General features: G+C 34.9%; 4 protein-coding genes and 1 non-coding gene across 8 annotated transcripts; 3 read left to right on the top strand and 2 right to left on the bottom strand.

The window, feature by feature from the left end:
- Positions 1-18,420: 18,420 nt before the first annotated feature.
- On the top strand, positions 18,421-20,321 carry LOC149418431 (uncharacterized). Its single transcript, XM_089638489.1, has 2 exons — positions 18,421-18,754; positions 20,039-20,321. Exons 1-2 carry the CDS (start codon positions 18,438-18,440, stop codon positions 20,100-20,102), a joined length of 381 nt encoding a protein of 126 aa, XP_089494615.1. The 5' UTR covers positions 18,421-18,437; the 3' UTR covers positions 20,103-20,321.
- An 8,291-nt stretch (positions 20,322-28,612) lies between these two features.
- On the bottom strand, positions 28,613-28,684 carry TRNAD-GUC (transfer RNA aspartic acid (anticodon GUC)). Its single transcript has one exon. It is a non-coding gene; the product is annotated as a tRNA-Asp (tRNA).
- A 6,743-nt stretch (positions 28,685-35,427) lies between these two features.
- Sgf29 (SAGA-associated factor 29) lies at positions 35,428-51,580 on the bottom strand. Of its 2 annotated transcripts, XM_089638486.1 has the most exons (8): positions 50,945-51,580; positions 50,690-50,838; positions 47,731-47,865; positions 46,020-46,142; positions 45,345-45,503; positions 43,577-43,678; positions 39,947-40,073; positions 35,428-38,678 (listed from the first exon to the last, which is right to left on the bottom strand). In XM_089638486.1, the coding sequence occupies exons 2-8, from the start codon at positions 50,726-50,728 to the stop codon at positions 38,491-38,493; spliced, it is 873 nt and encodes a 290-aa protein (XP_089494612.1). In that variant the 5' UTR covers positions 50,729-50,838; positions 50,945-51,580; the 3' UTR covers positions 35,428-38,490. The 2 variants fall into 2 exon arrangements, with proteins under 2 accessions (XP_089494612.1, XP_089494614.1); XM_089638488.1 differs by having other exon boundaries at positions 50,690-51,580.
- A 3,761-nt stretch (positions 51,581-55,341) lies between these two features.
- LOC149418428 (E3 SUMO-protein ligase PIAS3-like) lies at positions 55,342-94,691 on the top strand. Of its 2 annotated transcripts, none has more exons than XM_089638757.1 (9): positions 55,342-55,529; positions 66,502-66,637; positions 69,374-69,667; positions 70,636-70,737; positions 75,765-76,005; positions 76,279-76,513; positions 77,786-77,955; positions 83,579-83,746; positions 87,587-94,691. In XM_089638757.1, exons 1-9 carry the CDS (start codon positions 55,492-55,494, stop codon positions 87,790-87,792), a joined length of 1,590 nt encoding a protein of 529 aa, XP_089494883.1. In that variant the 5' UTR covers positions 55,342-55,491; the 3' UTR covers positions 87,793-94,691. The 2 variants fall into 2 exon arrangements, with proteins under 2 accessions (XP_089494883.1, XP_089494882.1); XM_089638756.1 differs by having other exon boundaries at positions 83,531-83,746.
- Positions 94,692-97,685: 2,994 nt separating this feature from the next.
- On the top strand, positions 97,686-139,822 carry LOC149418427 (uncharacterized). 2 transcript variants are annotated; one of them, XM_089638485.1, is made up of 10 exons: positions 97,686-97,788; positions 101,870-102,005; positions 112,234-112,393; positions 113,908-114,207; positions 119,283-119,390; positions 125,163-125,403; positions 127,631-127,865; positions 128,696-128,847; positions 129,422-129,634; positions 138,269-139,822. In XM_089638485.1, exons 2-10 carry the CDS (start codon positions 101,872-101,874, stop codon positions 139,093-139,095), a joined length of 2,370 nt encoding a protein of 789 aa, XP_089494611.1. In that variant the 5' UTR covers positions 97,686-97,788; positions 101,870-101,871; the 3' UTR covers positions 139,096-139,822. The 2 variants fall into 2 exon arrangements, with proteins under 2 accessions (XP_089494611.1, XP_089494610.1); XM_089638484.1 differs by having other exon boundaries at positions 113,857-114,207.
- The last annotated feature ends 4,357 nt before the right edge of the window (positions 139,823-144,179 follow it).

The raw sequence follows: 144,179 nt of genomic DNA, 5'->3' as shown, positions 1-144,179 counted from the left end.
TTACGTAACTAAGTTGGGCTATTGGACTAAGTGGAACATTATTTGTTTTCAATTATATTTTTATGGAAGGCACTTCTAGTTTTCTTCTTTATTCTATTGTTGCCACTGGAAGACGGTTTTTACCATAGAACAAAGAACAAAATTAGAAATGTCTTTTATGCAAATATAATTGGAAACAAATGTTCCATTTAGCCTATCAGCCCGGTTCCCTGTCTCACTTACACTAGCCTGACATAGTAGATCACTGACCCATTTGAATTTCGTAAACACAGTTTTATATTAGATATTTAAGCCTCGATTGGGCAAATATTTGGATCACGAAACACGCCCACTAGGCATTTCTCGTGTTATTCTTTATTCTATGGTTTCTACGTACTAATATTATTTTATGGTAATTTCAACCAAGGCAAGCCTACGTAAATACTAAATATTTTTTAAGCAGTGTAGTTGTGAGGTGAACAGGGTTAAACGTTAACCCGTGATAAGTAGGTACTTAGGTACCTACCAACTCGTCTGACAGGTTTTAAGGATTCTCGCTAAACCGGTGTGCACAACAAGTAGATACATATAACTTATTCTCTCTGTGATGATTTACCTATTTGTTCATTTAATACATACCTATGTTATGTACCTACTTGGGTGTCAGAAGCAAGAAGATGAAGCCATTAACGAAGAACATTAACCCCTTAAGCCTCTAGCGAATTATGTCAGAAGGTTGGAGTATGTCCGCGTCGCAATAAAATTTAAATAAATTAAATAATATCAAATTATTTTTGAAAGGCGATGAAAAACACTTTCAAAAATTATTTTTTTTAGAAATAAATATATAATTTTTGAAATATATATATTTTTTTAATGGCTTTAAAAATGGCTCACCATGCGTTATTTCTCATAAACAATGAAATAAAATTTCCATAATAAACATTATTCTCATCTCATTTTTTGATCCGTTTCATATAAAAATATTTCATTAAAAAAAAATCTTAACTAAAAAAAATTATAATTCTTTCCGAATTCTTGGTCGGAACGTTTGGTTTTACATTTCAATTTTTCTGTGGTTAATTTCTTGATTTGAGTATAAAACGTGGTGTTTTCTCTTTCTAACACCTTTTAGATCATACTTCAAACCATGACAGTAAGGGAGACAGCAATTTCTACCAGACCATTTCAGCTATTCCCAAATGCGAACAAATTAGCCTGAATGGTTAAGGCGATGCCCTACGTAGTAATGCACAATCATGTGTTTTTGGTTTAAAAATTTGGTTGCCTAGAAATTTATCAGATGCTTCTGCGAGTAGAATACATCTTGGCCTTTAAAATAAGTCTTTTTGTTAGCCCAGAAAAAAATTATGTATAAGGCCTATGAAAACTGCTTTAAAGTTCAAAATCTCCTACTTACGAATACATTTTCGGTTATGATTTTATTTTATATTGTTGCAAATTAAGTTATTTATAAAATGGTCGGAAAAAAATTAAATATTTATGCCTGAACATCCACAAAATAAAATAAAAGGCACTTTTTGGCCATGTTTTTTTCTTGCATAAATCAAAAAAGGCGGATGGTGTTAAACGGGAATTTAAACCTTATTATCATCTACGTAAGGGTTGTTATTGATAGCGGTAAGCTATCAATAACAACCGTAGCGATAAAATCAAAAAAGGCGGATGGTGTTAAACGGGAGTTTAAACCTTATTATCATCTACGTAAGGGTTGTTATTGATAGCGGCTCGATTTAAAATATTACACGACGTAGTGCATCGCCTTAAGGATGGTTTGTGAAAATTGCTTAGAGAACAAGATAGATATGCATTCCTTTTGTGTAGGAAAAAAATTAAGAAAACTTTCAATTTACTTTTATGCCGTTTATACAATAAAACATAAATAAATTTGAACTTTTAACTGTCAATGAAAAAATCCCGCCAATTTGTAATCATACATTTTTAGCATGTTATCTATAGAATCAAGTAATAGATATTTTAGGCATACTAAGAAGAATATTTATTTCCATTTTTAATCCCGAAAAAATCACAAATACATAAAAAATACTTTTATAATGAACTAGCTGACGTGTACCCGGCGTTGACAGATTTTCTCTACTTTCTATGAATATAATATACATGTATTATACATATAAACCTTTCAGAAAAAAATCTCTAAATGGTAGTGAAAAGTCTATCAAAATCCGTTGCGTAGTTTAGAAGAACTAAGTTGACAAACAGACAGACTTTGTTTTATAGTATTTAATTAAAGATGGATGCACTGATAATGCTTGTGGCTATAAATGTTATTCCTAGACTAGACTAGAAGGGTTAAGAGATTTTTTACGAAACATATTTGGTGTTCCAGTATCAAAAACAAGAGCATTGCGCTAGAACCTCTAAAAAACGTCATTTTATTCAATTCTCCTTATTTATCAATATTCCTTAAAAGTTTCGTTGAGTTCATCAAATTTAAATCAACTTCACAATGAAAATTCCTCTGCTTTGTCATAGTCATGATACGAATCACTGATGAACGTGGGATCTGCACTTTTTCAGATATAAAAGCATTCATTATCATACTATTTTTTTAATGATATTTTACCTAAATGATAAACGGAAATTCATAGTACAAGCGGGAAACTTAAGAATCAGCATCACATAGATAGTAGGGACAGATTTTTTTTTTAATTTTCCTATAATTCCAGCTTCTGACTTGAGAGCGAATGCTTAAATCAAAAAAAAAAAGTTATACCACAAAATCGACTCCAAAAAAGTGGAAAGACTTCAACGCATTTTATGATCAACTTAAAAAATCTCAGTCCATTTTAAAATAATTTATTTTAAAACTAGCTATTTTCTGTAGGCCTTTTTATGACTTACAATTCCGTCCTACATTATTTTTATGTACGAGGCGTATCCAGAAAGTAAGTGTACTGAATTTTTGTAGGTTACAAATCTTTTTATTGAAACAAAAAAATTACATGGTTACCGTAGTACATATGTAAGCTATTTTTCGACATAGTCGCCATTCCTCTCAATGCAGGTGGTGAAGCGGGGGATCAACTTTTTGATGCCTTCTTCGAAGTAGTTTCCCGCCAACACCTTCGTCCACTTTTCCACCTCCTCCTTTACCTCCTCGTCGGTTAAAAACCTTTTTCCACCCATGTACAGCTTCAGGGAGGTAAAGAGATAATAATCTGAAGGTGCTAGGTTAAGGGAATGCGCGGGGTGGTTCAGGATATCCCATTTAAACGAACCAAGCAGTTCCTTCGTGGCGTTGGCCGTGTGTGGTCTGGCATTGTCGTGCAGCAGGCTGACTCCCTTTGTCAGCATGCCTCTCCTCTTGTTATGAATCGCCTTCCGCAATTTTTTTAGGGTCTCACAGTATCTCGCAGAGTTGATGGTCTCCACTTGAGGCAGATATTCAATCAAAATTATGCCTTGACAGTCCCAAAACACGGATGCCACGATTTTCTTGGCTGAAATTGTGGTTTTGAACTTTTTGGTGGAGGGTGAAGAGGTGAGAACCGTTTTTAAACTCGCGATACCACTTGTACACACTCGTACAATTCATAGCTCTATCTCCATATGCAGTTTTAACCTCATTATAAACCTCAGACGGAGGTTTTTCCTTCCAAACGAGATAACGGATGAGCCGCGTATTTCGCAATTGGCGGGAGATTGGATTGACATTTTTCACAAAACGTGTTGTCGCGTTGACACTTCTCAACGTACTGACCTTGAACAGGTCTCGTTGCGGAGGGGAAGAGTCAGGCTACACGTAAGTGTAGCCAACATATCGAAAATATAATTCATTCGGTCGTGAGAGCCTCAGTACACTTACTTTCTGGATATGCCTCGTATCTCATAAGGTTTAGCCAGCGTTAGTAATGTAAGCGCCCGAAAATATATTTTTTTTACGACTTAATTACAAAACAACGACTTTTATATACATTCTATAAATATAATATGCGTGTATTTTATATAACCTTCCGGAAAAAAATCTCTAAATGATGGTGAAAATCCTATCTAAAATCGTTGCGTAGTTTAGAAGAACTAAGCGCGCAAACAGAGAGACGCGGAAAGCGACTTTATTTTATAATATTTAGAAATTGTTTTTTAATTTCACTTATTTATACGATGTTTTTATTTTATGTTATCGTTCATATTTGTTGTGTTTTTTAATTAATTTATTTTTTATTATTGTAACTTTTCTCTTTAAATGTAATATCTAGTTGTATTTATCTCATATAATATGGCAGACTGTAATTACACTACCCTCGCAGTCCTGATGGATTTAAATATTATATACATAAATTAAAAAGAATATAGGTATATACTTTTTCGAAAACTTTAAATATTTCAAAGTTTCATAACGCATTATGGAAATTACTTTGCGAACTGACATAGTTGCCTTGATCTACAAATTCTAGACAAAAAATACTATGCAAATTTCATGTCGCCATAGCTCCGCTTTATTGAACTGCTTATTTTTTTCACAGTTAAATCGATATTTCATAGATGAAAATAGTTGGCCCAACCTAAAAATTCCAATCAAAAAAACTGTGCAAAGTTCGTGACTTAGAGCACATCAGTTGTTAGTGGGACACAATAACAAGCTTTCCGCTTTTCACCGAGTTTTTCCTCCAGGTGAACAATAATAACATCTTCAGATTAATTGACCTAACAAATTGAGCCAATGTTGACCGTTCCTTATTTACTCGGGTCTTCCCAGAAGATGTTGTGTTAAGCTGCAGGTAGGCACAGCAGGTAGGTACAGTTTGTCAAAATAAAGTAAACAAAAATGAAGGGCGCTACGACCGTTAAATGGCAACACTGCGAAAAAACGACTAATTTTAAAAAGTTACTAATATCAAACGGTATTCATAAAAGTAATAATTCTCGTAAGGAGATGATTCCACACATATTTTTGTATTTTATTTAATTTTAAATCAAAATAAAATCTACGTGCAATCCACATTTTTAAATACATCCCTTTGAATTTCACTTTTTTTCCATAGTGAATGAATGCAAATCTTGGAAGCGAAATTTAAGGGACTTCCCGACATCAGATTAAGCTGAAACTATGCAAATAGATAGACGCGTTGTTGATGACAATGCATTTTATCAACTGCAATCGCGTATACGCAAATGGACATATTAGCATTTCTATGAAATCGGACGATAATATACTCAATAAATCTCGCTCCAATACGATCGGCATATGGAAAGGTAGGTAGTGCGATTGACTCCGATCCCTGAGAAGAAAGGTTCAATTCTCCAGTTAAAATTTTTTGTTTTGAATACACCATTAATTTTGTCCTAAATTCTATGACTATCTTAGTAATTTAATCGAGTGGCGAGTAATTTAGTAACTCAATGTGTGTGAACAACATAAATTAGTCGAGCAGTTTAGTAAGTGGTTTAGTCGAGTCAATCCATTGTTTTCTGTCTTTTCGGGTGAATACTACCCCACAATATTTGTGGATCATCCAATAAAGAGGTCCGAACCTATTTTTTAGTCGAGTTCTTTAGCTGCCGCATAAATGTCGTTTTTTGGATCGAATTAGCCTATTTACTTTGTTGGGTCGCCGCATGTCTATCTTCCAATACACATTTTAGCAATTTACTTTGCACGACTACATAGAAAAAATTCAAAAAAAAATTTGAACACATAAATTATAAACTAAACTTACACTTCTCAAATTATACCGAATCCATTAAATTTCATAATTTTAACTCCCTCCAAATACGACGTCTAATTTTTGATCAAATCTTATTATTTAAAATCCTAAATAATGGTCTGGACTCACCAGAACTTACTAATTTAATAAATCTTCATATCCCGTCTAGATCAACCCGAAAATCTGATTTATTTTATCTACCCTCTTGTAGAACAAACATTCGAAAAAATTCCCCAATTCCTGGTATATGTGCACAATATAATACAAAATTTTACAGCATTGACATTTTTGGTAATAACCTAAAGAAATATCGATATGAAGTAATGCGTACGATCGATTATTAATATGAGAGTATGGAATGTATTGGCAGCATCTCTTATCCTCTTCCTATTTTCCCCTTCCTCTCCCCTTCCTTTAACACCAAATTAATTTTAAGATACTAAAACTTCATTTCTAATGCACTTTAACATAAGAAACTTCTGTGGCTTGACTTCAGTTAACTTGTATATTTATATCTATCATTGTATATTATATAAAAGCTGTTTGTTTCTTACAAAATAAATAAATAATATGAACACCTTTTGGTTGTTGATACACAAATTACTTGCCACTCGACTGACACATTATTAACCTGGGGGTTTAGCACCGTGAAATCTATAAATTTACAATATCGGATCCCCGAGATTTCCCAAGCACGGTCGCGCTGTTGATCGCCAGACCGATCGCATTGAATAAGAAATTGATGTACGCTGGCAACATACATTATCTATAAATAACATTCCGAAACGTGAAACTACCTACAAACATTCATTAATTCACAACGTTGAATTGAAATACTAATCTAAATATTCATTGGCACTCGGCATTTACTTTTTGACACAAAAAGGTAGTTAATTAGTCAGTGAGGTTATTCATTAATATTCATAACTTGTTTTGTGAACAAATTTCGTCCGAACCAATGTAACATCATTGGCCTGAACGAATTTGACCGGCGCGTATATCTACGAGTTTTTTCAATTCTAAGAGCCTCGTTAGTTCAATTCCTTTCGTCAATAAGCCAGTAATTTCGCATAAGAACGACATTATTAAAAAAAATGTATATATAGTTAACCGAAGTTTATCTGATACTATGGAGGCCACGTCTAACGGCCGTCGTAACATTTTTTATCAATCGTTGACCGTGTTCGCAAATATCGCTAACAGACCGTAAATGTCGAATTTAGTAAATAATAATTTAGGGCTTTATCGAACTTTCGCATAGTACCTAATGAACAATAATTTTTCGCTAAAATTATTTTAGTTCGATTTATAGAATTTCTTGATTATTTTTCCACATTGTACGCTTGCACAGGCTCACAGATAAAGGCTGACTCTACCTGTACTAGTAATGAGTGCCTTCAACAACGCAACAATCCTATAATAATCAAGTTCAAGAACGGACATGAACCGAAGCGGTCGCGCTGTTGCGGATGATTCGCCTTCATCGGCGCGCGGAAATTTATTATTATATTTTTGTCATTGAAGAAGAAGATAATATTACAAAACTTAAAACGATATACAACACAAAAAATTAAAAAGATAACAGTCATAACTAGGAATTGAACTCCAGATCTTTTGTCTTAACCACACGACCATTGGGACCTCGTTATTAAACGTCATATTGGTCGATCTAATATTTCAAATTCAGAATTATCTTTTCCCATATTTTTGGCAACTACTTTTTTAAATGATCACAACGTTATAATAAATTGGTTTGTAACCTAGATAGTGTCTCGGATAAACATATCCGATTTTTATACCTATTGACTTTTCCCAAAAGTGTAAATTAAAATGTAATCTAAAAGTTATCTTTTTATTTGCTGTGTCTTGTTTTATTTCATTTTTTCGTTTGTATTTGATAATATTATCCTCTTTTTCAATGATATTATATTAAAGTTTAAGGAAAATCTGTAACTGTGTTTATTCCTCAAGAATACTAATTTTTTTTTTGTTTATTTTATATTATTGAAACAAACAGTACATAATTTACAGAGATGAAACAATATACAGGAATAAGATACTTCATGTTGTGTACCTATGATATGTTTCCTTGTAATGTCTGCTAAGTGGTATGTTTATTCCTTAATTACCAGGTGACTTTTGTAGTTTATAGGTGTGTGTGTGACGTGTGTAATGTGTGTGTGAGTGTTTGTGTGTGTCTAATAGATCATCATCATGGTATTTTTTGTAGAAACCGCATTTATTTGTTTATCAAATCGCACATCTAATTTTAGACAATAACATCTCGAAAATATACGTTGTTTTGAGACACAATGCAATCGTGACTCGTTTTGTTGTATTAGATACAATAATATTATTTTATAAAACAGTAACTGACGTTTACCCGGCGTTACTGGAGGTGTGAGTAGTTTATTTATGCTGGGGGTTATCCTTAGGCATAGACATCTACCAACCATCTCGGAATTTTCTGTAGGCTTTTTATATTTAAAATATATAATTCCTTAGTACATTATTTTGATGTATATATATATATATATATTTATTTTATTTAGGAAACAAATAGTCATTTATATATTTAGCATAAACAGCAATTATTTACAATATTGGGCCAATAATGTTCCACTAATTCTAGTCGTTGATTCAATATTTGCACCTATACAATATATTTATAAATGACAAAGAAATATAAAGAATAAACATTATAAGGAATTACAAAATGTTATAAAAACAATTAAAGACAGTTAGTAGTAATACAGTTTTTGCTTGATTATAATAAAAACAATAAAGTAAACTAAGATAATAGGATTATTTCTCAAAATAAAAAATTAAGTTAAAATATATCTCATAAGGTTTAGCCAGCATGAACAATGTAGTCCACGAAAATATATTTTTACGTCTTGATTATAAAACATCGACTTTTCTCTACTTTTTATTAATATAATATGCATGTATTATATATGTAAACCTTTCGGAAGAAATTCTCTAAATGATAGTGAAAACAATAACGAAATCCGCTGTGTAGTTTAGAAGAATTAAGCGCACAAACAGCTTTTTTTTACTATTTAGAGATTATTTGATAATAATGTGCGCTTTACGCTTCTAATGTTTAATACATTTATTTTCGTTTATTAATTTGCAGATACATAACGGTATTTGTTTTTTAATTACGTGACAGTGTACGTCGTAATAATGCCTTTCGAGTTGTCATCATTTTAAATACATATATTTAAATTTCACGTTTGTTTTCTTGAATGTATGACTAAATAAATTAAGTGGAATCTTGGAAGTGGACATTGAACCACTTCCCGACATCCGATCGAACTGAAACTCGGCAGATATACTCGTTGTCCATGTTTTTTTGGTGACACTCACGCACACACACGCGCATTTCTGTGAAATTGGATGACATTATAAAAAATTAATTTACGAAATAAATCTCGGCAACCATCAATAGAGATTTAGCTTAAGGTATAGCGAGGTTGGCTCCAGTCCTTGGGGAGGAAGAATCAATCCTCAAAAAATCAAAAAAATCTAGATATTTAAAAGTACATCTATTAATAGATAATGATGTATGATAGATAAATTAAACTGTTTTTTTACCGGTTGTTTTCTTTGAGGGGGAACGAACTAGGGTCAACCGATTTCTGCAGGTACTCAATTTGAAAAGAATAAAATTGTTATTATTATTCTTATTAATGTGTGTCTAAAATCTATGACAATATTCATTTTGTCAACCTGTTAGTGCGTATGATTTATGCTGTCATAGGAAGGACGAAAGGAGATTGAATGCCGTAGGAATGTGTGTCAAAACCATGTTTGACCGTTTTACAAATTAGGAGGACAGAAAGAATGCAAGGCTGACGCAATTAACAAAATCAAGAGAGGAATGCCTGCATGAAAAAAGGCGGAAAGTCAGTGACGCTCCAGGAAGATATGTTGACAGGTGCGTTGGTATGCCTACTTACATAGGTAACTGACTGAGTCTAACATAATAATAATAATATTTGGATGATTTGTATAGCGCCGTTTTTTGTGCAAAATACCCAGCAAGGGTATGTTGTGATGCTAAAGGAGTTTAGGAGGAGATTAGCTCCCCACAGGAGGCCCCAAGAAAAATTATGTCCTTCAAGGCCTACTCATTTTAGGGGATGCTGTGTGGAGGATGTTTTAACGAAATAAATTCGAGGAAGCTGTGAAAAGGAAAATGTATGAGGAATCTATGGATCTAGAGATAGGGCACTATCGTAGATAAAAGTTTTTTATTTTTTTATTTTTCATTTTACTCCACATAAGAGGCCTTGTGAGAAATAATTACCCTCAGGGCCTATGTCTTATTTGGGGATGCTGTGTAGTGGGATCTTTTTGAGGAGAGGAAGGAGTGAACATGGGTCTACTAGAGACCCAGAGGAAACACAAAGGCCGGCAAATCGTTTCACGACAACGACCCGTTCTCATGTGATAAATGTCAACCGTGAACAAATGTTGGGCGCACCTTTGGCATGTTTCCGGTAATACACCGGTGCCGAAAGGACCAATGACACTAGTTCCTCCAAGCATTTTCCATTGAAATATCGGTAACACAAGAAAAGAATTACCACCTGACACTTGTGCTGTAAATCTTGCAATCATCTATCTAACGTACCGCCCGTTTCTGCACAGAGTCAAAGGACTTTTTTCCAATTACACATGCTATCTGTGGGCACAACCAAGTTGATTAATTGGGTAGACACTTGAATTGAGCCGATGTCTGTGTGTGTCAACTACATTGTGTGCTCATACAAATTTATGTGGCGTTATATCCACAATGCCTACGCCTTTCCCTAGATGTGATTATTTCTTTCGTCCTTATTTCGTTTCTCATATTTAGTTTGAAGTTTTCCACGAACCGTCTTTGCAGAGGATGCTATTTTCATCCCCGATAGATGCGTTTAGTACATGCACTCCACTCGCTACGCCTATAAAAGGAGCAAATTGCCATTTGACGGACCAAAGGACCTGTTTGTCGCTTTAGAGTGGTGCGTCCCAGGTACTAAGGCCCTCTCACTCTCTGGGCAGAATATAAAAGCAGTTGTGATTTGGTTCAAGTGCCAATACCAGATCGAAACCTCTTCTGAACGTCGTAAAGTGATAATTTACTATTGTTTTATAAATTCTGTTTACGGTTTTCATAGCAACTTGGTAAACAAGGTCAGTATTATTTCGTTTAAATTTGGCTAAAACCAATTCTTTAATTTGTGCTTAAATAAATTTTAAGTTCAGGATTATTTCAAAAAACCCCATTGAAATAAATAATTTTCTACGATTTAGAAAAAAATATTTTTCATGTTTAAATTAATACATGGCTTACAAATATTATAGTTGAAAAATGATTTTTTTAAGTAAAAAGTGTTTTAAAAAATTTGTCTGTTCCCCAATAAATTGTTTGATAAAATTATTAATTTTCCAGTTTTTTGACATAGTGGTGACCTTCATATGTCAGTACAGTACAATGTTTGCAATCGAATTTCATAATTTGTTACGGAATAATTTTTTTACGTTCATTTTTTCCATCCGTTGGGAGCCATTGAGTCTATGGTATCCCCAATTGGGGTATGCTGTGAAGCTGATGGTAGTGAGGAGGGGAAGTAGATTAGGAAGTGGTAGATGGGGAAGTACCTAAGTATTCAAATCTGGTCATCAAATACGACTAAAGCCATTTCAATTACAAATAGTTGTGTAAGCACCAGTGCGATACTGGGAGTAACAGAAGATTGATCCCATTTTTAAATACATCTATTTAAATTTCGATTTTGTTTTGTTGATTGTGTGAATGAACGAAGTGAAAATTAACCCACTGCTCGACATCCAATCGATCTGAAACTCTGCATATAGACTTGTTGTCGATGGCAATGTATTCTATCAAATTTTGGTGAAACCTTGTATAAACACGCGTGCACACACGTATTTTCCTGAAATTGGATGACATTATTTATATATTTTATTTTTTTTAAAGCGGAGACGGTTTACACGTAGTTCCCTTGAGCACTTGAGCTATAGGCCCATTGTGCTATCTCCCTTTTTACCTCAATTCTTTGACAACAACCCAGTCCCTTTAATAAAGTTCACCAGGGTTGTTATTGGGTATGTGGCTATGTCTTCTGGTTCTACTGTGGGTCTCCCCAGGTATCTGAGCCTAGATCCCACCAGGGCAAAACATTGGCACCATAGGTGAATTGGAGTCTCTTCATCTTCTTCACATTTCCTGCATCTGTTGGTGTTTTCCACTCCCAATATCTGCATGTGTCTCCTGAGGTGGCAGTGTCCTGTTAGTAGTCCTACCTATATTTATAAATAAAAATTTACTATTAATATACGAAATAAACGGCAGTACTATCCGATTAGAATTTGGCTTATGTGTGATTAACCAAAAAAAAAATTAAATATCTTTTAAAAGTTCACAACAGTTAAGAGCCTGTCCCTGGGGAAGAAGGTTCAATCCTCAGCCAAACAAAAAAAAATTAATGCATCTGTTAATTAAAATAGATGTATTTAAATGTTTTATTGGTAGTCAAACCACTCGGCTTTATAAAATACAATAAAATCAATTGAACTAATATAAAATTGCCTCCCCTCCATTCAACATCTCATCTCTTCTAAGTCCGAATTCGACTCAAGTCTTCTATTTAATATTGAAATTTGCCAATTTAAACAAAATTAATATTAAAATTCACCTTCCCTCTCTCCATAATTTGAAATGATATAACAGAACTATAACACCCTTGAAGGGTGAAATCTATTAAAACATATGGAAAAAAAACTTAGTAACGCCCTTGCAAAGAGCAATTCATGTGCAAGCGTTTATCACGTTCAATCTCCTCGCATATTAAATCTCTCGTTAATGAAAAGGAAGTGGAATCACATTGTTTTTTCAACAAATATCTTCTCATAAATCTCTATCAGTGTTGATTTGTTTCAAATAAGCTATGAGATTTTTTTTATAAACTCTCTTCTTGTTATGTATCTTTATGAACATTCAACTAAATAAGCAACTAACGCAACTGGCTGGCAGCAGTAATTATACTGTTGTCATGACTTATGACACTACAACGCCTAGGCCTCAGTTGCCATACAAAATAAAAGCAGAAAAAGATTTTTTTTAAGCTTGCACAGTCGTCATAGCAATAAATTAGATGGCATATGTACTTTTATAGAATTCCTACCCTTTATTAACTCCTTAGGCCTTTGGCTTATTGACCCTTGTATTTCTTAACTCCTTTGGCCTGTGTCATATTTTTTATTCAGTATTTCCTCTTTGTCATAAAATCCAAATAAATTGAATATTTCTGAATGTATCTGATAATTAAACACTGCTTTTTAAAGGTGATAAAATACACCTCAAATAGTATCAATAAAAATACAAATATTATTTTGAATGAGAGCAAAAAATAAATAAAAAATTACATCTTACGTTTTTTGTAACTAAAATTACTGATTGCCAAAAAATTAAAATAACATACGCATTAGATTAGATAGATGTATTACAAATGTAATTGTCACCTCATTTTTATGTCGTTTCATATAAAAATAAGTAATAAAAAATCCACGAAGTTTCACAATTTTTTTTCCAAAAATCGTTTTCAGCCCCTTTGGTTTTAAAAAGGTAAACATTTGAACTCTTCGGTGGTTAACTTCTAGATTTGAGTATAAAGCGTGGTGATTTCTATTTCTAACACCGTATAGATCATAATTCTAACCATAGGGAAACAACTATTTATATGAGATCATATGAGCCATTCCGAAAAACGTAAAATGAACTCTACCGATAAAAGCTATTTGTTCGCAAAACCGAAAAAATTGCTGAAGGGGATAAATTAATCCCTTTTTGTTGAAAAATATATCCTACCCACCTAGACCTTCAAAATATATATTTACGATAACGGATTTTACTGATTCAACGTTGAACATCTCATTAAAAAAACGGTATAAAAAAATTAAATGTGTTATCTTTTAAATTATTTAAAATAAATTTTAAACAATATTTTATTTTAAATAATACTTATTCCTTGATTTCCAGATTACTGCAAACTTATGTAATCGATAATGGTGCGTGATCCTGAAATTACCAGGATATTGCTTTAATAGCAGTAATTGTATATTTTGACTGCGTAATATTAGGTCTAGTATACCTACCACAAATTAATTCAATAAGTTTCTAATTTATGTTCAGAAAATAACTAAACATAAAAATTATTACAGAAAAGTTTTTTAAAACATATTATTTTTTGTCTTATTAATAATGAGTTCCGCACATTTTTCTATTCCGTTACATGCTTTAAAAATAAATGGTAATTTAAATACCTTCGGCGAATTTTTCTTAGGTAATTTAAAATGTTATTATTCTTTGTAGACAAAAACTCCCAAGGTTTTCAGTGCCCCAGAAAGCAAAGAACCATTCATAAACGTTCTATGAAACAAAGCCAACTAAATGAGATGTAATGTTAAAAATGTGGTGCGTGACTCCTTTGTTAGTCCTTTGACAATTTCAAGTAGCGACTCCCGGTAACCCAGAGTTGTTTCAATGTCAACGTTACTTTGTTTACACATTCAATACGCGCGAATACCGTAAGATGCTGCGTAAATTCTTCTGTTTGGAATACGAATAGATACAGGCTGTTTAAATATTTGTTTCTTTATTGGAGGTATTTCGAGGATCTAGATGTTTTTGATGAAACGATTTTTTTCCAATATCCGTCCCACTAACCCCTAACCTAGTCAAAGTCTAACCCCCATTTTACACAACTGATAACAACCATTTAAACGGCATAAATTGTTTATCAGTATTGAAATATTTAAAACACGTTTATTAGAAATGCCCTTAGGATATAACCGAACCTAACCCAACATTTGTGAAACAAACAAAAACACGTTTTTGTCGTGAGTGTTTATACATGTTTTTGGGATCATCTATTTATAATACGTAGTTAATATTATCTATCTCACTAATCTCAATCTATGAGGTGATTTTGCTCAAAAACGGCTCTATACAAATCATTCAATTATTATTATGAGTAAGAAAAAAATAAATTAAAGAAATGATCAAATACGTAACGTAAGGTTATTATTTATTACACAACATGAATACAATATAAATGTATAGAAAATGAGTATGTATATAGTACATACGAACCTACCTTTGTTTATTCCTCATTTTTTGAAACATACAATAACGAAGCCTGGCTGAAAACATTGATAGATCATTTTAAGACATAACAATTTCTAACTAAAAAAAATTGTTGTTTTGAGTTAAGCTTGGTTTCGGTAATGCGAATTGTTAACACAAAACTCTTCGTACATACGGCCGCTTAAGAGAGATACAGTTGGGCATATGAACATTCTAATATTTATTTGCTTTTATCTCAAAAGTATGTTTTTTGTAGATCGGCCCCTGTGGTCCTAAACCCCGAATTTGATTCAACAATATGCTTCATCAATAAGCAATAAGAACATCCTGTGGCAATATGCAAATACTCAGTTTTACGACTTTGATTTTATTTCAATACGAGTTTAAAATGTTTAGCTCAAAATAAATGAAACCACAACGACCTTCAGGAACTTCTTCTTCTAAGTGGTGTGCGTAACCTTTTGTTCGTTTTTTTTTCATGTCAATGATTAATAATGAAATTTTTACCCTTTTTAAGATAGCTTCCTTTTGACTACCCTTTCAGAAATAACATAAACAAAGAACATATTTTCAATAAAACAAACAGTAATTATTATCTGTTTTTAATTAGATGTATTTTTTTGATTAGAAAAAATACAAAAAGAAAATTATCGAAGCCAACTGTATACCTTTTTCCCGCAGAAAAAAGTTGTTCCTTGATGCACTTTATATCAATTCTACACTACTTTACATTATACTCGTACATGTATAGCTTCAAACTTTATGATATCTCCCTTTGGATTATCCTTTCAGAAATAACATAAGCAATGAACATATTTTCAATAATGCAATCTGCAATTATTATCTGTTATTGTTCAGAAAAAAAAGATAAACAGAAAAATATAATAAGGATTTAAACTTTACAACCTTTTCCCTCATTAAAAAGTTGTTCCCTGAAGCACCTTTTAAATACATCTATTTGAATTTGCCTCTTTTCGTTAGGGAATGAATGAAAATCTCGGATGCGAAAGTTAACCCACTTCTCGACATCCGATAGAGCTGAAACTCAGCAGATAGCCTCATTATCGATGACAGTGCATTCTATCAACTTTTGATAGTAATCACGTACACCCACGCGGACATATATGCATTTCAATGCGTTCATTATGCGTTAATATACAAAATAAAATTCTGTTCTACCCGGTCGGCATTTGGCGAGGTTGGTGGAGTTTTTGACTCCAATTTCTGGTTAGGAGGGTTTAATCCTCAGGTAAACCAAAAAAATGTTTTTTTTTAGCGATTCCATACGTAGTAATGCAAAATCGTGTGTTTTTGGTTTGAAAATTTGGTCGTCTAGAAATTTTACAGATGCTTTAATTAAATACTTCGAGTAGAATACATCTTAGCCTTTGAAATAATCGAGTATTTTTTAGATAAGTCTTTTTATAAGCCCAGAAAAAAATAATGTATAAGGCCTATGAAAACTGCTTTAAAGTTCAAAATTTCCTACTTACGAACAAATTTTCGGTTATGATTTTATTTTATAATGTGGCAAATTAAGTTATTTATAAAATGATCGAAAAAAAATTAAATATTTATCCCTGAACATCTACAAAATAAAATAAAAGGCACTTTTTGGCCATGTTTTTTTCTTGCATAAATCAAAACAGGCGGATGGTGTTAAGCTTGAATTTAAACCTTATCGCCATCTACGTAAGGGTTGTTATTGATAGCGGCTCAATTTAAAATATTACACGACGTAATGCATCGCCTTAAAGTAAATGTATCATAGCTTAAAAAATCGTTCTTTACAGGTAGATTTTTATCAGTTTTTCCACTAACGGAATATATATTTTTTTTTTATTACGTATTTTTATTCAGAAAAAAACTATAAACAAAAAATTACCATAGTACTCCAATGCTTCTTGGAGTTGTCATTAGCACCCATCAATTCTTTATAACAGGTTACTAATGTTATGAACAATCAATTAGAATACCAAGTTTTATGCGCCGCGTCGTATTGAAATGTAGTAAACTGTTACAAAATTAGCATGTTCGTTGATTTTGTCACACCTCTTTATGATAAGGCCACGGGCTTTAAATAGTGTTTATTTTGGTTTGTTGATACTTCTAATGAATAAAATGGAGCCTTGATCGAATTATTAACACTTGATAAGTACTCTGTGGTGCTCTGGACCACTGAGCTACGTCGGCTTATTCCCAACCCGCCAAATAATTCAAAATGTACAAGTACTTCAATCGACAATTACTGGTCATAAAATTAACAAGACTTCATTGTCATTTCGATCACAGCGTGTTGCTTTTTTCACCTTATTTGTCATTAATGAGTTTTACGATGCACGGAGAATAATGAGTACGGATGATTTATCAAAATAATGTTAAAAATGTGAATGCATGCCCATTTACTATTAAAATATAAATCATTCAGAAAATATGTGAACATTTTTGAATATGTGTTATAATTTTTAAGAACACGTGTTCCAACTTCCTCATAACATATTCGTGCTTAGTTTGTTAAGAAATCTGTGAATTCATTCTTTAATTTTATGCAGCCCCATTTTTAACAGGAAAATTAACAATTTGACCAGATTTTTAATATATTAACAATATTTTATATCAGTAAGTTTTCTAGGTTATAAAATTTGTAAATTATAATAATCAAATCATAATTTTTCGCATCCATTATACAAGTATATCAGGATCCTTAACAAAGAGTCTTGAGATAATTTTATTCCAAAAGTTTTAGATTTCCCACAGGTTAATTTTTTATCATTATTATTTTTTTTAAATAGACATCAGCCATGTGGAGAGTTTCTTTATGGAAAGAAAGAAGTGGAAGTTCTGGCAAGGAAAACGGTCTGAGGGGTGGGCAGGAATCTAGGGGATAATGTATCCAGGAACCAGCCCTCACACTGCAGTGCAAGGCGCAATACCTATATTCATAAAAAAAATATTATCTTTATTTAGACATATTTGCTGTTTCATAGTTTTAATGTTTACTTTAAAACTTTTAAAAATTACTTTGTAATAATAACTAATTAATCACCACCGATTATAATATTTAGTGTCTTTTTTTGTTTTTTTTTATGTATTAAATATTTAGTTATAAAATTTTACATCTTATACCTAATATATTATTTTCTAAGACTAATATAATATTATTTACTACTTACATACTAAAATTTGGACTTCACAGCATTGAGACATAATCCACGAAAAACTGAAAGACTTTTAGCTTCCTTAACAATTACCAGAGTTCATTGAACATTTTAAAACCTTTATAATAAATATTGTTTTGTGTTATGATACTTATTTGTCTATTCTTATTTATTATTATACTTTATACCCTGATGAAGTCAATGGTTTGGAAACTTGTTCATAATTTATTTCATTAAATGGTAGTGTATTAAAAGTTTTATATTTTATTTTATTAAAATGATGCCAAGTTGTATTTGAAAACACACACGACAAAGCCTATACATTACCTTCGGTTATATTTTTTTTTGAGTACTGAGCTATCGCGACCACCGTCAATCATCGAACTGTTTTTCTTCAATAATAATTATGGTGTTCTTGTTCCGTGATTCCAGATGAAGCTAGCAATCTTAGCCATGTTCCTGGTGATCGCAGCAGTGGCCGCCGTACCTGTGGTTGAGGAGAAGGCCGACCCGCTGGCCGTGGAGACATCCGAGCAGATAGCGGTGGATAGGGCCGATCCACTGGCCGTGGAGACACCGGAGCAGACCGCGGTGGAGAGGGCCGACCCACTGGCCGTGGAGATCCCGGAGCAGCCCAGAGACCTCAAGCCCGCGGGGGACGACCTGCAGACCGACGCCACCATCTGGGGCCTCGGCTGGGGAGGCCGTCGCCGCTACTACGGGTACGGCCGCAGCTACCCGAGCTGGTACGGGGGCTGGGGGGGAACCCCGTAAGTACCTTTCCATAACACTTTAGCCTCAGACATTTTTCAGCTTAACCTTCTTCATACCGAGATGGATATCTTCCGCTAACAAGATGGCATGCAACGTTACTCGTTTAACGTTTAAAAGTTTCAAAAAATATGGACTTCTTTCAAACATATTCTGACCCTATTTGTTTTGTGTCAAACTCTTCTGTTTTCAATCCGAAACTGATTGTTTCCATCCTAAGCCACAGTTATTCTCTTAAACATTTTATATCTTTTATCGGTAAACTTTTAAAATAGCTGGCCAAGCGCAATGCGAATACGTCAAACATGAAAAAAAACATGGAAGAACTGTCAATTTGCATGAAATTTTGTAACTTTGACAAAAAATGAAACTTTAATGCAGTTTTTAAATTCCCTGGATAGTAATTAAGTTAAATCAAAGAGTTTTTTCAAAAAAATATTCATGTTAAGCGTAGCCAGCGATCCCAAAAGATTACCCTTTATCTTCTGTGTGTACTTATTTATTTCCTTCCCAGACTTCAGGTTTCCCTCTTAAATTTCTAATTTCCTTCTCAAACTTCTGTTTACGCAACTGCTTTGCCATTGTTATAATACGTACCTTCACATTCAAATTGAAAATTTTACTACCCTAATGTTTTGTGAAAAGAATCGGGAAAAAATCTCTAATAGACGCTTTTTTCAAATTTATTTTTAAATTTCCGCAAACAGCTCAATGAATTATAAAACCTACAAAAATGGGATGTAAAATGAAATTTGGGTGGTTTCATAGGCTTTAAACTACAATAAGCAGTTTGTAGGTTTCCATGTCAATATTCGGAGATATGATATTATTTAATGAGAGCTGCTGAAATCTGCATTAGTTAAGGAATTTATTTTGTATTATTTTTTATAATGATAAACTAATTTTTATAAAACAAGGTTTTTTATTCATAGCACAAAGGATAACAAATTATTATAAACAATAATATCCATACATATTGAAAATATCTACGGAGTAAAAAAAATATAATAAGCAGTAATTGTTGATTGAAGTACTAGTACATATTGCATTATTTGGCGTGTTGGAAATAAGCCGACGTAGCTTAGTGGTCCAGAGCACCTGACTCGACATCAGAAGGTGCGGGCTTAATTCCCGTCAGCGGCATTTATTTTTACTCGGGAGATATTTTCAATATGTAAGGATATTTCAGGCGACTAATTATTGCTTATAATAATTTGTTATTTATTTTGTAAATTCCCAATCTCTCGAGTATATTGATATTAAACAATGTGTTATTGTTTCAGATACTATCGCAGAACATACTATAGCTACCCATCCTACGGTTATAGATCTTACAACTATTGGTAAATTCACACTAAAAAATATTTGGTGTTCACCTAGCCACCTGTTACATTCAATCACGGTATATATTATCATCTTACACTAGAGAATAATTTCCAGTCGATTGAAGTAACCTTCAAAACAACAGACTCCTGATTATATTTAGTGTAATTATATGCCATTACATTATAATGAAATTATTTTTTTAAATATTTAATCTGTATGTCTTCCATATCTGTTCATGATGACTGCAATATTAATCTTAAGTACATACTTTTATACAAATAAATAAAGTATTAAAAAAGCTTCCTGTTTTAATTACTCCATTATCGCGTGTGTGTTTACAAAATGTATCATTATCAGTAGATACGATTCCAAATCTTGATTAATGAAAGCATTTACTGGGTGAGTTTCACAGAACTTTCTTAAATATTTTATTGTATTATTTTTTTTTCTTCTTACTTGTTCTTCTGTTATTATGATAAATAAAAATACCAATTAAGGTTGTGTCTCTGTAGCTCTGGTTCAAAGAACTTCAGAATTCGGATTTGCTTTGAATTTAAGTGTCATTATCTTCAAAATTTGAAGTGTTTGTTAGAAGTCATAAAGTACCTACCTGTAATATAATTTTTTTAAACAGAAAATTATTTTAATTACAATTCAAAAAAATGGAACTGATTTGTCGACTACTCAGACTATTTGTGATTTTTCACGGGTTAGCGCTGGTGTACAGTAATAATTTTTAAATGTAGGTAACCAATAAAAAGTTATAATCGTTGAATACCTAACACGTTCAACCAAAGGGCGCAAAGAAGTGTCCACTAAATTGTAATTTACATATATTTACGAACTTCAATGAGAAAATTAGAGATTATTTTTTTTCATTTTATTTTATTTATACAAATATAACATTATTCAAAAAACATATTAAAAACACACAATTTTTACATTTATGGATAAATTTAGACACAAATGTGATAACACTACAATAAACGCTAATAACCCACTAATAAAAAAACAAAACCCACTAATAAACCCACTAATTAAATTTTACACAACTAATAACCATTTTCCATACATTAATGGTTGTTTATCAGTTGTGTAAAATTTAAAATACGTTAATTAGTAAGGCTCAATAATTTAATAACATTCCTAATATAATAATAATTTCTAATTTCTGTGCATAATATTAGCGATTCTCAACCGAAAATTTGAAACAGAAATTTTTAAGAAGGTACGGTTGCAACTAGGACTTGAACCCAAGACCCTGGCCTTGCCGGGGCTCTGCTCTTATTAACTACATTCTACTAGATCTACGATAATATTATCTTCAACAATTAAATATTACACTTTGAGGTTTTAATCATTATGTTATTTTAAAAAAAAAATTAAAAATTGTTGAAATGAACCCGGAATTATTTGCTTTCCAGTGAAAAGACTGCACACATAAAAAAAATTGCACACTTATTTTCATAATAGTTCAACAGCTGTTACGTTTATTTTCTATTGAAAGTCTAAACTATGGTTTGTGTTTTTGGTACCTATCTTTGTGAATTTATCTCAAAATCTTTTAAAAAATGATTTTGTTTGATTATACTTTCAGTTTAAAGTATGAATTAATTGCAGGTAAATAGGACAGATCAAATAATATCAGTTGATTTTTCAGAATTTACTGGCTAACACCGGTTGTAATTTATCGCTTATAAACTGGTTAGGCGTTAATTAAGTGATAGCTAAATGGTGTTAGAGCATTATGTAAATAATCTGAACATAAACAAATTTTATGATTGGCATTGATTTTTTAAAGAAACTTATGATATGAACGCTAATTATTAAAATATGTTAACTAAATAATATAATAAGATAACATCGTGCGTCAAAATAACGCTGAATTTAAAATTAAAAAAAAACACGTAATATAATTTGTTCTATTTATTTGATATATTGGGGACACACAACCATGGGAGAATAACTCCAGTCAAAAATTGTCGCCTAACTATATCCACCAATGAAAAACTCTGAAATTCTATGGAATAAACTTTCAGAGTTTTTATTGGTGAATAGTATAATAAGTAGGCTCTGAATGAGAATTGTACTATCTATATATTGGCATATCTATGGTTAGGACTAATTTGTTTCATACAAAAAGCCCGAAGATATCGATCTTGTTTATTTATGCACACAACATTATTGTAAGTTTAAGACTTGTACATATTTTATGTGCAAAATTGGTTTGTACGTAAAATCCTTTCAAAATAAGGGTAAATAGGTTGCAATCACTTTAATTGTAGGCATTTGCATTAAGAGATTGGTTGATTTGTGGTTGAAGCCTAATAAATGGAATTAATTATGGAAAACTTACATTCAAATAATTAGACGCTATGTTTATTTAATATGTAGTCTCACCAGCTGGTGTATGATGTGTAATAAGGTGTCCAATCATCATAGTGGCTGCACATGTAAGAAAACACACTACATTAGCAAAAATAAACAATAGTTTTATAAGGATTATTACACACTATATGTTGGGGGATATGATAAAAAAATCATAATGAAATAATACTTTAAAAAAATTGTACCTTCTCAACAAAATCACTTTTTAACCTGTTTCTAGTATGAATAGTCGAAGATATATAAAGAAAGTTTCTTTTTACAAAAATCTGTCAAGAAATATTCTCAAATAAAATCGTTAATGCTTAACTTGTGATAAATGGACACCAACTTATAAGTACTAATTTTGAAGCAACCCAAATGCAAAACCCAAATGATATTTACCAAGCCATAAAAATTATAATAATCTCCCTTCTGAATTACGATGTATTAATTATTATTTTTTTATGCTTCCGATTTTGTTGTCCGGGTTAAATCTTCCCCATAGGAAAAACTAAACCCTTCCACTCACTTTTCCACAAATGATCAGCTAGTCAATCCTATTATTATTATTATTATTAATTACGATCAGGCAGAACAAAAAAAAATAAAACTTTTAAAAAAACTTATAAACATTTTTATAAAATTACGTATAAGACATATTACGTACCAAATACCAAACACAATAAAAATCGTGGCTCCCTTGTTATGCCTTTGAGCTCTTCTTTACTGATGAGGTATAGATGATCAAGTCCTTAAATAATTTTTTGTAAAATATATGTGTAAAACTTAATGTAACTATTTTTTTTTATGTTACATTAAAAAATTTAAAAAAAAAATTTTTTGACCAAAGAACGAATGTGATGCTTCAACCTAGCAGAATCTTAATGCCTACGTTGGATCTGTTTAAAATATTCGAGAATCCTAAAGAATACCTTATGTATCGAATATATGATGTATGTAGGTAGATTAAAAAACTAATGATGAACTAAAATATTTAGGAAAACACCCCGAACGGGACCACCCCCATTTAGTAGAAATTTTAAACCCCCAAATGAGGCAGGTAACAACTACTCAACCATCAACATGGATTGAAACTGAGGGAGCTCATAATATAACTATTAACAGGACGCTGCCACCTCAAGAAGAACATGCATACAGCTGTTTAGAATGAAAATCTGCAGAAAATGTGAAGAGAATGAAGAAACAACATTTCATCTACGGTACCTCTCAGATAACTGGGGAGTCATACTGTGGAACCAGGAGACATTAACAAATCTACCAAAATAAATATGCTAGTAGCACTGGGCTAAAAACTGTCAAAGGAATTGGATTAATCATATGCAATTTTATAATGGCTTACGACTTGAGTACTAAAGAGAGCTGCTAAGACCGACTCCGAATCAGTAATAATAAAGTTAAAAATGTGTTGGTGAACTAAACAACTGAGGACTGAGCTACTAACTGTCAAAGGAATTGGATTAATAACGGGGGAATATTATACAATGACTTATTACAGACCGACTCCGAATCAAAAATAATAATGTTAAAACTAGTGAACACTTACGATCCATGTACGTGTCTATGTCCATGATGCACATGTTCTTCAGAAGAAGATGATGAAGACGAAGAATCAGAACTTGCGAAGTCCCAGCTGACCTTTCCTTTGCTTAGCCCGTAGTCAGGGGTTTTGGAGGATCCGGAGGAGCCGAGGGAAGCGAGGGATCCGAGTGATGCGAGGGATCCGAGGGATCCGAGATCGAGGTTGATGGTGGCTGCGGTTTCCAGGTCATCATCTGACTTCAGGTCTTCTGCCTGACCTGGCAGAGAGTCCTTGACTTCGTTGGCGGGAAAGGCGGCCACCGTTGCGACGCACAGGAACGCAGCTAGGATTATGCACTTCATCTGGATACAAACAAGTTACACATTACGCTATACGCATCATGGTTTGACTTATTTCAGCATATAGCTCGCCATATACTACCAATGGGAATTTATGGCGAACTATATACAGAAATAGGCTAAGCCAAAAATAAAGCGCGCTTATAGTGGGGTCTGTGACAGGCATTAACTTTTTTTTTTAAATAATGAAACGGTGAGAATGTATTGAAACTCAGATGAAGTCGTATGGTACCTACCTAATTTCGCTTCCTTAGGTTAGTTCGGGTAGGATAAAAAACATTCTCATGATATTCCAATATATTGGAATAAAGTCCCAAATGCTCCCAACCGTCTGGAACCAGTGAGACTAGGTATCCTTAATTGGAGTAGTGGGAAAGAGAAGGAGATGGGGAAGATGATGGTGGGGAAGATGATGGTGGGGAAGTACCTGTCTATTCACCAAACTCGGAATCAACGTTTCAATTCTAAATGGTGGTATAAGCACCAGGACGATACGAGTTGAAAGTGGTCCATTTTTAATGAGATCACATCAAAATTGTAGAGCACTGAAGAGTATTAATATAGTACTAGCGTAGAACTGTGAAAAATCACGGGATATAATTTTAGTAAATCTAGCTAGGTAGTAAATAACGCTTTTTGAAAATTGAAAAAGCACAGACCCTTGAGAAAAATCACGAAATTTTACTTTACTTGTCAGTATTAACCCTAAAAAATTTTAACAAAAGAAATACACATTTCAAATAAAGAATGAAAATAATTTACTCGTGAAAAAAATATATATTACAGGTAGGTCAAAACAAATCCTACTTCATTGAACCAGGGTTACAAACACTCGCAGACAAATCCACAACCGAAATTAGTATGTTTGAATGTAGTGTTATGCTAAAGGGTTAAACAAGACCCCTGATTCTGGAGAATGACTCCCATCTTAGTTACTGTGTATTTACTGTTTAAACGTAGTGTTATACTATGCTAAAAGGTTAAACAAGACCCCTGATTCTGGAGAATGACTCCCATGTTAGTTACTGTGTATTTACATACCACGGCAGTATAGAAGTGGAAAAATAAAAGTTAATTTGTTCAACTTACCTTTATAAATATTGACAGGCACAATAATTGGAATAAAATTGAAATAATTCTACTTGGAAGCGTTCGATGATGGGTCTGATCGATGATTGATAACTTATTCCACTTCAAAATGCTTTTTATATTCAACTGTGACATAATACAATTCATATGTTAGGAAGGGGTTATTCATACGTTTAACTAATTTCATTGCATAGTTTAATTAAAACTAGTTCAAATCTTCATATTTATGTAATGTACCGACCTCTTAACAAATTGTGGATTAAAAAAAAGATAATCCAATGATGTAACAAATTGGCTTAAGGATTAACATTGATTGGTAGCACATGTTGTGATGATTTCGCCATATTTAAAAGCACGTGCATTAATTTCGATAAAATGAAACAAATAAAAGCGAAAGTAAAAAGAAAAAAATATATATTTGGCCTTTGCGTCATAAATTATAAACCCTAGTAGAGTTTTCAAATTAGAAGTTATTTCTTAGCATGGGTTGTTTTGTAGAATTTTAATAAATCATCAAATTTCAACGTTTATCTTTGGGTTCTGTGAAAGTCTTATTCAAGTTCTGTTATTTTATCATTATAGGCTAGTTGCTGAAATAATAACAGAACTTGAAAAAATCTTTTACCGAACTTGAAAATTAATTATTGAATTTCTCCGAAACTACCCGTCCTAAATCTATTTTGATGCATGTAGCCAGGGTCAAAGGTGTAGCTATAGCATTCACAACGTATTATTTACATCACATTTATAAAAAAAATATTGCAAATAATATTGTTATATTATCCAGGAATGTAATCTACGACTATTATTTTGTTTTTTTCCTTCGCAATACTGAGGTCGACGGCCGTCTGGGGTTTCAACTGGGGTTCAAATCCCGGCGTGCGCGAGTAAATCTTATTCGACAGATTTGAGTTATTACACAATTTAATAATTAAAAATAATGTAAGATATATTTGCGACGTTCCAGAATTTTTTTTTTTTTTTATAGTGAATACCTCACAAGAGTCCCAACTGCTCCCGTCTGGAGCCAGTGAGACTATGGCATCCCCAATTGGGGAATGTTGTGAGGCTGAAGGTAAGTGGGGAAGGGAAAGAGGAAGGTGGGGAAGTGGAGAATGGGAGATACTCTCAGTATCGCCCTGGTTTATACCACCCTACAAATTTGAAACGTTGCTTGAAATTGCTTTAGCCGTGTCTGGCGACGAGATCTGAATAGCCAGGCACTTCCCCACCTTCCTCTTCCCCATATCCTTCTCTTCCCCACTACCATTAATCCTCAAAACACACCTCAATGGTCGATGCAACAGTCTCATCGGCTCCAGGCTGTTGGGAGCAATTGAGACTCTGGTGCGGTATTCACAAAAAAAATTAAATGTCACCTCAAATAACTTAATTGAATAAGCAAAGCTCGTTTGGCTTTGAATGGTCAGACTCGTTTTCTTTTTTTTTATTCCTACGGGAATGTTTTTGCCTAGCCAACTGCAGTAAAAAACTGGGCAATCATATTTTTCCTGACTCCAGGCATCTTCGAATAATTGGTCTTGAAACCAACCATATTATTTTGTTGCTGATTAATATTATAATCCTGCTGAATAAAAAATCATTTTGTTTTATGACTAACTTCACAAAATAAGTTATTTTGAAGGTTGAAAATGTGTTATCTTACGAGAAAAAACAATCTCTGAAGTTTTTATCAATTTATGTAGGTGTTTCATGCATGCATAAAAAAACCATGGTCTCTTAAAAATTAGTTTATTAAAAATAAAAATTATTTTAGTTGCTAACCACAACTTACTAGTGAGTAAGTGTTGTGTTCCCACAAACAGTTCTCCAACTCGTCTTGGAAGGAGATTTTAAATAATAGGTTCTTGTGTTTAAATCAGGGATGTATTAATACTTCGCGTATTACAATGATGACTCGATAGTCGACCTAACTAGAAGCTGGCTAAATGGGATCTGAGAACAGTAAGTTTGTCTGGGAGCATTCTCACTGGCCCTGGCGACTACTGGCCACTGGCTGCCATCTTACGGACTTCCAAGCAAGCTCTTTGCACTGCCCTCTATGAGTGCATCTGTGAAGCTCTTAACTAACTCACTTTTCAACAGTAAGTATATTATATATATTTATATATGTATATATAGTATCATGTCAAAATAACTAAATATAATCAAGGGCGGAACAAAGCGGCGGTAAATAAAACCGGAACGGGCCACCTACAAAAAGTGCGGGAAAACTGCAACACCGATTCCCGCCCAAACTGAGAGGCGCTTTATTCACTGAATTCGGCGAGGATTTATCTGCGTTCACCTATTAGATGGCGACTTTCGACCTACGCTTTTACTGTAATAACATAAGAATAAAAAATTATTTAAGCAATATATAAAACTAAGTGGGTACTGGGTATATTGAATCATTATCATTATTAGTAGGTACATTATATCTATATATTAAATTGTAAGTTTTCATGCTACGTAAACCACCAAGGACGGGTTGTTTCGCGGAATTTTAACAATTCATGAAATTTCAAAGTTGGTTCTGTGAAGGTTCTATTTAAGTTCTATTATCATATCTTTATTGACCAATTGCTTCTCAAAACTGAAATAATAACAGAACTTGAAAATCAATTTTGAAATTCCATGAATTGTTCAAACTCTGTGAAACAACGCGTCCTAAGACATTGTAATAAAAAAATTCAGACCCATGAAAAACCACGGGATGGTCCGAATTTTTGACAAATCAGTTCCAATTTTGAAAATGACTACAATTATAATTTCAAGTTGAAAATTTACTATCGCTTGTCTGCATTTTTCACATTATCAGTATCTTAAAAATGATGCTTAAATTAAAAGCAATAATCTCATCTCAGCTGAAATGAGTAATATTGTAAAAAAAAACAAATAGATTGTATAAAACTTTGTAGCATTGTATACTTGTATTATCAATTATAAATAAATAAATAAAACAAAATTTTTAAAAAGAGACGATCTCGTATTATTGTTTTTAATTATTAATTCATGAATCGGCAAAACATCTTATGTTGTACGATTACATTAGGGTAGCTATAATTTTTTTTATTTGTTATTTATTATTTCGATTTTTATTTTTTTTAATGTCCTTCTGTTATCAATAAAAACTAAAATATTATATTTTAAAAAAAAACTGAAATAAAAAAAATCTCTCCAGCGGGGAATCGAACCCCGGTCTCCCGCGTGACAGGCGGGGATACTTACCACTATACTACTGAAGATGTGCTATTAAGTGCCGTTTATTTAAATGTGTTGAAAATTTATTACGTGCTGCAGGTTGAAGGTATGCATAAAAACAAACTCGCACTTTGTTGTTCACCTGTCTCTCGCAACTCGCAATGATAGTCGCCGGCGCGTTTCAGTTGCCAGTTGCACCTCATATCCCGGTTCGATATGTTTGAGTGGGAAAACATAGAATTTGACCATGATGTTGATAAATTACCTTTACGATTTTAGGCTTCCCAATTAAGATACATATAACATTAAACCTGCATTAAACATTATAATTTTCAGTTTGTAACTTTATTGCTGTATAATATTGTGATGTTAGCACGCACAGAAACACCGTATAAATCATAATTAATGCTATTTAAAAATAATAAAAAAAAACAAATTGAGCGAAAAGCTTGGAGCGAATTGGGGAAGACACTTAATTATATTTGTATATTTAAAAAAAATATTATTGCAAAACATAATAGTACGTATCAGTATTTGATGTAGAATAATCTCCTTTCGGAGAAGTAGAAAGTAGGTACCCATCATTCTGAACAAAGTTTAATCATGTCAAAAAAATTAATTTTTTTGATCCTTATGCTTTTTTTAATAAGTTATATACATTTTCCATTGAGCTATCTTGGTGTTGCCATTTAAAACATTTTAAAACAAATCGCAGCGCCATGTGATTTATTATCAAATTAATTCAGACTGTAAAAAAATTTATTTAATTGACCTAGTGGAAATGTATCCACATTAGACAAGATACCAGATTATCTATCACGGTAGATCGATAAAGGTTTTATCGGCAATGTCGGTAATTTGTAATCGTTTCTGACTGCAGATCCCCAATGAACAAAAAACAGTTCACAACGACCAACAAGTATTCTTAATGTATTCGACGTGAACTGTTGTTTGTACGTAAGCGATCTTTAGCCGTGCTCGGGTACGATGACAAGTTATCGACACTATCGATAAATCCTTTACAGCTCGACTGTGCTAGATACGTTGCGTCGCCGTTGTAAACTGGTATCTGATAAGTTGCGTAGTGTGCGGACTGAGATTAAAATACACAGGATGGCGACTTGAGATGCTGTAACTTTTTTTTCAGTAGCCCCGTGAGCGGATAACCTTTTTGGTTGTTTTTCAAATTGCAAATTTTCTGATTTATTTCGGTATTTACTGTTAAAGTTTTTCTTGCTGACCAAATATTTAGATGGTGAATTATTTAATTACTTCTCCTCTTTATTTTATTTGTACAGTAAAGATTTTTTTAATTTGAGCCATCCAGTACACCACTACACAAGCAAGAATCTCTTGAATATGATTTACGTGTCAGTACATAATATGTTATTGAAGAAGAAGAAAATACTAACAGAACAAGACACAGAAAAATAGTAATAGGAATCCAACTCAGGATCTATTGTCGTACTGAGACAGCGTCTTAACAAAATTGACCATTGGGACCTATTTATTAAACGTATATAATATAATATTTTATTTTTAAAAAAATCAAATATGTTGTATTTTTGGATTATTTTAATTGGTTTATTAAGCTTATAGGAACAAGTAATTAATATTTTATCATTATTAGAAAGACATTAAAAGTTATTGCCACCAACCGCCGCTGTACGCTACGTATGGTTTACCCCAGTATCTGAAACAAAACATAAAAATGCATCTGTTAGAAAAGAAACATTAATTTGCGCAAGCACATATAACCTATTTTTTGTGAATATTTTGTACCAAAGGCAAGAGTTTGATATCGGTTTATAAATACAACTGTTAAAGTTTTCTTTTTGTTATGATATATTTTAATATCTAGAGTGTGGTGACTTTCGTCGGCTTTTTACTTACCTATCTGTAAAAAATCGATAGGCTGGGAAAATACGGATAGCTCAGGGTGTCGACAAGCAATGATTAGCTCGAGCTGCCTATTCCGATGTGAATCAATTGCTCGAATCAAGTTGTGACTGCTTGAGCAGGCAGATTCTTGAAGCAGCAAGCAGCCTGTATATTCCCACTTTCTGCCAGAACAGACTAGACGTCCACTTATACAATTTGTTAAAACTTACGATATAGTGTCTCTGTGTTCGCCATTTCCACCGTACAAGCGTCCTCCGTGTCCACTGTGTCCGTGTCCGTGTCCGGCATGTCCGACATAATGAACATGTTCATGTCCTCCATGTCCGCCGTGAGAATGTCCAGTGAAATGAATGTGTTCATCCTTTTCTTCTTCAGACGAAGACGATGAAGATGAAGATGAAGGCGATGATGATTCGAAGTTCCAGCTGAGCGCTCCTTTTGCCAGCCCGAGATCGGAGGCCCCGAAGTTGAAGGACGCTGCGGTCTCAAGATCATCGACTGGATGGTCCTTCGCCGGCTTTTGAAGGGCCTCCACAGGTATGGTGGTATCTAAATCTTTGACCTCTCCCACTGGAAAGGCAGCCACAGATACGACGAGTAGAAAAGTTGCGAGGATTGCGAACTTCATCTAGAAAAAACGTTTTTTTTTATTAATAAGATTAACTTGCAATACCCACTTATGTTAGATACTATTTGTGTTATAAGTGGTTAATCGATTGAGATGAAGATTAAATATTGCGATCATCATTGATTGATGCTGAATTATTTTGACGTTGTAGATTTAAGGCTCCGTAGTAAGTGTTCAAAAAGAAGAAGATGATTTAAGGGAGATATGTAAATAAGAATGTTAGAGGGCTAATATTAAAATAAAACGATTATAACTAACAGGCGTAAGCGAAAATATTTAATAAAGCTTGACTTATTTAAAATTAACCAAAAATCTCTCGAAATATGTTTTAAGTAGCATTTAAAGAAACACTGTGATTTGTATATTCGTATAACGTGTTAAATAACAGAACCAACGTTTTTTTATAATTTTCGGAGCATACTTCGGGTTTTTTTATCGAGGGAAGAAAACTATTTTTTCAACTCTGCAAATGTAAAGAGATTATCTTAAAAAATAACGTATATTTTCAAAAGCTTTAAAATTTGTGTTTAAAGAAAGTTTGTTATGGTGTCTTAAGTGTCTCTTTATGTGTAAGAAAGAACGAAAAATTTGGGATTGAATACTTGAAAAGGGTATTTAATTATTTCCTCCTTGAGGTAAGTTTTACGGCCAACGTTACAATTAGGAATATCTTTTCAAAGAAAGGAAGGAGTGAACATGTTTCTTGAAGATACCCATATTATTGAAGGCATAAAAGCAACTATGTAAGTATTCCAATCCATAGCCAATCAATACAATTCTATAAAAATGACGCGTTGAAATAACTGGATTTTTTTTAAGTAATAAAAAGTTTAAACAAATAAATGTCGGTTATCAGCGGATTCTGGAAAAATGGGTGGCATTTGATAAAAAATAAATATACCTAACTGTATAATTTGAAATGCGTATTTTAAAAAAAGAAAAAGATTCGAGATTGTTCTTTCTTGTCGGGACAAAATTTATTTCAACGTTATGAGAAACACTCACTTTGTAAAAAGCTTAAATTCCGCGTCAAACTGAAGATAATGGTGTCAAAGGTTGCTGAAGTATTCAACGTAGCTACTAATCGATGATTGATAATCCATTTCTCTTTTCATTTCTTTTTATACCTAAACTAGCTACATATGGTGACTCGGAGGGAATGTGCAAAAATTAATTACAATTTTTTACGTAATATAAATAAAGAAATAAGATGCATAATTAAATTAGTTCTTCAGTTAATTAAATATTTCAACATTGTGACAAAATTTTCTCTGAGACTTTAGCGGGTTGCAATTATTATTACATAAGTTTCGTTGACGAAAATATAGTTAAATAATGACGTACTCGCAACAGTTTCTCGACAAAAATTTACTAATGTAATACCACTACATTTCCGAATATAATCCGAGAAGGACGCCAGTTAACAGCAAATAAAATTCCCTAGAAAAATATGTTAACCTTTTTGTTTTGATAGTTAAAAAAAGTTGTTGAATTTACAGGGGTAGGTATTCTCAAACAAATAATTTTAAAATATTATGGGTTCTTACTTATATTTGCATATTCTCTCAGAGTGACTATCAATATCCCTGTTGAGAGACAATAATTCAGAATTACGTTACTTGAAAAGGCTTTTTTTTTATGTGACACCTCACAATAGTGTCCCTGCCTGTGCAGTGTACAGACAGGGGAACTATGTCACCACCCGGTTGGGCGGCGTTGTGAGGCGGAATAAGGTAGGGGCTGTAGGAAAGGATTTGTTAATGCGGGCCTTGAAGAGGCTCGGATTATAGCTCGGGAGGAAAAACAGATGCCGGTAGCTCGTTCCACATACGAGCCGACTTACACAAAAACGACTTGTAAAAACGGCCCGTTCTCATGAAGCCAACGTCAACCGTGAACGGGTGTTCAGTTCGTGTCTGTCGAGTTTCGCGCACGTGCACCGGTGCATCAGGAATCAATGCTGCTAGCTCCTTCGAGCAGGCTCCATTTAAATACCTGTAGAACAGACACAGCATGCCTACATTGCGTCTATGCATTAGAGAAGGCAATCGGTCTGTTAACAACGGATTGTCAATCAGACGGATCGCTCTCCTTTGCACAGATTCAAGCAGGTTTATTAATATTTTGGGGCACCAGCCCAAAGGTTCCAAATTCAATAGATTGGGCGGACTTGAGACTTGTACAGGGTCAGCAGCTGGTCACTGTTGAAGAATATCCTGGCCCTGTACAAAACGCCCAGGTTTGTCAGGAAAACAGATTTGAATAGCCAGGTAGATACATACCCAACTTTCTGTTCCTTTTTACCGCTTCCTCACATCACAGCTTTCTCCAAGTGTAGTTGGGATGCCATTCAGTGATGGTATGCCCAAAATTTCTCAAGAATATCCTGGCTGCCACGTCCTTAGAAGATTGTTTCTAAAACTTCGGGTCGCGACCCATCACCGGGCCATGAAATAAAAAATGATGGGTCACGTACATTCCGTAATGAACGACACTCTAAATCTACTGATATTCGTAGAAAATCTACCAATACTCAACAACATTTTTCAAATTTTGTACCAAGTGCTACGATCTGTATAAGAATGCAATTTTGGAATAAGATTTCGGAATATTGGAGTGCTTTCTCTCCCGACTGCCTTTGTGCATTGCAATCGCTAATTTTTGGGTTTTGAGATTTTAAAACTACTTTTATAATATTGCTAGCTAGAGCTAGTAAGAATTTTATTCCAGAGCTAGTAAGAATGTGATTCCATTAAGATATTTTAGTGACAGCTTCTCCGTTCCGAACTAGTTTCTTCCTCAACGATCAGCATTAAATTTGATTTTTCGATATTAAACCACTATTTGTTTAGAGTGCAGAAGATGTTTTTTTTTAGATAATGAGTGTTATGAATTCATGAATAGTTGCATTCAGGACATGTGAATGGTTTCTCACCTGAATGCTTGAGAATAAAATAATTTTTGAGAATATTAAGTTGCGTTCGGAACATGGGAGTTGTTTCTTTCTCTACTCGGGTCACGGAAAATAAAGTTTGGGAAACACTGCCTTAGAACGTCAAAAACACATGCGTCATCGAGGGGGGTGTTTGTTAATGTTAATAAAAAACTTACTTACATTTACTGGCAATCCCAAAATTATACTGAAATATTATTTAATTTAATTAGTTAAAAATAATGGTTGTTGGAAGTAGATAGATTATTACCAAATAGATGAATATTATTGTATCCTGAAATTTCCCTAGACGTACCATCACTGATATTGTCTTGTTCCACTGGCTTCAAGCAGTTATCAGGAATCACTTTAATTTCAAATAACATTAATGCATACCTATTTACACCTCGTTCCAGAGTGGCAGGTACCTACTCTCAATATCGCCTGGTGAGAAAAGACTATTTGGAATCGGCACATTCTTGAAACGTCTCCAGATCGAAATTTAATCTATTCTCCATCAATCCATGCAGTCTTCCTTAACTTGCTCAGTGTAACCTTTAACAACCAGTTCAGGCAAGGGGGCTCCATCAAAGTCAGAATTAGCCCCTCGTTAGCACCCAAATTTGTATGCGGTTAACAATTGTCACATTACAATGGGTTTTCTCTACGACTCATTCTAGAGTTCAACATTTCGGTTGTGGAACCTCCTCCCTCCCTTCTACAACATGGATCTCTTCAAGACGTGTTTACTTCATCCTCTCCTCAAAAAGACCCTCCACACAGCATCCCCAAAGATTACATAAGCCCCGAGGGAAATTATTTTCCTCAGGACCTCCTGTGTGAAGTTAAGGTTAAAAAAAAAATTATTCCCATCTTAACAAACGGATTGCAGTCTTTGCAGCACAGACGTCAGGTTGGAAAGCTGAAGGATATTCTACAGGTATTTCAAGGGAAGGTGCCACAATGAACTAGCAACCTATGTTTCCTCCCTCCATCCTCTTAAAGACCCAGGTTTACTTATTCCTTTCTTCAAAAAGATTCTACAAAGAGCGTGCTTATTTAACCGGAGGGAATTTACTTCCCTATGTTTAGGAACAAGATCTGAATAGCATGATATCTTCCAACCATCCTCTTTGTGCACTTGAAAATGAAGATACCACAATCCTATTGGCTCTGGGAAGTTTGTGATGTAATATATTTATAAGCCCAATTTGCCTTAATTATGTTAAGTCCATTCCTAATCAAAGAATATCGAGTATATTTTAGATTTAGATGAAGGTGACAATAGAAAGAAAACAGATGAGGGATATATCAGAATATTATTCAACAGCTTATACATATTAGTTACACAATTAGATACACAGCAGTATTACTGATCAAACTAATACATATCATAAGATTAAGAAGTTGGAATACATTTAAGCAATGGTGAATAGAAAATTGACACACATTAAGAAATAAGATGAAATCATATTATTGAAGAACTATAGGACAATGTACAGTATGGAATTATATAACACCTAGTTTATAAATAAAGTATTATTAACTTTAATGATATTGACAATAAGTTTGTCTCCTATTTTTTTTAATAAAAATGTATTATATTTAAAGAGTTGATAACACAGTAAAATTAGTTTCTTGGTATTTCCAAAAATGAGGCAGTTACAAGTTTTCAAAGTGAACTTGGATAAAATACAGGGTGTATCGGCACGTACCCGACAAACTTTAACCAGCTACTCCTTAGCATATTTGGAGTAAAAAATCTTATGTGCACTTTGCTGTCCGGTAACGTTTTTTTTTAATAAAAAATTTACTATTCATATTTTCACCACATGTCACCACTGTTTTATCCTTTGACAAAATTTGAAAACCCATCTGGCAAATATTTTATTCGAATTCCGTTGAATAATGCACGTGTGTACCTATATTGGCGCACGTTTACAGTCACAACGAAATAGCACGGCACCATTCGTCTCATTTTTAACTATTATTATTTAGTGTGTGCGAAAGAGCGAAGACGCTTTTTGACACACTTGCTTATAACAGCTGTTTAACACGAAACGCAATGCCAATGACAGTGATGTAGTGTGGAAATTTTAAATTTTTTTGTTTTTAATTGAAAAAAAAATGCTACCGGACAGCAAAGTGCCCATAACATTTTTTACTCCAAATGTGCTAAGGAATAGCTGGTTAAAGTTTGTCGGGTTAGTGCCGATACACCCTGTATATGCAATGGTGTCTTGTGATGTCACACCATACATGATTTAGTAGAATTCATACTTCCAATGGCTGTGCTATGGTACCGCCGCGCATGAACCGTGATGTCACACGCTTTTCAGCCAACCACAATTATCAACAGCTTATATTTACAAAATTTAAAAAAAAAAAAAGAAAGTCAAAGATTCCCGGGTATACTACACCCAGAGAAAGGTTGTACGTGATGTAATTGTTCTAGTATCATCTATCATATTTGAAAAACTACTACCATAACAGTAAGTGGAAATTACTTGTAATGAGAAGGACTTAAACAGCTAAGGAATTGAACTGACGATGCCCGGGTGGTAACCGGATGAGATGCCATCTAAGCCACTGACCGGTATCTTCGGTAGTATTTTCCAAAAATTCTAAAAGTTCTGTCCTCAGCATTCTCTAATTAATACACTTCAGGCGGGTATCTTTTGCTCCGGCGGACCGCTGGCGACGGGCGAAAATTAAGGTCCAACGCAAATTATTTAAATTTGTTTTAAATCGCTATTCTTCGAAAATAATGAAAAAATTTTAATAAAAATTTCTACATACTAACTCAGCATACCCAAGCTATAAAATGACTAACCGAAACATTACTTATTTCGTTAATCTTCAAACGCATTGCTTATCAATTGTCAGGTATTCAATAATAAAAGGTCCCTTTGTTGAAATACTTTGATTTGATAATTATGTACATGTATGTAGTTGGGACCCTTAGAAAGAGATTGGCATATAATATTCCTACAAAAACATTGGATAATTTATTCTTTTCTGCCATTGAAATGAAGCCAGCGCAAAAGGTAAAAATAACCTTCCCGTCCTTAAGCAACAATCGACCGAACGGGTAGAAATACCTTTCCCGTCCGAAGTGTGCTAATATGATACTTTTGTAAATAACATGAAATTTCGAGACAACCTCGATTATGTTTGAGAAATATTTTGGATGTACATTAGTAGGTACACACTACAGATAAAAGATGATAAGATGCAGAGAACCTTAATACATAATAATATACATCATTATAAACATTTAGTAAATTACTAGATTGAGTGTGATAGCGAACATATGCATATGTAGCCGACAAATGCCTGCTCCACACATTGAACAGTAGAATTGGTGAGGTTCATGGGGAGAAGCTTAATGGCCTTGACTGCTTCGGGGATATTGATGTCCATTTTTGATCCCCACCATATTATAAAATAAGTACCTTCATAAATGAGTTCCTCTGCAACCTAAATTATTGTGCTTTAAAACCATAGGTTTCTAGAAACCTGAGTGCATAGCGTATATTTAAAGTTTATGGTTAAGAAAAATATTCCATCCACATCAAGGTAAAACAATGCTCATTAACAAACTTACGAGTCATTTATAGTAAGAAAAATGTACAATTTTAATATTTTTGAATAACATGCCTTTTACAGAAAGATGTTGGCATTCATTTTTTATATATACAGTAAAACTCTTTTAGGTTCTTCAAGGGACAACCTCATATATTATTTTTACTCAATCAGCAATGATGCACTTTCACAATAAGTGGTAAATCCTTTCTTTCCTCTAAATGAGATTTCCAATCGAGCTATAAATTGATTTATATTTGTAACATCGATGAAATTTTTTATTTTAAAAAGAAAGACAAACATTCACGGGTTACGTATAACCTGACAATATTTGAAAATCTTCTACTACCACCACGGTAAACGGAAAATGTTGCTTTTGTTGTGATGGAGGACTTGACCAGCCGAGGAATTAAACATACGACGCCTGGGTGGGACCCAAACGCGATGCCAAATCAGCCGCCTACCAGTCAAGTTGTAGAAGTTTGTTGGATGCTTCCACTACTCTATTTGCAAGGAAATGTTTGATAAGATTGGAGGCAATAAGGGTTTTGGTATAAAATCAGGCCATTTTTTAAATTTAATCTTCAAGGGACCGAAAAAACAAAACTTCTCATTATATTTTATTTTCACTGTTTGTGGGTTTCACTGTATGAGGGTTACACTATATCGTTGTATCCATCAAGAACACTGCAATTTTTCAAGGTGTGGTTTTTCAGTACAGCTGTCTACATGAGGAAGCCCACATCGCTGGTGCTGTCAGAGTGCTGGGATTCAGATGAGGAGTTTGCGTAGGGGACCGCGTGTCAGCTGGAGCGCCCCTTGCCCTCCTTGATGGCGATGACGTAGCGCTGTGTCACGCGTTCCGGCGGAGAGTACCCGTCTGCGTATGAGGAGTCCTCAAACAGCACCTCGTACTTGTCTGACGCCATAGAGGGCAGTTTGTTCACCACCGCCTTGTAGAAGCAGGTGGTTTGGGGGTAAAGAGCCATCACTGCAAAATAAGGAATTAAAACATTGAGCCATCACTGCAAAATAAATCAATTCAAAATAAGACACTAAGGACGGGTTGTTTCGGAGAATTTGAACAACTCATCAAATTTCAACATTCATTTACGGGTTCTGTGAAGGTCCTATTCAAATTCTGTTATTATATCATTATAGGCTAGTTGCTTGACAGAACTGAAATAAAAACAGAACTTAAAAATATCTTTCATAGACCTTGAAAATTAACTTTGAAATTTGAAGAATTGTTCAAATTCTCCGAAACAACCCGTCCTAAGGCTCAGTTGTTTCGCAGAAATTCAAATGCAACATTGTCATCAAATGGTCATTCAGCGCCATTTTGTTTTTTGTTAAACGCCGATTTTAGGTGCATTTCAGTTTTCTATAAAATTGTAATAAGCTGAAAAGATTAACATGATAGTTTAACTGTCCTCTTCTGCTGATCACAATTTGTTTAAAAGCTAAAAAGGATTTAGAATAGGCATTTAATGAGAAACTGTCAAAAAAACAAAATGGCGCTGAATGTCCATTTGATGATTTTTTCACGCGAGAGTTTCTGCAAAACAACTGGGCCTTAAACATTGAGCATTTACAATGTAAGTTTGCCATATAAAACATTATGTAGACCAGAAGACCGGTCGGTTTTTTGTTGTTGAGGAAATGTTTGACTTCCATGGTTACCATTTATTTTCTACAAGCCTTCAGTGAGGTCTGCTTATTTGCCTACAAGCGTATGACCTCCCATAACAACTACTACACCATGCGCTAATCCTTCTGTTATTTGGCAAGAGAAAAATGTTAAGTTCCTTATAGTCAGTTTTCATTCATACAATAAATGGTCCTTGATTTTAATTTTTTTTATAAAATGATTTCCCTCAGGGCGTATGACTTTTTTGGGGAGCTGTGTGGAGGGTGAATGAAGGAGAACAAGTTCTGGGAAGGAAAATTGTGTGCAGGATGGGTAGGAATCTAGTCCAGAAGTAATGGACGTAGGAATCCATCCCTCCCACTATGTTGCAATCAATGTGTCGAGAGAGAACAGCTGGAGAGTTCAAAGCGCCTCCCTCAACCAGCCTCTCCCAATCCGGCCAGCGGTACCCATACCCGCCTGTCCCAAATTATAATTGGGGTTGTTCTGCTTCATCAGAGATCGAGATAAGCTTCAAGTCAACTGGCACCATCTCTCCATCTGGCAGATTCCTGACTTAATATTTAATTTGACATTCATGAAAGCAATTTGTTAAAGAAAGAACTTACCAACTGATCCCTTGGGGAAGAGAGCATGTTCATCTGTTTGTGGATTGGCTCTCATCAGGGGAAGAGGTACAACACGTCGTTTAGACAGAATGTGGCGATTCTTCTGTTCCTCGTCAATATCATCCACCTGAAATAATACTCAATTATCAGGTAACCATAACAATAACAATCATAAGCTGTGCACACATTTCTCCATAGTATGTCAATATAAGAAGTTGATTCATGCGAATGATTCGATCTACTTCTTCTTGTCAGTCAGGATACCAAATACAGAATACAGCAAAATATAAATAGTCAACTTTAAATAGCACCATTCTGTGATAAAATCACATCAAGAGCGCTTAAGAGCATCTCCTTAAACCATAGTGACCGAGAGATCTAAAACTTTTCGGCAAATTATGTGGTGGTATTTTTTCTTAAAAGACAACTTAACAGACTAGCAGCACATTTAGCATATTTAACTTACATGCACACCATTGTATCACACAGTTCGTTCATCTTTCTTTCCATTCCTCCTCTAATGTTCCATGTACCAATTCGACATTGATCATGTTCCGTCCTCCTCTTTGCGCCACCGAAGGGTTGGCGATGTGATGGATAGCGAACCTCATCGACACTAATGAGCACATTTTGACACTGGTGAGCAAATGTTTGGACGTACTGTGTATAACAGAGAGTATGAAAAAGGGTAGCGGTACAATGCAGCATAATGATAGGCTCGTCATTTGGTCTGGGAGACCAGATACGGAGAGGGCTTGTCAAGGTGTTGCAGCGCTACTGTCTCCCAGAATGATTGAATGTATGTTGCAGTATGAATGTGTAAGTCCGAGAATAATGTGGATCAGATTTAAAATCGGTTTGACAAGGGTGTTTCTTGTTATTTGCTACGCCCCTGTTAATTCTGAAAGCGATGAAGTGAAAGATGATTTTTGGACTGGTGTGAATGATGTAATGAGGCTAAAAAATATGAACGAAATGATTATAATGGCAGGCGATTTGAATGGGTGGGTGGGAATTAGACGTGACGGATTTGATTCAGTCTTAGGTATGTTTGGGGATAAAAGAACGAATGACAACGGGAACAGAATACTTGAAGTATGTTTAGAGTGGAACCTGTTTGTGTCGAATACTTTCTTCGATCATAAAGGTATCCACCAATATACGTGGGAAAGAGGAAATGAGAGGTCAATTATTGATTTTGTAGTAATTGACTCTAGGTTGAGAGCTGTTACCGAGGACACAAGAGTTTTCAGAGGGGCTGAGGTCGAAACTGACCACTTTCTTGTAGTGTCAAGAGTAAACCTCTTTCGCGGTTGGCGCTCTAAAGTGAAAACGGTACTAACTCCAACAAGAGTCAAAATAGAAAAACTACAAAACGATAATGTGAGAAGTAAGTATGTGAATTGTGCAGAGATAAGATTGAATGCGAAGGAAATGGATGGTCTAAGCATAGACGAAACATGGAACCACATAAAAGTGTGTCTTTGTGAATCTGCTAGGGAGGTTTGTGGAATAAGTATGCAAGGTAGGAAGAAAGGTGATGCATGGTGGGATGATGAGATTAAAGCACTGGTCTCAGAGAAGAAGAAAGCATGGTTATGTCTGATTGCGGCTGGCAGTGCTTCCAGGGAAGAGAAGTATCGAGCGAAAGAAGTATATAAGGAATGTAAGAAAAAAGTAAGAGTTGGAGTGAAAGAACGAAAGAAACGCCTGGAAGAGGAAGAAGGAATGAAAATGACAAACCATTTCCAAGAAAACATTAAATTGTTTTGGAAAGAAGTCAAAAGGTCCTGGAGTGGCCCAGAAAACGGAAGCATGAAAGTGATAAAATCAAAAGATGGAAAAATGTTGACGAATGAGGAAAAAATAAAAGAGAGATGGATGAATTATTTCGAGGAAGTCTTCGAAAGCGAAGTGAGTGACAGTGATTCCAGCGGCGAATCAGATATGAATGACGATGGAGTGAATGTAACCGAAATTAGCATGGATGAGATAGAAAGTTCGATTAAATGTATGAAGAATGGTAAGGCTGTCGGGTTTGACAATATTGCTGCTGAATATTTTAAAGGAGGTAGCCGTATAATTCTCACATGGTTGTGCAATCTTTTTAACCAATGTTTAAAGGAAGGTTATACGCCTTTAGATTTGAGAAGGGCTGTGATCATGCCATTATACAAAGGTAAAGGGTCACGTATGGAATGTGGGAATCATAGGGCTATTAGCCTGCTTAGTTCAGTTGGCAAGCTGTATGGTAGAATTTTGATTGAAAGAGTAAGAAAGGAAACAAAAGATAAAATATGGGATGTGCAAGGTGCTTTTATGAGTGGTAGGGGGTGCATGGACCAGATCTTCTCATTGCGTATGCTCACTGAAAAGTTTCTGGCAAAAAACCAGAAACTTTTCTGTGCCTTTGTAGATCTACAAAAAGCATACGACCGAGTCGACAGGAAAAAGCTATGGAAGGTGTTGTCCAAGTATGGAGTGAATACAAATCTACTCAGGCAATTGCGTCTCTGTATGAGGGAAGCGTTGCATGTGTTAGGGTGAACGGTGATTTTACGGGGTGGTTTGATATCACAAAAGGTGTTAAACAAGGCTGCGTAATGTCACCGTGGTTATTCAATCTATACATGGATAATTGTATGCAAGAATTGAAAGAGGTGGGATTGGGTGCGAATTTGAATAATTTGAAAGTATGTTGCCTGTTGTATGCTGATGATGCGGTGCTGATTGCTAATAGTATAGAAGATCTACAGTCTCTCGTGTCTAGGATGAACGAAGTATGCATGAAGAATGAGTTAATGATGAATGTAAGTAAGTCTAAAGTAATGGTGTTAGCAATCTAGTCAGTTAGACCAGTGGTCCCTCAACCCCCGGTCCGTGGACTGGTACCGGTCCGTGGAGCAAATGGTACCGGGCCGCGAAAAATAACTTATTCTGTTAAAAACATCTTTACGCTAAGTAACCGCTGCCACAATACCGTTGAAGTAAAAAAAATCCTCACGACCCGTGCTGACACATGACGTTCTAGAATATTAACATTTAATTTAACCACCCTCAGCGGGCCGCGGTAAAATTTTCAGACGTTGGCCGGTCCGCGGAGACAAAAAGGTTGGAGACCACTGAGTTAGACAACACTTTCTAGGCTGCGAAATTGTCATTAGTGCTAAGCGTAGCTGGCCACCTCCAAATGCAGTTCGTGACCCAGTTATTGCCCGACTGGCCGGGTTCCTTTAAGTAAACATACACTTCCGTATTACTTTTAATGTCACCCACGGGAGACGGGGGTCTGAGGAGGTTAACACACTAGTCACTTAGACTTAACAGACTAGTCCGTTAGCAGACTAGTCACTTAAACTTAACAGACTAGTCCTTTAGCACACATGTATAATTTGTGCAAATATCAAAGAAATACAGTTTATTATTACCTAACATTAACACTCATCTGTAATGGAATAACTGAGAAGAATGGAATACATATCATTCTTCCACATAATGCACTAAATTCACTTTAAAATCCAACACTGCTGCGATCAGTGATCTTGAAATGTGCTTAGGTGTCATGACTGTTAACGAAAAACTTGGTCTATGATCTACTTCTCTGCAAGGAATTACAACATTTAAGCTCACCTCGTATTTATTATGCAGAACACTCCAGCCGACAACCTCAGCCAGGATCCAATTCTCTTCCTTGTCTGACACCTTCACCAGGGCAGCCACCATGTCCCCACTCTTCAACGATAAAAATATACATTGTTGAAATAAGATAGACAAGGAAACAGGAATCAAAACACAAGAAATCAAATGAATTGCTAACGTCGTTTATTTCTAGTTAGATTCGGGACTCATCGCTTTGACAAGGCGCTTCCAGTCTTCCCTGACCTACGCCGCTTCGGTTGCCTCAGGCACAGTCTCCTTCTTCAGCACAGCTTCTGGAACTACTTTCTCCAACTTAATCTGGTTGTCTTTGTGGGGAGAAAGAACCATGAATGAGAAATCTAAAATGCTCATAGATGATCCAAAACCCAAGCGAAACAGGCAACTGGAAACTAAAATAGGATGAAGAAACACTGTTTCGTATATATTGTGTAGTGTTAAATTCTGCTTTGATGACTGTTGTGGAACCAGGAGACGGCCAAATACCTGATGGCAACACTAGTGTACTTTATTAATCTTTTCAGTGCAATCTTTCCCAACAAACAACACGTTTTGACACAATGTATATAATGTGTTTATGGGAAACTTCATGGATCATATATACAACCTCGGCATACATTAATAGCCACCGATGGATCGCAAATGTGATAACCATACACATAAGGTTAAATGGACTGAATTAGAGGTGGGTCCTATGAGTACTTTTCGTTACTGGGTACAATGAGTACAGGTACAGAAAAATACCTGGTAAAAATACCGGTGAAAAAATACTCAAAAGTATTTAATACCGACCTTAGGATTGATTCAGAATAAGTAATTCTAATGAACTCGCAAAATTCTGCCCACATATTCCCCACAAATATTCTACGTGAGCTCGATTCCCCCTTTTATTATTCGAAATCCATGGAGGGGGGGGGGGTTGTTAGAGAATTTCTGTAAAACATAATTCCCCACAAAAAAAATTCAAAATGAGTGCTCCCCACAAAATATTTGAAATCCGTGGGGGGGGGTTGTTACAGAATTTCGCTGAAAAAAAATTCCGCAAAGCCAAAATCATCATATGTGATTCCCCACAATAATTTTTCGAAATCCATGAGGGGGGGGGGGGGTAGCTACGGAATTCGGTTTCAAAAAAAATTCCTCATCATATCAAATACCAATCACAAATACACACCAAAAATACCCATTGAATATACCCATCAAAAATACTTATCAAAAATACCCATCGAAAATACCTACTAAAAATACCCATCAAAAATACCCATCGAAAATACCTATCGAAAATACCTACTAAAAATACCCATCAAAAATACCCATCGAAAATACCTATCAAAAATACCTACTAAAAATACCCATCAAAAATACCTATTAAAAATACTTATCAAAAATACCTATCAAAAATACCTATCAAAAATACCTAGTAAAAGTACCTATTAAAAATATTTAGTCCCGGTATAAAATACTCATGAGTATTTTGGAGATCTGTCACAAGTACAAAGTATCGCATGGAAATACCCGGTACTTTTACTGGGTACGATAAATACGCCTCACCTCTAGACTGAATAACATTAAACGAGAAGGGTTTTTAATTAATACAGGGTTTTCCAATAAGAGGTGTTATTTTCAACCATTGATCTTTTACGATTGAATATCAAAATAACACCTCTTATTGGAAAACCCTATAGTAAAAAATCTTCAAAAGAAAATCTGTGATAAAACCTGGACATGATATGTAGCTCACCTTGGCAATATAACTGGCATCGGCCGGCATGGCCCCGCAGAGAGGGGGTGCCCGCTCCCCCGGCTTGCCCACAAACAGTGGCAGGGTCTGCGCTGAGTTCAGCAGCATCTTCATCAGGGCCCCACAGCCTATGGTCTCCTTGTTGCCAGCGTTGCGAGCCTGGACGGGAAGTGAAGTTGGGTTGCTTTAGTATCGTTACATGGCAAAGGCCTATGTTATAGGCGAGCTCCTAATAATTGTAAAGATGAATGAGATGCATCACACTCCATCACATTTAATGACCATCTAATGGGTGATCAATTTTTGACATTTGGTCCCCTTTAAACGCCGATACTCGGTCCGTTTCCGCTTCTTGACCAATTGGGATCAGATGACAAGCGTACCAGCATGACCGTTGTGCTTGACAGCTGATTAAAATTCAATCAAAAGCTAAAACAGCCTGAGAAGCAGCTTTTAACAGGAAACGTTTGAATGACAAAAATTCAAAATGGGGCTGATCATCGTTTTGATAGTTTGAAGCACTCCAAGCTAAGTGGGATTTTGAGAAATTAAGTAAGAAGCATGTAAATAAAGAATAATCTATAATTTTGGTTCAAAGGTAAGGTAAAAATAAAATCTTTTTTCTTCTCTTATAAAGAGCAGTTCTGGGATTATTTTATTTTGTTATTCTCTCACTTGTATTCTCCTCTCATTCCTAATGGCCCGAATCTCAGTTATTCTCCCCAAAGCACTTCGAAGTAGTTCCTCTTCCTGGTTGGCATCAGCCAGGGCAGTCTTGTAGAGGCCTTTGAGTTTTTGCTGGAAAAACAGTTGATATTTCTATTTTAAACTGTAAATTTATGGGGATAGTCTCATGTTTCATAGCATGGCAACTTCTTCCCAAAGTCCTATTGGGGTCGGGGGCCCATCATATCGTCGAGGTATCTCCAGCCCTTCTCCTTGCACAGCCCCTCGAGTTGATTCTCCCAGCTGTATCTGGGGCGACCCACTGGATGTCTTCCCTCCGGTATAGCACCCAGAATTTTCAGCGGAATTCAATCTTATGACATTCTTAATACATGACCAAGACCTCAATTGTGACTTCTCCTTACTGAATTACTACGGTGGCCGGATAACTCATAAAAATCAACATAGCTTTAAAAGTGATATAAAGTCATGAAAATTAATGAAATATAAACTAGGTTAAATCTGTTACGTAGGTAACTATTCAATTTTAGTTTTTGTTTCATCACTTTTAATGACTTTATGTCACTTTTTAAAGGTTTGTTGAATTGTCATTTTGATCAGTTATCATGGAACCAATTATTACATACCTTTGTGAAATCTGTATTTATAAGGTGAACATTTTTTTGATAAGTGTAATATAATTTTGATATAGAAGCAAATTTGTGGTTGTTGACCTTTTACTAATCAAAATATATAAATATATAACTTTTTTTTTAAAAAAGACAAACATGGGTTACGAATAACTTGACAATATTTGAAAATCTCCTACTACCACCATAGAAATCGGAAAATGTTGCATGTGTTGTGATGGAGGACTTAGCCAGCCGAGGAATTGAACACACTAAGCCTTGGTGTGACCCAAACACAATGTCAACTCAGCCACCGACCGGTGGCTATATTAGGCCGGTTGCAGTGCACGACCGACGGTCGGTGCGTACGTCGGTCGAGCTTGTCATTTGTATGAAACTTCATAAATCGTTCAGTGCAGGACCGACTGTACGCATGCATATATCGCTACGCAGTGCGTACGAGAATCGTCAGTCGAGCGTGTGCGCATGCGGACCGTCGGTCGACCGACGAGCTAGACAGTGTTCATTCTTCACTTCGCTTTTCCCAATACAACCATAACAAAATCATTTTCTATTACTCAAAAATTGACTTTTCGTTCCGAAGTACTTAAAATAGCTATTTTGATTCATAATGGTGATACAGCTCCTAGTCGTCCCCATTCTTCCAGTACGACATACACAGTAACGTCGCCAGAGTCCCATTCATCGCAAATTTATCAAGAAATATATTTATCTGACCTCGTTATATTTAAAGAAAACTGATCAGTTTGATACAATATATAATTCAATAGGTCAGGTCAAGCGTGAACTGATCGTCAGGACCGACCGTACGCACCGACCGTCGGTCATGCACTGCAACCGGCCTTAGGGTATATTTGGTCAAGAACAAGCGATTCAAATAGTTTGGGTATACCTGATTGGATGCATACTGGATGATAGTAAGAGGATGCAGTAATATTTGTGGATTATTTTACAAAAATTGTGGGAATTTTATCTTTAATTATCTTTAAGACTTATTGATGTCAAGTCTTATTTTATTTGACATGTGGATTGTTTTTTTTTCAAATTTACCTTATATTTGTATGTCTTACCTCATAATAATGTGCCCCATTCTCCTCTGTAACGATCTTTTCTTGAGCCCTTAATAAGTTATCAATGTTGTGTTCGGAGCGATTTCTTTCGCTTTCAATTTCAAAGATGTATTGGTGGAGAGATCTTAAACATTCCTGAAATAACACAAACGTTAAATAAGTCAAACGATCCATAATAAACAAATTTAATATTAATTTTTCGGAATAACTTAATTGAGTAAAACCTCAAATTGTAATATTTAAATATTGAAGACAATATTAGTGATTTTTAAACGAAAATCTGAAACAGAAAAATCAGAAAAGGAAACGGTCACATCTAAGATAGGTTTATCTAAAAGACGCTGTCTGGATTGCATTTAGTTCGGGTTGAATCTTGCGATCATACATAAAGATAGTTGCCAATAAAAATGTGCGGTGAAAAAATGAAGACAATGTTGGTAGTTCTTATTCGAAGTATGATACAGTTAAAAGTGACCGAGTAGGATAGGGTCCCATTAGCGCAGTTGGTAGAGCATTGTCCCGGAAAGACAAAGGTCCTGGGTTCGAGTCCCAGATGTGACCGTTTCCTTTTCTGATTTTTCTGTTTCAGATTTTCGTTTAAAAATCACTAATATTGTCTTCAATATTTAAATTTAATATTATTATTTAAACGCTACAACCATGTTTGAACCAAAGTGCTACTCTATTGTTTGAATCAAACTAGGACTGATATTGCAAGAAGTTTGTTCAAAAAAAAATTCATAGACACTATGCTTTGATATTGTTAAATATACAGAAAGGTGTAACACAGTGAATAGGCACATTTTAATAATAATAATAATTGGATGACTTGTATGGCGCCGTTTTTGTGCAAAATCACCTCCTCATTTCCGGAAACTGAAATAACTATTGCTCATAATTATCTAACTGATACAGTGTTTTTTTAAGTGTGTATTAACCATGTCCCACTTTTCTGTATATTTACCACACTTTCATATTAAGTTGCAAATATAGACGGTAAATACGAGCTTTGGACAAAGACACTATCAATACCATGCTATAAAAGCTTTCAACGAAAATAAAATTGAGGAAAAAAAAAATTCAAACACAAAATTACAAAATGGATTGAAGAACAAAAAAGACAATATTACCAAAATTTCATAACATAAAAAAATAAAACCTACACGTAACACAAAAAACCAATATAAATCACTCACAAACACACAACATATAATATAAATAAACCGATTTTTTACTTTATTTCTTTTTATTTTACTTTAATTTTAAATCTATATTTTTAGTTTAAATTTATCATAATCTTATGTTTTTTTTTCTTCATCAACAGTATATATATTTTCTATAAATATATCATGAATATTTTTTGTGTTATAACCATATACATATTATATAAAGGCCAAATTGTAATAAGAAATGTAAAATATTGTACCAAAATAAAAAAATGGTACTTGCAACAAAAATCTATTTTATCAAGACGTGCTTGTGCGTACCTACACACAATGACAAAAACACACTGTGAATCTGATGCTCTTGTCACCTAGTCATGTCATTAGGAATTAGTGGTGGGCGTTTTTGTTCTTTTTAAAAAACGAAAACGAACTGTTATTTGTAAAACGTCAACTGTTTGCCCAAACTGTTGAAAAAAAACGAGCCGTTTTTGAGGTAATTTGTGTGAATTAGTAATGGGTTAGTAGCGTAACTGTAAGTTACCGTCCATAACAATAAAAGTAATAAAACCCTGCTATCTATAGGGGCGAGATAGCTAGGTATCATTAAAATTAAGTTATATTCACAAAACCAAGAATTCGTTGTTCAGAAAATAAACAACTTTACACTATCAACACTCAGTATACGAGCCGTTTGGTGAGGTCTGTTCGTTTTTCTCGTTACTCTCGTTCTCGTTTTGTAATAATAAACAACTGAATGGAAAACGGAAAACAGCCTCTTATTTATGTGATTTCAATTTCAACCCGTTTTAAAAATAACAGGATTGCCTTCTCACTCTTTGCCCGTAATGGGTGTTAACCGTTTGAGTGCCAAAAAAATTCATACAGTTGCTTGTAAAATGCCACCAAAAAAACATTATTTTTTATGAAACTATATATTTTTTTAAAACTCCATAAATTCTTTGAATTTTCAAGGATTTCGATGATTTTTTCGGTGTTTTATTAAAGAATATTGGTTCAGAATCACGCGGAGGAGGATCCCGAAGTCCAGGCGTTTCGAAAAAATGAGAATTTTACGTACAGACGTACGCGCGAATCAGAACACGACTGACGCAATCGACGGAAATCGACGATCGGCAATCTTCGTTAAAACACGAATCGACGAAAATCAATGATTGGCACCCAAACGGTTAAATGTGAAACGTTAAGATAGTGTTTTTTCCCGGAAAAAACAGCTAAACAGGGTGCCTTACAGAAAACAGCCTTTACCTGTTATGGATTGCCTTCTCGCTCTTTACCCGTAATGGGCCTTAAGTGTGAAACGTTAAGATAGTGTTTTTTCTCAGAATAACAGGTACTGTTTTTCACCTGCAACAGACCTATCTCACTCTTACATATTATTACGACGTTAGTGCGAGAGAGTAAGATAATGTTATTCGTTTGGAATAGTTCTTTTTCATTCATACTCGCGCTATCTTGATATAAGTTAGAAGAGTCGACAAAACGGACAAACTGTTTGCGGATTATAAGTAACAGTTTGGGCATTTTTTAACTCTAAACATGTTGTGCAAACGTGTTTGTCGTTTTTGGACTCACCACTATTAGGAATACAAGGTTACAAATGATTCAACCGCCACTGCGCTATTTAAATGCTGTGTGACCTTTTATCCGGCTTATGGAAGACATTATTTTGTATATCGGTTCATTTGTTTATGTTCAGCAAAATATAACATAATTATCCCTACAGTTACCTGGCAAAGGACGTTATATTAATAAGACAGAGTTTTGAGACTTACCTGCACTTGCTGCGCCGCCAAGTCGGCAGTCAAAGGCATTTTAGTAGAATAATATTAAAGTATACTACTCAGCAAACCTCAGAATATGATAGTGTCTTCGAAATCAAAATAACATGGTACCAGCAGACGATCACAAACAATGAAAGAGCCTGAAACAAAATCGAAAACTTTAAAAGAACGCAGGAGTGGCATCCCAGTATAACATAACAAAATTTGAAGCGTTGTTTGTTGTTTACAATAAAGTAATGGACATACCACGTCAAACACTAACATTTGTATCAAATGTAACGAAATGATCTTTCATAATACACGTATTTAAGATTGTTTGAAGTAACAAACTGTAATAAATATAAAAGTGAAATAAAATGTTCGCTTTAGTTTTGGATTTAATTCAAGTAAACTGACAGATGCTGACAGATAGGTACATAAATAAACCAATCACGAATGGCCCATAAATAAACCGAATGCGTTCGGCGAACGAGTAAAATCAGTGCTGTGTGTTGCCAACTCGATTTTTATACAGATTTGGTTGGTTCAACGTTCAACCCGTTCAAACTTATGCCCCGTTCTGACAGAGCGATTTTAGTTGAACGACAAAAATTGAACAAGATGTCGTTCAGAAGTTTCAATTCAACTCGAACCGATTTTGTTAATCAAGATGGCGTCAAGTGAAGTTATCGCTGCGTGCGACCCTATGATTTAGGACCTTTTACGTAACGAACTTTAGAATATGAAAAAGCACAAAAAACTTCGTATGTGGACTAAAAATAGATCATAAGGATATAATTAAAAGGCGTTAGAAGATACTAAAAGCTATCGCAATCATTTGCGAATTTCGCAAGAACAATTTGATGTATTCTTGTCAAAGATTCAAGAAAAAATCCAAAAACAGGAAACAGGACACGCGCAAGTTATGCGCGCGGCTTTCCCGGCAAAAACTAAGTTACAAATTACGCTAAGATAGTTAAGATACCTGGCAACGGGGGATTCTTTTTCAAGTTTGGCTTATATGCACAGAGTTCCAAAAGAAGTGTTCGTTGCAATAGTTGATGCCCTAAATTTTTTTATGAAGTTAATTTTTTTTTTAAAACATTCAAAGACGTGTAATTTAATATTAATAACTACTAAGTTACATTAACATTTCAAAAATAGTATTATTAATTGCAGTGTCACGGGCATTCTTATTTTTGTAAACTTATTGCTTCTGATCCTATAGATAAGGATGGCTTTGGTATAGATACATAAATCTAAATATCATATCATCCGACCACTTAATATATTTTTTCATTGAAGTAGATGCCATGATGGTAGGAACTAGGAACGCATAAATAAATCACTTAGTAGGGACGTCTAACGTCTACTTTCGACAGCAGGGAACTAAAAATTGCAAGTGACTAGAAACATATGTTCACACGTTTCGATTCGGCGGAAAAATCGAACGATGACTCATTCTTGAAAAACAAAAGTAGACGGACTTACAACTTTCGTTGTTCAACTAAAAACTTGATCAACTCTGTTGAAAGGCTGTTCACACTTGTCGATTAGCTTTCAAGTGTCATTCAACTCCGACTTGATCAACTGAAATCGCTTTGTATGAACGGGATATTTGGGTGGTTGGATGTCAATCGTAGAGCTTTGCGTACAGCTAGCGCGAAGGTTGGTTGGTTCAATTTTGTCAGTTTGTGGGGGAACACGTGAGGCATGCCTCCTATTTTATCAAAAATACTTAAATTTTCGATCGCACTAATAGCATCGTTAACTATTAGCACAAAAAGAAAGGACAAATGTGGGGAAAAAAATTGCTCACGGAATGAAAAAACTCATATTATGATGTTACTGAAAGATTTTAGTAAGATCGCAGTATCCCACAAACAACTTAAATCCTTACGTGAGGTTAAAAACTCATTCAAAAACCCCTTTCATAACTCATGACTGGCATTTAATTTATTTTTATTCGCCCACACACAACTAAGCATGACGTCTCTCTAGGCATAATACTGAGTAAAGTTGGTTCAAACGCTCAACCACGCTATAGACCAGAGGTTCCCAAACTTTTTTGCCCTGTAGACCGCTTGCCAAAAACAAATTTTTCCGTAGACCCCCTTCCCTGCCAAAAATTGAATTCTCCTAAAACTATTAACGACCCATGTGATAATCATTTATTTTTCTCGTAAAAAGATTCCCTTCCCTTGCCTCTCCAACAACCGGGTGGCGTTATTGTTCCTCTGTCTTTACACTGTGCAGACAGCGGCGCCCTTATGAGGTATTACACCAAATGAAAATGAAGCAGGATAAGCAACGGGAATTTCTTTCTGCAGCTGGCCCTACAGAACTGCCCCTTAAGTTCTTTGTCAGTGCTTATTCCGGTCAGTACTTCTTGTCACATGATATCCGATTCTTCAACGTTCCATTTCCATAGTCAAAATGTCGTCAAACTTAGTTTTGAAGTCTGTGTGAAGTACATTTAAATGTTGAACGTCATTATTACCCTGAACGTTTTTCAAAAACAAGTTGGGGAACTAGGAAAATTCACGGCATCAATGCAATGTTTTGCTTGAATATATTAATTTTGACGAGAAAATGAACGTAGACTCTATTTATATACCTCAATTAACAACTTTACGAAATATAAAAATACAAATATCAAATTAGTAATTTCTCAGTTTATTATATGTATTTGTGTTAGGTCTATTGTGTCATTTACGGAACTCCTAAATGTTGACTTGAGGTAAATGTGGGTCCGCTCGTATGTACCCCCATTTGAATCTCGTGGACCCCCAAATTTTTTTCTCGCTGACATAGACCCCCAGAAAGCCGATATCTACCCCTGGGGGTCCATATAGACCACTTTGGGAACCTCTGCTTTAGACAATCCAATTTGGTTGCGAAAACCAAATGAATAAATGACCCCGTAAGAATAATGGTGCAAATTATTAAAAAAAATACCCATATCTCTATCCGTGTTAAAAATTTGCGTATTTCAATAAAATTATGTTTTATCAAAAATAATTGTATTATTCCATAAATATGGCAGTGATGAAAAAAAGTTGGGATATCGTTTTATGAGGAGGGGAAGGAAATGGGTCAAGTTCTGCAAGTAATAAATTTAATTTTAATTAAATTTTTCAAAAAATGTAATTCTACGAATTAAACACAATAAAAATAAATAAAAAAACTAACTTTTATGATATCTTAAACTGTTTTGGCTTGAGTGTAAATAAAATATTGTAAACTAGACAAAGCATACTCATATGTAAAGCATTTACGCATTAAAATGAATCATCAACATAAAATAAATTTTTTTCAACTTTGAGGATTTAAAAAAAAAATCGCAAGTTGCGCCACAATACGAAGTATGTCGAAAAAATACAAATAAATAGTAGTATATCTGTGTGTAAGGATATAATAGCCAACCTTATGATTCGAGAGATAGCCTCATTTTTAATGTCAGTGCCATACAAATTTTTCTTAAAAAAATGATAACTCCTTCATTTGTACACGCAATTGCTTCATTCGAAATTTTATAGCCTAGTAATGATCAGCAGAATCCATTTCTAGCCAAAAAAATACCCTTGAAAATTCAAGTCTCTATGTCTATTAAAGGCGATTTCAGCCCACCGTGCGTCTTGACGATCCGGGCCCGGAATGACCTGCACCAAGTGCGCCCGCAAAGGGCCGGCCCCGCTTGTCATGATAGTTTTCTAAATAAGCTTTTCAATTTTAATGTATTTAAAAGCAATACGTAGGACGCTAATAACCTCGATTACTCGTGTTACTTTTACATAATCAATGTTATTTATTATTTTATTAATTTGGAAAATAATAGGTATTATCATATCAATTTGTTTAAAATGCCCCATTTTTTTATTTTTTTTTATTTATTTTTTATTGAATAAATAGTTAATACATAATATCAACAAACAAGTCCTGCTAAGCCGATTGAATTGGCTTGTCAACAGGTGCTTAAAGTTAGTTTCAAATACATTTTTAAAGTTATAATTTACATCTTATATCTACAGAATTAACAATTTTTCATACAATTTTTCATTCATATTAAAATAATTATTTTTTTTCCGATAGCCAATTTTTCACCATATATTTAACCTTATTCATAGATTTACATTGCTTTATAGTATCAGGTAATAAATTAAATATCTTCGGTATGTTGTATTCAAACGTTCTCTGTCCGTATTTATTATTAAATTTCGGAACTATTAACCCGTCATTGCGCGTGAATCTAGTACTGTATTTATGTTCTAATTTTTCTTTATGCTGCGGGGTAAATATATACTGAATTATGATTTTTTGCCATAGTATAGCCTTAACAGGTAAAATTTTGGCACTCTGAAACATATTTAGTTATTGAACATACCTACCTTCTTCCTCAAACTGCTAAAGCTCAAAATCATAAATAATCCACTAACGGCAGAATTCACACACGGATTGGCTCGGTGAGCCGATCCGCCCGTGGCATAAGATAAAATACTCACACCGTGGATTCGAAATGTATTATTTTGATACTCGCCTGTTTATTAGAAATTTATCCACCATGAAAATTATTTAGTTACTCCCCATTTTTTGAATTGGGTAAAAACTTTTATTTAGAAACCACACCACAACACAGATCACAAAAAAATTATCTATGATATCGTTCGGTTTGTTCCTCAAGGCATCCGCTGAATAGAAAAAATCATAACATTATTGAAATTTATTATTTTGTGTATTCTGTTATAGTGCCCCGGTTCTTAATCCGATTGGATTCATAATTTAATCTCTCTGTGTTTCTTCGGTTACTTGTGAAAATGAGTAGATATTACGATTACACAAATGGAATATCGTGGTAAGTATTCTTGTTCAAAATGAGTTTGTAATTTTGGAAATTTCTCCAGTTTCAATGGATGTAGAAATCGTTAGCTGTTTTATTTATTGTATTTACTCTTTTGAGCAATGTGTTATTATGACTTTTTACATCTATATTTCCATCGGTTCGTGATGAAAGATTGTTGAATTTTCGACGTGTCAGATCTTCGTATCCTAACTGTTTCACAAACCAATGTTCGTTTTCAGTAGGTATACAATAAAACATTGATCAAATTCCACAATTCGTTAACACATTTTCTAATATTAAGCCATAAAAAGCCCTCAAAAGATCGTGGTTTTCCAAACTAAAAACTTTTTTTTAATTACAAACTTGCTCCTGTATCACTTGCTTGCATGTTATAAAAAATGTACCTTTGAATTTGAAGGTTTGCATTGCACCTTGACAACACTTTTGCTCATTAGTTGTCGAAAAAAAATAATTGTGTACTGACCTATGAACAGAAAACATAAATAAAACATTTTATAATTATAATAAGTGACAGTTTACAAATGTAAAGATGCAAATAATTTTAAAACTCTACAAATCCTAAACAAAGTGACATCTATCATAATGTGTAAGTTAATTTTATATTTTAGTGTGGTTTGTTCTTTGATGGTATTATACTATATAATATCTGTAATGGTATTAGTATTTCACACAGAAAAATGAAATATCGACAATCTCTAATCAAAATTTGGCTTCAATCATTTTTTGATACTTTCCTATACTAGTAAACCGCAGGAGCTTAGAAATAATGCTCAACCCTTAGGAGATGGAGCCCTGCAATTGCAGTGTTGAAGAATTATGCCCGTGCACCTCACAAAGCACTGCAATTGCAGTGTCAACCTTATACATTAATTTTGCATTTAGATATTACTTCTACGGGGTTTGTTAAACACAAAAATCAAAATGTCACCGTATCAAGTATGTTATTGTCTTCATGTTGGCCTTAACAAAAATGTATTTTTATTTATTGAATATTCTTCCCGGGTCCTATGTCCTACCAACAAAGTTAATTTTCAAGTTCTGTGAAAGATTTTTTCAAGTTCTGTTATTATTTCAATGTTGTCAAGTAACTAGCCTATAATGATATAAGAACTTGAATAGGACTTTCACAGAACCCGAAAACAAAGGTTGAAATTTGATGAATTGTTCAAATTCTGCGAAACAACCCATCATAAAATTTTTTTATATTATGTTTGTATATGTTGAAGTGATAACTAAAGTGATTGAGGTAAGCGCACTTGATGTGAAATAACACAAAACTGCACTGTATAAATGTTATGTCATTATTATTATCATCGGACACAAGAAAATTAATGAATCTCCCCAGGGCAATGTTGATTTTCTTATGTTTAGAATCTTTTGAATTTGTTAGCGGTTGCCAGGTTGCTGGCAGGTACTGGTAGCAGTCAAGGTTCGTAGAAAATGTATTTAACTCTTTGCACGCGGCCGTATCAACTGTTGTTACGGCAAAAAGTCTATACTCACACGCGGCTGTATCAACAGGTGATACGGAAACTTTGACGGCCGATATTCCAGCGCTCTTTCGTCATAAATGTATTTCTTTCTCACTTGGATATTCGTAGAATTATCACGATGCTGACATCTACAAGAATTTCTCAAAAATAAAATTGTATTTCATAAAAAAAGATCGATAATCAAGTGCGCCTCTTCGCGCCTTTTAGTCCTTTAGTTTACATTTTTGTCAACGGATGGCGTTAGTACTAGTATGTCATTCACAACTTTTCATAACTAAAAATGATAAGTGATCATGGAGTCCTACTTGTGTCTATCAACGCAGTGGCCTAAGTACACACACGCCGAGTGAATGGCGGGACCACATTCAAAAGATACGGTACGTCTTTGTATGAAATTTTATGTTATTGTTTTTATAAACATCTAAGAGTGTTGACACACGAGGATTTGTTTTCATATTGTGGAGAATAATCTGTTCTGTCTATATAGTAAAATAAATCATGCCAGAATGCTATAATTTGACATTTAATTGCGGGCATAGGTATTTGAAAATACGTACCGCGTACGGGTATAGATAAAACGGAGCAAATTAACGCGTTCAAAAGGTTAACAAGGTTGGCTCATACAGGCACTTTCGTAAAAAATGCATCGAGCCGCTCACAAGCTCGTGACGTAGCTCGAAGTCCGGTTGAAGTCTGAATCTCTTTCACTAGGTAGGTATAATATTATTTTTTGGTAAATCTAAGTTAATATCCTCTCACTTATGTTTGTACTTACGAGTCAAATTAAAGTTGATAAAATGTTTTTTTTTTAACAGAAAAAATGTGGTTATCAGTAGTGAATTGTAGAAAAAACGGGGACGCCAGAGGAAGACTTAACGCAATATCTCTGCACTAAAATGATATATGGAGTCAAATTAAAGGCGATATAATGTAGTTTTTTTACCAGAATATAACGATGTGGCGTACAGTGGTGAAAGGTAGAAAAAGTCAGTAACGCCCGATGAAGACTCAACGCATTATCGCTGCTCTGAAATGATATATGGAGTCGAATTAATGTTGATATTATGTTTTTTTTAATAGAACAATATGGTGTACGGTAGTGAAAGGTAGAAAAATTCGGAAACGTCCAAGGAAGACATGGTGCGATCAAGTGAAACAAAAACTTAACAATGATGTTGTGCATTTCCACCTTAACTACACCCACACTAGAATTCACAGCCTCAAAACTTTAATCCGAACCATTCATGAACCAGACCATTGCCGGGTACGCGTCAGCTATTAAACACGATTTTTTGTTATATCTTTCCACGCACTTATGTAGGTTTGTTCATACCACTGCATACTTTGAATACATCACCATTACGCACTTTTAACTCAGTACTGAAATGCTGAAACTTTCAGTGCTGAAACGGGCGGTCCGTTTGATAGATTTCCCTGTCTTAAGGTTAAACGCAACGCTCGTTGTATTCTACGTGTTCACAGATGGCGTTAATTAATTAATTTTGTTTAAATACGCTTTTGCAAGGTATTGCTTTACAATATTAAGACAAATCATTTGTTTGCGCCCGTATATACGCAATATGAATATGAATCAATAGTTTTGTTCGTTTAAAAACTTAATTCTTTCGAGAAAGGCACACAAATACAATATTTTACCGATGATTCAATCCAATATTGTATTTGTATGCCTTTCTCGATAGAATTGAGTTTTTATATGGACAAAACTATTTATTCATATTCATATTGCGTATATGAGGGCGCAAACAAATAATTTGTCTTAATACTGTAAAGCAATACCTTGCAAAAGCGTATTTAAACAAAATTAATTTATTAACGCCATCTGTGAACACGTAGAATACAACGAGCGTTGCGTTTAACCTTAACCGTTTCTATGCTTATTTTGCAAGTATGTATACAAATTGCTACAGATATTCTATGTTTTAAATTTTTTAAAGTATGTTCAATAAAAATGCAATAATTTGTAAATTATTTTATTTATTTATCAATCTAAAGTTTTTTACATGTGTTTTTCGACATCTGTCTCACTAGGGTACACCTGTGTCGAGATTATACACGTAAAGAATGAAATTTTACGAACATTATAGTTTTAATTTAAAAAAACTACACATTTACAACTACAAAAAATATAAAATATATTATACACGGTGTCCGGAAACTCGTAGTACAAGCGGGAAACTGGAGAATCTACACCACATGGGGAACCCAAATAAACATAAAGTTTTTTGATTTGAGCATTTTCTCAAAAAAAAAAATATATATTTTTCGGCTATTTTAGGGTTAAAGTTTTTTCTGGTGTTTAGGGTTGAACAACAGATGTTTTAACCCTGCAGAGCAGAAATATTTTATGATTACACCGGATTAAATGAAGGGTGATTTCAAAATAATGCTTCAAATCCGAGTTTCTTCATTTGTTTTACTTTCAAATAGTTTTAATTAGTAGGGTACTTTGATCTTCAGTAATAATTTATAAGAATTTGATTAAATAAAAAATCAATTCTAACTCGATTTACTCTATAACGAAAGCTCAAATCAAAAAAAAATATACTACAAAATCGACTCCAAATGTGATGTAGATTCACCAGTTTCCCGCTTGTACTACGAGTTTCCGGACACCCTGTATGTATAATATTACAATACTAACTACCATATGTATTCCTCTTTGCCCAGAATACTAATGGAGGGAAACAATTATACCAAGTCAGTGGACATCTTCAATTTATGTTTAAACATATATAAAATGTTATTAATGAAGCAATTCTGTTATGTACAATAAATAATGTGTATTTCTTAATATTCTCATGTAAAAGCCCCGAAAAAGGGCGTTAATAAATAAATAAAAGATTATTTCACTTCACAATTGTGTTTTCCCACTCAAAGTCCATGTAGACCCTTTTTACAGATCGCCTTATCTCATTTGCTTTGCTGCACACTTATACACTGTAAAGTGCGGCCGGGTCATTTTTCTATATCAAATTTTTTGTTGGATGAAGCTGGTTGTATCGGTTCACTGTTTTTGTGAGCCACCCATTCCTTTTCAATACCTTCTATAATTTCAGATATAAATTGAAATCTGGTAATTTTGTTTTCCTGTAGTATTGGCCTTATTTAAAACATAAGCGATTAGCACCATTCTTCCGAATATGTTGAATGCAAGTTTTTTCCAGTATTTTAGTGTTCTACGTTCATCCAAATACAAGTACAGCATTTTGTCCGATTCATCCATTCCTCCCATGTATTTATTGTAATCATGAATCATTGAGGGTTTTTCTCTTTCTGATTCAAAATGGCCGGGTACTGGTGTCTGCATTGGTTGATAATTAATAACAGTACCACAGGGTGGGATTATGACTTATTGTCTTTGAAAGAGCACAATAAAACATTATCATTAACAAAATATTTTGGCTCTCCGACATCAGCCTTTTTAGTATCAATAGGAATCTCTTTTCTGTTGCGTCATGTTATTCCTGTTAGGGATGTATGATTTAGTGACAGGTTTTTAGCATCAATAGGAATCTCTTTTCTGTTGCGTCGTATTGTTACTGTCAGGTATGTATGTATGTAGCTGGTGAAAGAGTTTTCAATAAATAAATGATGGCCTTTACTGAGATAGTTTCCCATTGCTAATATTTTTTTTAGAACTGTAAATCCAAGACCATTCTTTTTGATAGAATTTTTATAATCTGCATTTCACTCCTTTGAAACAAAATAATTCAAACAATAGATTGTGATAGAATCACACTGCATCCAAAATTTGATTCCCCATTTGTGATGTTTCTTGTTAGGAAGATATTGCTTGATAGATAAATGGCAGTGTGTTCCAACCAGCGATTCATCTATTCACAGTTGTTGGTGAGGTATGTAATGTTGACGGAACACGGAATTTGCGTGTTTTATAAGATAGTCAAATCTGCCGCAAGGATCATAATTTGGGTGGCCAGGTTGTGCTAATGTCCTATTATCTACCAAAAGGCAGAATTTCAAAACCTGTTGAAACCTATCTCCAGACGCGGCCCGTGACTGTAATTACCAGCAGTGCATTTCACTTTTAAAATGTACCTAGTCTGTAATTTAGGTGGAGCAAATTAATGAATGGGAACACCTACTGCAATTCATTCTATTTTCTAAGTTATATTTGTAAAATAACTGATTAAATAATACAAAATTATCTTGAAAATAAAGGACACTCAATTCATCGTTGAAAATATAGCGAAACCGTTTGATTTCACCGCGAACGAGTTCCAATGTGTTAATGTTGTTGCGTTAACATTGAACATTAGTATTTCTAAGCGAATCCATTCCAAACGCATTGGATTACGCATGATCAAAGTGATGCAAAATTCACTCGCCGTCAAAGCACTTCGATAATGCACGGATGGGTTATGTATCTGCACTGCTCTAACACGTAATTTGACGTTAAGAGTGTAATCTGTCTCGCTCGTGTCACCGTTTCGGCTACTTCGGGCTGTCTCGATACCGCCCGATGCTGTTTTAGTAGTATGGTAAAAGTTGGTTCTGTGCATATCTGGGTATGCACGACCGCTTGCTCTTGTGCGGGATTTTTTTACTAGAAGATAGCTCAAATAATGACCTGACGGGAATTACGAATTTCTTACATCGATCACTGGGGCACAGATGTCGTTGTAATTTGTTATGTGGAGATTGAAGACAAGCAGTGCAATGCACAAATGCACGTACCAAGGAACCGCCTCTGCCTATCTCTAGTAAACATCTTCCCAAACCATGGTATGCACCGGTAATCCCTTTTCGAATAAGAAAAAATGGTGGCTCGTCTCGTGTTCCCCATTTCCAGTAAGACGGATGTGTTCAAAAATTGTGCAGCATAACGATTGGTTTCTTTGACAATATTTTCAAGAAATAAATTGAAATAGACTGTTGGTTTTGCATCTGAAGAAGGAGCACGTCAGAGTCCATGAATTTAAAAAAAATCATTTTGTTTTTGATAAAACCTTTGTTGGATAAATAATACCAAAAATCTCGTTTGTACAGTCATCTGAAGACGAAGAAAATGAATCCGAAGATTCACATTCAATTCGCAATCTTTTATTGCCGTGTACAATAATGTCACTTCCGTCGTCATTATTTATGGGAACAAAGGTCTCGTCGTCCGTAGTGCCGCTGTCATTTGATACATTACGATCATCCGCAATAGCACTAACTTCCGACATGGTGAAAAATATCGATTTACTTTAGGATGTATTTATTTTTATAACAGGATAAACAATAAATACAGTTATCAAGCCAACCTCAATATACCACGCTCAAATTGAATCTACGAGGACGACAATAGCGCTGCAACGCAATTTACGTAACTAAAGCTTACAATGCGATAGCCCTGGGCCGCACTCTAACGATTAACAAACGGATTGCATTCTTTAGAGCACAGCCGTCAGGTGGGAATGATTTCCTTGTTTTACCGGTATTTCAATGGAAGATGTTCCGAGGATCTAGTATAATTTATCCCTTTAGCACCGGTGCATAATCGGGAAACGTGACAAGCGCGTGCCCAACTGGTTGAGATTATTTATCTCATGAGAATGGGTCTTTTCTATGACTAGTTCATGAGTTCAACAATTCGGCTGTGGAAAGTTTTTATTGTTTCCTCCCTTCTCCAATATGGGTCTCTTCAAGACCCATTTTCACAAATCTTTTCAAAAAGACAACATCACCAGCACAACATCCCAAAAGATGACATAGGCCCTAAGGAATTTATTTTCCTCAGGGCTTCCCATGCGTAGTTGATGTTAAAAAAAAATCTTGATTCCGAATGGTGGTTGTTCATTCCAGAATGACAATACCCATTACAAATAATTTAGACATAAGATTAATTTTGCCACCATTTTTAATATTAACATTATCAAAACATAATATTTCGTTCCCACATCTGCAATGTAAAATCCCAAATAAAATAACCATCTGGCAAACAGCCTGGTATTTTATAATCACAATTTCCTTCTAGGATTCAAAATTATTTCTCACTAAAATGTATGTTTAAGTGTCGTTTCGTTTGCATTGACCAATACTCTTAAATACTTACCTTCTGAAGCCCTTGAATACTGTTTGTTTAGTTAAAGATCTCCCAAATTTTATTGCCCTCAGCTGTAAAGAGAATGCCGATTTTATGACCCACTGGGTTGTAATAATTTGCAAGGATGCCTCTGACCAAGGCAACACTATTATTGTAAACCATTAATAAAATAAGAGATTGCAGATGTATTCCTAAGATACTGTAAATATATTTCTATTGTTCATGTCACATTCGGCTATCAGCCGCATATGTATTCCACACGTCAACCAAGGCTTGGGAGGAAAAGCCTTAGTAAGGTTCTACAAATAATTCAACACTCCTTACACACCAACACTAAACCAGTCTTTAATTCTGACATACACCAGCACAAAACACGATCACAAAATCAAATACACTTATCGTCATCTACTTACACGACTAAATTTGGAATTAACTCCTTACAATACATCGCACATAAGCAATATAACGCATTACCTAGTACTTTAAAACTTCCTGCAACGAACAAAAAAACATTGGCAAAAGCTCTTAAAAGCTATTTCCTCAGCAGTTTCATTAATGACGAACACAATCTTTCTTTGGAACTCCATAATAAAATCTGTGTTTATTTATTTTAATGTACCTATGTTGTCTTGTCCTTAATCTAATGTTGTCTTTCCCGAAATTAGTTTTGTAAACTCACTGGGAATAATACATTATAACTTTATTATCATTTTGTAATGTATTATCTTGTAATAAAAAAAGGTCAACTTTTTTATTGTGTTTCCTTGTAGTTTTAATTTAAAAGAGCAGATACCCCGAGTAAAGAGAGTCGGTCTTCGAGAGGCTGTCTTGGACGTTCAGTCTCGGAGAGTAGTCTGTGACAGTAAGTAGTCTATCAGAAGTGGTAGGTAGTACCACTACTGATTAAGGGAAATTATACCCTTAATCTGGTACTAGTAAACGTCAGCTGCGGCTGATAGTAATATTTGTGTTTATATTTCATAAAAATAAAACTGATGTGAAGAAAAAACTGAAGAAAGTATTTTCCTGCCTATCATTGGGTGTTATCGTACCATGATAGTAGAAACAGTGGTCTTTTACGACTTTTACTACTAATTTCAATACTATGGTCAACATTCACGCTATGCGCGTATAGTTGGTGTTCCCGGGTGACGTTTCTAGATGAGCGATATGAAAATCGCTAGCACTACGTGACTTACGACGCATGATACGAAGAACGAAAATTGGAGCCAGATGAATTTAACGTAATACTTTCATTGGGTCATATTTATATTTATATTCATATTTATATTCCTATTTCATTTATTATTATTATTTTGCTTTGATTTTCGGTGATATTATTATCGGCTGATAATTATTCTTTTTAGATTGTCCAATATTTTGGGTGTGCGTTGCTACAACTTTCCTTACCGCTAGCTGACACTGGTATCTACCACCATGTGCGACTCTTTGTATAAATACAATTATTCTCAACACTTTACCTGTCTCTTCCTTGACATGATAGTTTCCTAAATGAGACTTTCAATATGAAAACATGAATGTCTTCAAAGGGAAATTATACAAGGTGCCAATAAATAACCTTGATTCTACATCATCAATGCATAAGTAACAGTGCAAATATTCCTGGGATTTTTCCCTTTTATTCCGAATATTAGGTTTAATATAATAATTAGTATTACCAATATATTATAAATAAATTATTGCAAATGCATTCCGAATTGCTTCACACCACTTGTATTGTAGTAAATTCAAATCTCCCAGTAGAAAATGGGCTTCTACCCCCTAGATGACCTAACCTTGTTAAATACATTTTCTACAAATCGTGAGCAACAGATGATCATTGTAATCATGTAATCTGATATCATCCAGTCATCAGATTCTGCTAATATATTTTCCCACAATCTTAGCAGATTTCTGCATAAATAATATGCTTCTGTACAGCACTATTTTGCGAACTGATCACAATTTATTATTGCATTATTATATGTATTAAATTTGCTCAATTATTAAATAGCTTACTAGGTATAGCAAGAAATTTTATTGCTTATGTTAATACTGACTTGACTAAATTCTCTCTACTATCTACTATTCGACTTATTCAGTCAGTCTTACATCGACACTGTAGAAGGATTGTTTTTTCATCAGCTGAAAAGATAGCGATAAAAGTACCCATGGATAACAGACCTTTCTGGTTTACGTATCAAAAATTCCCCCGGCAATATATTCCTTTTCATTATAAGAGCCCGTGTGGCAGTTATCTGGAAACAATGTAAGTGACATAAACTCAAATTTTGGTGACCCTTTGAGCTCTAATTTTTCTCGCATTGAATCAATTTGCTTTTGGAAAACTTCTGATTCTAAAGACATCCTGGCTTATCAAGTGATATCCTGTGATGAAAAGGGGGCTTCTGTCTCCGTGTCTGTCAATGTCTGTACTCGCATCAACCATTCTACCGCTAGAGTTAACAAGGACAGTGATTAATATCTTTGATCATGATGTATGAAATCTTAATGCGGTTAACGTGAAATATGAATCCCAGTCACCACATCTAAAGGGCTTCAATGTACTCTAAATCTGTACCGAAATATTTTTTTTTAAATGTGCACTAATTTTAAGGGATTAGTGAGGTAAAATTTCTGGACTCCATTTACTTCTTCATACGCCCCAATTATTGAAATAACTCTTCAAATCAACTTAATTACTACTAGAAACGACTATTTACTTTGGGGGTACAAGATACATTAAAGTTCAAAATTTCCCGTGTTTTGACCAATGACATTTGCCATGTTTCATCTTGTTGTCCAATGAAGATCGTAAGATTGTAAGATCGGTACTCGCCTGGATTTTATAAGTGACTTCCAACAACTGGGTCGTTGTTAACATGTCATTAAGGATGATGAGAGCTGGGAGGACATTGATCCCCTTCACACTGCGTTACGATTCGAAGGGATAATCTATAGTTTAAGGGACCTAATACATTTCTTCTGTATGAGTAGAAAAAAGCTGCATTCATGTTTAATATTCTAAAAAAAAGATACATATTTTTTAAAAGTGTTTAAATAAAAATGTCACTTGGCATCAACGCATTTTTCACTATATTTAATCTTTTATGAGGAGTATTTTCTTTTTTCCTTTCTATTTTCTTATTTTTAAGGTTAAAATGCTCAATAATGAGAATGTAAATAGATTACTGCACACGCACATCGCTGTGAATGTCTAATGTCAGCAGCAACTGCCGGCAGCGATCGATTGAATAAAATTGTATTAAAACTGTTATATTTAAACAATAATGCGATGCATGGAGTTATTTTGAGACTGGAAGAAATAAATGACTGACAGAAAAATGATTATTCGGGATTTCGCTGTATACTATAATTATTAATGTATTGTTTGTGTTTCCAGGCAAAATCAGCAGATGGCCGGGAGCCAGGGGGTGGGGGCGGGCAAGGAGGGAGGTCGCCCACAGCCGCCCATGTACAGCCCCCACCCCGCATACACCTCCGCTGCACAGGACTCCAGGGTCAACTTGCCCATTGCAGTAAATATTTATTTATTCATTTACACCCGTCAGGCGTTTACATAAACAAGTATAAATTAATTACATCACATATTAAAATATTAGACGTGTGAAATTTCATTGGTAACAATTCGATTTTTAACCACACTAGCAACTAAGCCTGTATCGAGGTTAACAATTTTATAAAAGTAATACAAAAACATAGATTAACAAATTTGTTAGCAAACATTTGCATGAATTCTTATAATATTATTTGCTTGTATGAAAAGAATTTTTTTTTTAAAATCTATTCTTCTAAAAGCAAACACATGGTTAGAACTGAACAAAAAGGCTAATTCAGACATCAATGAATTGAAAACATGGTTTGACAATAACCTACTAACGTTAAACTCTAAAAAAACACACTACGTACCATTTTTCATAAACAAACCAAATACGCCGCATGAAATAAACATTCGAATTCACTCTGCACCAAGCACTCAACAACACCACTGTAACTTACTATGTACTAATATTGAAATTAAAACTTCAACCAAATATCTAGGGATCACTATTGACCAATGCCTAAAATGGATACCACATATAACCATTCTCAAAAACAGAGTACGAAAATTAACCTTAATTTTTAGCTGCTTGAGACATATTCTAAATAAAGAACTACTGAGAATGACGTACTTCGCATTCTGTCAATCCATAATCCAATATGGTATAATAGGATGGGGGGGCGCCTATAAAACTCACACACAACCTCTTTACATTGCGCAAAAACTAATAATTAAAATAATATTAAAGAAATCATTTTTATATTCATCTGAACTCATTTTCAAAGAATTTAAAGTCAGAAAATTAAATACTCTTTTCCTGTATCACGCAACCTTACAAGTTTACAAAGATGATATCCTAAACAAAACCGTACCATTCAAAAACATAGCAAATCTCAGGCAAAAATACATGTTACCAATTCCGATTTGTAAAAAAACTTTGGGTCAGCAAAACTACAAATACTTAGGAACAAATTTCTTCAATAAATTGCCAGAAAATATAAGATCACTAAATGATAGTTTCAAAGAATTCAAAACACAATTAAAAAAATATACTGAAAACCTAAACTAAATTTAAAAAAAAAATAAATAAATAAAAGAAAAACAAAAACAAAAAATTAAAAAATTAAATAAAAATCTAAGAAACTAAACAAATAATACCTCATCCCATACACACAAGCAATTGCTTTTTATGGGAGAACATTGAAAAATAATAAATATTAATCATATCATAATATCTTATCTTATTACTAGTGAAATATATATGTATATCACACATTGTAAATTTATTTATTGAATAAATTGAATTTGTTTAAAAAAAAAAAAAAAAATCAGTTTCATTGGTTTTATGTTATCAACAAGTTTTCTAGCTTCATAATATACTTGCATACTTTCAGATTTCGGAAATTTTTTATTACAAAAAGAGTGTAAACAATTCCAAGAAATTAAAACCCAAAAGTAATAATAAAAAACAAATTATTTGTTTACGATTTACCACAAGAAAGACCTGTAACAAAGTTCCTTGCTCCGAAATAAATTTTCAACTGCTTTTTTTTATTACGAGGGGTTCAGAATTTAATAGAGAATATTTCCTAATACAGTCGGCGTACCAAAAAACGTACCTGTTGCAAAATCTTATAAGACAATAAAGCGATCGTCTTTTTCGGATGTGCAGCATCGTCGCCCTAGTCAAAGCCACCAGTCTCCCGAAACCGTTGTAAAACCCGTTGAACAGTGGTGTCCATTTTAAGAGGTTTTTTCTAGCGCTAATTATTTACGTGTGTCCTCTTCAACGCTCGGATAGTGAATGACCTACTTTACCCTTAAACTGCTCCTTTTATAGCCCAAGAATATGACAAAAGTTGTTGCACCTGTTAAGAGTATATGCATAACATTTTTTAAGGCGAAGCTTAATTCTAAATCACTATTTTGATTAATCTTTGTAACGAATAGGTGTACATTATGAATACCAAAAAATATGCTTTACATAAATTGAAGGTTTTCCTATCGTTTCACTTGAGTAGAAATCAAATAAAAAAATAAATTACTCAATAAAAAATATAAATGTAAACTACTAAAAAAAATATTTTTTCATTAGAAATGTATGAACGCGTAAAGGAAAAAACTTAAAAAAAATACAGTATTATAGCTAAGATTATCTGTGACAGTTTCACTTGATTAAATTTTTTGCTTTCTTATAAAATTATTTACAAAATAAATAAAAACCGGTTTTGTGCTTGAAATCGAACGTTTCTAGACTCCGTTTGCCAAGCGATTTTAATGCCTATTACCTACAATAAAAGGTATACTAAAAATATACACATTTTTGGCTTGTAGCTTCCTCTTAACATTCCATTCTCGAAAAAATTTGTATTGATTATGAAATGAAACTATTGTCTGATAAGAGGCTGTTAAATGTACTTCCAATTGATATCAATATTGCTTAGGTTAGATGGATTGGCTCGGGAAAACTATCCTTGAAACTTATTTTCGAAGAAGTGCGATTTTTGCGACGCCAAGTGTGTTTAGTTCAATTTGTCATTTTTGTCAAATAGCTGCCTCTTTGCTCATGACGGAAGTACAGTAGCAATAGGCAGCCCGCTCACCGCATAGAAAAGATTGTATCCTCATTTACACACCTTTACCCACAGTTGATACGGGAAGAGGGAGAAATGTTCCCTGGCACTGTTTAAACATATTATTATATACATTCCAGCCACGCAACAATCTGTACGCACAGAGCATGTACCACCAGTACCAGCAGCAAGCCGCCAAGCCCCAGGCGGCGCCCATCCCCAGCTACCCCGTGCTGCCGGACGTCAAGCTCAAGCGCCTGCCCTTCTACGACAACCTGGGTGAGGTTATGAAGCCCTCCTCGCTGCTGCCCACCACAACACAGCGCATCCAGGAGTCGCTGTTCACCTTCTACCTTAGTCCGCAGCAGGCTACCAGCGTGGCCACCGGGCGGGACTATGTGGGCGTCAGCAATAAGCTGGATAATATTGTGCAGGTAATTTAATACTGACGTCTGCTTTAGCGTAGTGGTAAAACCAATGAAATTAGAATGCATTCAGAACGGCTACGGCCTCACAAAATTAAAAGCAAATGTAACAAGCACTCTTATGTTTCCAGTAAATTCTTAATTTAAACAATGTTTATGTACGACAAAGATATACATTCAGAGAATATGTGTGTATGAACTAAATATATACAGCAATTTAAAATTTGCGCAAATACTACATTCTACATCACGGGTGTGATTGATATGACAAGATACTCTTACTCTCTTAAGCCCCGTATTCATGCTAAACATTAGTTTATAAACAAAGTTGAATCAACGTGTTGCGGGGTTGCTGTCAACATGTTGCTGGCAACACTGCGTGTTGCGGAGTTGATAACGGCATGTTGACAAGCTCTCGCCCGACGAGCGAACATCAGATTAGCAACAAATGTTGACGTGTGTGAACGTGTTTGCAACAGTTTATAAACATGGCAGTAGTGTGGAGCAATGATAAAGTAATGTAATTAATGATCCATCTGTCATTCTGAGGTCACACATCAAATTTTCTCTTTGCAGAAGATAGTTTCGAATCCACCATATTTTTCTCTTTTTTAATTGAAATCCTATTAATCAGATACAGAGAACACAACAACACTACTTCCTCGGGCAACATTTTAACGCAGACTGGTGTGTGGACAACCTGTATTTATTTCAACAAAGTTTCCAGCAACATTCTCTCCGCTCATCAACAACGTTGATCAAATGTTGCTAAACTAATGTTTACCATGAATACGGGGCTTTCCACTCACAGACGAATATGAAATGCTGAATGAGATGACCCACTGTTAGTAGGTTGCGATCTGCTGTATGGAAAATATCTAGAGACCTTTTCTACCTCCTGTTATTATCTGCTGTTTTTAGCTACTTTAGACTGATGAATAAATATACGAATATGGTACTTTAATATTGTTTTTCAGGTACAATTACGGTTTTGTCTTGTCGAAACAACCAGTGAGCAGGAAGATCACTTTCCCCCGAGCTGTGGTGTCAAAATAAATGGAAAAGTATGCCCATTACCGGTAAGCTATTATCCACTAAATACTTTTAACAATGGTGCTAATAGTTCTGTGAACAGTAGACCTCGCATCCAAAAAATTATATTTCTATGTTTCTCTTATTTAATAAATCAAAACCAATATTTTTTTTCCATTATTTCTGGCTTTCACCCTTCAAGGGTGTTCTTGGCCATCATTTAAAATTATTGAGAAATGAAAGGTGAATTTAAATATTCATTTTATTTAATTAGGCAAATTTCAAAATTATAATGAAAATTGGAGTCGAGTTCAGACTTAGAAGAGATGAGATGTTGAATGGGGGGGGAGGCAATTTTAGATAAGGCTTGATAGAAGAGAGGATATTTGTTTAGAAAGGGACAACCAAAAAAAATGTGATCTAAAGTTCCCACTTCTAGACCACAGAATGTACAATCTGGGTCAAGGACGTGAATTTTAACCTTTTCTCTGCGGGAGACGCACGCCTGCGACGCACTGTACATGCCCTGTACGCGGGTGGCACATCTGTGCGACGCAAAGTTTCTTCGGCGTTATGGGTATGAAACATGCTTGAGCACGGTAAAACTTATACTCTTAAAAAATCTCACATCTTTACACTACTGACATCTTACGATATTTATCCATAATACGTATCCTAATCATCGATATAAAGATTTGAAGGGATCTTCCAACTCAGAGCGAAAAATGAATCAGTTTGAATTCTTCCCGCGTCTTTACACACGTTATTGCGCAGGCGCATTTTATAAGATTCTCAAACAGAGACGCTCGCCGTGTAGATTACATTGTTTTATCGAATTATTGTTTGCTTTTTCGTGGATATGAACTTTTTTAATTACAGTGTACATTCATCTGATTTATCATATTTTAAAATAAGTTCAGTTACATAAATTCATTCAAACTATTGAAGAAATATAAAATTTCGTCAGTGTTAGATTATTTTCAAATAAAAATACGTGGTTAAAACTTTTTTTTAGTGAAAAATCAAGTGTAAAGTTGTACAAGTTTGACGTTTTATCAATTTTTGAAAGTATTTTTATTGCCAAAATACAAAATGTCGGGTCGTGGTCTTAATGACGAAGAAATATTTGGTGCTACTTTAGAAATAGATTCAGATTTTGAAATTAGTGACAGTGACGTCGATAATAATTGCGAAGATGCTGAAATACATGAAAGCCATGATTCTGAACCCGAAATGAACATTGAAGAAGGAGAAGAAGTGGTTGAAAATCTGTGGACTGCCGGCCCTTTCGTACCCATTATTTATGAATTCGACGATTTCGCATCAGGTATCAATCCAGATACCAGGTTAACTGAAGACACGCCCGAACTTATGTTTTTTGAACATTTTTTGAATACAGAAATTATGACAAAAATTGTTGATGAAACAAATCAATTTTATCAATATAAAGTTAGGACGATGGATTTTACAGCAAAATCGAGAGTTACAAAATGGGTTGATACAACAGTCTCAGAAATGTACGTTTTTATTGCGTTAACATTTGCCATGACTAGGAACAAACACTTAGCTATCGAGGAACATTGGAGTACGAACCCCATAATCTTTTCACCAATATTTGGAAAGACAATGCCCAGAGACCGTTATCAGATAATATTACAGATGCTCCACTTTAGTGATAGTAATATTCAAACGCCTACTGATAGACTGCATAAAATACGTGTTCTTGTTGACCACACACGAAATATTTTTAAATCAACTATGATGCCCCATGAAAATCTATGTATTGACGAAAGCATCATCGTTTTCAAAGGCCGTCTATTATTCAAGCAATACATTCCATCTAAACGTCACCGATTTGGAATAAAAATGTTTGTGATGTGTGACGTCATGACGGGTTTCATTCTCGATTTTATAATTTATGTTGGTTCTGATACAGAAAAAAATGATACTCAAGGTATTGGTATTTCGGGAGGCGTTGTAACCACCCTTTTGTCAGATTATTTCGGAAAGGGTCATAATTTGTGGTGCGACAACTGGTACACTAGTCCAAATTTATTTAAATATTTACACGAAAAAAAAACTAATGCTTGTGGCACTGTTCGGAAAAACAGGAAAGGCATGGCACCTTTTGTTAAATTGAAGAAAGGGGAAATCCAATCAAAGCACCAATCACCGTTGTTAGCTTTGAAATGGCACGATAGGCGTGAAATCCATATGCTGACCACTCTTCATGATGGTTCTGTTGGACCATCGGGAAAAATAAATAGATCGACAGGAGAGCCCATTTTAAAACCACAATGTGTTCTAGACTATAACAAGAACATGGGTCTAGTAGACAAAGCTGATATGATGCTAAGCAACTTATGTTGTATGAGGAAGTCACTCAAATGGTACAGGAAAGTTGCATTTCATATAATTGATTTGTATTTATTAAATGCTCACATAATATACCAAACTGTAACATCAAAAAAAGTCAGTTTGGCTGATTTCCAAATGGCTGTGATTGAGCAATTACTAGAGAAATATCACAAAACTTTGCCGAGTATTTTACGTCCCACAACATCAAGAGATTACCCGATGCATTTATCATCGAAAATTGTTTCCAAACACATGCCCATTAAAGTTCCCCCTTCAGCAAAAAACACAAACCCTCGTCGAAGGTGTCGTGTCTGTGCCACTTCAACACTGAAGCCCAAAGTCAGAAAACTTACTAAATTTATGTGCTTAGAGTGCAATGTGCCGTTATGCGTTGAGAACTGTTTCAAAATTTATCACGATAAAAAAATATATTAAGTGATACATATTTACGGTGACATAATAACAGAAAAATTATTTCATTATTTTTGTAAATTTAAGTGTAGTTATTTTTTATTATATGAACCTTTTTAAGTGTGTCAATATTTCATGTATCCAGTCAAACGCGACATCGCACCCATAAATCAACCACTTACATCGCACCACAGTTGAAGAGCTCTACTCCGGTATGTTTATAAGCATGTGTATCGTTATCTTTGAAATATAAACATGGCCGCCCGGGTATACCGTATCAGATTACGAATATTATATACTTCGAATTTTTATCAAGTCTCATTGATGTTCGGATTGTTTATTTATACTTGAAAAGATAATTCAAGACATAAGCGACGTATTTTTTAAAACAAATTTTAAAATCCATGCGTGATTATTGTTTAAAGTCATAAATTAGATTGATGATAAATAGCCCCGCGTGTGAACGAAGTGATACAAATTAATGACGCATAGAAAAGGTTAAAAAGATGGGAAGGAACGGAGCAATGTCCGATCCTCATTCGAATAAGTGAAGAAATTTCTTTTTTGGAAAAATGAGGGAATTGCTGAAACCACGGTTTTGATGGAATAGTCCTTTGTATTGAGGCATAGCAGGCTCCCTTGGATTGACTAGCAATGTGCCAATACTCCGACCAAACATTGCGGGATCTATCTTTGATGATGGAAAAAATGTCAGATAGGGGAATGTGGTTTACGAGGGTAACAACAGGGTTGGACGCTCCTTGTTTTGCCAAGGCATCCGCAATATCATTACCCATGACACCAACATGTCCAGGAATCCAAATCAGAGTTACAGTTTTACCAGAGCTTTGAATGGAGGCTATCATCTCTCTTATAAGGCATACAAAGTGATCATCAGGATGAAGAAGAGGACTGGATTTAAGTTTTTGGAGGGAACTGAGAGAGTCAGAGAGAACGAGGGAATGTTCAAAATTATTTTTGATTATATATTTGAGAGATTCTATTATTGCAAAGCACTCGGCTGAAAATTTACTCCATAAAATTTGTAAGTAGGTACTTAACTCTTTGCACGCGGCCATATCAACTGTTGTTACGGCAAAAAGTCTATACTCACACGCGGCTGTATCAACAGTTGATACGGCAACTTTGACGGCCGATATTCCCTCTCTCTTTCGTCATAAATGTATTTCTTGCTCACTTGAACATTTGTAGAACTATCACGATGCTGACATCTACAAGAATTTCTCAAAAATAAAATTTTATTTCATAAAAAAAGATCGATAACCAAGTGCGCCTCTTCGCGCCTTTTAGTCCTTTAGTTTACATTTTTGTCAACGGATGGCGTTAGTACTAGTTTGTCATTCACAACTTTTCATAACTAAGAATGATAAGTGATCATGGTGTTCCACTTGTGTCTATAAACACAGTGGCCTAAGTACACACACACCGAGAGTGGTTTATTTATGACGCCGAGTGAATGGCGGGACCACATTCAAAAGATACGGTACGTCTTTGTATGAAATTTTATGTTTTTGTTTTTATAAACATCTAAGAGTGTTGACACACGAGGATTTGTTTTCATATTGTGGAGAATAATCTGTTCTGTCTATATAGTCCAATAAATCATGCCAGAATGCTATAATTTGACATTTAATTGCATGCATAGGTATTTGAAAATATGTACCGCGTACTGGTATAGATAAAACGGAGCATATTAACGCGTTCAAAAGATTAAGTATCTACCTACTTAATTATAAACCATAAATATTTGGCTTAACATTTTTTTTATTTCAAATAAGGAACTATACAATTTATCCAAAGAAACAACACTATCGCAAGGAAAATTCTATTCTCAAATTTTTTCACGCGGATAGGTGCCTTTATATTTAAAATTATGCAAATAAGAGTCCAAATAAACACAATGATTTTGAATTTGAAAAAAAGAATCTTTACTGAACCATTAAAATGGCCTCCATCTTGTAACGGAAACGGAACGTACAAACAAATTTACAGACAGAAGAAATTCAAAACGGTCGAGTTAAAACAAGACTTCGCTACTCTCAGTCAATGAATCTAATATAGTGCTTGGTCAGCCAAGAAACTTTAAATTAGACTTTGATCGGTCAAATTTAATTTTAAGTTTTACTTCGATTAATTCGATTTTAGGGTCCAATTATCTGTAAAATTCATTGATTATTATGTAAAAAATATATACATATTACCCTCACAAGATTGAGATTATGACAGTGTGTGCGATTATGAAGTTCACTCGGTGCCTTTATTAAAATCTATAATCTTCTTGCAGAGTCCCATCCCCACAAACAAACCAGGGGTGGAGCCCAAGCGTCCACCGCGCCCCGTCAACATCACTGCCCTCCTCAAACTGTGCCCCACCGTGGCCAACACCATGAACGTCAGCTGGGCCACGGATTTCACCAAGAACTATGCCCTCAACGTGACTCTTGTGCGCAAGCTCACCAGCGCCGAGCTGCTCTCCCGGCTGAAGAGCAAGGGGACCAAGCCGTCAGACTTCACACGCTCACTCAGTAAGTTACACGGCTGCAGTCCGCGCCCCACCGTGACCAGAGTTTTACCAGCCAGGCCACGGACCTCACCAAAGACTACACGCTGAATTACGCTATCAAAAATTGATCTGAGGGCATCATGCTTGAATATAGATCAAATTTTCCCAGTCTTGCTAAATTAGCTATCGATTATTCTAACAATATCCGAGGAATGTGCTTGAAAAATTGACAACTTATGCAGCAACCCAATATTTACTCTATTACATTAAACTTAATAGAAGTTTTCCTTTACAGTAAAGGAGAAGCTCCGCGAGGATCTCGACTCTGAAATCGCAACCACATCTCTCCGCGTATCTCTGGTCTGTCCGCTAGGCAAGATGAGGATGAGCTGCCCGTGTCGCCCGGTGACCTGCGGCCATCTCCAGTGCTTCGACGGCTCCCTCTTCCTGCAGATGAACGAGAGGAAACCCACATGGCTGTGTCCCGTCTGCGATAAACCGGCAGTCTATGATAGCTTGGTAGTCGATGGGTGAGTGCGAATACTGATTTTTTTATTTATTCAAATAATCATCGTTGGTAGATAGTAGATCATTATTAATTATTTATAGGGCGGAGACGATTTACATATAGTACCCGTGAGCACTTAGGCCATAGGCCCATTGTGCTATCTCCCTTTTTACCTCATTCATTTAACAGTCACCCGGTCCCTTTTATAAAGTTCACCAGGGTTGTCATTGTATGTGGCTATATGTCTTCTGGTTCCACAAATAGTCTTCCCAGGTCTCATCTCTCCTCCCCAATCCCCCTTGATTCACTGAAGACCCCTTGGGGGAAGAGTGCACTCCCCGTTGGTTGCCTGAAGGCCCCACGACGGAAGAGTCCACTCCCCTTGGTTCCCTGAAGGCCCCACGAGGGAAGAGAGCCTCATCTCCTCTCCACTCCCTTTTGGTTCCCTGAAGGTCCTACAAGGGAAGAGTTCACTAAGGTAGCCTCATCTCTCCTTTGCACCCCTCCTTGGCTCCATGAAGGCCCCACAACGGAAGAGTCCAATCTTCCTTGGTTCCCTGTAGGCCCCACAAGGGAAGAGTTCTCAGAGACAACCTCAGCTATCATCTCCACTCCTCCTTGTTTCCCCGAAGGCCTGAGGACAGATTGCTTTTGGGGAGATCCTGAGGGCAGACGGCTTAGTCTCTCCTCTCCACTCCACTCCCCTTTGGTTCCCTGAAGGCCCCACAAGTGAAGAGTTCACGGAGGTAGCCTCAGCTCTCCTCTCCACTCCTCATTGGCTCCCTGAAGGCCCCATGAGGGAAGAGGGCTTTGCCTCACCTCCCCACTCCTCCTTGGTTCGCTAAATGTCTCACGGTGGAAGAGTCCACACCCCTTAGTTCCCTGAAGGCCCCATAAGGGAAGAGGGCGTCGTCTCTCCTCTCCACTCCTTCTAGGTTCCATGTAGATCCCACGACCGAGGAGTCCACTCCCCCTTGGTTCTCTGAAGGCCCCACAAGGGAAGAGGGGGTTTTCGAATGGTCAAATTTTATCTATGAAAATAGAAGGTTCACTCCAGCAGAGCCCTGAGTGCTGGGGTAAGGTCTAAATACTACGAGATGCGAACCTGTTTCTCGGAGGCACCGATCGTGACACTGTTCCCCAGGTCATTCAGCCTTAGCACGGTAGCTCACACCTTGGGATGGCTATTGCAGGTCATGTTTCAACTCCCTGAGTGATGGGTTCGCCACACTCCCTATGCTAGATAGTAGATTAGTCTAATATTTTCATATTATAATAAATGACTTGATTGCAGATATTTCCAAGAGGTCCTAAACTCCCCGCGCCTAGGGGCGGACTGCTGCGAGGTTCAGCTTCTCAAGGACGGTTCGTGGAGCGCCCACATCCCCAAGAAGGATATAGACAACATCATGTCCCCTGTCAAAGACGTCAAGACCAAGGTGGAGGTCATCTCAGACGATCTAGGTATTTGGCGTAGTACTCTTCCTGAAATATATTCATCATTGCCAGCTGGATGAAATGGACATATGGAATCTGTGGTTCAACGACAAAACAGTACATTGTCAAAACAGAACATTGAAGAAATGTGAAGAAGAAAAAAAACCCAACCTAAACTAACTAACTAACCATAAGCATGGCCCGAATTAAGTATTTTGCTCTCATCCTCGGGCTTCCCTGACTGTTTTTACCTAATCTAACCCTTGTTTTATTGTGTTTTGCTTTGTCACTGTTCTGTTTTATCCGGTTACCGGAATCCATAAATGACAGCTTGTGTACAAAACATATTAGAAGAATGCGCTTTACGAGGACTTCTCGCACATTAATATTTGAAGGGTGGTTTGTGTGTGGAAGGCACATATATTACAAGTACCATTGCATCAATTTGGCATTTCACTTCCGAAAATGCTTCATCTGGTCAGGATCTAAAGCTCGAGTGACAATACTATGAGGGTATTTTACCATCTCTCAGTAAGTGCTACTTGTAGAATAATGTTTATTTTCTTTTTTTTACTATCGCTCGATAAAAACACGTCACACGCATACGTACTAAGGAAGTGTTTATTCTTTTCATTATGGATTTTGTTGAGGATTTTGCCATAATTGAAGATGCAGAAGCACACGGCAGAGAGGCAATGCAAAGACAACGAGTTCTAAGAGCTAACTAACTAACTAACCATCACGCCGTTTCCCCGCAGGGGTAGGCAGAGAGGACGGACCGCCAAACAACTCGGTCTTGGCACACACTTCTTGCCTCATTCACATTCATACATCGTCTCATACATACTCTTCTATTATTCTGACTCTTGACATGGCCCGACTCTAGTATCTGATTCACTTGATCGTGCCATGTCTTCCTCGGGCGTCCCCGACTTCTGCTACCATTCGCATTTGCATCATATATCCTCCTTACACTCCTATCTTCGCTCATTCGCTCTACATGCCCAAACCATCTAAGCGTCCCTTTCTTAATCTTACTCATTACGCTTACATCAGCCTTGCACTCTTTGCGGATCTCCACATTCCTCACACGATCAAACATGGTTTTACCACACATACGCCTCAGGGATCTCATTTCAACAGCATTCAATCTACTTTCATCCTTTCTTTGCCAGTTCCATGCCTCACTTCCATACATCAAGGTAGGTACCAGCACTCCGTTGTGGACTGCTAACTTCGCTTCTTTGGACAGTTTTTTGTTAGCGCCAACGGCGTTCAGTCCTCCATTAACGGAATTACCTGCATTTACCCTTCTTTCAATATCTCTGTCAGCCTTCCCATCTCTCGTAAACATACTTCCTAAATACACAAACTCATCCACCTGCTCCAAGTATTCCTCATTCACAATTATATTGCACACTGTTTTCGTACTCTCTCTTTCAAATACCATTACTTTAGACTTACTTACATTCATCATTAACTCATTCTTCATGCATACTTCGTTCATCCTAGACACGAGAGACTGTAGATCTTCTATACTATTAGCAATCAGCACCGCATCATCAGCATACAACAGGCAACATACTTTCAAATTATTCAAATTCGCGCCCAATCCCACCTCTTTCAATTCTTGCATACAATTATCCATGTATAGATTGAATAACCACGGTGACATTACGCAGCCTTGTTTAACACCTTTTGTGATATCAAACCACCCCGTAAAACCACCGTTTACCCTAACACATGCAACGCTTCCCTCATACAGAGACGCGATTGCCTGAGTCAGATATGTATTCACTCCATACTTGGACAACACCTTCCATAGCTTTTTCCTTTCGACTCGGTCGTATGCTTTTTGTAGATCTACAAAGGCACAGAAAAGTTTCTGGTTTTTTGCCAGAAACTTCTCAGTGAGCATACGCAATGAGAAGATCTGGTCCATGCACCCCCTTCCACTCATAAAAGCACCTTGCACATCCCATATTTTATCTTTTGTTTCCTTTCTTACTCTTTCAATCAAAATTCTACCATACAGCTTGCCAACTGAACTTAGCAGGCTAATAGCCCTATGATTCCCACATTCCATACGTGACCCTTTACCTTTGTATAATGGCATTATCACAGCCCTTCTCCAGTCTAAAGGCGTATAACCTTCCTTTAAACATTGGTTAAAAAGATTGCACAACCATGTGAGAATTATACGGCTACCTCCTTTAAAATATTCAGCAGCAATATTGTCAAACCCGACAGCCTTACCATTCTTCATACATTTAATCGAACTTTCCATCTCATCCATGCTAATTTCGGTAACATTCACTCCATCGTCATTCATATCTGATTCACCGCTGGAATCACTGTCACTCACTTGGCTTTCGAAGACTTCCTCGAAATAATTCATCCATCTCTCTTTTATTTTTTCCTCATTCGTCAACATTTTTCCATCTTTTGATTTTATCACTTTCATGCTTCCGTTTTCTGGGCCACTCCGGGACCTTTTGACTTCTTTCCAAAACAACTTAATGTTTTCTTGGAAATGGTTTGTCATTTTCATTCCTTCTTCCTCTTCCAGGCGTTTCTTTCGTTCTTTCACTCCAACTCTTACTTTTTTCTTACATTCCTTATATACTTCTTTCGCTCGATACTTATCTTCGCTGGAAGCACTGCCAGCCGCAATCAGACATAACCATGCTTTCTTCTTCTCTGAGACCAGTGCTTTAATCTCATCATCCCACCATGCATCACCTTTCTTCCTACCTTGCGTACTTATTCCACAAACCTCCCTAGCAGATTCACAAAGACACACTTTTATGTGGTTCCATGTTTCGTCTATGCTTAGACCATCCATTTCCTTCGCATTCAATCTTATCTCTGCACAATTCATATACTTACTTCTCACATTATCATTTTGTAGTTTTTCTATTTTGACTCTTGTTGGAGTTAGTACCGTTTTCACTTTAGAGCGCCAACCGCGAAAGAGGTTTACTCTTGACACTACAAGAAAGTGGTCAGTTTCGACCTCAGCCCCTCTGAAAACTCTTGTGGCCTCGGTAACAGCTCTCAACCTAGAGTCAATTACTACAAAATCAATAATTGATCTCTCATTTCCTCTTTCCCACGTATATTGGTGGATACCTTTATGATCGAAGAAAGTATTCGACACAAACAGGTTCCACTCTAAACATACTTCAAGTATTCTGTTCCCGTTGTCATTCGTTCTTTTATCCCCAAACATACCTAAGACCGAATCAAATCCGTCACGTCTAATTCCCACCCACCCATTCAAATCGCCTGCCATTATAATCCTTTCGTTCATATTTTTTAGTCTCATTACATCATTCACACCAGTCCAAAAATCATCTTTCACTTCATCGCTTTCAGAATTGACAGGGGCGTAGCAAATAACAAGAAACACCCTTGTCAAACCGATTTTAAATCTGATCCACATTATTCTCGGACTTACACATTCATACTGCAACATACATTCAATCATTCTGGGAGACAGTAGCGCTGCAACACCTTGACAAGCCCTCTCCGTATCTGGTCTCCCAGACCAAATGACGAGCCTATCATTATGCTGCATTGTACCGCTACCCTTTTTCATACTCTCTGTTATACACAGTACGTCCAAACATTTGCTCACCATTGTATCACATAGTTCGTTCATCTTTCTTTCCATTCCTCCTCTAATGTTCCATGTACCAATTCGACATTGATCACGTTCCGTCCTCCTCTTTGCGCCACCGAAGGGTTGGCGATGTGATGGATAGCGAACCTCATCGACATAGCTCTTGTAAATATTTTGGAGGTATTGGACGACAGTGATTTCAGATTGCGATTTCGAGTCACGTAAAATGCGGTAAATGTTCCATTACCAAATCAAAACAAAATCTGTCCTAGGACTAACTAATTGGGAGCTTGTTATGCTGGTTAACTCCAAACATAGGATTCATATCGCCATATTAATCCTATGTTTGGAGTTATTGAACGAGCGGTTGTTCAACAGTTTATTGAGAGTCGGTGAAATTACCCTTAAGTGTTTTTAAACTCTGGTTTACATTTTTTTTATAAAAGGCCACGAGACGCAAAATGTACCAAATTTTTTAACCCTGGATTTCATTGCTTGCTCATTTACACAGAGCACTAGTACTAGTTTTGCAGTACCTACGCACTATATTAGTAGTCAGTTTTGCATTTACACTTTGAACGCTACCTTTTCGAAATGGAACCATTCATCAAATCTAAGTTTATAGAATAAAAGTTATTCGAACAGAAGTTAGTACTCATCTCCCAGTAATAAATAATTTGTTATCATTAAATAAAAAGATTTTCTGAATTTATCATCATGTTAACCCCTGCTTAGTAACAACTGGTCTGATGAATACCATCTATGAAAATAGTTACAGTATTCCATTTTTTTTATTCTCATTCGTCGGTGAATCTAAAATTTTTATGGATTTATTTTTTAATTATTACCTGCGAATTACTATATTTATTATCACATTAAACACCCTGTGGCAAAAGCAGCATTCCAAATTTAGCCTCTAAAAAGTGAACGTAATGGATATGCCTCACTGCACTTTATTTCCTTCAGGTCTGAAGTTACAGTTTCCTAAATGCTTATGCCATTTTGATGTTTACCATTTAATTATATTGTAGATTTTTTTTTTTAAAATTGTTTTATCAGTGTGGCTTTTTACTTTTTTTATTTTTGCATGAATTGGGTATCACATATTCACAGCTATCACCAATCTATCCAACTTTAAGTTGTTCAAAGGCCCGGCAGATAGGATTCGCATAGTGTAGGCCGCATCAGAGATTGTTGCAGTCCTGCCCCCGCTGCTTAATTACGGTAGATTCAATAACTAATTTTTAAAAAATTACTAAGGACAGGTTGTTTCGGAGAATTTGAACAATTCTTCAAATTTCAAAGTTAATTTTCCAGTTCTGTGAAAGATTTTTTCAAGTTCTGTTATTATTTCAGTTCTGTCATGCAACTAGCCTATGATGATACAATAACAGAACTTGAATAAGACTTTCACAGTACCCAGAAATGAACGTTGAAATTTGATGAATTGTTCAAATTCTCCGAAACAACCCGTCCTTAAGGAACAACGTTCTGAAAAGGCAGAGCAACAATTGGATAATTTCAGTAATGCATTTCAAAATAATAATTGTAATTCTGATGATTTAATTATTTGACACACATTTTACACACTGTTTGATTTGATGTGCTTTGTTGCAAAAAGTTTCAGAGCAGTAGATACTTTTAGTATCTCCCTGGTGAAAGACCGTCACTCAGAATCGATACGTAGCTTGAAATAGCATTAACTATCATTTTTGGAATAGCCGGGCACTTTCCCACCCTCATCACCTTCTGTCTATTTTCAGCACTCCATTTATGGATGACATAGTCCCACTTGCTCCAGACGGTTGGAAGCGATAGGGACTATACTATATTCACATTTATGATTTTTTTTGCTGTAGCGTGGTAATTCCAAATACTAAAATCCAATTCCCTATTTATTTTACATCCCTGCACATCTGCACTCTTGGTTTTTTTTATCACCCATTTTATTTGACGACTATTATTTGCGCCGCTTAGACGTCATACCTCTGAGCGACGGTAGTAACTCTAGCGGTGGTCCAATAGCCAAACGTTCTGCGTCGCCCGCCTCGCCGGCTGCCGCCCCTGCTGACCCCAATGCCGCACCCGCCAACCAGTCCGTTGTTGACCTGACCAGCGACGATGACGATGACATGCCCCTCAGGAAGAAGAACTACCCCGAGTCTCAGCACGTTGAGCATGCCAAGTACAATGGTGAGAATACCAATTGAGAATATTGACTAAATCATAATACTATAGTTTAACCACTGTCATCAAATATTCCCCCTTGACATTTAGGACGGGTTGTTTCGGAGAATTTGAACAATTCATCAAATTTCAACGTTCATTTCCGGGTTCTGTGAAAGTCCTATTCAAGTTCTTTTTATATATCATTATAGGCTATTTGCTTGACAGAACTGAAATAAAAACAGAACTTGATAAAATCTTTCGCATAACTGGAAAATGAGCGTTGAAATTTGATGAATTGTTCAAATTCTCCGAAACAACCCGTCCCTAATTTCAAACAGATTCGCTGTTTTTTAACATATTTCAAAATAAAATACCGATTTAAAGCCTATTTTTTTTTCAGATTTCGGTATTACAAATTGACATACATGCAATTAAAAATATTAAACACAAACACAGATAAAGTTGCTTACTGATGTTTTTTATCGTGTAAACTGTCATTACCACTTTGCACAAACCTAAAAAATATTTAATTATACGCACGTATCATAAAATTTATTGTCGCTTATTTAAAAATATTATAAAACTAGCTGTACCCCGCCATGGGTTGCTGTGGCTCAGTATGTCTGTGCAGATAGAGAAACAATAGCGCATGTTGCTTTTACGTCCAACAGATTTTTTCCAAGAGCGTTTTTTTTTTTTTTTTTTTACTTGTTTTTATCTGTCACAGGTGACATCTATACGTTATAGATATATAAAAACACATGCATATTGGAATGCAACGTTGTATCAAAATTTATAAGCCATCGGTCAAGATCTTTCGTATATTTATGATTTTGAACAAACGAACATTTTTATTTGTATAAAATAAATAAGATAGATTTGCAAAACTTGACAAATATTTTTCAAATGCTAAGTGTTGTTTCATAGAATTATTTCAAATTTTTCGGGACCATCTATGATAAAGAATTCACAGTTCTGTTTCATCTACTGAAAGTAGAGTCTATAGACCAAGAAGAATTAATTAATCAAGAGCTGTGGAAGTTTGAATTTGCCAATAAGATATGTATGTATGTATTTTTAAATGACTGCGCCTCTAGCTGAAGCAGTCAGAGAAACAGGATTGGTTCGGGATGAGTGCCGTACACCCGACAAGGAACAGGCGTTGGTACGCAACGGGTTAATATTTGTCCAATGGGCGTAATTTTATGTGTGTTTTATTCACATTCTTGATGTGTTGTTTCTGTGCGCAATATGCAGGTTATTATGTATTGATAGTAATATATAACACTGAAATCGGCATGCATTATAGATGTTAATCGTTTGGTTTTTAAATTATAAATTACTGTAAACATTGATCCAAAATTGAGTTACAGAATTCAAATTTAAGTACCCGATAATATACTAAAGTCATATTTTATTGTTTGTGTCAGACATTATTTATTGCATTCTTTTCAAGGGTGAAAGTTGTTTACCTTCTAATTAACTAAACATTGCATTTGTCAAGAACCAAATTTTGAAGTCATCTCTCTAATTTACTAAATTACGTGTGAGGTTATAAATTTAAATGTAAAAAATGATGCAATGTAAAGAAACAATAAAGATGTTTTTTTCAATGTCACAGATTTCATAATAAAAATTACCACCAAACATCTAAATTCATCAACCTCACAAACTGTGGGTATCTAATATGGGTTTTGAAGTTTTGTGTTTGTTTCTTCATCTTCGACAACTTTAAAATTGTCATAAGTATCTAATGTTTGTTGGTGATTTTTGTCTGAATGGGGTGTAAAAGCGTTCACACCAACCGGAAGATGTTTTGTGTTGTAAAGATGTTCTGATATCGCACCCAATTCAAGTCAAGGCGAGTCATTAGCTGTTAGTTTAATTGTTGGATGTGAGAAATTGTTATTTACCAAATATTATAATGAAATAAACTAAATTATTTTGTATTAAAAAGCAGTAGGACCCTGGTTATCCGAACATCAGTATGAACGATAATCAGGTACATGAATCATATTTTGCAGCTAAACGTGTAGATGAATTATTGTCGCTGGCAATCAAGATGATGCATGATATTGTAATTGTGAAAACTTTCTTGATAGTATTAATATAACCACTGGAGTGCCAATTTACAAAAACCTGCTTTGAGCAATGGATATTTCCGTATGTTTGGTTTGGAATTCGCAAATGCTCTTTCAAAAAATCATACCTCCAAATATTGATATGAAAACTGTTAACTGTCGTTTAAGCCAATGAATTTGTTGTAGGTTTTATAAAAGATAATCATTAACATCACAAACACGTGAAATTTGCATAATTGTAATTCTTACAGGTTATTTGTGAGCATGTATTAACAGTTCTTAATATAACTAAAATAAAAAAGGTTTAAAATTATATTATATAATTACATTACATATCATTATTTTTAATAGAAAATTTTAGAATGTAACTATAATTTATTTTTTCACTTCACATATCATTTTTCAATCATAATTAATCAGACTAAAAAAATATCCTAGAATAATAAAAATGATATCTGTTTGTTTGTTATGAATCACTCTGATTGATTAATATTAAAAATTGCACAGATTATGGTATTAAATACCCACGATTTAATGATAAAACACACGCCGCTTCAAACAAACAAATTTTTTACAGGCGCAAACTAAACTTCACTTTCGCACCTATTTTTCCATGACTTTGAAATAACTTTAAATAAGTAGAGAAGTCGATAAAAAACACATATATATGTATATAATACATAACAGAATTTTCCCAAAATAAACATCCACCAGATTTTCGAATGTGACAATAAAAAGCCATGAAAAACATTTGATTGTCTTGTTCGAGACATCTCTTTTTAAACTGTGAAACTACAAAGTTAGCTTTGTGAATATCGAAGATTCCAACTTTTATTTTTAAATATTTTTTCAAATTGGCAACATTTTGGCTAGCGGGCGCTTACGGGTGTTTGTAAACTGTCCAAAATGTGGCCTAAAACGCTCCAGTGGATAAACAGATCATTCTGAAACTCCTTCATCAGAAAAACTCGTTAAAAAAATCATAAATTGAGGTTACCTTTTCACTGCTCCATGTGTATTCGTTGTCGGCAACAACTGCTTCTTTTCACACTATTTATTTTATGTTCTATGTCATATTGTCACTGTGAAGCCATTACTGCATAAGTCATCTTATGATTCTATAACTAATTTTGTTTGATGGCAACATTGAGATTACTCATTATAAATAACAATTTTCAAACTAAGGGAATAATCCTAAAAAGATTATTAGAAAAAATTAAATGAAAAGGTTTATTATGAACCCTCTACCCCTGCTGTGTGTAAAATCTTTTCTTTCATAAATTGTTTATCTTTGATAATTTTTGTTAACATTATTTTTATGTAGTTTAATTTTACATTATCTTTTTTTTTGTACAATAGTTCTTCTAACCGGTTATTACTTTGTGGTGGCAATATTTGTTTTATTAAAACAACAAATAACTTAGTTTATCTCACTTTATTTTTACATACTTTTAATTTGTGTTTTTTTTTTAATTAATTCTACTCCTTTTTTTGTATTTAATAAGAATCTTGTGCTTAAACTTCACTGGTTATTGCAACCATGTAACACATAATTGTTTGTTTCCTCAAAATACTAAAATAAATATGACAATACGTTATCGGAAAATCTTCGATGCTCTCAGAATGCTGCATAAATTATATAATAAATGTATTTTGCAAAGTGATTTTTTATGTCTCCTCGAAAGTGGTAAAATATTATGACTTATCCGGAAATGGATTCAAATTAGCAATATTCTCTATATGTTAATCAAACTTACCAAATGCATTCATAATGTGATTTCAGATGTATCCAGTTCAGGCTATGCGAGTCCTTCTCCCCCTGCCGTCCCTGCCCCTCCCGCCGCCATCATCTCCCTGGACTCCCCCTCCCCCCCTCCCGCCCCAGCATCCCCCCCATCCCTCCCTCTGCCTCTCCCCGCACACCAAGCCTCCGTGGCGCGCCCATCACTCTGGACACCTCCCCCCCCGCCGCTGCAACACAGATACTGAGCTAACAACTCCACTCAAAAATGGTTAAAACAAACAATTATTATCAAGCTTCCTTCGCTTAATATTGGTCAACGTACACAATTATTAAGCTAATCCAGCTTAAAGAGGATTAAAATAAACTATTGTGTAAGCTAACCAGCAGAATTGGTTAGGACAAACAATTAAAGTTAACTAAATTATATGGTTGGTTCTTAATGATTTTATAATGAATGATGATAATTATAATTTTTATTAATATAGTTGGTACTAAATTGTATTCAGATTTGTCGGGAAGTTGGTAACTGAAGTTGGAAAGTACGGATGTAATTGAATTAATTACATGTGTGAAATATTTTAGGTGGTATGGTTAAAAAGAATTGCAACTGATTATGTACCTACAGATTTGTAAAACTGATTTGGAACCTGCCAATATCTGATAAGGGAGGTTTGTAATGCAATTTTTTAATGAAAAATAATCTACTATTATTGCATTATATTGAAATATATTATGTGAGATTTGCGTTTGAGTTTTTTTTACTTATTTTGTAACTTGACTTGCCAAGATGAAAACTGAAAAAGCTTTTACTTTCATACATTAAGTTCCACTTGGCCTGCAAAAGTAAGCCATATGGAGGTAAATTTCAAATATAGAATAAAAATATTGTCTGTTAAAATATATTATAAGAAGGTACTTTTATCACTTGTCTGGTTTTGATAATTATTTTCTTAAGACATTTGAGTTCGAATTTTGAAAATGTCACTTTCGTGTACGTAGACACAAAGAAATTCTATTCTTTAATAATCATTTGAACACTGTCTTAACATTCTTTATGATGCCAACTTAGAACAATATCACAAATAAACTTGTTGAACTGAAGATCTGAAGTATTTAAACGTAAGAACCATCAGGTAAATTTTTTATTTACCGTACAAGTACCTTTAAATGCACAGAATAAATAATTTTTATAAAAATATAATTATACAGTAAACTGTTGTGTCTCCGTGTTTTCTCATAAACTTTTATTCAATAAAACACTTAAGAGACTTAAATGACAATGGATTCTGATATCGTAATTATCAGGCTGTCGGAATAATATGAATCCCGACCTGAAGGTTCCCACCTTATTTATCATAAACTCAGTCTCTACAATACTCGACAGCTAAACACCATCTATGGGTAGCCTAATAGACTTATCTAGTGCCATCTATGGGTGAGCTCTTAAACTACTATCAAGGATGTTACACAAACATACTATCGTAGTCCCAGAGAAAGCTTGTCATTGACGATCGTCCTATTCTTTCTATCTTGTATGAAAAAGAAAAAGACAGAAGAAACTAGAACAATGATGTCACTTACGACCTCTCGCTGGGACTAGTATATGTAAAATGATTCACATTGAGGCGATGCCATACGTAGTAATGCAAAATAATGTGTTTTTGGTTTGAAAATTTGGTCGCCTAGAAATGTTTCTGATGCTTTAATTAAATACTGCGAGTAGAATACATCTTGGCCTTTGAAATAATTGTGTATTTTTTAGATAAGTCTTTTTATAAGCCCAGAAAAAAATAATGTATAAGTCCTATGAAAACTGCTTTAAAGTTCAAAATCTCCTACTTGCGAACCCATTTTCGGTTATGATTTTATTGTATAATGTGGCAAATTATGTTATTTATAAAATGATCAGAAAAATATTAAATATGTATGCCTGAACATCCACAAAATAAAATAAAAGGCACTTTTTGGCCATGTTTTTTTCTTGCATAAATCAAAACAGGCGGATGGTTTTAAGCGGGAATTTAAACCTTATCGCCATCTATGTAAGGGTTGTTATTGATAGCAGCTCAATTTAAAATATTACACAACGTAGTGCATCGCCTTAACTAAAATTTGCAACGAGGCTACAGAAAAAAATGTAAACTAATATTGATTATAATGACAATTTAAAGTATTATATTGTTTCCAATCGAATATATCCTTAATCCCTATCACATATTGATTATTTATTTGTGAGAATGGAATCCGCTGACAATTTACGAGAAAATTGCACTATATTTTTATGGGTTTCAGGGAAAATAATTAAATCTCTCAGAGGTATGGTTGCAAATAATTATAATTTTTCAAATGAAGAATTTTTTAATACAATTATTCATATTTTTTGGGAAAATTACTATTGAAATTTTTTTCATAAATAACTTCTAGAGTATATATTATTTTTTATTTATGAATGAGAAAAAACTAGAAAAAGATGATTCAATTCTACATATTAGATTTTTAATTTTAATATTTTTAGCTTTTAAGTATGTAACTCTAAATTTAAAATATTCTAAAGCAAAACATCTAATGAAGGTATGTTATATGTTAATTATTTTATTGTATTCAGTTTTCACAATAAGAGAAAAGGCTACAAACAAAAATTATAGTTAAATAATCTGTTTTAAAATGAAACAATATGTCTTTAGGTCTGCATAAACGCTAAAATCAATAATGTGCTGTGATGATTAGAATTATTGTTTGTAAACCAGGAAACAAAATTACCATTTCTATACGAGTTTCACACTTCTCATTTTTCCATCATTACTAATCGTCTGTCATGCAAAGGTCATCACGGCGGGTTTTACGACTTGTACGCTGTAAGATTTTAAACATATACAGCGAAAATTCAAATTTAAAAAATGGCCTGATTTTCCCCACATATAAAGTTATTTTTTCTTATTCCTTAAATAACCTTATAAGCATAGACATCCAAATTTATAGACTTGCCCTAATATAAAATCTGGGTATGATTTCGACGAGCGGGAGACAAACCACGTGACCGTATTTTTGGCATCAGGAGGGTTTGAGAATGTTTTCAATAAAATACGACATCAGTCGCATGTTGACCGCCGAAGAGTGCACATTGAAATAACCAGACACTGCGCAAAAGATAAAGTTAGCTGAGGTAAGGCAACGTTTTGCAGCGCTGTCCAATGTGGGACTTTTCTGAGCAGGGCCTGAATGTTCATTTTTAACCAAACTATCTATAAATCAGGTTGCATATCGATGCACAAATGAGTGAGGTGTGTAATTGTAAAAGTTACTTAACTAAATAGTGTAACAAAATATTTGATTTTGGAAACAAGCCCAAACTTTTGTTTATCCAATTTGGGATTTGTAGTCAAGTTTTTTCGCAGCCAGCAATTTCCGCACCATTGTAAAAAGTACTAGTAATTTGTAAGGAGATTGCAATGTTAGTTGCCTGTGTACTATCAGATTCATTTTTTGACAAATCACAGAATGGGAGACGTGTCACACCACTTCCCCGCTCCGCGCACTTGGTTTTCTCTAATGGGCCTGTCTATCAATTAGGATGTCTATGCTTATTAGAGAGTTTCACTGTATACAGTATGCAGGGCAACTAATATTATATGTCTTTCAATGTTTCCCATCAACTACCAGTTATCCTTTATATAAAATGAGTACTTATGTGGACACTATAATATTTATAATGTTTTCATTGTACAATGGGTAACTTGCAGGAAATGTTTCAAACCAAAAATATTAAATAAAGAATTTTGTAAAAAAATATATGTATTTATTTCTGCATTACTTAATTCCAAAGAGTAAACATTCAAAAATCTCCTCGAAATATTTACAGCAGTATCCTGCTTTTTTATGCATTTTATAAATATTTTCGGAAGAACAAATAAAATATTGATACCACTTACAGCAGTTAGTATTGTTACCTACCATGGCTTCAGATAACGATATGAGTGTATTTATTTAGTGTTAACAAAAGAGAAAATAGCCTGATGTTCTGGTCATGGGTAAATACAACAAATAGGTTATTATTGTACAATATGACTGCCGCGAATTGAACTATGCTATTTTAAATTTTGGCTGAAATGAGATTGATAATTATTGTGCTGATCTGTACTGGAATTTTGAACAAATCTTTTTTCATAGATTGCCATATATTCTACCCCTTAAAGTTTGGCAATATGGCAGATCAAAAATGAAGGAATCTCATATAATGCTTTACAAATGGCTTCATACAAGCGTATGTTTGTCTTTGAAAAATCCTGACAGAAAATAAATCTCTATTGAACGTGTTGGAGCTGCTTATGTAGGGTATCTTCAAGCGCACGTGTTTCAACCAGCAAGTAGCTATGGGATACCTAGTAAAAACGTGGCCCATCGATTTTTTGCCAGTTGCAAAGGGACAACGATTCTTAGTTAGCAAGGTTCAATTCGAGGAACAATTGCATTTATCTTGAATGCTGTCATGCACTGGAATGGCGCACCAAATATTTTTAATGCGGTTATAGAAAACTGTTTAAGGTTTTTCTATCAAGTTGAAAATGGATATTTGTTACTTCCTTTTCCCATTGACTTATAACCACAAAGAATATTGCGCAAATAATGAGTGCCTCCAGCACCACATGCATATACTTATGCATTCATTTTAAAAGAAAATGTATGACTGTCGACAAATATGCCTGTTATTCTATTCTAGTTAATTAATGACGTTAATTATTTATTATTTTTAGTGTTATCGCATAAGTCTATTATTAAGACACCAATTAATAAATGAAGCATGCAGCTAGGTATAATGGATTCTCTTGACTGTATCTATATTTTACTATCACATCTTTGGAATTTGCTTTATGCAAATACCCTATAATATCAATAATAAGTCCAACTCGAGTAAAATATTGGCAGTATCAACAACCATGGCCGCTAGAGACAGTAGTGTAGCAAATTGACATTGACATTCCTTTAATGGAGGCAAATTGAATTTATTTAGTACAAAGTGTCGGTGTTTGGCACTTTCTAATTTGTATTTTGAACAATATTGAAAAAAAATTTCCCACAAAGTAGGGTTTATGTGTGAAAATTACGGATGTAATAATTACAAACAAAAACACTCCAAGATGTTTTTCAGGATGCCAAAAAATTTCGACAGGTTATTTGGTGAAATATAATAAAAATTCTATTCTAGCAAATAAAATGTTCTTAATTTTTAAAAAAAGTGCATCACACCACGAAAAGTATAATTACAATTTTTTATTATTATTATATTTAAATGTCAATGTCATTATATTGTCAATGTTAATATTCAACAGAAATTTGTATAATTGTTTCAGCTTAAAAATCTGGGTTATAGCATGCAAAAGAAATGATTTGGACGATATAGTAAATGTGAAAAGCGCTGATTATATTTATAACATACGTTATATTTTCTGACCATTTTGAAATGATACTTTTAGAATTTTAGAATCCATAACAGCCAGGTTCAGCCAGGGGTTTGAACAAATATTATTCAGATAGGTACAATGTTGTATTCATTTGTAATGAATTGAGTTTTTATACGGACAAAACTATTTATTAAAGTTTGTATTCCGTATGTACATGCGCAAACAAACAATTCATCATAACTTGCAAAAAGTGTTTTTCTTAAAATAATAAAATTTGCACCATCTATGAACGAGCAGTTTATGAACAATTTTAAGTTAATGCAAAAGTGCGAAACTATCCGCTGGGAGGCTCTAGTGTACCATACATACTGCCATCGGAACATATGGGAAATGTCATAAGTTGGAGGTATTATTAATATTAGAGTATTTGCTTGGTAAATGACGTATTATTATTAAGAATGTGTGAATAAATTAATGTTGCAATTATAAAAATATATTCTTTGAAGCAAATCTGAAATTGAGAATACCTGAATTGAAATGGTTAATTTAAATTCATGATCGCCAATACAAAATATTCACTGGCGAACAAGTGGTTAAATATTCAACTAAGTATTTGCAATAGGAAATTTTACACTTAAATGAATTATTTCATAAATTCTGATTTATGTAATCACATTTTTAATGCAATTAGAGTTTACGGTGTGTATTTTAGTTAAGATATTATGTTTAATTTTAAGAAATAAAATTAAAGCTTGTAGTAAAACCATTCTGTGCAACAACAACAAAAAAACTATTGAAATAACAGTGTGAACCAAAGATATTAAAAGAACGAGATATGCTATGTTGGCCGCCGGACCGTAGGCGGAGTACTACCTAATTAGGGTACTTTGAATACTATCGGGACGTGTACGCACAGAAATCTGTTCTATGTATTAGTGCGGATACCTTAGCGTAAGCGAAGGTGTGCAGTAGTATTGGTGAACAAAACCGGCGACACTGGGCAAAACAATTCCACACAGTATGAATTGCTCATAGCACATCTCTTTCTTCTAATATCTTTGGTGTGAACCATAAATAAACCACTCAAGTGTGAACAGTATTCTCAAAATAATATTATTATTGTTTTCTATATAATCCTAAAAGGGGTAACTAGAGACTTTTTTCGTCAGAAAGGGTTATGATTGAAATTAAAATAATTTTGTAGCCAAAAATTAAATTAAAAATGTCAATTTTTTGTATGAGGATTCTTGGGAATTTGGATTACAACACCAGTTCCTAAGTACAAAATATTATTTTATCCGTGCAGGTAAAGTATGGAAAAACCAAAATATAATAATTTTGTATTCTTCATCTTTCTAACTTGTTTTCCAATCCTAGTACGAAAAGAGTCACCGCCATTTCTTCAATATACCTTATTAAATTTAATAACTATGTACCTTTTTTTTATTTTAATTCAATTTATTATCTGTTGTTTTTGATTGTCCATGTAAAAGGGTTTGAATTTTTGCAAATATTTTTTTAAGCGATTTTAAAAACCCACCTAATTGCTTACATTTATTCCATTTTATTATTTCTTTAATAATAATAATAATAAACTTTAATTTATCAATTTTGCAGGTTTTTTTAAAATAAAATAGGTTATTATTTTGAACCAATTTTTAAATGATATAATTTTATTTGATCAGTTTGTTAATTTCCGTTTCCATGGATCAAATTGATTTATATAATATGCAATCTATTCTTCATTCCATGTAAAAATGTAACATATCTTTAAAAAATATTACAAATAAACATTCTTTATATAAATTTTGTTTTATTAATTATATTATTTTTTGCAGGGAAAAGCTCATTCTGTTAACCTAGCATTCTTATTTTGAAAGCAGTAAACAGAGACGTGAATGTAACGATATATCATTATACATATATGATCTGACTACATTTCACAGTTTTGTTTTAAGGCGATGCCGTGCGTAGTAATGCAAAATCATGTGTTTTTGGTTTGAAAATTTGGTCGCCTAGAAATGTTTCAGATGCTTTAATTAAATACTGCGAGTAGAATACATCTTGGCCTTTGAAATAATCGAGTATTTTTCAGATAAGTCTTTTTATAAGCCCAGAAAAAAATAATTTATAAGGCCTATGAAAATTGCTTTAAAGTTGAAAATCTCCTACTTACGAACCCATTTTCGGTTATGATTTTATTGTTTTATGTGGCAAATTAAGTTATTTATAAAATGATCGGAAAAATATTAAATATGTATGCCTGAACATCCACAAAATAAAATAAAAGGCACTTTTTGGCCATGTTTTTTTCTTGCATAAATCAAAACAGGCGGATGGTGTTAAGCGGGAATTTAAACCTTATCGCCATCTATGTAAGGGTTGTTATTGATAGCGGCTCAATTTAAAATATTACACGACGTAGAAATTTTGTATGGCCAAGATCACCCTTAATGGGTCAAAGCCAAAATAAATAATGTGAATTCAAATACACAATTACATAGTATAGTATAACAAACTAAGATTTGTGAGTAAAAGTAACCACCACGCTGTTTCCGCAGGGGTAGGCAGAAAGGACAAACCGCCAAACAACTCCGTCTTGGCACACACTCCTTACCTAATTCACATTCACACATCAACTAATACATACTCTTCTTTTATTTTATTCCTGGTCCAACTCAAGTGTCTGATTCACTTGATCGTGCCATGTTTTCCTCGGACCTCCCGACTTCTACCAATAACATTTGCGTCATATTTTTCCGTACACTCCTTTCTTCGTTCATTCGCTCTACATGCCCAAACCATCTGAGCATCCCTTTCTTAATATTACACGATAATACATGGTTTTACTACACATACACATAACCTGTTAGATTAAATATACCATTCCTAAGAGAAAGTCCAGTTATATTCAATTTTTCAATTAAGTCGTAAATCCTGTATCTAAATTTCTCCAATAAACAATTAGATAATTTTAATTATGTGTTAATCTCAAGTGACCTACCAGGTAAGTATTGTACTGTATATTTTCTCCATAAATAGTTAAGTAATAACATAGATCACTGTAGAAATGTATTATAAGTCTGTACAGCGCCCTTGAGGTGATTTTGCGCAAAAACGGCACTATACAAGTCATCCAATTATTATTATTATTATATGCCTCAGGGATCTCATTTCGACAGCATTGATTCTACTTTCATCCTTCCTCTGCCAGTTCCATGCCCCACTGCCATAGATCAGGGTAGGTACCAGCACTCCATTGTGGACTGCTAGATTCGCGTTCTTGGACAATTTTTTGTTAGCGCCAACCGCGTTCAGTCCTCCAGTACCAGAGTTACCTGTATTTTTTTTTTATAGTGAATACCTCACAAGAGTCCCAACTGCTCCCGTCTGGAGCCAGTGAGACTATGGCATCCCCAATTGGGGGATGTTGTGAGGCTGAAGGTAAGTGGGGAAGGGAAAGAGGAAGGTGGGGAAGTACCTGGCTATTCAGATCTAGTCACTAAACACGGCTAAAGCCATTTGGAGCAACGTTTCAATTCTGAATGGTGGTCTTACACCAGGGCGATACTGGTAGTATCTTCCACTCTGGAACGTGCCGCAAATATACTATATATTATTTTAATTAATTAATTGTGAAATAACACAAATTAATCAAATAAAATTTATTTGCGCACGCCGGGTTCGAACCCGCGACCTTCGGAATGGCAGTCCAATGCGTTACCACTGGACTATGCCGGCCGTCAGCATTTACCCTTCTTTCAATATCTCTCATTAGCCTTCCCATCTCTAATGAACACACTTCCCAAACAAACTCCGTTTATACTCCGAGTATTCATCATTCACAACTTTATTGCACACTGTTTTGGTATTTTCTTTTTCAAACACCAAGACTTTGGACTTTGGACAACATTCTACAGGTCCCAGAGACTGCGAAAGGCTGAATGTAAAAAAAATTATAGACAAATTCTGAAAAAAAGAACTGATTCCTCAAAATATTTCATCGTTTTTTTTTACAATTTTTCTAAAATATGTTTTTCGATAAATATACCAAAAATAACCGGTTCTTCGAATAAATAATATCGACGGTTCCAGCGACAGCAAAATAACCGGTTCCTTGTAAACGGGACATGAATCGACCATCTCTAACTGATATATTATACTCAAAAAGCTCATTGCTGTCTTTGGTAAATTTTATGGTTATTTGAAAAAAACCTAAGCAATAATAATAATCTACACGTTTTATTAATGCCATTTCAAGCAACGTTTCCAGTCCTCCAACAGAGCATGGCCATAGTGAGAGTATCACTCTGAGACATGCCGCAAATGTACTATATATTATTTTATTTTATGTGAAATCATATATAAAAATTATTTGAACACGCCGGGATTCGAATGCGTGACCTCTGGATAGTATAGGTTGGGTACACCAAGTAAAAGACGTAACAATAATTAACTAGATATATTATACCTATGTTTCGTAGATATAAATAAATATGAAATTTATTTCAACCTTTGACCATATATATCAAACATGGATCTCAACCGCTCGGTAACGGAGATAGTCTTTATTTTTTCGGTAGGTTGAATAAATTTCAATAAAATTATAACGGTTTGACTGTAGGTATCAATAAAAAGTAAATAGAGCCCCAAAAATGGCGACCTACCGATTTTTATCGCCAATCTACCGAATTTTCGTTTTTAAGGTATGGCATCACTTAACTAAATCACTGTAGAATTAGCAAGTGATAGCAACATCATGGCTCGAATAACCGGAAAGTGCAATGGCTGACTGTGTGTGTCGATTTTGTATATTTTGAGCTGAGCATTATTTGTTTACAGGTAAATATTTGTGTAGACCACTTTGATGTATCGGGAACGCTTGACCGTTTCTCTATTTAACCTTAAAAAATGCAAATATCGCTTGTTATCAACAATAATAATAAATGTGTTGATATGCCCTGATAACATTTACGGCGCGAAGGTTTGTGGATGTTATTTCATAAAATAATTTGAATTCGATGGCTTTGCCCATTCATATGAGGAAGGTGTCGTCATGTTATGTGTAATAACTTATATAAAGTAGTGTTTATTGCGCGGTTGCAATATTTTTTTAGTTCACAAGTGCAGTATATGATTTTTCGATCACCTGTATTTTTTGCATTTCCATGCGCATGACAGTTTTCGAATTATTTTAAACACAGGTATACGTTTGTGTTTGTTTTGCAAAATAACATTGACAATGAATACGTTATCATCATACATTTTTCTGATCTACGAATACGTTTGAATTTATATTGATTTTGTAGACCCAGGGCGCCGTATCATAAGGATGCAAGTGTCAAAAAATCTGTTTTTAATTTAGTTTGTCATAATATATTCTGCCAGTAGTAAACAACAAATGGTTGTCACCACATCTACTTTAAATATAAAACAGTTTTGAATGAAGAATTTCATGTAGTAAAACAAGTCAAATAAGAATCTATTGACTTCTTCGTCATTATCACTAAATAGATAATACACTATAGAAATTAATGTCTTCCATATAGATTTGAATTGAGACCGGTATGGCCACTGACTTAGTAGCTTTTGGTTTTAGTCCATTTATTAATGTTATAATGATGATGAAAAGAATTTCTGTCTTTGAAATTTAAGCAAAGAATGGTCAGAGTTTTGGGTCTCGAAACTCGTCCACAAAGCATTTCTTATGTTCTTCTTTATTCTATGGTGATTATCCATATTATGCCTATACTGATATTTTTCTCTCTTATACATTTTTAAATATTTTGTTTCCTTTGAATAGTTAATTTGTTTTATTGACACTAACAAAGTTATGGGGTGGCATCATTATCCAAGATAGGGAAAGTACAAATAATACTTTTTAGCAGATGTGACTTGATTCTAAAATTTATTCTAATCTAGAAAGGTTTTAAACTTATTATTATGATAAATATATCTTAGCAGAACTTCTAGACAGACAAATGAAACATTTTTCAACATTTTATTTTTAGGTAAATTACACCAATCGAATGTGACATTTACAAAAATGTAAATACAGAAATGCACAAGTTCAAAGGTAAATTTCAAAAATTGGCAAAAAAACACTATTATTTTAAAGAACATAATTTGTGTTTCATAATATTACAAAAATGGTAGAATACAGGATAATCTATTTCAATATTTCTCATCTTAAATGAATTAATAGGGTGAAAATACGTTACTGAGACAATGGGCATGGTTTAACTAAACTGGACATACTTTAGTGCGCCATTAATATACTTAGCTATTTCATTTGTAAACATATTCTTTGAATGGTTGTATTTTTCATAAGTGGTGCTACATTTTTTGTTTAATCAGTATGAATATAACATGTCTTGTATTTTTATAATCTTGTCTTGTTTTTTTTCTTAATATCTTTTAAATACATGTGTATAAATTAGAGATGGACATATCCGCAACCGTATGGCGCTCATACTTAAAGTATAGCGCTGATTGCAGATTTGTCGGCGATGTCAAATGTAATTGGGGTTCAAACTCCGGTTAGTTGAAAAATGCATCGGATTCCCATGGGATCAATTCCTCTGTTAGTCAAGTCCTTCATAATGACACAAGCAATATTTCGGCTTAGTACGATGGTGGTAGGAGATTTTGATAACCCAGCAATGTTTGCTTATTTATTTCACGCAATAAAGTTTGCATGTAAAATAAATACATTTTTAGTATTATTTCGCCCGCCATGTTCGAAGTTTACAGATTGAACTATATATATAATAATATTTAATCATTGAAGACAATATTAACGACAGTGCGTTTTATGAAATAAAACAACCTTTTTTGGTGCTTGTTTTTATAACTGGCAGTACCATATTTATTTATTAATTTTCGGGAAATCGACAGCTTACATTTATTTCAGTTTGTACAAAAGTATTATATAGCCAAAATAAAATCAATTATGGATTTCCTCCTTGTGACTTTATCTCTACTGAGACAGCATAGTAAGGAATAAGTAAATAATAAGTAAATTAAATTTGTAAGAATGGAATATGAATTTTAAAAAAATTATACAAAACAAAAGATTACATAAAACGAAAAATTTACAACATAAAACGTTTATCAATACATTTATAGCCATGGGGAGAGGTTGTAGATATAAATCAAAACATAATAGAAATATAAACAATAGAGACATAACATTATTCACAAACCATCAGAGAAATATTCTTTTATGGACCTCTTGTATTTGGTAAGTTCGCAGCTGAAAATATCCACCTTGGAAAATACGCTATTGTAATTATTGCATAGTCTGTTCAGGCAAGAATTCTGCTTAGAATTCGTTTTGCATTGATCCACACTGAACAGGACACAAGAGCATGTTGAACGCGCAGGTACATTGAATTGAATCTTATTTAACTACTCTGGGCATTGACTATTATTGTTAACTACTTTATACGGGAATAGTGCATCCTTATGATGCCTCCGTACACTCAGTGAATCAATTTTAAAGATAGATATACAGTTCGAAAGAAACATACGTTCCTGAAATGTCATAGGAATATGATTCAACACATTCTATATTCTAGTGTCTTCTGTCTTTTTCGTACAAGAAGTGTGAGAAGGAAGATTTTTTGAACGGCTTTTAGGACGGTCGTTGATGTCTTGAATACTATCTTTGCCTGGGACTAGCATAAAGAGTAGAATGTATGGGTATTATGATTGAAATGTATTGCAGATGTAAGAATCCACACCTTTATTTATGTTTTGAATGTTTGAAAACAATATTTATGTTGAAATTTTAGTAGGGTTATGTTATTAGAGCCCTTTTTAGGGGCTTTTACACATGAATAGTAAAAATTATACAGTACATATTTAGTATACATAGCTTAACTACACCAGTAACAATATTTTGTGTTTGTCAAGTGATAAATAAAAGATGTCCACTGACTCAACATTATTATTTCCATCCAAAAGTATTCTGGGCAATAAGGAATACATATGGTAGTTAGTCCTAGAATGTTTGCACTGAAATAAATCCAGACTACTATTATTACGTAGTGGAATCATAAAAAGCTTACCAATGCAGGCAATTCTAGACTATCAAATGCATCAATCACACTAACAATTTTATTTATTGAACGCCCATAGGACTTTTACAAACATAATACATGTCGAAAATTTACAAACATACAGAAATAATGTATCAGTACAATAAATTTTACACACATAATACAGAAACATATCAGATATATTGACAACTATTATTTTTGCTTTGATGTGGGTATGGAGAGGTTTTAAATATACCGAAAAAGTGTGCATATATCATTGGCAGTTGTGAAAATCGAGCTAGTGGGGAGTGATATGAATAGTTAGTGCAGTGGTTGTCACAGTGGAACAGATGATGGAGTCGAGTAGATTAACAAGTAGACAGATATTTATAACACTTAAAATTAAAAGTTTAAGTTCTCCGGTAGAAATTAGCAGTAATTTCAGATCAGACATCAATGTTTTGTAGCAGATATCAATCACAGGTTGTATCAACTTGTATTTAACATATCTAAGAAACTTCCTTTGTACTTTCTCCAAGCGGTGTAAGTTACAGGTATAAATTTCGATTAACTCACAATTATGAGGTAAAAAAAAGGGCATGGTAACAAAAATTGATAAAACATTACAGTTATTATAGCAGGGAGAAGGCTGAAGATTTTAGGACCTGGGTAGATTAATTGTCTTTGTGCTAATGTAGTGCATGGTTTAGGTACTTGGTAGTGTCGGTTAGTTTGGTTCTGGTTGTGTAATTGTGTTGTAAGAGACTTTTTGTTGTATTTGTATAAGAAATGTGATGGAGTTGATTTATGTGCAAGAAGACATTATGCTCGTTGAATAGTATAATGAATATGTAATGAGTATCTGTTTGTTGTATTGGCAGAAATGGTGAAGACCCGCTCTTCCGCTCGCCTGGCCAGTGCCAACTCAGACTCCCAGGAGTCCAGTCCGAAGGAAGAGACTCCGTCAGAACCCAAAGCACAGAAGAAAATTCGCTTGCGGAAGATACACATCACCAAGTAAGTCATGAAGCCTACACAGATTTTTAAAGAATATATATATAAGTCACTAGTACCTAGCATTGCCCAGACTTTTTTTGCTTTAAAGGGCCGAAAAGGGGGTGAGGTGGAGGGGGGGGGGGGTTTCGAAATGTCATGTAGGCAGTTCCCTCTTGTTTTGAAGGGTGCAAAATCATCAATCTCTGAATAAAACTGTAGATTTGTATAAACAACAATCCACAGATATATTAGATGATGTGTACTAGGCGTTGCTTGACTTTTCTCTACTTTCTATAAATATAATATGCATGTATTATATATATAAACCTTCCGGAATAAATTCTCTAAGGACGGGTTGTTTCACAAAATTTGAATAATTCATCAAATCTGTAACTTATTTTAAGTTCTATTCAAGTTCTGTTATTATTCAGTTTTGTGAAAATACACTTATTCTGCTCAGACCTGAAGCTGCTTCAGAATAGTCTGAAGATGCCCGTCATCTTGGCATCATCATGAGGTGAAACCGATCACGTCATTAATAAATAAAATACAGTGTGCGGCAAGCCTACGCACGACGGAAGTGAAACTTTTAGTATTCTTCTCTCTCTTTTTTTCTGTCTTACGTTAGTTTGAAGATTATAGGTCAAATAATTCAACGACGAAGCATAGATTTTCTCTTTTTAATATTTTCTTATACATGAATGAATTTCGATATAAGTACAGTTCCAAAAATTTTCAATTTATTTACAGTTATGCAATATTATTTACAATTATTAAATATTACATACACAACAATATTACAATTAAAAATTTCGATTACGATTTACCAATCATGTGACATTTTCATTGTCACTTTCACGGATATTATTTCCTAATGTCGTGACACTAAAACTCTGTTCCAAATCGAATAAACCACAATCAATTACGTATTTCACTCGTATTACACTCACCGCGCAGTACACGAAGCAAGCAGCTGATGCCTGGCGTGGCGTCGTTGACTAGAGAGAGAGGAAAAGAGAGAAGAGAGAGAGAGAACGTTCGTCAGTGGCTCCCTCACCTCAGTAAGCGACTACGGTGAGAGAGCGACAGTGCACGGTGAGCGGTGGTGGGGGTCCCGTACCCCCACCACCAAATGATCACGGTTTTTCATGACGGTCATGAGTCGGTTTTACTCCGGTCCTCGAAAATGCGTGACGCGCGTAAAGAAGTTTCAATTCAATAAGTGGAAGAAAGTAATAAATGAGTTTTAATAGTATAATTAAAATGGAATAGCACCATAATTGTTGAAAAAGGTTTCAAATTATAAATTAGAGTTTTTTTACTATAATTAATTTAGTGGCCTTGTTGTTCTCAACCTACCTACTCAGATCTGGTGACAAGGCTAGTAGCCGAGTGAACAAATATGTCGCGGCATTGCGGGTACAATTCAGATTCCTCCATCATTGCAAAAGGAATATTTTCCACTTGCAATGATAAAGGATAAATTAAAATATTTGTCAGGTTATACGTCACGTACAAATGATTATCTGTCTTTTAAAAACTTTCTTCTTCATTTCTTCCTTCCCAGACTTCCTTCAGCCTAATAATACTGGCTCTTAGCAGCTTAAAGCCTTCGTCGTTATCAAATAAAAAACACGAGGACACAAATATTAAAAAAAAAAAACCTTTTAAATAATAAACCAGTAATTAACAGTCATATTAGTTTTAAATCGCTAGTTATAAGTCTTAGTTGTAAGTCACTACTTATAAATCTTAGTCGTACTTTACTAGTTATAAATCTTAACTGTAAGTTGTTAGTTATACATCTAAGCCGCTTGTTTCGCAGAAAATCAAATGTAATATTGTCATCAAATAACCAATCAGCACCATTTTGTATTTTTCATTTTCATTTTAAAGGTCGCAGTTATATGCTGATTCTAGTTGCGTTTCAGCTTTCTATCTTATCACTAACCTTATCTATGCAACTGTCACATATAAAATCCATCGATGGCCATCCTATTACGGGAATTTCGTCTATATGACCCATGAAGTTTCATTAAAAAACATACATTGTGTCATAATGTGCCGCACAATGTGATGAAGTGCGAAAAGGCCATTATTTTAACTCCAATATTGTCACCTGATACATCTATCCAATTTATCACCATTTTTTTTTTTTTTTTTTTTTTTTATTAACGACAAATATAATTACAAAGTATATTATTCGCAGTCCTCCTCACTAGGTATTCCTGTTCCGAGGCGGACTATAGGTTTTTGTATAGGTGTAGATCGTGATTTCCTTGTTAATTTCTACAAAAAAAATTTAAAAAATTGTCTTCACATTTGTTCAGTTCATAATTTTATTGATTTCCTCATCTTCATGTTTACTTAGCCATAATTTGATGTCGTTTTTAAATTTTTGTGTCTCCGTTGTGTTTTTGAGTTCAATTGGGAGGGCATTATATTGTTTTGTAGCATGGAAATGATGATTTTTCTGGCCAAAAGACGTATTTAATTTTGGGATGTTCAATAGTTTTGAGGATTTCTTCCTTGTAATATAGTTGTGTTGGTCAGCAGGGTACTCATATTTTTCTGTAAATTTGATTAGAGCATTTTTTGAGTATAGTTTTATTATACTGAACACTTTAAAATTTTTAAAAATGTCTTTTGATGGAGTTCTTATGGGTACTTTAAGGATTATTTTTATTATTGCTTTTTGAGTTTTAATAAGCTGCTTCATGTGGATGTTTGAGGCAGATCCCCATCCAATAATCCCATATTCTATGCGTGATTGACAGAGAGCATAGTATACCTTATATAAATCATTTATACTTAGTATATTGCGTATATTTCTAAAGTAGTATATAAGCTTTGTGAGTTTCTTTGTAATACTATTTATGTGGGAGTCCCATCGAAGATTTTCATCAATTTCAATTCCGAGATATTTTATACTTCTAGAGTGTTATGGTGGGGCAATGGCATGATTGCGTTTCGTTTTTTCCTTGACAATCATGTAATTTGAGAGTATAATCCTCAGCTGGTTGTCCTCTAGCCGTTATAGAAAACGTTAAATATTTAGTTTTGTTAACATTAAGTGTGAGTGAGTTTTGCATAAGCCATTTTTGCAGAAGGATAAGCCCGTTTTCATTCATGGGTAATTTTATCCTAGGTGATAACTTGTAATATTGTCTTGATGATTTTATTGCCTTTGTCGTGGTGCAGTAGATTGAGACATGGGTCTTTGATTTTCTCCTCTAAAAGGTTGATAAGGTCACTTCTTATCGTCTTCAGCATTTCAGCCACCTGAAAAAAAAATTAAGTGAATTGTTTTGATGGTAAAAAATGAATGTGTTTGCTGCGGATTAGGTTAAAAATATGCAACATTCACAGACATATGAATATTAATAGACTAGAACAAAAGGGTGAGGGGTAAAATCAACTGTTGAAGAACGAAGAGGGTAAAGCTGACTGTGATTCGTCAATAAATCAATCTGATAGTATATAGGCATCTCGCCTTATAATATCACCATTTAGTTCTTAAAAGTAAAATCTGCTTTTGAATGAATAGATATTTTTACATGGGAGCGCAAATTACTCGCCACGTTATGAACAAATTTGCAAAGTCCAAATTCGGCAAAAAAAATTTCTTCTATTTTCAGAGTCGAATATTTAGTTTACGTATTTAGTTAAGACACTTTTATAAATGTTCATAATTTACTTCCCAGTAACAACGATGCGCACACTTGAGAATCGCTACATTCGACCAATGTTGGAGGGTTGTCACCACCGCTCTGTACCTATTAATAATAAAATATTGAAATCTTTGAAAAAATAAATAACATTTCACTTTTAAGAAGATAATAGAAAAGTAAAACAACTAAAAAAACAAATGAAATTATATACACACAGCTTTTACCAGCGATTCCTAAGAGTATTTGGAGTAAAAATTTGGACATCATTTTGCCTTCCGATGACACTATTTCAATTAAAAACAAAAAACATGATTTTCTATCACACATCGCCACTCGGTATAACCTAGCGCATTACGTGATATGCACTCCTTCTCGTTCCAGCAGTACCGTACATACGAAACAAGCGCGTACCTAACACGTGGTCCGTTGCGATGTGTGATAGTATGAAAGATAATATGTGATCGGTGGCGACGTGTGATAGAAAAATATAATATTTTAAATTTTAATAGATAAAAAAATGTCATCGGACAGCAAAATGACACATACATTTTTCATTCCAAACATGCTCACTGTATCTACATTTTACTTCCAAACATACCAATTTTTCACAATTGATAACCAACCATTTATCCTATATTAAGTGTTGTTTATGAGTTGTATAAAGTTCAAAACTCGTTTAGTAATAACGCCATTAAAGTGGAATAAATTTCAAATGATACTATAATGTATTTTATCAAAGCGCAAAAGGCGAAGGCACATCCCTGATTCTTGTGCACGGCTTTGTGTTTCGCGTCCATCGCATGATAGTATATGTTTCTAAAACTGATCCATATTATACGATGTGAATAAGGTTAAAACAAAGTAAAATAATGCTTACCTACGGAATGTAATACGACAATTGGGTTTATTCTCTTTTTCACTTCTATTTTTACAAGTTTTCATAGCGCAAGCCACCATTTTGCCGTGTTATTTCGTAAAATGAACTCGACCATAGCTTCACGCTAGTTCGCACAAGAATGATGACGTCACATTCTCAAGATTCAAGGGAGGCCATACGCGAGCCCAGCCGGCTCCAATGGAACCGGTATGAGGAGTGGGGAATAATACGCTTTTAATCACTTAGGGCAGGTCTACTAATATTCATATGTCTATGGCAACATTACAAAAAGTACCAATTATAATTACAATGTAATGTTTGGTTTGATGTTATTAAGTTCTAGAAAAATTGTGAAATTGTTTTTATCCAGACCGAAACCTTTTAATTGTTTTACATGCTGCTGTATTCTCTACGGGTTATTTCAATGAGGTGGGAAATATGGTTACAGAATTTAATAGTGTAGTACAAAGTATCTTTGCTCATGGTGGTATAATTTTAATAGTACATACATGGGTGCGGTTTGTTGAAGACTCAGCCTTTAAAGGTTTTTATTAAGACAAGATTTAAATGCATAGCATTCATTGAAATGTTAGGAAGGTTGGATGTTGGATGGCACAAGTGCTTTGACTATAATAATGTAATGTGGAGGTACCACTGATGTCAGAATAAATAGATCTGCCCTAAAGCAAAATCTGAGTATCATTTCGACGGCAGGTGGCAAACCACATAATAAACTACTTGGCACCAGCAGGGTTCGCGCATTTCTTCACTAAACAATGTCATCATTTGTACGTAGACCGGTGTCGCTCATCGGAACATTTTACGAAATAACTCATATAATTCATTTTTGAAGTGAAATTTCTTTACGCGCGTCATGCATTTTCAAGGACCGGAGTAAAACCGACTCATGACCGTCACGAAAAACCGTGATCATTTGGTGGTGGGGGTACGGGACCCCCACCACCGCTCACCGTTCACTGTCGCTCTCTCACCGTAGTCGCTTACTGAGGTGAGGGAGCCACTGACGAACGTTCTCTCTCTCTTCTCTCTTTTCCTCTCTCTCTAGCCAACGACGCCACGCCAGGCATCAGCTGCTTGCTTCGTGTACTGCGCGGTGAGTGTAATACGAGTGAAATACGTAATTGATTGTGGTTTATTCGATTTGGAACAGAGTTTTAGTGTCAAAAATGAGTAGTGACGAGATAGAAGTGAGAAAAACATTCGTGGCACAAGAGGAAATATCCCCTGAAAATCACCAAAGAAGAAGAGAGTCTGATTCACACAGTGATGACATTAACGTAAGGTAAACATAACCAAGAAGAGTGGATAAATATCTCACAAAATAGTATTGTTGTTGTAATAGCATGATAGGATTGTTTAACATATTGGCGAGATTATACTAACAGTGAAATATGATGTAGGGATGTCGTGCCTACAACCGAAGCGTGTGTAAACAAGCGTCGACTGGCACAGCGCGCAGAGGCCAGCAGACGGTGGAGACAGCGAAAAAAGAAATCAAAGCCTCCCAAACCTTCATCTAAAACGGCTGCAGAATGTAGTAAAGCATACAGAGAGCGTCAAAAACTTCTGCGATCTATTGCAGCTGAAGCTATAACAAGGTATATATCAAAATTTTAATAGACTCCAACACGTTGTGGTAAAACATAATAACCTTCATGCCCCTAACCATGAATTCGTTTCTAATCATACATCCTCCGTTGGGGATTTGTGTGCTGCGGAATGCTCTCTGGCTAATGGCAAAAAAATTATTATGGTGTCAATTTATTTCTCGCCAGGTAAATCGATTACAGATATCAAAGATTTTATCCACCATGTACTTTTGCCATACACAGAGGGTAGTTCAAGGTTATTGAATACAAATTATCACGAAATTCCGATGATTATTTCGGGAGATTTTAATGTAAATTTCGCGAAGAATGAATCTGTAGAGTTATTGAACTTTTTCAAAAACACCCTTGATTTGGATATGGTTAATGATAGGAACATTAATACGACTAGACGGGGGACAACAATCGATGCAGTTTTTGCACGATTCATTAAGGATTTGAGTGCTAATGTATATATCTCGCACTTTAGTTACCATCACCCAATTATCACGACGTTAGGAAATAATATCCGTGAAAGTGACAATGAAAATGTCACATGATTGGTAAATCGTAATCGAAATTTTTAATTGTAATATTGTTGTGTATGTAATATTTAATAATTGTAAATAGTATTGCATAACTGTAAATAAATTGAAAATTTTTGGAACTGTACTTATATCGAAATTCATTCATGTATAAGAAAATATTAAAAAGAGAAAATCTATGCTTCGTCGTTGAATTATTTGACCTATAATCTTCAAACTAACGTAAGACAGAAAAAAAGAGAGAATGAAATGAAAAGAGAGAGAGAAGAATACTAAAAGTTTCACTTCCGTCGTGCGTAGGCTTGCCACACACTGTATTTTTTTTATTTCATTATATTTGCATAGTAAAAATGCATGATTATTTTTTAATAATTACCATTAAGTCACAATGATTTGCCAAACTCACCTCTAAAATCGTGAAAAATCAATTTGTTTGGTTGCCCGTATTTTATAATTTCAAACTAAAATAAATAGCACATATCAGTAGTAGATATTGGCTACACCCTTTGATTAAAAAGATAATTATTCAGTTTGGTTGGGTTTTGACCTAACTGACTGAATTTTGTGGCCCATAATTATATAATCACAGAATTTGAATAGGACTTTCACAGAACTTGAAAATTAACTTTGAAATTTGATGAATTCTTCAAATTCTGTGAAACAACTCGTCCTTAACCTGTTGAAGGCCGAAGCATAAAACAGAAAAATATTAGTGGAACCTAATTTTTTATTTACCCAAACGAGGCTGTTTTGGTTTTCATACATTTTTCAATGCATCAAGGTCAAAATCGCATGGCAAGTTATTCTAATAAGAATCATATTAGAATGCTCGAATGTTCTCCAGAGATCCATTTATATTATTTACGAAAATATCTATGCAAGCATGTGTTTTAGCAATATCACAGTTTAGAAGAACTAAGCGCACTAAGACGCGGATAGTGACTTTATTTAAGTATAATACAGATATTGCTTATGTAGCACTATAAGAAATGTAAAAATAATGTCCATACTGCTATATCATCGCAAATTGCAGCATTAAATTTTCCCAGGAATCGTTTTTCATAAAATGCAGTTGAAATAGAAATAAAATATAATTTTTAGTGTGTTGTTCGACTTAGTGGTATCAAGTTGTGTTTCGCTTTCTTTCCTTTTTTGAGACAAAAGTTTAGTGCGCCCTTTCAGTGTCCGTCACCAAGACAGATGTGTAGAGTGTAAAAAAAAGTTTTTTTGTCCAGGTATGATACTGTATCATAGTAGTTAACCATCGTTAATGTGTGCTGCATGTTCACTTCCGAGAATACCCCACAAAGCCAGGTACCAAGGAGTATTAAGTGTTAATATGTCATCCCTGTTAATTTTTGGGTACTTGTCCGGAGAATATGATACGCAAAGTGATTTGAAGAATGTGTCGCCCCATGAAGACATATCTCGATCAAGTGAAAAATTTATTGAATCAAGTCATGTCAATAGTTGGTAGAAGAGTGTACCGGATTGTGAATGAAACAGAGGTGTGTTATTGTCCATCCTCTCTTCCTTAACCTGCAGTGAAATGATGATTAGTTAGTTGCATGTAAAAAAAAAAAACTTAATGCTTATATTTTGTTAACCAGATTACGAAGTCTTTTGGAAGGGCATAAAGCATTTGTTTAAATATTTAGCCAATGTAAATGTGGTACTTGATCTAGTAATAATAACATTGGAGGGGGACCCACCCTTTCCCAACGGCTGTGTTAGGAAACTGATTGCTTAGCCTCCTAAGTTCTCTCCAATTCCTACACGTCAGGAATTGTGCGACTAAGAAATTGGACTTTTTTTTGTAAAAAACTATTCTAGACCCTCCAATGTCCCTGCATGCATGATTGTTAGTACGAAATAATGTATGCATAGTTACATTCATAGTAACTCAAACTAAGGAAACATCAGAGATCTGTTCGCCTGATGGTTTAGCATCTAAATTGAAATAATAAGGAAAGAAAACAATATTTACAGTTTTCAGTTAAATTAAAACTAGAAAATATACAAGCTGCGTATCGAGGATTGTTTGCACCACTATCACGGGGCTGTCCCGGCTAGAATGAGCGTGGCGAGCAGCCTGGCCACAGTGAGCCTAAGCACCCAATGGTAATAATAACAATAAAAAATCGGGGCAATCAATAACTGAGCCTGGAAAAATAGCATTATCGAAATACCGCAGTTCAAGGCCTATAGTGACGGCCGGCAGAGGAGGCCCGTGACTGATATTACCAGCAGTGCATTTCACTTTTAAAATGTACCTAGTGTGTAATAAAGGTGGAGCAAATTAATTAATGGGGGTACCTTCCGTAATTCATTCTCTCTATTAACTAAATAATAATGCTACATTAGCGTTCCCTAAATCATCACGAGAGTAAAGGACATGCAATGCATTGTTGAAAATATATCTAAATCATTTAAACTCTCCTCGCACGAGTGCCAGTGTGTGAATGTTGTAGCACTAACATTGTAAATTAGTATTGCTAAACGAATACACTCCAGATGCATTGGATTACGCATGGTCAAAGTCATGCAAAATTCGGCACAATAATGCAAGGGGTGAGTTATATATCTGCACTGCTCTAACATGTGATTTGAGGTTAAGAGCGTAATGTGTAATGTGTCTCGCTCATGTCACCGTTTCGGCTAGATCGAGCCGTCTCGATACTGCTCGATGCTATCTCAGTAGTATGTTAAAACATGGTTTTGTGCATATCGGAATATGCACGACCCGTTGGCGCTAGCACGGGAAACTAGTACTAGAAGATAGCTCAAATAATTATCACTGGAGCGTACTTTCGTATATCGATGACGTTGTAAGTTGTTATGTGAAGACTGACGACAAGCAGTTCAATGCACAAATGCACATATGTACCAAGGAACCGCCTCTGACGGCCCGTAAAGCGGCTTTTTTACTTACAACAATCTACGTTAGACTAGTCATTAGAGTCAAAGAAACCGATGGTTTAAATTGTGATCGGCGTTTGGCATATTTGTGATTATTACGGTGAAAAAGTTTTATATCTGCTTGAATTGTTGAAAATCCAATTGAGTCTCGTTTGGCGTATTTATTCTTTGGGGGTTCACTGCAAAGGTGATTATTATAATAATAATATTTGGATGATTTGTATAGTGTAATTATTGTGCAAAATCACCTCAAGGGCACTGTACAAATATATGATACATTTCTACAATTATTTGTCTTATTACTAACTATAGACTAGTAAAACTATTATCAATTTATAGCTAACAGATTGCATCCACCGGTTCGTCGATCACCGATACAAAGCCATATGTACAATGCATTTGATTGATGAACGTGATACTAGAATGTATATTTACATTTTAAATTTTAATATACATGAGGCAGATAATATACAGTACCATACTTACCTCACTTGAGATTAACATTGTTAATTGTTTATTAGAGAAATCTGGATATGGTTGGAAAGCACAGGACATAATTAGAAAATTGGACTTTCTGGTATTTATGGTTATTATTATTTCATTCACCGCTCCTGTTTTCTGTAATTCCAGGAAGATCAGTCCAGTGCTCCCTACCCCTGTCCCTATTGCCCCTGTAGCCCCCGTGTCGGTCATCAACCACACCAGCAAGGCCGTCACCCCCGCGGCTGTCGCCCCACCACCTGCGCCTGTGTCCTCCCATGTGCTCCAACCTGTGCCCACAGCTCAACAGGTAACCCAAAGATGAAACAATATAATATGTTCCATTACTCTCCGGGCTAATTTATTTGGTTTTGCGAACCGGTATTTATAACAGACAGCTATATTACCGTGGAGTCAATTTGTTCTACACAGTATCTGCACATTGTTATAAAGGGAAAATATCATGCTTTATAATATTAACTTTGTGAATTTTTTAACAATAATTATTTTTATATGAAACAACAAAAAAGTGAGAAACAATAATGTTTATAATATATTTGTCTAATAAAAGTGTATGTTTTTTTTTGTTTTTGTTATCAGTTATTGTTCAGACGAAATAAAAGTAAGGTGTGCCATTTTTAATTTTTTTTAGGTTTGCACTAAAAATCTTAATATTTGAAAAATTATCTGTTTATTTCTAAAAATAATATTTGAAAGCGTGTTTCGTCGTGCATAAAAATAAACTGCGGTCGTTGACATTTTGAAACATTGCGATGATGGTACATAGTTTGGTTTTTCAAAGAAGACAGAAATACATTCTTCTATTAAAATACACAAAACGTGTAATATCGGTGTTAAACTCGACATTACAACCAAGCCAAGCTTTAAAGCAAATGATTCCAGTAATCTGAAAATTCATTAAACTGAACAGGTTCAGTTTTTAATTGTTTGGATTATAGGGACTACTGTACCTTCGAAATTGAAGTATTTTTTATCAACTATGAATAGTGTTTTTTATTGTCATTTGAACAGCTGTATAAGTTTTATTTTTTTTATAAAAGAGTTACTTCTAAACAGATGATTTAGTTCAAATGAGTCAACCCTGCTGATAGGTTAGAACCTATAGATAGGGCCAGTAAATTTATGAATGAGAAGTCTATTTTTTTAATATTATTTGCTAGTAGTAGTAAGTTAGTAGGGTCCAGATTACAATTGCAGTTGAAATGTTATGTAGTTTAGAGATTACGAGGTAAAAGTCCATTGAAAAACCTACTATAATCTTCACACAAATAAATGATATCTATGATTCATAGATCGGTGAAATTTGCAGTGGCGCAATTTCTATTTTGATAATATTCTAATGATATACAGTACTCTCTCAGTAATCCACTGCTCCATTATCCGTGAAGTACTATATTCTGCAATCACTTTTACTAGTTGAAAGCACAAAATCAAGCTCTATAATTGGCCGGTATTCGTATGTCAAATTCAGTAATCCGCCGCGTACCGAGACTCGAGTGCCAGGCTTTGTACCGACAGGTTGGATTATCTTACTCTTTCACACTCAGTTACTGTACCTCCGTCTAGCTTACTTGAGCTGACCATTTTACTACCAGGGTTATCGATATAAATAGAATACCAATATCTTGTTGATTAGATCGGTTGTTTATTAATTAAATAACAGTTTAATTAATTTACGTCTAATGTTAGGTTTAACAAATAAAACCCGAAAAAATGTATCATTTTCTAATCAGTTCCAATTTCCGAAACAAGGCCAAAGCTAGTCAACAGCAGCGTACGATTCAGCAGTGGTTATTGTCGCAGCCCCGCGGAGGAGAGCTATCGGTGCGGGGGCCCGACTTGCACCATTCCTCGCATCCGCCCGGGGGGACCGGCGCCCAGGGGCCCCACTACATGCTGGACAGCTACAAGGCGGGCGGGGGTTACCCCGTCCACCCCGACGTGCGTTTCCGCCGCTTGCCCTTCTATCAGGAGTCGGCTGAGATCATGCGGACCAGTACGCTGGTGCCCGTCTTCAACACCAGGATGCAGGAGAGCACATTCTACTTTCACCTCACTCCACAGCAGGCACAGACAATCATGAACTCACCTGAAGTCAATTCTGTAAGTCCTACATAAATATCCTCATCATACAACCCAAATTGTACAATAATTATTCCAAATACCTACTCATATCTGCTAAACCTTTGAGTTAACCTTTTAGTTAAAAGTTAATCTATCGAAAGCATTATTTGGTATTATTGTGACGAGCAATGCAAAGCAGTTTTGTACTAGAGGCAAGTAGAGTAGAGTAGAGGCAAGATACAAAAGAGACAAATGGAGGCTCAAGAGACACAAATAGTACATATTTTTTTAGCAACAGCAGAACATTTTTTCTGAATCTGTATAAATTATCAATGAAAATGTCTACTTCAGCACACTCTATCTTATTATTTAGTCGACACATTTGGGTCGAAGGGCTAAAATAGGCAATATTATTTTTAAATGTATTCAGGTGAAACACGGTATGGTGCATAGACATATGAATATTAGTAGACCTGCCCTAAGTGATTAAAAGCGTATTATCCCCACTCCCCATACCGGTTCCATTGAGCCGGCTGGGCTCGCGTACGGCCTCAAGTGATATTTGAAAACGTGACGTCATCATTCTTGTGCGAACTATGGTCCAGGCATCATCGGTTCATTTTACGAAATAACACGGCAAAATGTTTACTTGTACTATGAAAACTGGTAAAAATAGATGCGAAAAAAGAGAATAAACCCAATTGTCGTATTACATTCCATATATAAGCATTATTTTATTTTATTTTAAGCATATTCACATCGTATAATATGAATCAGTTGTTACTATCACATCGAGAAACGTCTGGACGCGAAACACAAAGCTGGTTGGTTGCTGGGAAGTAAATTATGAACATTTATAAAAGTGTCTTAACTAAATACTCTGAACTAACTATGACTCTGAATATAGAAGCTGCCTTACTTTGCCGAATTTGGACTTCGCAAATTTGTTCATAACGTGGCGAGTAATTTGCGCTCCCATGTAAAAATGTCTATTCATTCAAAGCAGATTTTACTTTTAAGAAGTAAATGGTGATATTATAATGCGAGATGCCTATTTACTGTCAGATTGATTTATTGACGAATCACAGTCATCTTCACTCCCTTCGTTCTTCAACAGTTGATTTTACCCCTCGCCTTTATCTTCTCGTCTATTAATTCCTATGTCTGTGGTATGGTGTCTTAAACAATGGGAATTGGGAACATTTATTTTAATACTAGCTGTACCCCGCCACGCGTTGCTGTGGCTCAGTCTCTCTGTTCTGATAGAGAAACAATAGCGCAATTCTTCTTTTTCCAGCAAAAGTTGGGCCGAGAACACTCATCACATATCTATACACTTTGAGCTGCTGCTCCTTAGGCACTATCAATGGCTTTTCGGCCATATGTCTTGTAGGAACTAAGGCCAAGGTTGATTTCAGTCTCAATCTCCTCGGCGTTGGAATCCCATCCGTCAGAGTGGGAGGTATATGGGGAAGCAATATTAGGCCCTTTTTGACATTTTTTTTTTTTTTAATTTTCATAAATGTCATTTCTTAAAAAATTTCAGTTTAATTTTGTAAATAGGGATTTAACAATTTAATAACACTACGATTGTGTTGTGAAATCACAACACAATCACAAAGTGTTATGAAAATATATGTAGAAATACTGCTAGGTGTTATTTAAGAAAATTAATGATTGAATGACTTTTAGATAATTGAAGAAGTTTTTTTTGTTATTTGTTTTTGGGGTTTTATGCCGTGTTGCGCTAACTCCTTCTTTAGCCAACGTTTCGGACAGCATTGCAGTGTCCATCATCAGGGCAGATGTGTTATTTGAGGTTGTGGTGAAATGTGAGCTTATTTATGAAGTTGTGATACCGTGTTGCCAGCTCCAACCCTCTGAGCTAACATTAACGTATCATTTTTTATTTAAAGTGGTTTTCTTCGTTTAGCTCTGGTGTAGCCGTCAATTACCGGATACCAAGAACTATTGAGCTTAGCTCCATCGTCTCTATTAATGTTTACGGGATTTTTATGGATTTCAATGGCCTCCGTAATCAGCCGTGCTCTATAAGTTTTGGGTCTCCCCAGGACTTCAGGAACAAATCCAAAGTAATGCCCGGTGTCAATCAAATGCGTCGACTTGTCAGGGTGGCCGAGTTTACAAGGATCGGGAACAGCTGAGTTTATACACTCCATCTGTTTCCAGAGGAAACTTAGTCTTTGCAGACCTCAGTAAGTCCTGTATCTTTGTCGTTGTTCCGAAGACAGTCTTGATACTTTCCTTTCTCAATAGCCTGGCAATTCTGTCTGTCACATTGTGCACATAAGGCAGGAAGGCACAGCCTTTCGACTCTTGTTCAATTCTGTCTTCGTTTGGTGCAGATTTGGCTCTTATGACTTGCCTTGTCTGACTTGATGGGTAACCATTGCGCTCCAGTGCATCGGTCAGCTTCGTAAGTTCCGCTCTGATTTTATGTTCTTCACATATTCGCTCGGGTCACCAATGTATGGATAAGTCCTCTCTTCTGTGCTGGGTGGTGGTGCGAATCAGCGTGTAAGTACGGATTTGTATGGATTGGTTTCCTACATACGGTATGCCCTAGGCTACCATTGTGTTTTCGCATCACCTCCACATCTAGAAAAGGCAGGATTTTATCTTCGTTTTCCAGTTCCATTGTGAATTTAATTTTGCTGTGGAGAGAATTAAGATGGTCCAGGAATTCGTTTAGTTTCTCCGTTCCATGAGGCCAAATGGCGAAGACATCGTCGACGTACCGCCACCATACTTTAGGGACAGCCGAAGCTGTGTCGTGTGCCACTTCTTCAAACTTCTCCATAAAAAAGTTGGCTAGTACTGGCGACAACGGACTGCCCATCGCAACTCCCTCCAATTGCTCAAACAGTTCACCCTGAAACGCAAAGTATCCCGTTTTGAGGCAGTGTTCAAAAAGTTTGCAAATGTCTTCCTCATATATCTCCCTGAGCATTGTCATGGAGTCTTCTAGAGGCACATTTGTGAAAAGAGACACGACGTCAAAGCTGACCAGAATATCTCCTTCCTCAGTCTTAACTTTCTTGAGCTTACTAATCAGATCTGTTGAATCCTTAATCCACGATTCGGTTTTTCCAGTTTGCATCTGCAGTAATCTCGAGAGGTGTTGGGAAAGTTTGTATGTAGGAGCACCAATAGCGCTGACAATTGGTCTCATTGGGATTTCCTTTTTATGTATTTTTGGGAGACCGTACAGGACAGGAGTTCTAGAGGCTTTTACAAAAAGCTTAGACCAATCCTCTTTCCTGATGCTAGAAGCTTTGTCTTTGACTGTTGGTGGGGTTGTTTTTAATCTTCTTATAGGTGCCGGAATCGCCCAAGAGAGAGAAGACCTCTTGTATGGGTACAGTCGCCCCGGTACCTATACACGCAATACTGGGTAACCAACACCTCTGCCACAGGTCACCCCAAGTGGTTGTCTACGTTTGGTGACTTAGCAGGGGTGCCCGGGTTCATGGGGTGAGGTTTGTCCGGGTCATGGTGACCAGCAATGCGTGGCCAGCCGGATCGGGAGAGAATGGTTGAGGGAGACCTTTTGACCTCTCCAGCAGGACTCTTTCGGAACGTCACCTTGCACCGCAGTAGAAGGAATGGATTTATATGTTCGTCACTCCTGGACGCACTGACCCTCAGATTCCTAACCACCTCTCATAAATTTTTCCTTTCTAAAACTTCCTCCTCTCCCTTTTCTAAAAAGACCCCTCCACACAGCATCCCCAAAGATGATATAGGTCCTGAGGAGAATTATTTTCCTCAGGGCCTCCTGTATGGAGCTAATGTAAAAAAATAAATAATGATAATTTCTACCCACAATATTATAAATTAAATTAGCTATGTTTGATCATAAGTACAGCTTCAAGCGTTGCTTTATTTAAAAAAATATATATGGGCAGATGACTACTCAGTCTGTCTGTTCAGATAGAGAAGTAATAGCGTGTTTCCTTTTACGTCCAACAGATGGCGCTTTTAAAAAAAAAAATCACGTTTTTTACTCATAATATAGGTATATAAAAACACGCATATTCAAATGGAACGTTGTGTCATAATTCAAAGCTATTAGTGAAGAACTTTCGGAGATTTAAGATTTTTAACAAACAAACATTTACATTTTTATTTATATAGATACATTGAAATTATAAAACAATACCCAAATTTATAATATGTTGCATAACATTCTTAATTAACTAATTTTGTATTGGGATCTTATTTCTAAATTAGTTTAAATTTTTTTTAATGCTATTCTTAGCAGATTTGGATTATTGACATTTTTTTATAGATATCTTTTACTTTAGGTACTTTCAATGTTGCAAAGCTAAAACAACCACTCCGAGAAATTTGTCATAAATGTCACCATAACCAAGATGTAAAATAGTAGCATTACAAAATCAATGTTTATCAGAAGGTTAATTACATAAATGTTACCATAACCAAGATGTAAAGTAGTAGTATTACAAAATCAATGTTTATCATAAGGTTAATTACATAAATGTTACCATAACCAAGATGTAAAATAGTAGCATTACAAAATCAATGTTTATCAGAAGGTTAATTACATAAATGTTACCATAACCAAGATGTAAAGTAGTAGTATTACAAAATCAATGTTTATCATAAGGTTAATTACATAAATGTTACCATAACCAAGATGTAAAATAGTAGCATTACAAAATCAATGTTTATCAGAAGGTTAATTACATAAATGTTACCATAACCAAGATGTAAAGTAGTAGTATTACAAAATCAATGTTTATCATAAGGTTAATTACATAAATGTCACCATAACCAAGATGTAAAATAGTAGTACATATTAGGAAATCAATTTTTATCAGAAGGTTATTTACATTTTTTATGTTCTGCAGATAACTAAAATACAGACTTTTTAACGCTTTTATTTATTTTTAGTAAAGTTTATTGCTGGTACATTTTTAACAGCATTGTAATGGCTTTTTGTGATAATTCTTAGTAAATTCATAAAATACATATTGACTTCAGTAATCATAATAGTAATATAGGTACATAGATGTTTTTTATAAGCTTATAAATCAATGTATTAAAGATATTTGCTGTTCGTTTTCCAGGTTCAAGTACAGCTGCGGTTTTGCATGGTAGAAACATCCTGCGAACAAGATGACTGCTTCCCTCCAAACTGTTCAGTGAAGATCAACAACAAACTATGTCCATTACCGGTAATTAACCATCTTTATTACAAATTCATTGTGATGACCATAGACATTCAAATTGACTCGCCCTGACATGAAATCTGGGTATCATTTCGACGTCCTGCAGGCAAACCACTTGACCATATTTTTAGCTTCAGGAGGTTCTAGGATGCTTTGAATAAACTATGGTCATCAGTCGTACATTGACCACCGAAGAGCACACATTGAAATAACCTGACCATGCCCAGAAAACTAAAATTCGCTAAAGTAAGGCAAAGGTTTTCAGCGCTGTCCATTTTGTGGTTTTTCTGCACAGGATCTGAATGTTCAGTGACGCTAAAATTCAGTGAGGTGGGTAAATTGTAACACATTTGTAAAAGTGTCGTAACTAAATAGTGTAACAAAATATTAAATTTTGGAAACAATCCTGAACTTTTGTTTACCCGATTTTGGATATGTAGTTAAGTTTTTTATGCGGCCAGCAATTTTTGCGCCATTTTTAAAAGTACTAGTAATTCGTAAGCAGATTTCATTTTCGAGGACCGAATAGTGATACAGTAGAACCCCGTTAATTCGAACCCCGATAATTCGAAAAAACGCGTAATTCGAAATTTTCGCAAAAAAAATTTCCGCTGAAAAATTTTTTCATACAAAATTTTTTTTAATTCGAAATTCGTTAATTCGTAATTCGAAATTTATTTTTGTCCGCGCACGAAAATTTGTTCGTGTAATTCGAAAAAATTTGATTTTTGCGAAAATAAATCATAATATTTCGTAAATCTGAATCTAAAAGTCAGCCGTGGCGGTAAAACGCCGAAAATTGTATTTTTACGTGGTTATACATCGTCGTAATTAGTATTATTATTTTGTAAATCTGAATCGATTTACACTGAAATGTCGTATTTTTTCAAATTTATTTCGAATATCCGAGGTTAAAGGGCCGAGAAAATACATTTTACGCGGATATATGTCGTAGTTTTACGAGTTTACGCCAAATATCTGCATTTAAAGGGTCGGCCGCGACGAAACTCGGCCGTAATTTCGATTTACGCGTAAATATATCGTATTTTTATTAACTTTACTTCGAATATCACGTTGAAAAAATACTGCGCGACGGAAATCGGCCGAAAAATTTCGATCCATGCCGAAATATGACATATTTTTACGAATTTACTTCAAATATCTGAACTTACAAGGCCGGCCGCGACGAAAAACTGCCGACAAAATTCGATTTACGCGGAAATATATCATATTTTTTACGAATTTATTTCGAATATCTGAATTTGAAGGGTCGGCCGTGACGGAATACGGCTGCGAATTCTCGTTTTACGCGGAAATATATCGTATTTTTACGAATTCAAATTCAAATATTTGAAATAAAGGGCCGGCCGCGACAGAAAATTAACTCGAAATCTCGATTTACCCGGAAATATATCGTATTTTTACGAATATCTCAATTTAAAGGGTAGGCCGCGACCGAAATCGGCAGCGAAATCTCGATTTACGCGTAAATATATAGCATTTTTGTGAATTTATTTCGAATATCTGAATTTGAAGAGCCGGCCGTGACGGAATACGGCCGCGAATCCTCGTTTTACGCGGAATATATCGTATTTTTACGAATTCAAATTCAGATATTTGAAATATATGGCCGGCCGCGACAGAAAATTACCGCGAAATCTCGATTTACGCGGAAATATATCGTATTTTTACGTTTATCTCAATTTAAAGGGTAGGCCGCGACCGAAATCGGCAGCAAAATCTCGATTTACGCGTAAATATATAGCATTTTTACGAATTTATTGCGAATATCTGAATTTACAGGGCCGACCGCTACGGTAATCGACCGCGAAAATAAAGAAATAATTGGTATTATTACGAATTTACAACTAAAATACCACCCGGATTTGAAGAGGCGGCCGAGAAAATCGATTTTCGGCGTTTTTTTTATTTTTTTTTTTTTCATAAAATTTCGAATTACGTGGGAATTCGTTAATTCGAAATTTGATTTTTGATGTCCGCTGGATTTCGAATTAACGAGGTTCTACTGTATAACACTGCGAGTTGCCCTTTTACTGTCAGATTCATTTATTGACAAATCACAGAAAGGGTCATGCTGCCTCCCGTGCTCCGCGCAACCTGTTTTGTTCCCCTTTCCCTGATTGGCTCGTCTATTGATTTGGATGACTATGGTGATGATAAAAATTTTCTCAGGACGGTTGTTTCACAGAATTTGAACAATTCTTCAAATTTCAATGTTAATTTTCAAGTTTTGTGAAAATTCTATTCAAATTCCGTTAATAATAATAATAATAATACTTGGATGACTTGTATAGCGCCGTTTTTGTGCAAAAACACCTCAAGTTATTATTTCAGTTCTGTGAAGTTACTGGCCCTTAATAATTTAATAACAGTATTTAATTAGGACTTTAACAGTACTCGAAAATTAACGTTTAAATTCAATGAATTGTTCAAATTTTATGAAACAACCTGTCCTAAATGGTTAACTATAAAATAATAGAGAAATTCATTTTTTTAAGTTTTTTTTAGTACCTACACATGTAGCAAAACCTTTGACAGTAAATATATTATAAAAAGTCGTTCTAAATCGACCTTTCTTTCCTTGCAATGTGCTCAAATATGTACATAATTTCAAAATATTGTGTATTTACAATCTTTGTTAATTCTATTTACAGTTGCCTATTATAGTATTTTTTACGATGTAATAAAAATTAAGTTTAATATTTTTTTAACATTTGCAATAACTTTTGATTTATCTTCTTTTATGAATAAAAGTGTGATCGACATATATACTACTGATATGGAAGCAAACTGATATCGCCAATTTACATAATCGTCAAATCGACGAGTCAAACAATGTTATCTACAAAAATCACATACCAATAATTCGAGGGCTTAAAGTCAAAAAATGTTACCAATTATTGGTACATATATGTCTTGCTGTAGGTAATGTTGTTTGAGTTTTAAGCCCTCAGTATATCATACTACAGTGTTCCGCAAAGCGTGAGCCGCGGCACACTGGTGTACCGTGGTCATAAGTTGGTGTGCCGCGGAAAAAAATCAAGGTATTGTGAAGATAATAAGAAAGCAAATGGGAGCAGATGAGAGATAATATCAGTCACTTCTGTTTCATACAGAAAAACGATGGCTTTCTCGTGGAAAAGTGCTATTTCAGATTTACGAGCTAAAAAATGAGTCCCAGACGTTTTTAGAGGCCCAGGGTCAGATTTTGCTTCTGTGTTTAAACAAGAAGAATGGGTAGTAAAACTTGCATATATAGCGGACGTATTCTCTCATTTAAAGTCAACAGAACAATGCAAGGCAGGAATTCTTATATTTCAAGGTCTTCGAACAAAATTGAAAGCTTTCGCGCTAAGTTGGTATTATGGATCAGCCACACTGTCAATGATAGTAATGAATTGTTTCCAAATGTCATGGCTGCCGATTCAGAAACAAAGTGCAGGCTTTGATAGTGAAATACTTGGAGCTATTAGCAGAAAAAATGAACTGTTATTTTCCTGAGTGTGACCTACAACCTATTGTAACGTTAAAGAATTGTGCAAGTTTGGATTTCCAGGGTAGTGCCCGATTATTGTTTTGTTGAGAGTTTTTTCGGGTGGCTGCCCTGCGATCGGTTGGACGGGCGGGCTAAATAACGCGGGTAGGAAGATCGGGAACAATACGGGAGAGGACGAGCCGCGGTGTGCGTTGTGTTTTGTGGGACAAATTAATATTGTAAAAAAAATGGAAAAAATCACGCGGATACCATGAACCGATCCTTCGGAGACTTTCCGTGTAAATTAACCAAACATAAAACAGACATTTTGACTCCTGCGCGAGATCAGCCGGTTCTTTGTTCGAGTGGTATTGTTCGAAGAGATTAAAATATACAATCAGTTATTTGGATTAAAAAATGGTTTTATTTGTGAGTGTTTTTGAAGTGTTATTCCTGGGAGACTACACTGGATTACCAAGCATGTTGTCGAGGTGACACAAAGATGAATTATCATTGTTCCGCTAAACGTTCAATGGATGCTGATTAATTGAGGATGGCCTCGCGCACTCCTTCCCACGAATCTCTACCCGGTGCAAACTGATACGGATTTCGCGGGGGCCTGTCGTCCTGCTCACCGCTGGCGGACTCTCAAAACACCTTCAGACGTGACAACATGATCAAGGTTCTTCAATGCTTTTACACATTATGCCTCCTTGCCAGCCCCATCATAGCCCTGGTGATTGACAAGGGTCCATGCTCATCAGCCATGCTCATCAGACATGCTCATCAGACGTGACACTATGGACTGGGTACGAAATGCACTCTCGGATAATATTTCCCTCGGACACTTACCGATAAACGAGCAGGAAGAATTCATAGAGTTAAAAACTGATCGGACATTAAAACTAAAATTTTCCAAAGTAGAGCTGGCACATTTTTGGCTACATATAAAAAATGAGTATCCACTGCTTTCAAAGCGTGCTGTTAAAAGTATATTACCATTTGCCACAACCTACTTACAGACGCGGCCCGTGACTTTATTTGTAATTACCAGCAGTGCATTTCACTTTTAAAATATACCTAGTCTGTAATTTAGGTGGAGCAAATTAAGAATGGGAACACCTACTGCAATTCATTCTATCTTCTAAGTTATATTTGTAAAATAACTGATTAAATAATACAAAATTATCTTGAAAATAAAGGACACTCAATTCATCGTTGAAAATATAGCGAAACCGTTTGATTTCACCGCGAACGAGTTCCAATGTGTTAATGTTGTTGCGTTAACATTGAACATTAGTATTTCTAAGCGAATCCATTCCAAAGGCATTGGATTACGCATTATCAAAGTGATGCAAAATTCACTCGCCGTCAAAGCACTTCGATAATGCACGGTTGGGTTATGTATCTGCACTGCTCTAACACGTAATTTGACGTTAAGAGTGTAATCTGTCTCGCTCATGTCACCGTTTCGGCTACTTTGGGCTGTTTCGATACTGCCCGACGCTGTTTTAGTAGTATGGTAAAAGTTGGTTTTGTGCATATCTGGGTATGCACGACCGCTTGCTCTAGCGCAGGATTTTTTTTACTAGAAGATTTTTTTACTAGCTCAAATAATGACCTGACAGGAATTACGAATTTCTTACATCGATCACTGGGGCACAGATGTCGTTGTAATTTGTTATGTGGAGATATTGAAGACAAGCAGTGCAATGCACAAATGCACGTACCAAGGAACCGCCTCTGCCTACTTATGCGAATTGGGATTTTCAACTCTCACTACTATTAAATCGAAAAAAGAGAATGTCTGAGGACGATCAATGAAGAGATGAGAACAGTCTTATCAACGATTGCTCCAAATGTCGATCGCCTGCGCTCAGTTAAACAGGCTCACATTTCTCACTAAACATCTTTTCATAATAGGTATATTGATTTTAGTAATAAATAAATACTTAATAAACATTGCTTTTTTCTTTGGTGTACCTCTAAAATTTCTTGATGTGATAGGTGTACCTTGAACCCAAAAAGTTTGCGGAACACTGTCATACTAGATACGATATGCCATACAAATTTTTAACAATATTTCGGTCCGCCTATGTGTAATTTTAAATAATGACTACCCATCTACCATCCTTTCCCCACTACTATCAGCCCCATGACACATACAAATTGGGGATACTATAGTCCCACTGGCTCTGAGCAGTTGGGGCTCTTGTGCAGTGTTCACATAATTTTTTTTTCAAATGACAAAATCAAGGTAATCTTACGATATTCCTTTTCAGATGCCGATCCCCACCAACAAGTGCGGCGTGGAGCCGAAGCGGCCCCCGGGCCCCGTGAACATCACAGCTCTGCTGAAGCTGAGCCCCACGGTGGCCAACACGATAGCCGTGTCATGGGGCACGGACTTCATGTGCCGGTACGCCGTGTGCGTGTCGCTGGTGCGCCGACTCAGCCCTGCGCTGCTGCTCTCACGCCTCAAGAACAAGGGCACCAAGAACCCCGACTTTACGCGCTCGCTCAGTAAGCACCTACTCATTATTTTACCCTTACTGGGCATTGTGACCTACATCAAAACCTCCCCACTCTCTCTTTCTCTCATTCTATTCATCCCTTGCGTCTCACTTCCTTACTACATTCTGACTGAAATCGCGCGGGACGATAGACCTCTTGCTCACATAATTACAAAGTATATTTTCGAGGGTCATTTGAGATCTAATTTTTTTAGAACTAGGGGCCTTTGGGGAACCCAGGGGGAGTGGAGAGGCTGTTTCCGTGGACTCTTCCCTCGTGGGACCTTTAGGGAATCCAAACAAAAAGAGACTTCCTATGGAAAACCCTTACCGCTACAGGATTCTTCAAGGGATCCATACGCAGGAAAACTAGGATCCTCACGGGACCTGTAAACAAACTTAAAGAGATGAAGTGAAATGGGAGGTAGAACAATGGGTCAATGGCCTGAGTGCTCATGGGAACTATCCGTATACCGTCTCTGGTTTAGTAAATAAATAGTTTTTTTTACCGTATCATTTAAGGGTTAGATTAAGATAAATATTCTCGGTTTACAAATAACCTGACAATATTTTAGAAACTTCTACTACTATCATTATAAGCCAAAAATGTTGCTTGTGCAGTGATGGTGGAGCTAGCTGAGGAATTGAACCCACGATGCCAGGGTGGGAACTCAACACATTGGTCAACTCAACCACTAAGCGGTCCATTAATATTGTTTCAATAATTAAATAATATGGATTACTTCGGGGATGCTGCTTTGGGGTATTTTTAGGGAAAAAATGTCAAAAAGAGGATAACTAAAAGCTGACCCAAACGTTATTCCAAAAGCTTAAACCCAAAAGTTATTCGACAATTTAAGTGTTATTGTTTTTTTAAATGGCTTTTCACACTCAGGGCCCGTTCCCACTTCCGTTTTCAAATCGGGGGCGGGTCCCGTTTTAAAATCGGATGCCCTAGTGGCTGTAGTGGATGTATGGAGCTGTTCACACTTGTCCGACACGATTTGAAAACGGATCCGACATTTTTTGTCGGATGGCTCGCCTACGCAGCGCGTCCGTTTTCAAATCGTGTCGGCACACGCTCGCTCATAGTGTTGTATGGAGCTGTTCACACTTGTCGTCCAGTCGTTCCGGCAGAGTCCCCGCCAAACCCCGACCCCTCCCCGCCCGCTCCCTGTCGCAAGGAAGCAGGCACGCTGCGTGCTTGTATTTGGTTATTTTGTAAATAAATCAAAACTACAATAATGGATAAGGAAATAAATCCCGAAAATTTAATACCACTGGTCGAAGAAAGAGTATGGTAATATTTTATCTTTAACTAAATAAAAACAAAACACTTGGTGTACACAACTTTTGTACATCAAAATTTTTATTTTATTTTATTTAAGTTTACTTTTTTTTAAATTTTAAAGCTTTAATGAGATGCACGGAAGAGCGTATTAGTTAAATATACACATAATAAAAAATATTTGAGTGTTTATTGTTTTCTTACTTTAAAATATCGATAGCCTTTCTTCAGGACAAATGCACTTTCTCAATTTTGTATTTTGATATGTTAAGCTCTCTGAAACTCATTCCAGTAGATGGTTAAAGGAAGTGATAGACATTCTCTTAAGCCATTAAGCGCCCTTGAGGTGATTTTTCATGGTGAAAACGGCGCTATATAAATAATCCATTCATTATTATTCTAAAATAATTAAAGAACTTTAGTTCATCACTTCTTAACTCACCAATTAACACTTGGAAAATTCCTACAGAAAATCATTCGGCTATGATTGGGTGTACCCAAAATTTTCTTTTCACTTTTTTCCTTCTATTTAATAAGTACCACATGACAACAAGAGCTTCATCGTCGTCCATTGCGCACCATTACTGAATAATGAGCAAATAACATGTTTTTGTTGAATCGACAATTATTTTTTTTCGTAGAGTATGGTCCGTTTTTAAAACGGATCCGTTTTTAAAACGGTAGTGTGAACAGGGCCATTGGCCGTCCGTTTTTAAAACGGGACCCGCCTCCGATTTGAAAACGGAAGTGGGAACGGGCCCTCAACAGGATTATTCAAGTCAGTGTCAAGTAGACAGTGACAGGGGAATGTGTGTGAGTGTTGGTTAAATATTGTTTTACATCTCATTATATATCTAGTGTCTCCAGACCTTTCAAGATTACCAAAGTCAACAGTAGGGCTCACTGATTGATTTACAGCATTTGCAACATTTGCAACCTCCCATTACAGTAAAGGAGAAGCTCCGCGAAGACCTGGACTGCGAGATAGCCACCACATCTCTTCGAGTGTCCCTGGTTTGTCCGCTGGGCAAGATGCGGATGGTGTGCCCGTGTCGCCCAGTGACCTGCCTCCATTTGCAGTGTTTTGATGCCTCCCTCTTCCTGCAAATGAACGAGAGGAAGCCCACCTGGATCTGCCCCGTGTGTGATAAGCCAGCGCTGTACGACAGTCTCGTGGTTGACGGGTAATTATTCTTCTTTAGTCCTTGAATCGTTTCATGTTTAGGCAGTTTTGCTTGTCGTGTAGTGTGTCAGACTCTAACAGGAAGATGCGCTTGGTGGCTGATGAGCAGAAACACATTTTGGTAGGTTGCAGGGTCAACCAGAAAAATCACCATTCTGGATTCCCAAAGCTTTCTGCAATTCTGCGCAGCACACTAAGAGCCAAGCGCATTTTTTAGTTCTTCAAGCTTATTATTTCATTTATATAAATGTCTTTTACAAAAAACTATTTTATTACAGTGAATAAATTAAAGAATATTTAATAATCATATTTGCCTAATTTATATAGCGCGGTTTTATGTTAGAAAATCACAGGGTAAATTTTTGTAATTTTTTCTACAGATTAAAAAAAATATAACACATTTACGGCTTATTATGTGAATACCGTACAAGAGTCCCAACTGCTCCCAACCATCTGGAGCCGTTGGCCAGTGGCCCAGTAGCCCAAACATGGCTTAAGTCATTTCATTTCAACCAATGTTTCGATTCTAAATCTTGGTCTTTCACCAGAGCAATATTGAGATTATCTTCCACTCTGGCTTTTTAACCATATCTCAGTATTTATTCTTATGTATCTAAGGGTGCGTATAAACAGGACAAAATTTCTACAAACCGAGCCACGAATTACGTTTGCGGTTGCTTCGTTCCTTTCTGATAATTCGCGTCTTTCGGAAATTTGGTCCTGTTTATACACACAATAATATATCTCAATTATTATTATTGTTTTTGATAATTAATAAACTGATATTGTTACCCCCGTGTTTACTAATTTGTACATAATATGGTGGTTCAGGTATTTCCAAGAGGTGTTGAACTCCCCCCGCCTCATCAAGGACTGCACGGAGATTCAGCTGCACAAGGATGGCTCCTGGAGCGCCCACACCAAAACAGAAATCATTCCCGAAAAGATATTCAATGACATTGAAGTCATACAAGATGATATGGGTAAGTTTACCAAAAAGATATTCAATGACATTGAAGTCATACAAGATGATATCGGTAAGTTTACCAAAAAGTTATTTAAAATGTTTGACCATTCAACTACCAAGGTTGGGGTGTTAAAAGCTCGTCACATCTGATTGCCGTTAGCACCTTTTTGTTTTTTTGACATTTGCACGTCCCTGTTAACTCAATTGCTACCACTTGTTTGTTTTTTTTTTCACTTACTATCAATTGGATAACGTATACATTCGCTACATGTTTTGTATTGTTTAAGATTGACATATGCCACATTTTTTCATATGTGAAAAAAGTAATTTAGCTTGGTCCGCTCGTAGGAGCGATCGGCACTAAACAAGTTAACCGCCGATGCTAGGTCAGTTTCAGCATTTGAACAAACCGATTTGATCCGCCGTAAAGCATAACAGCAAAATCAAGTGTATGAAATCATTTGTGACTATAATAATATATTTGGACATTTCCACTAATATTCGACTATTGTTTAATACCCATTTGCACTTGTTCAGCTGATGCCTCTCGGAGTCTGGATTAAGCTAATGATGAATATGCATTTGTTCAGATGTGATACCCCTCAGCGACGGCTCCGACTCTAGCACGGGTCTCCCCTCGCTGAAGCGTGTGGCGGGTGGCCGCGATGGCTTCCCCGACCAGCCGTCGCCGCGGCCCGCCCCCGCCGCCACAACCACCGTGGACCTGACCAGCGACAGCGAGGACGACCTGCCACTGCGCCGCAAGACGCCGCGCCCGCCCGAGAAGTCCGACGGATCGCCAGGTACGTCGTGGCGGTGCGGCCTCATGTGAACATTCACATGTTAGTTAACAAGACTGAGAAATACAAAACTAAATCAACGGTGACAAAACAGAACATGATAAAAGATTAGGTTAATTGTCAATATCTTCGTCCAGTAAAGAAGTACCATACAATAAAGAAGTAAACTAGAAGTGCTTTCCAAACAAATTTCAATGGAAAAAATGTTCCAATTAGCGGAATAGTCCAGCTCTCCATCTCACTTTCACTCGCCTGACATCGTAGGTCTCCATCCCGGTTCCATGATAACTCAGCACAGTGACAATTCAACACACTTTCAAATAGGGATATAAAGTCATTATAATCAATATAACCTAACCTACATAACCCAGTTTATAAAGTTTTTGTTTCATCACTTTCCATGACTTTATATAACTTTTTAAAGATGTGATGAATTATCATTGTGATGATTTATCCGGTTACCCTCCACCCCATTTGAATTTTGTAAATACAAATTAAACCTCGATTAGGCAAATATTTGGATCACTAAACACGCCCATATGAATTTCTTGTGTTTTTATTTATTCAATGTTTGAGACAGTCCACACATTCTCAACTTGCAAATAAATAATTAAGCCATCAAAAGGACAAAATAAAGTGAATGAAATCATTTGTGACTATTATAATATATTCGGACATTTCCATTAGTGTGTTTGTTTTTCTTTCTTTTTTTTTTTCTTCTTTTTTTCTTTCTCCTTTAGTTTTTCTTTTCTTTTTTTCTTTAATTCACTCCAATGTTCTATTTTCATAAAAACTTTTTGTACATACCAAGGTCTGTGATAGTTTGATATCGGATTACATGCAAAATATGCGTGTTATGCGATGAATGATACTCTAGACCAGATACGGTCATATCAGTCGGGGGTTCCGTTACAAAACAGAACACTGACGAAAAAATAAATTATCTCATCTAACCCTTCCGGCTAATTTGATCGCATTTGGGAACAGCTCGTATAGATCTCATAGAAATTGTTGTATCTCACTGTCGTGGTGAGAAATATGATGAGATAATAACGTTTGTAATTAATTAATGAATTAGTTTTTGGTTACAAAAACGTACTGTGAGCCATTTAAAAAAAAAATGGTATTCTTTCAAAATTTTAATATTTTAAAACTTATATGTTTACTTATAATAATAATATTTGAAAGCGTATTTCATCTTTCTAAAACAGTTGTTAGTTTTCAGATACGTTTAAAAATATTCAATTTTTTGGATTTTATTGCAAAGCAGAAATACCTCCAGTGTTTGGGGGTCATATATGACCGGGCATCCATATTTTATGAAAATATTTTTATCTTTTTTCTCTCACGCAGAAACACTTAATTTTTTGACGTTAGAAAGAGAAATAATAATTCTTTCCAGTTTGCCTCACTGGAATCCAATATTAAAATCCTAAAAATAGCCAAAATGAGGAATTCATATTTAGCGCCGCTATCGTAACAATCGTAACAGTTTAACCTTAAAAATTATTTTTTATTATATGAAGGAGATAAAAGTGAAGGTACAGTTTTCTTACAAAATCCCCAAACAAAACTATCGTGTTTTCGAAATAGCGAGTTTTCTCAATTTTTCTATGATTGGAGTAAAAATGTGGTTAGCGTTTTTGACAACATTTTTCACGTTTGATATTAAAATTTTATTATTTAGAAATATTAATGTTTATTTTAAATGCATACACCGGAAAGATAATTTTATCTAGTTTCTAAAACAGTTTTTGTTTTTACGTATTATTAAAAAATAAGATGTATATAGCGCATTTGAAATACACAAAAAACATTGCAAACTGTACAAATGTGATGAAAGTACTGAAAGGTTGAATAATTCTGACAGAATATGCTGTAGACCTGAGGGGTTATCAACTTACGTATTTTATTTTTTTATTATAGCGACTATTTAAACATTGTCAATGATCTTCAAAATATGATATTAAATATATGTATAGTAAATTTGTAACATTATTTCATTATTTTGAGAAATATTAAATAAGGTTAAGAATGAAAAACCCAGACTTTTTATCAAAAGTAAAAGAATATAAAATTTATTGAAAAATCAGGATGGTTACATGAGACTCTCGGGAAACATATTGGCAACATCTTAATTATAATTCCTATTCTCAGTCGTGGTTTTTGTCTCGAAGAGACTCGAAAGGTTGTTAAATTAATATTCTACCATACAAAAATTACCTATCTACCCACGAAGTGAAAAGACGAAAATCCGATCAAGAACTCAAATCAATGTCATAATTTTAATCTAAGGGCGCCAGTCTTCCTCTAATCATTTATAATAACATTATTAAGTGACTACAACCAAGTCATGAAATTAAATATGAAATATGTACGTCTCACGCTTTCCGCTGTCAAACCCCACCTCGGAGACGAGGATCTCCTTCCACAGACACAACCACCCGACGGCACTTGTTTGAAGACTGAAGCCCGGGTTTGTCTTTGCACATCTCCTCTCTGTAAAGTAACGCGTGGCTAGAATTCTCGCACAGTCCCATTCTTGGTAGGTACCTCTGTGACGGAAGCAACATATCAGTGTGTTACAAATTGTATTTCTTAGTGCTCCTCACTATATCATTTTATCATGTTCGATTCTGTAATGGAACCTTTTTATACCTATTATCATTAGGGCTGTGATAGTCGGACATCAGATTATATGCAAAATGTGTAAAATAATAATTAGTTAGCTTGTATAGTGCTTTAGGTTTTTGTGAAACTGGAACTTGGTTGTGACGCGGTGACAATGTTATCTTCTACTTTAGTTTCTGTTACACTATGCGACCACTGCATTGGTGATCGGAAATCCAAATCAGTGAAACCCTCGTAATATAATATATTAAGGTTTTCCAAGGGACCGAAATAAACAACTTCTTACTTGGGAAAATCCTTACAATTTGTGGGATCATTTATTTTGGCCGTTTTTGTATTTCACTCTTCAAGGGACATATAAAACAAAACTTCTTAAGAATGAAAACTTCTATGTGCGTTATAAGTGGGGTAAAATAAAAATATGCATTGATGGCTAAAACAGGCCCAAATATGCATATAATCTGGTGTCTGGTAACGTTTAAAAAAAATTGAATGATGAGTTTTTTTTTTTCAAAGAAAGCATATACTTTGAGTTGTGACATTTATATCAAATGAAAAAACACACTTTGTAATACACCAATTTTTTTATTATTTTTTTTTAAAATAAAAGTGTTGTATTACAAAGTTTTTTTAAAATTTAATGTAAGATGAATTATTAAATCATTGCTAGTGTATTTGATTTTTTATCATTAATTTGTTTTAATAATATAAACTTTTTAAGGGTTTACTTAAAATAATTCATAATCTGGTCTTTCACAGATGGCGCTAATTTAATTATTTTAGGAAAAAACACTTTTGCAAGGAATGCTTTAACCCTTGAGACGTTGTTGATTTGCACGGATCGAACCTTCTACAAGCTTCCATTTTTTCAAAGACAATAACAAGCACTATTTCGTTCTCTTTCTGACATAAAAGAAATAATTAATTTTTAAATGAGAGGAAGAGAGATATATGTATGCATTTTAATAATGTGCGGTCGTTCTGGGACAAATATGGTCTTAGGAGAGTATAATGCGCGCACGGCATTTGGCACTGTTTGGGTCTTAGAAGGTCCCAAGGGTTAAATTATTGAGATCAACTATTTGTTTGTGCCTGTACATACGCAATATGAATAAATAGTTTAGTCCGTATACAAACTCAATTCAATTTCAAGAAAGGCATTCAAATACAATCTTGCATCTGTTATTTAATGCAATATTGTATTTGTTTGCCTTTATTGAAAGAAACTTGGAAAAATTGTTTTTTCATAAAATAATTAAATTGGCCGTATGTATGAAAGAGCAGATTATGAATTTTTAAGGGAATATAGATGACGTGGTTTCTAAATTTAAAAGTATAAATAACATAAGCTTGTTGTTAGTTTCAGCTTATCTTAATTTGTAAATAATTAATAAATTATTTTCATGGGGCTTTACATAATTTTGCCTGTGGGGGACATGCTCTTACGGGGAATTACAGTCAAACAATCTTAAAAGTATTTATGTACATACTATATAATGTTATGTATTATTAAACAACACTAAAATTACGGAAGTGATGCAAATTATAATTTAAACAAAAAATTAATAAAAGTGAAATTTTACGAAAAAATTTTAAATTACAATAAAATTGCCGTGGCCGAGAATTGAACCCCGTTCAACTGCTTGGAAGGTAGCTGTGCTGACCATTATAGCACCAAATAATGTAAGAGCGGCAGCATAAATTAATTATATTATGTACTGAATACATATAAGAATTATGTATTTTTTAATGTTGCATACTCGCATCTCGTCCGAAATTATATTGAGGCAATAAGGGAAGCACGTCAGCGTGTAACATTAAGAATCGAGCGAAATCACGCACTCCAGATGGTGATAAGGTTGAAATTCCCACTTAACACCAGCCGTCCATAGTTATTTACTTAAAAAAAACCTTGCCAAAATACATGTTTTATTTTAGTTTTGCGAAGTTCAGGCACGAATATTAAAATGTTTTCCAATCATAATAATATGAAGAACTTCATTTGCCATATTGTAAAACCGTACCCAAAAAGATGTTCGTAAGTAGGAGATTTTGCACTCCAAAGCATTTTTTCTAGGCTTATAAAAAAACTAATAATTGTTTATTGCAAATGCCAAGATGTGTTCTTCTCACAGTATTTTATTAAAGCATCTATAGTATTTTTAAGCAATCAAATTTTCAAACCAAAACACGCATTTTGCATTAGTTTGCAGTGCATCGTCTTAACACACTTCCAGTGGGGCGGGTAGTTCTACCTTTTACGCCGGTCCTACTTGAATGGCTGTAAAGGCACTGCTCTCTGATAATTTCATATAAATATTTTATATCAATCTCTTTGTAAGGGTTCCAGCTATATGTAAATGTATTTAAAAAATGTGAACCAAGTCAACATCTTCAACATTTTGTCTTTTATGTGGAAGAATTTTTTATTGAAATGTTTTATCAAAGGATTTTATCTTATACTCATCGCACCAGAGATGCGAAAGTTTTTGTTTTTTTTTATAATCCTTAAAATGCTTACATTTTTTTTACATATAAAACTTCACTAAATGGCGAAACACTGAATTTAACTCCAGTTTATGGAGTCGTATTACAAGAGTAGGCGTTAATTTCAGACAATAATTTTATTGTTGGGGTGTGGTGAGAACTACGTAAAAAAAATCATCAAATATGTGTTATTTTCGGTTTCATGATATCTCATCAAAATGACAATTCAACACACATATAAAAAGTGCTATAAAGTTATGAAAAGTGATGAAATAAAAATTGGGTTAAATAGTTACATATGTCACCTATTTAATCTAGTTTTTGTTTCATCACTTTTCATAACTTTATAGCACTTTTTATAGGTCTGTTGAATTGTCATTTTGATGAGTTATCTGGTCACCGTTATTTTCAAAGATTTAGCTGTTTAAAACAAAATCCATTTTCTCTAATAGGATCTTTGTTTTCGCCTGCATAAAGTGTGTTATGTAATACATTGTGGTGCTATTTAATATGCCTAATTTTTTATGTGATTATGTGTTGAAATTACTATTGCTTTATCCCGAAAATTTTAATTGTGTACAATGTACATATTACACTTATTTTTGGAAATTCAACCCTAATTAAACAGTTTACCAAAGATTTCACATTTTCAATATTAGTACATATGTATATCTGTTATCAGATAAATTCCAGACCCATGATTATTACTGTAGAAAATATGTTTCTTCTTTCTATCAACTTATTGATATTTCTGTTCTCAGGTCAAAAATTCAATAAAAAATGCTTGGCTAAATAAAACCTAAATCCTTGAAGAAAAAGTGAATGGTGAAGACCTGTTTGAAATGATTTATTTATTACATTTTATCAATAATTTATAATTTTTTAGTGCTCAATAAAATTATGTTTTTTTCTAACAAGGGTTTTTTTTGTTTAAGAGTAGACCTTTTAAAATTCATCTTTGTGCATAAAATAGGAACAAATCAAGGTGAAAAGAAGAATGGGCCGTATATAACTCTGTTTGATAAAAGTAAGACTTAGCAATGACATTACAAACATATAGACACGTTATTGTATCACAAAATTAACGCAAAATGTGGCAAGTAATAAACACACTTAGTTTCCAGTAAATTCTTAATTCAATCGTTCATTCATGTATGACGAAGATAGATATTCAAAGAATATGTTTGTACAAACGAAATAGATTTAGGACCGACAGCGTTTACTTACTCAAAAGTTGCGGCAAATACTACATTCTACATCACAGGTATGATCGAGATGATAAGATATGCTTATTCGCTTACACTAAGACGAATATGGAATGCTGTATGAGACAACCTACTGCCAGTAGGTTGTCCTTCTTATACTTAATGTGTTGCTACATTCGCTATCTCACTTTTTCTAATGGCACTGAAAATCTCATGGAAACATTTAAAATTGTATTATTTATAATAATAAGTAATTTGTATGTGTTTACAAATGAAATGTTATTCTACGAATTTTACCAGTGTTTGTCATGTAATGGAAACATTTTCTCATCAAACACAAGGGCATTTTGGCGCTTATGTAAGTATTTGTTTAGAGATAGCACAAAACCCTACGCGAAGCGTGACAGTTTGGTACTAAATCTTTTAAATCGAAAGTACAACAATTACCGTATCTTTTGTTTGCCACATTCGGATATCTACAACGTGTCTATATGTTTTACAACGTTTTAGTGATTTTTTTCTTTCACTCCCTTTTTGAATTTGAACATTAATGTTAGTGAAACAGTAACCATTCATCCTTTGTAGTCTGTAATTCTCATAATTGAATACCCAATATAAAGAATAAATATAATATTATACTATTTAAGTATAGTATAGTTTATCTTAACACACTTCTGCCGGGAAAGGTAGTTCTACCCGTTCGGTCGATTGGTGCTTAGCGGCGGGAAGGGTAGTTCTATCTTTTGCGTCGGCCTCATTTCAATGGCAGAAAAGACGGAATTATCAATGTTTTTATATGAATATTATATACCGATCTCTTTGTAAAGGTGCCTACTACAAGTACATAATTATCGAATCGTAATGCAAGTCTTCTTTTTATATTTATCTCCGTGCCTTTCGTTTATATTGGTATTTCAACAAAAGGATAGTATATTATTTGTTATTGTAATAATTCAATTCCTGGAATGATGGTTTTTATGACCGTGAAACCCGATTCGAATCCCTATCTCTGTTTTGCCCCACTCAACGCCTATGTGCAAGCGAGCGAGAGATGTCGGGGGTATTTAAAGAAAGCAGGTATGGGCAAATACCGATAGGCGGACCGTAATAAACATATTACAAGGTTAATCGAGTTGCATTTCAAATAATATTCGATTTTCATTTAGTACTTTTATAGCTTGGGTATGCTGAGTTACTAAGTAGAAATTTTGATTAAAATATTTTCGAAGATATAGCGATTTAAAACAAATCAAAGAAATTCACTTGGGACCTTAATTGTCGCCCGAGGACAGCGTAGCGCCAGCGCAAAAGATACCTGGCCAAAATGTGTTTCCGAAAAATTACATAGAATGCACAGTAAAATTCTCATTGGGATGCATCTCTCAATATTTTGTTGGGTCTTAAAGAATGTTTGTCAGAAATAATTATTTCAGACAGTTCCGTATTATTTTTATTCTTGTTCATTTTACTTTTGAGAAAAGTGCATCTAGGCGGTAAACAAACAAATTAAAATGACAGTCGTATTCCATAGATAACACACCCAAATTCATGACAGCAATAATGGGCCAATTTTGAACATTGCCATTTTCAACCGCTTGATCACAACCAAAATTATTAAACAATATAATTTTGGCTGTGATGTAAGTACGTACTTGCGTAAAATTTAAAAATAAATATATCTTATTATTTTCAGTATAATATAAGGATTTTATTCCTAGTTTCGAAAAATAGTTGGTGGTGTAAGGTTCAACATAGTTGCCTTCCAAGAAGTTCATTGCGCTCCATTAATCAGTTTCTTTTTTGGCGCACAACTGCGGCTGTTGTTTTTGCGGAACTTGTGATTTTTAATACGATTGACCTGTAATACACCATACATCATCGGATGTGATAAAGAAGGAATTTTGGAAATGGCATAGTAATATAATGAGTTATGATTTATTTTACTTGATTTCTAAATTCAATAAAACTTACACATGGTCTCTAGCGATTTTTGGATATATGTACTAAGAAAAAAGCAGTTTTGTATTTAAGTCCCTTGAAAAGAGAAATTTAGAAATGGGTTATTAGGAATCCATTCAAGAATTTGTGTTGGGTACCTTTAAAATCTTATGATGGAGTTTCACTGTGAGGAAAAATCTATAGAAACATAATGCATAAAGTAATCAAACAACTGGCTCTATTTATACGGCTATAAAACTATTTTATCTCAGGTATCAACTACTAAGGAATGTGAATTGAGAATTTTGACTGGTGGTTTAAATCCTGAATCACTTTTTATTTTAATATTTACAAAATGTTTCTATTTAATTTTTAGATTGCATTAGTGAAGCTTACGTCAATATACAAAGGAACCGGAGCCTTGATCTGGCCGTTTCATCCATCATATCCCTGGACAGCCCATCTCCTCTCATGATGCCCGCAAGTCCCATAATGGATCCCAACGAGCCCCCCATGGAGATAGAGGCCCTCGACCCCACCTTCGATTTAGATGATCCCGATGAGACAAGCGAGGCCCTCAAGCAAATCAGTGCCGCTGACCACACCATAGAAATAGAGATTCCTCCAATGCCGCGTACACCCGAGTCCTCCTTTGAAATACACGCTCCTATAGAGTTCTCAACAGAGTTCGCAGGGACAAGCGAAACTAAGGAGGAACACAAAGATGAGGAGGTAGCGGAAATAAAGAGCCCTGAACCCCCGGCAGACACTGAGGAGACGCCACTTAATGAAGGGCCTACAGAGGGTGTAGAGCCAGCCCAGTGCTTACCACAAATGGAAGCCTCTGAGAACCCCATTGACATTGAAAACACCGCTTCCTCAGAGATGCAAATGCCGGATCCGTTGGAGATCGAGGAACCCTTGAGCAATGTCACGGGAGAGATATCTTCTTCCGAAGCATTTGACGATAATGAAGACTCAATGGACTTCCTCAAAGATAGCGTCGATACTAATCTGGAGAAAGTTGACGAACTCGACACTCAGGAGACGAGCGCTTCGTCCAGTGACCCTTTGAGGGAAGAAGCAGCCATTGAAGTCAACATTCCTGCCGAGTCGAGGAGCATTCCTCAAGCCATCGTGGCACCGTACCACCCGGACCCAATGCCCCAGTACGACTCGGCCGACCTTTCACCTGACAATTGAATCACCTTTCCAATAATGCCTCAAAGTGGTCCAAGATTAAACAGGTCTAGTATTGCGAACAGTAGCGTGTATGTATGTTCTGGAGGCTTTATACATGCGTGTTATTTTAATTCAATGCACCTAAGGTAGACTTTTATCCATGTTTTGTGAATGTAAGTGAAATAAATGTTTTTTTGTTTTATAACATAATAAATTGTAAATATAATAAAATCTACATCTTTATTAGAAATATTTGAGTAGATATTACCGTGACTTTTATTTATAAGTGGTTGTTATTTTGCGAGTGATAGATAATAAATTTAGTGAATGCGTAACACCAGGTTATTTTATATTATTTGTCTCTTAAATTGAAGACAATATTCCAGTAAGTTGCTTTCATTTAATTTAAATCATTTTATGCTTGAGATTCTGGAGGGCAACATATTTTTAATGTAATGTAACATAATTTGTATCATTATTTTATCTGTAAATCATAGAGGTAAGTTTATTTATTAAATGTTATTATTTTCTTATGAGTCATTTTTTGTAATCTTTCTGTGTGACAATTTTGAACAAATTTTGCAAAAATAGAAAGTTCAACATTTCATAGATTTTAAGCTAAGTAGATCTATGTAGAAAATTTTAAAAAATAAATCAGAAAAATATTTTTGAGATGAAAATAATGAAGAAATGCATTTTATTACAATGAAACTATAATATTTTAACAATTCTTTTGAATCAGGGGTTCCCAAACTTTATAGAATCACAACCCAAATGACTTTCTTATACACTATTATTTAAACTTTGTGATGTATATAATATCTGGAAAAAAACGAAATAATAACAATACTGCTGATTTGGGTAATGCTGTTTTTTTGAAAACCTTAAGGGCTCTGCACAGATATATACATTTTTAATAATACTAACTACAGACTAGACAATATATTATAACAACTTATGGCTAACAGATTGCATCAACTGGTTCGTCGATCAATAATACAAAACTATATTATATGTACAATCAGTGGAGGCTCTTGTAAGGAGGTCATTTGGTCAATGACCCCCCAAAATATGCTGCAATAATTAAAAATTGTATTTAACAAACTACCCAATTATTAATGAAGTTTGTAATGTCCAGTGCCATCTAGCGCTCAAATAAGAAGCTCCTGTATGTACCTAGCATGGGTCACTTCAAACTTTGACCGTAAAAAATATCCTTTCTTTCTCTTTGCCAAGACAAAGGAGGTAAACACTATTGTGTCTGACGCATGCTTATTATCATACAAAATATATTTAAGGGCTTTTCGGACATAACCCCGGTGAGATAGAGCACATCTACGCGCTAAGATTTTCATGTATTAGAGGGAGATGTCGGAAAAAGGTCAGTCGAAAGTTTTTGTGTGACAAACTGGCCATCATCAATTAGTTTGCGAAATTATGTTTATCATTGTTGACGTCATTTGCATGAAATAATTAAAAATGTCGAATTCTGTTGATATCGTATTGAAAGAAATCATGAACAATTCGTTGAATCACGAGAAACGTATTCAAATAAAATGTCTTAAGCGGCCCCAACCGCATATGCAATTAGTTTCTATTAAAACACATAAAAGTAAAGAGATTAAACATTATTTTAATATGAAAAGTTACAGTTTTTGTGGATGAATATGTGGTTGCGACAAAAGGAATGTTTTTTTTTCATTGCTTACTTTTTAACTCAACCGATAAACAGTGTACTGACATTGGAGTTAGTGATTGAAAACATTAAAAAGCATTCTAACTCTACACTACATATTAATAATTGAAAGAGCTTTGTCTTATTAGAAACCATTGATATTGGAATTCAATTAGACAGTGCGTATCATAGACCACAATGAAAAAGTGGATAAAAATAGACATATTTTAACAAAAAATTTGAGATGCATACAGTTTTATGGATCTTTTGAACTAGCATTAAGAGGTAATGATGAATTCAAAGAGTCAGATATATTCCTTGGTTTGATTAACTTTAATCAGGAAATAGATACATATTGTATTGACAGAACATTTAGAAAGGTCTTCGAGTTTTAAAGGTTTATCTAAGACGATTCAAAATGTTTTATCAGACTCAATTTTAGCAGTATCTCAGGAAGAAATTAAACTAGATATACAGAAATCTGAGTACGTTGCAATTCAGGTGGATGAGACAACTGACAGATTCACCAAAACCCAAATGGTATTTGTGATCATATATTTGAAATACAATGTCGCATGAGAACGTTTTTGGAAATTTGTTAACCCAGAGGTTTGCATCGCAGTAGGATTAAGAAATGAAATATTGACCCAGTTGAGGATCCTGGAAGTTCAACCGCGACAACTGATAGCGCAATGTTACGACGGGGCAGCCGTTTTATCAGGGAAAACTGGAGGCGTTCAAGTTAAAAAAAAGAAACTTTCCCCCGTGATCACTACATTCATTGTTATGTTCAATGTAAAAAATAAATTTGGATGCACTATTAATACAAAAACATTGGTGAATTTAGACATCATATTGTGGCCATACGAGCAGAACTGAGTTCCAGCCCCAAAGATATTGCGGTTCTCTGGAAGGCGGTAAGAAGCTGAAGCAAAAAATTGTGAACCAACCCTGAAGCTGCAAGCAAGAAATGTTGGTATAGGTCAGAGGTCGGCAGACCACGGTTCGCAAGCCACATGTGGCTCTTTTCATAGGCGTTTGCGGCTCTTCATCTCCTGCTTAACCTCCACTCCGCAGCCTCAATAGAAGAGCATGATGAACAAACTCGAACGGCACAATCGCAATGCATATTCTCCATTTGCGTGCTCGCACTAGTGCTGTATCTAGCTATCTAAAATGTGACTAGCCAATGGAAACAACAGCCAGATGCCATCAACGTCCAACGCCATTCACAAAAACTTTCATCAACACTCTTGGATTTATTTAATAATATCAGTACTTACAAATATTATTCAACACAATGCCGTCATATTACAATATATTAAGTATTTTTTTAACTGTCTTAGCGCCACAATGAAAATTAATGTTTCGACTCTACAAAATAACAAATTGGGTAGTTTCACTAGAAAGTCTGCTGACCCCTGTTCAAACAACACATACTTAGGTTTGAGGGTTTTGGTGCATTGAAACAGAGACGGCCCTGAGCCAAATGGCGCCTGGTTAAAGCCAAAAGCTCGAGGGCACTGTGTTAGGTGTTAGGTATTATCAGCTCCTTGGCAAGTCGGTGCTCGGAATGAACTCCTCCAATTGTGCCTGCTCTGGCATTATGTATACACTTCCAACAGTGATGTCCTTGCGATAACCAGCATTTTGTCTTGCTTACTCCTACTTATCGTGTTTAAGGGACAGCAAGTGTATATTGGAATTTGAATAGTCGAAAAGATTTAAAGTGTTATATTAAAAATTGCCATCTTTCAATTTCACAAAAAAATCTTTCTCAAAGACTATTAAAATATTTGAAACAAGCTATATGCAAGCAATGCATCTGTGCGAGTACTGTGTTGAGGTCAGCTCTGCCGCGAATCCAATAATATCCTTCCTCATTGGTTAGTTTAAAGTACAATCAACCTATTTATTAGGTACGATTTGAGATTTTCACGGCCAAAAGTATTATAGTGATTTGTTTTTGGGGTATTATGCCATGTTGCGCTACCTCCTTCTTTAGCCAACGTTTCGGACAGCATTGCAGTGTCCATCATCGGGGCAGATGTGTAATACCTATTTATCATTTTAAAATGAGAAAAGGTAAGCACCACACGGTAGGAATCCTACCATTGTTTATTAGACAGCCCATTTTGAGTATCCGCATTCCTGAAGACATTAATAAAAACATATTTTGTAAAACATTTTTAAAAAATTGTCGAATTTGTATAAATGATTCCGATGTGGCATATTTGCGGCATATTTATGTACTACAATATTTATTCAATTTATCGGTACAAAATTTTTCATGACTGATGGCAACACCAAGTCACTCAAGTTGTCTTTGAAAAATTTTATTCTAAAAAGGAGGGAAAAGACAACTGAATTTTTGAATTTATTAGGTTGGTATACTTTAATTAAAGGCTATTTTGATACATAAAGTTCAGTAATACAATAAAATTGCCTTTCTATGTAAAGAATAATAAAAAAGTTAAAACATAGTACTTTCTAATAAGATGTAATCATCTATTTTTGGAAAGTACCACTAATTTCTGAACATAAATATTCACTCGGAACAATTATACCTTTTTAAACTTTTATGCATTTTCCTAAGAGCCATCTCGGTGTTGCTATTTAAACGATCACAGCGCCTTTTTGTCTACTAATATCGGATTCTTGAGTAGAAACGTTTCAAAGACTATTAGAAGGAAATTTTAAAAAAAAAAAGTGGGTGTGTCAAGCCTACGCAAGACAGAAGTGAAACTTCTAGTTTCAGCTGATGCTTGGCGTGGCGCAGTTCGCTGGTGTCTGAGAGAGAGGAAAGAAGAGAAGAGAGAGAACGTTCGTGAGCGGCTCCCCCACCTCAACAAGGTTTCACTTCAAAAATGCCACAGCCGAGAATCGAACCTCGCTTAACTGATTGAAAGCCAACCACGCTGAGCACCAACTGTAAGCAAAGCCGCATAAATTGATTATATTATGTAGGTTCTGAAAATATGAGAGCTTGTTATGTTTTATAATGTTACCTACATCACACCCAAAATATAATATATTTTTAAAAATAATGTACAATGTACAGAAATAGAATCCCACACAAGATCGCGTAGTGCGCTCTAGCGAACGGATATTTTATCAGAGGGAGATAGTTTTAATTTTTTTTTCTGTAAATTATTACATATTATCAAAATAAATAAATTAATTAAATAAATGTAATACAATTATCATAATATACGGATTAGATAATAATTTTAATCCAACACAATAACGCAAAGCGCGCTCTAGCGGAGTAATGTTTTATCACAGTGAGATAAGTGTTTTTATTATTTTGCAATATTATTTTCTTTTAAAAAATGTTCTGACCTACTAAAAAATAAGATATTGAATGAAAAAGGCGTTAAAAACAAAAAAATAATGTGCGATGGCCGAGAATCGAACTCGGATCAACTGC

Source organism: Hesperophylax consimilis, chromosome 13 (genome assembly GCF_061612785.1).
Source record: "Hesperophylax consimilis isolate HC1 chromosome 13, BYU_Hcon_1.0, whole genome shotgun sequence".
Lineage (NCBI taxonomy): Eukaryota > Metazoa > Arthropoda > Insecta > Trichoptera > Limnephilidae > Hesperophylax > Hesperophylax consimilis.
The sequence above is the reverse complement of the archived record's forward strand: the minus strand, read 5'-3'. Positions and strand labels throughout refer to the sequence as shown.

Bases quoted from the DNA above. Each gene is read 5' to 3' on its own strand.
- Sgf29 (XM_089638488.1), bottom strand. From the start codon at position 50,728: ATGCCTTTGACTGCCGACTTGGCGGCGCAGCAAGTGCAG. The intron at 45,504-46,019 runs GTGAGAGAATAA...CTTCCCGTCCAG, and splicing joins GGAATGAGAGGAGAATACAA to GCTCGCAACGCTGGCAACAA. The intron at 38,679-39,946 runs GTAAGTTCTTTC...CTTATTTTGCAG, and splicing joins CTTCCCCAAGGGATCAGTTG to TGATGGCTCTTTACCCCCAA.
- LOC149418427 (XM_089638484.1), top strand. From the start codon at position 101,872: ATGGTGAAGACCCGCTCTTCCGCTCGCCTGGCCAGTGCCAACTCAGAC. The intron at 102,006-112,233 runs GTAAGTCATGAA...CTGTAATTCCAG, and splicing joins CGGAAGATACACATCACCAA to GAAGATCAGTCCAGTGCTCC. The intron at 119,391-125,162 runs GTAATTAACCAT...ATTCCTTTTCAG, and splicing joins ACAAACTATGTCCATTACCG to ATGCCGATCCCCACCAACAA.
- LOC149418428 (XM_089638756.1), top strand. From the start codon at position 55,492: ATGAGTAGATATTACGATTACACAAATGGAATATCGTG. The intron at 55,530-66,501 runs GTAAGTATTCTT...TTGTGTTTCCAG, and splicing joins TACACAAATGGAATATCGTG to GCAAAATCAGCAGATGGCCG. The intron at 77,956-83,530 runs GTATTTGGCGTA...TGCGCCGCTTAG, and splicing joins GGTCATCTCAGACGATCTAG to ACGTCATACCTCTGAGCGAC.
- LOC149418431 (XM_089638489.1), top strand. From the start codon at position 18,438: ATGTTCCTGGTGATCGCAGCAGTGGCCGCCGTACCTGTGGTTGAGGAG. The intron at 18,755-20,038 runs GTAAGTACCTTT...TTATTGTTTCAG, and splicing joins GGGGGCTGGGGGGGAACCCC to ATACTATCGCAGAACATACT.